The sequence below is a fragment of the Furipterus horrens genome, unplaced genomic scaffold (assembly GCF_987537825.1).
Source record: "Furipterus horrens unplaced genomic scaffold, mFurHor1.1.pri manual_scaffold_20, whole genome shotgun sequence".
In the NCBI taxonomy this organism is placed as follows: Eukaryota; Metazoa; Chordata; class Mammalia; order Chiroptera; family Furipteridae; genus Furipterus; species Furipterus horrens.
This window is the reverse complement of record NW_028327190.1, coordinates 2,744,759-2,846,906: the sequence shown is the minus strand read 5'-3', so window position 1 is coordinate 2,846,906 and position 102,148 is coordinate 2,744,759. Positions and strand designations below refer to the sequence as shown.

At 42.4% G+C, this 102,148-nt stretch overlaps 1 protein-coding gene across 1 annotated transcript; it reads left to right on the top strand.

Moving 5' to 3' along the window:
• Window positions 1-14,955: 14,955 nt before the first annotated feature.
• Window positions 14,956-101,799, top strand: LOC149990256 (A-kinase anchor protein 4-like). Its single transcript, XM_090265510.1, has 6 exons — window positions 14,956-15,015; window positions 93,514-93,609; window positions 94,902-94,952; window positions 95,479-95,580; window positions 98,757-100,892; window positions 101,528-101,799. The coding sequence occupies exons 1-6, from the start codon at window positions 14,956-14,958 to the stop codon at window positions 101,681-101,683; spliced, it is 2,601 nt and encodes an 866-aa protein (XP_090121636.1). The 3' UTR covers window positions 101,684-101,799.
• The last annotated feature ends 349 nt before the right edge of the window (window positions 101,800-102,148 follow it).

Genomic DNA, 102,148 nt, shown 5'->3' with positions numbered 1-102,148 from the left:
TCCATTATGATCCAGAGGTTTGCCACCTGTGGACCCCCTGTTTCTGCCACATTACACATATAACTTGATAATCTCCCCTCTAATCCCGAGGGTACGGTTTTCTCGGTCTTTGTCAGGAATTTGCAGATGGACTACTGTGCTGCAGGAGCTCAGCTCCAGGCAGGTTAACTTTGGATTAAGTGAGACCAAAAAGTGACAGTGGAGTGTTTGAGAGGGAATTCATTCCAAGTTTATTTATTTATTTTTAAGTATATTTTATTAATTATATTGTTACAATAGCTCCAATTTTCCCCCTTTGCTCCCCTCTACCCAGCAGCACCCCTCCCCCAGCAACCCCCCCAACCCAGTCCATGCCAATGGGTCGTACATACAAGTTCTGGCTTCATCCTTTCCTATATTGTTCTTTTTTAAAATTAATTAATTAATCAATTAACTAATTATTCTAACAATAAAAAATAACAATCCCCCCTCTCAGACTTAAGACCCTTTATAATCTTATAAAGGACAATGGGTGACGGTCTGGAGCTCCTCTAGCTGCTTCTGGACATGGCCGTCGGCCTACCTACCCTTGGGTCCAGACATCGCTAATAAGAATGGGGGTGTGGAGGGGAGGGTGGTCTTTTCACATGGGGAAGGGTCTTGCAGACTCCAGGTCCGTTGGTTGTCCCCGGACAATGGCGTGCTTGGTTTAACGGGCTGGCATCCTTGTTGTATTCTCGGGACAACAGTTTTGGCAACAGGGTTAAAAGACATCATTCAATCCATAACCACTAGATGACAAAAGGCAGGTATTAATTTTTCAATGTCCCACATTAGAGGAACAAAAGGGTTTCTTTGGAGGAAGGTGCCAAGTTGATTTTTTTAATTAAGTATATTTTATTGATTATGCTGTTACAGTTGTCCCAATTTCTTTTCTCTTTGCTCCCCTCCACCCAGTATCCTTCTTCCTTCCAGCAGTCCCACCCCCCTTAGTTCATGTCCATTGGTTGTGCATACCAGTTCTTCAGCTTCACCCTTTCCTATATTATTCTTAATGTCTCCTTGCCTATTTTGTACCTACTAATTATGCTCCTTAATCCCTGCACTACTTCTCCTCCTTCCCCTTCCCAGCCGATAACCCTCCAAATGATCCCTATGCCTATGATTCTGTTCCTATTCTGGTTGCCTGTTTACTTTTATTGGTTTGTTTTTATTTTTTAGGTTCTGTTGTTGATAGTTGTGACTTTGTTGTCATTTTAATGTTCATATCCCCTGGCTGGTTTGGCTCAGTGGATTGAGCGTCGGCCTGCGAGCTAAGTGTCGCTGGTTCGATCTTCCAGTCAGGGCACATCAGAGAAGGAAAACTCTGACTCCAAAAAACCTCCGCTGCCTTGCGGCATACCTCTTCAGGGGAAAGGCTAAGGGAGTAAACCCCGACAGAAAATCCGGAGCCGGAGTCCCTAAGGCGGTTTGACGTTGTAGTCAACACCGGCAACTCCTGCGGCGCACCTGAAGCCAAGCTGTATTGACTCCGTCTTTCCCTTGGACCCTTCAGCTGCGAAGAGAGGGGGGGTCTGCTGCATGGGCAACAGCAGACCCTCCATATCACCCTGCCCAGGCTCTGTAGCTTCAGCTTCACTGGAGAGGACACTCCAGCGTCATCGCAAGATGTCGATTCAACACGGGAGGAGACAGATACCGTGTCACTCCCGAGTCGGACTGCACAGCCATTCTCGGCGGTGCAGATAGACTCTTAAGAAGCTACATCATCGTCTCTCGAGACGGACGGCTGCCGACGAATGTTCATAGTTTTGACCCTCTTTCTCTTAAATAAGTGCCTTTAACGTTTCATATAATAAGGGCTTGGTGATGATGAACTCCTTTAACTTCACATTGTCTGGGGAGCACTTTATCTGCCCTTCCATTCTAAATGATAGCTTTCCTGGATAGAGTAATCTTGGTTGTAAATCCTTGTTTTTCATCACTTTGAATACTTCTTACCAGTCCCTTCTTGCCTGCAAAGTTTCTTTTGAGAAATCAGCTGATAGTCTTGCAGGCACCCCTTTGTAGGTAACTCTGCTTTTCTCTTGCTGCTTTGAAGATTCTCTATCTTTGACCTTGGGCATTTTAATCGTGATGTGTCTTGGTGTGGTCCTCTTTGGGTCTAGTTTGTTTGGGACTCTGTGCTTCCTGGACGTGTATGTCTCTTCCCTTTGCCAAAGTTGGCATTATTTATTTATTTATTTATTTATTTATTTTTACATAAGGTTCAATTTCTTGCTCTTCCTCTTCTCTTTCTGGCACTCCTATGATTCAGATGACGGCACGTTTCAAGTTGTCCCAGAGGTTCCTAAGCCTGTCCTCATTCTTTTTTTTCAATTCTTGTTTCCTCCTTCTACAATGGTTGACTGTTTATTTCTTCCTTATGTCCCAAGTCATTGATTTGAACCCAGACTTCCTTCCCTTTACTATTGGTTTTGTGTGGATTGTCCTTGGTTTCACTTAACTTAGCCTTCACTTGTTCCCTTCTGCATTTGCCACACTCCAGCATATCTGTCACATCTGTGAGCATCTTTATCACCAGTGGTTTGAACTCTCAGTCTGTTAGGTTGCCTATCTCCTCATCGCTTAGTTCTTCCACTGGAACCTTGATCCGTTCTCTCTTTTGGGCCATACTTCTCTGTCTCATTAACTTGAGAGGCTTCTGTGTTTGCCTCTGTGTTAGTAGAGCTGTCACAACTGCTACATTGGGAGGGGCAGAGCCTTAGGTCTTCGTTAGTATGGGGCGACCCATTTGGCCACGTTGTGGTGCCATATGAGGGAGAGGAGTCTGAGAGGGAACAAAGCTGCTTGCTCAACCCTCGCCCCTTTTCCAGGCACTTCTCCCACTTCCTGTGTGGAACTGGCTGTCTCTAGCTATTTCTCTGGCTGTGGTTCCCAGAATGGGTGGGTTTGTGGCATTCTAGGACTATGAGGGCCTCTAAACAAAGGGACTCTGCTGAGAGACCAGCAGCTTCTACCCATGCCCCAACCCCCACTGGCTTTCAGTCACGAGCAATGGGTTTTATTTTCCCTGGTGCTGGAACTGTGAGCTGCACTGTCTGGTCTGGTGCTGAGAGCTCTCCCCAGGTGTTCCTCCCTACTTTTTTTAAAGGTGTGACTGCGTTTTCCACTGGTCTGCCACTGCCGATGCCACAGCTGCCACTGCCACCTCACTGCTTCCTCTCTGCCCCGGCTCCATCCCTCCTGCCTCTCTGGATGAGTTTTTCTTCTTTAAATCTGTGTTTGTTGAACTTCCATGCAGCTCGACTTTCTGGAACTTCTGGGTGTCTCCAGTTTTGAGGTAGTTGTATTCCTTTTCAGTTGTGGAAGGAGATGCAGCGTGTCTACCTATGTCTCCATTTTGGCCAGAAGTCCCAAGTTTATTCTTGTGGCAGCAGGTGAGACAGGAACAAAGGATCCACGCTCTCCATGGTAAGCCGGTGGCAATTCTGCTTGGCGTCTCTGTGCTGACACTGCATGCCAAGGCATTTGCCACCTCAGCAAAGGGTGTATGCCCAGTCCATGTACACATTGCTACAGACTGACCCTAAGGGTGATTTTAAAAATAGGTTTTAGTGGTACTAACAAAGGTAGGTCTTGCTCGTCCGGTAGGCTGCATGCTAAAGAGATATCTTGAGATAACACAATAGCAGGTATCAGGTCCCTCCCTGGTTTTGTATACCACACCTTTACTCCCCTCCCCAGGGTAGTTTCTGTTGGGTCTGAATAACTACTACAGTGCAGTTTGTAGGACCAAATCCCTTATTCTCGCTGTGAACCCTTCTTCATCCAGGCCATGAGTTTTCAAATTACAGTATAAATAGCATCCTTCAGTCCCAGTTCTCCTAATAGCTGCTGTAACCCAGTATACAACTGCCACCTGCTGGACGTAGATGGAAGATCTCCTGGGTTCGGCCACGTAATGCGATCAGCTGCCTTGATCCAATCTAACAGGGAATGATTGCCTGGAGTCTCGTGTGCATTCTGCAGCTGCTGCCTCAGCACTGGGTGCGTGGGGTTGGATACAAGCTTACCCATTCCCTGGCCAGGAAGTAAAATGCCACCCGCCCCTACATCCCATAATCTTAGCAACCAAGCCGCCAAAGATTCTGACGCCTTTTGCCAGAAGCAGCTCCCCAAATCCACCAGCTCTGCTTGCAAGTACGGATGCACTGTGGAGTGCTCTGTGACTGGCAGAGGGGGCTGGCTTGACCCTCAGTCATTCAAGGACACTTAGTCTTAATCTTCTGCATTACCACCACCGCCACCCCAGGCATGGCTGAAATGGGTGAGGTCTAGCCCTCCCCAACATCCTCCTCCTCATCCTCATCCTCCGAGGAGTCTATGACCTGTACCTCTGATCCTGTCACAAAACCAGTCCTGATCCAGGCCCTCAGGGTGGCCACTTCCACCTCTAATAGCTCCCATGTTTTCTCCCAGGCAGCCCTCAATTCCTGCTCCTGAGACAGGTCCTCTTTCAACTCTCGGACCTGGGCTTCCAATTCAAGCAACTCCCTGAATGCTTTATGCAGAACAGAGAAATAGCCAGCCTACAGCACCAGCCCCTACCCAGGCACTTTTCTTCCCTAGAGAGCCCCCTATCTTCAGCAGAGCCTCTTCTCTCACCTCAGGAGTCACTTCTACCCTCTCCCAATCTTGCAGGGGCACCGAAGCCTCCAACACGGTCACCACCATGAACCACATATCCATGCAGGCCAACCCGATAGCCCACCCTGAGTGGCCGTGCCCCGTGGCTGACCCCTGCTCCATAGCTTTCGTTTGTGGCAAGTCCTGCTGACTGTACCAAGTGCTGCAGGAGCTCAGCTCCAGGCAGGTTAACTTTGGATTCAGTGAGACTGCAAAATGACAGTGGGGCATTGCAGAAGGAATTCACACCAACTTTATTCTCGTGGCGGCAGGCAAGACAGTAACAAATTATCCATACTGCCTGGACAACAGGGACTCATATATATAAGAAATTAAACAGAAGTAGCACAGGGACTTCTACCAACAAGAACTGTGAGATAGTGTGGCACCTGCATACTAAGGCACTCTTTTATGTAAGGATAAGCTGGAGAAATACATGGATGTTGAGGCAGGGTTCTTGACTACAGTCATCATGACAGGACAGCTAGCTTAGACAAAAAAAAATTGATAGGTATATTACTCAAGGACATTGTGACCACTTGCCACATGCACGCGCACGCTCGCGCACGCCCACACACACACACACACACACACACACACTCCATATCAACTGCATGTGGCTATTTAGTACTTACTATTTAGCCATGGCTATTTAGTATTTACTGACTGAACTACAATGTGTTCTGATCCTCCCCCCTGTGTGAATAAAGTTTCCTTATAAGTCATTTCCTTCAATTGATGAGATTTCCTTGTCTTCTACCAGTCTGAAAGGAAATTTTTCTGAGAATAAACTACAGAATGGTAAATTCCTCATAGCCATGCCATGCGAATTCCATTGAGACTAGCACTAAGTTCCTAGATTTGTTGTATGCTTCTCAGAAGTCAATTATAATGCTAGAATTCATTGCAGATCAGATGAGATCAAGATAGTGGTTTCGACCCTGTGGTCCTCTACTAGCTAGTTTGCTGTGGCATACCTTAGCACCTTTAGGGGCGAGTGGCTTTGTAGAACAAGCACAAGATGTGGCATCCTTCTGAATTCAAAAGTCAAAGCTTTTGCCTCTTACTAGCTACGTGGCCTTACAGAGTCACCTAGACTGTAAGCCTGTTTCTTCACGTGTAAAATGTAGCCAGAAATTACCCTCACTGTTTAAGCTGGAGGAATGGATGTGATGCTTTGCACAAGGTGAATCTTATAAATGTGGCTATGTGAAGGAAGCTGCATGTCTCAAAGCCCATCCTAACACATTTGCAAGTGTTCTTGATATATTTTAAAATAAAAACAAAATTCTCTGACAATGTAACCTAGAGAGACACTTTACGGGGTGAGGGGTGGGGGATAAGAGGCATGGAGGCAAACTTTACCTTCACAGTGCCTGGACCTGTCAGAAGGAAAGGCAGGCCCCTTTAAAGCAGAACCTTTAAAGCTCCGCAACTCAAATGAAAGCTAGTCAAATCTTTTGCAGTCCCATCCCACCCCATGAAGAGCTTTGGAGTTGAGCCACTACAGATCCTTGTCTCTGTCCTTAGGAAAATCCTTAATAAACAAGTTACAGGGCCAGGGCTGCATTTCTGATGACTCAGATCTCCCTGAGCATAACTGGGGCCCATAGTAGTTTACTTCCTTGATTAACTTGGCTCTTGACTTGCTCCTGATTTTTATTATGAGGCAGCCTTAGGGATTCCTGGGACTGTGGAGATACAGCACAGGAAGTTATATGTGCTGTTAAGTGGAAGGCATTGGGGTAAGATTCTCCTTGAGGGCTTTTTTACTTCTGATATTTCAGGATTATAAGAGTTTCTTTTCCATATTTTCTCAGGGAAACCTGTGTAGATGAGGTAAGATCAGGGTGAGGAAACTTGATTTTTGCCAGAACTAATTGACAAACTCCAAGAGAGAAAAGAATGCTTTGGGCCTCAAAGGGCCCTGGCAAGTGTCTGGAACAGCTCTGCAGTCTTGAGGTTTATCCCTGGAGGGTGGGACCCTGGCCTTTCACCTCTATAAATTGAGAAGTGCTCCCCGGCACCATATTAGCAATGCGGCCTTCCTCAGTGCCAACAGTTGGAAATGGGCAAAGATTTCTGCTGAGCCGCGAACCCAACGTGTAAAAAGGGAAGACAGGAGAAGAAGGAGGGGAAAATCACGATTATCTCCTGATAGGTGGTGTAATTAATTGGTTTGCTATCTCTGACAGTTTTAGTCTATCTGAGCATCAGGCATCCATTGTAAAAGGAAGTTGTGAGCATAACTCATCTAGAAGGTTACTGCAGGTCTAGGGCTGTGTTGAGGTGAAGTGTTAGAAGCACTTGCTTCAGGGTCACATTTTAAGGGGGTACCAGAAAACTCAGTAATCAAGATAAATAATATTTCAATGTACTATTTTTATTTTAATATGCTTTTAGTTTTTTTAATTTTTAATTTTATTGTTGTTCAACTACAGTTGTCCTAATCCTTTTCCCATTGCTCTCCCCTGCCCCGCCCACCCCCACTCCCACATTCATAGTCAGTTCTTACCTTTTGCTCATGACCATGGGTCCTTTATACTTGTTCCTTGACTCGACCCTTCCCTTTCTTTCCCCCATTACTCCCCTTCCCCTTCCCCTTCCCCTTTGGTCGCTGTCAGTCTGCTCTTTGTTTATATATCACTGGCTCTATTTTGCTCATTTGTCTGTTTTATTCATTAGGTTCCTGTATTAGGTGAGATCGTATAGTATTTGCCTTTCACCGCTAGCTGATTTCATTAAGCATAATATTCTCCAGGTCCACTCATGCTCTTGTGAAGGGCGAGAGTTCCTTCTTTCGTTCTGCTGTGTAGTATTGCACTGTGTAAATGCATCACAGTTTTTGATCCACTCACTTATTGATGGGCACTTAGGCTGTTTCCAGCCCTTAGCTAATGTAAATAACACTGCTATGAACATTGAGGTACATAGGTTCTTTTGAATTGGTGTTTCAGGGTTCTTAGGGTATAATCCCAGCGGTGGAATCAATGTGTAAAAAGGCAGTTCCATTTTTAGTTTTTTGAGGAAATTCCATACTGTGTAATGTTTTTTTAAGTCAAAATTAATAGCAGTCAGAGAAAGACAAGTACCATATGATTTCACTCATATGTGGAATCTAATGAACAAAATAAACAAACAAAACAGGTAGAGAACAGACTGACAACTGTCACAAGGGAGGGAGGTTGAGAGGCTGTGTGGAAAAGGTGAAGAAATTAAGCCAAAAAAGAAAAAGGAAAAAAAAACCCACCTCATAGACATAGACAACAGTATGGTGATTACCAAAGGGAAAAGGAATTGGGGGAGGCAGAGGATAAAGGGGAGAAAAATGGTGATGGAAGGGTGAGAAACGCTCACAATAAATCACTGGTACACAGGACTTGAGCAGCAAAGCGAGGCATTTATTCGTGAGTCTGCGGAGCTGGGCGCACCACCAGCCAGGAGCATGTGCGCGCAAAGTAGACAAAGTAAACTGGTTTTATACTAAGGCGATGAGCTCTCCTCCCCTCTCCTTCTCCCCGGTTTCTCCACTACTGGTTAATCCGGGTTCACAATCTATTCTAATGTGATTAACTACTTAACTCAGGGTGTGATTAACTAAGGGTAATCTAGTTATAGGTCTATGTCCAACTTACTGTACTTGCCAAGTTATCTAGCTACATCTTCCCATTTCTCTGTGTTTGGTGACAACAGTCTTTCTCCTTTTGAGCCCAGAGATATGTGTGAGGAGCTGCAGAATGTCGTTCCCTCGCCCCTTTTCCATGATTCATCTGTTAATTTTCTCCTGCTGGTTTGAGAGTCACTGGCTTGCTTCTTTATCCCTAACAGAAGGAGATATGACTAGGGGTGGTGAACACACAATACAATATACAGAAGGCTTATTATAGAACTGTACGCCTGAAACCTATAGATTGTAATTTTATTAACCAATGTCACCCCAACAAATTCAATAAAAAATTAATGCAAAAAATTCCTTGATTGTGATACAGAAGATACAGTAACAGTGCCATGCCAAACCATAATGGAACTTGAGGAAAAGCAAAAATGGGTAGGCATTATATTGCCAAGGCAGTACTTAGAGAACGTCTTGTCCTAAAAACGTGTATCAGTACAAAAGAAGCCAATGCATTGGCTCCTGCTTAAAGAACGTAGGGAACAAATCAAACAAGTTTAGGAAAGGGGAAATAAAACTTGGAGCAAGGAAAAAGCAGAGAAATCAAAGTTTCACTGAAACCTTACAAATATCAGGGAGAAGGAGAAGGATGTCTGTAGTGTTTCCTCTCTTGCTGAACATAGGAGTACATCTTCCCAACAAAGCTCATATTGCATTAATTCTGCTTGAAAACAGGGACAACACAAAATCGACCTTTCAAAATTCTGCTTTAAAATAGTTCTAATACGGAAAAAAGACAAATAAAAATGCTACTTTTGCAAATGATATATATTTGTACATCCATGAAAATCACGTCCCCTAATACCAGAAGTAATAAGTGAACTTTGCAGAAGTATAAGATAGAAAATACTAGTGAGGTGTAAGAATTTGCCATCAACTAAAACAGTTCCAGATTCTTTCTCCCCAGCGACTCAGAAACATGTAAAAGGTTGAGCACTACCCCTGCACTAAAGTCTTTGTGCTGTCAGAACATGAAAAACATCTAAAAATTGATTGTGTTTCTATATCCTAGAGCCACCCAGTCAGAGAAAGACAATGACAATATTAAACACTGGCATATTAAGGAAGGCAAGAAATGGCATTTACAGAGCACTTACTGAGTGCCAGACATTACTAAGTGCTATAATTCTTCCTAAAACCTTGTGACGTGGTTTGTTATTAGCCATTTTTACCGATGAGAAACTAGAGGCTTAGGTTTAAAAGACTTTTGCAAGGTCATGTGATCAGTAAGTGGGAGAGTTGGTATTCAAATCCAAGTTTGCTTCTCTATGTTTCTTTCCATTCTTCTCACACTGTTTTCCTATTCATTCAGAACCCGTGTTTATTAAAAAACAAAGCCATAAAACATGAACGAGGAAAATAGAGGAAAGCTGATAAATACAGAAACAGACTATGCTTCTACTATAACTAAATAAAACAAAACAATATTCTCTAATTCAACACATAGGTCTCATACAATGCCAGTGTAAATCTTTATGGGATATCACTCCTCCCACAAAATATTTTTTAATTACAAAGGGAAAAGGAGTAACTACAATAGATAAACCCCATCAGTCACATTTTAATTAGGTGATCAAGGTTAACATTGCCAGTAAAGACATTGACACCACCTACCTCCAGACATGATGTCAAGAGAAGGGCACATTACCTCTACGGCATTTTTGCAAAAAAAAAAAAAAAAAAAAAAAAAGCATGACTCCGGCGTAATCATGAAAATGATTCGGTAAACTCAAATCGAGGGACATTATACAAAATACCTCACAATAATTGACTGCAAAGATTCACAAGGGAATGTTTTAGGGTTATGGAAATGTCATCTATGCACCTTGATAATAACAGAGGGGGGTGGTTAGTGCAGGTTTATGTGTACATTTCTCAAGGCTCAGCAAACTATACACTTGAAATTAGTAAACATTATTCTATCTGAACATTATTCTATCTAAATTATATCTCAGTAAAGTTAATTGAAAAATATAGACTTAATAAATACTTGTAAGGAAAATGCCTTGCACTATTCACGAGTTTCTTTGCTTTTGTGCTTCTCCAGAAAGTCTCTAATTCTGACTTTAGGCCCTGAGCCACCCTTAACTTGCAGCCCTCCCTCCTGCTTCTTCCACTTGTCTGTGGAGGCCCAGAGCAGGAAGTTCCTTTCTGTGAGAACTTCCCTCCCAGATCCCAGTCACATATCAAATGTGAAAAGGGTTCCAAGCCCTGGCTGCTGTGGCTCAGTGGATTGAGCATCGGCCTGAGAATCAAGTGTCGCTGGTTCGATTCCCAGTCAGGGAACATTACCAGGTTGCACATCAGGTCCCCAGTTGCGGGCGCGAGTGAGAGGCAACCACACAGAAAAAAAAAAAAAAAAAAAGGAAAAGAAAAGAAAAGAAAAGGGTTCCAGCTTGTCTTCTTGTCATGAAAGTCTCCTCCTCAGAAAAGCCTTCCTTCCTTCACCGAACTCTCACAGTTATTCTTTAAACATCACCCTGTTTTATTTTCATCATACCAATTGATATGTCATTTATATTCTTATTTGTTTGGTTATTGACTGTTTATTCCCACTAGAATGTCAGTCTTGCTCACTACTGTATCCTCGGTGCTTAGCGCAATATCTGGTACATAGTAGCCATTTAATAAATTTTTATTGAATAAATAATGATCCACCTATTTCAGTGTTCCCAGGTGGGGAAAATGACAGAAAATAGGGAGTCAAAAATGTGTCATTCACCACTGCCACTTAATGTCACTTAATCCCTTAATATAGCTGAGCATCAGTTTCTTCCCCTTGGAAATTGGCATGCTAATCAATGTCTTTCGTACCTACATTTGTGGAGGTGTTGAGCCACTCGAAAAGGCAAGCAAGGTAAAACTATTTGAAAATATGCTCAATGTGCCCATTAAAGCTTCGATATAAAATAATAAGAATAGTAACAATAGCAATAATAACATTTACTGAGCTTTTCCTATGTACCAGGCATTCTTCTAAGTGCTTTTCACTACTATGTCTTTTAATTTTCCCCAAAGCCCTATGAAGTACATATTAGTATTATCTGATTTTGCAGGTGAGGCAACTGAGGCCCAGAGAAGCTGAATAACCTGCTCAAGTTCAGAGAGTTAAGAAATGGTAGAGCTGGGATTCAAGGACAGATAGCTCTGGTTCCAAATCTCTCACTTTGTATTCTTTCATAGATACCAGGACATGTTCCTAATGCCACATGTCATGATAAGTCCTAGCGTACGTAGAGCTGGTAATACCGACAGAATGGATTGGGTGCCTTTAGGAGGCAACAGAAACCTCTCACGTGGGGTAGATAGATGGCTAGAAGGAAGCCAGGCTGGTGGATAGGCACAGGTTTCCAAAGAGTATTGCAGGCATAGGCCATGGCCCAAAAGAAGGCCAAAAGCTATCCTAAGACAACAGGCGTCTCAACAAGCAAACAGAGACAGCTCCTAGGACTCATAGAGCAGGCGGTATCCCCAAGTGCAAGCCAAGGTGATATCCAAATGAATGCTGGCTTGAACAAACTGGTAATTCCCATTTGCTCACAGTGCCTAGAGTTGCTACCATTGGGGTGGGGTATGAGAGCAAAAGAACAGTGTCGGACAAGCTGCCACACATGTGCCATAGGGGGAACGAGGGTGGACGCTGATGGTGTCCAGTCAGTGCTCCCGAGAGCCAGAACACTTCAGGTGCTCAGGGCATTTGCTAAGCAATATGAAAGTATTTTGATATTTTAACAGGCAGTAGGACTATGCCAGTGCCTAAAGTTCTAATGCCAGCATTAAATTGGAAATTATTTACTTTTCTCAAGCCTCAGGGCCTGGCTAAAAGTTGAATTTGAAGTAACACCTTTGATGAATGTAGCTGAGGGAAGGGTGCGAGGGAGGAAACCCACGAGTTGTTCCCTCTGGCTCACACAGCTCTATCCTCACTTTGATCACAACGTATGATAATGTCCTGTTTACATGTCTGCCTTTCCTCTAGGTGAGAAGTAGCATGGGATAAATGGACGTGACAGGCAGTCAGCCAATCATTGTTTGTTGAGGAACAGCTAACATGTATTGTGTGCTGACTTTGTGGCAGGCCTCTTATCTGATCCTTAAAGCACCTCTGTTGGTAGCCTCGTTTTGTCACTGAAGAAATGAAGGCAGAGAGGATCAGAGTCTTGCTCACGTCTGAGATTAAGGCCTGGTAGCCTGACTCTGGAGTCTGTACTCTTAACTACTGTGCTTGATTTCAGTGGCCATACAGATACAAAAGTGGTAACTGGAGTGTAGAGTGTGTGAAGAGAAGTGATGGGTGACAAAGCCAAACGTCAGCTAGTATCAGAAAGGCCTTGTGTGTCATTTACAATTTTGGACTCTTTTCTGAGGTCAATGGAAAACCACTTAAAAGGTCTGAGCCTGGCATTTTCAGGGTGAGATTTGTGTTCTGGAGCAGTTGCTCCGTCTGCTATGGGAAGAATGGATCAAATGGACCGTTGTCCTGACCAACTGTTCTTTACTTCCTTTGTTAACTTCTGTTTGTATCCTTCTTTCATTTTACATTTTTAAAAATGCCTCACTGAGCTCCACTGAAAGTGAAGAGGATTTATCCATACCTGGGTCCACACACGTCTTAGCGGGGCAAGTAAGAGCGAGAAAGGGTGCCCCTTATGACTGGGGCTGTAAAACCCCAGCTGTGATGGAGTCAATTGGTGAAGGAGTGGTAGGTTTTTACTTCCCTTCGTCAAGTCTCACAGCTTGTATTTAACACTCTCACTACCACCCAATTCTAGGAGCCGTAGATTCCAGGCTCCATGATCCCCAACCGCTTCACTCTCAAATGTCAAACAGGAGTATTTTCTGTGACTCTGAGGTGGTTTTGTACACTGCCTCCCAAGAACTATAAATCCCGTCCCAGAATTCAGCAGGAGGAAGAAGCAAAGGAAACCCCCCTTAACTGCTAAACTTTCTCTCTGGGGCTTGATAGCATCTCTCTCCCAGAGACCTTGCTTTTTTTGGAAAAGAAATTTCTCCCGTCTGAGATATCAGGTGGCTCTGTCAGCCAGTCCCACGGCACATACTGGCAACTGGAAGGAAGAGAGGGCTGGCCAAGAAAATCTACTCTGGCATCAAATGACCCATTTCTGAACTGATGTAACAACTTAGTTTTCCTCATCCTGATGCAACTTCTAGAGCAGGCGCACCTAGAATGCCTTGTCATCTATCTCTATCCTCTTTTGAAGTATATACGTGCACTCCTGGCATTTCTACCATCTTACTTCCCTGGCCCTTCCTTGTTGATGTCTCATGGAATTCTCCTTGTCTGCCCATCTTAAAATACTGGAGTGCTCCCGAACATATCCTCAGTTCACTGCTCTTCTCACCACCCCCAATCCCTAGCTGCACCTGCTTTCAACATTGTCAAAAATAACTAGTGTCAAGGTTTAAGTTCTGAAGGAAATCCAGGACCAGAGGAGGCAGAGGTGGGTCTGAGATGCAGTTTCACAGGCGTGTTTCTTACTTGGGGCGCTAGGACTTTTAAAATGCAGATTCCCAAGTCCCACCCAGGAAAAGTCTTGATTCCTTGGTTTTGGACTACAGCAGAAGCACGTGTATTATGAAAAACATTCTTCAAGTGATGTTCTATTAGCCCTTTATATTTTGGGAAAAAATAAAACCCAAAGGAAAATCAGTACAATGAGTACTCATAGACCCTTTATCCAGTTTTACCCATTATTAATGTTTTGCCATCTTGCTTTATCTAAAATCTATCTAGCACCCAACTGACTAAACTTATGAATATGTAGTTATTATATAAAATAATCCTTATTTTGCTGAACCATTCGGAAGTTGGTTGCAGACACCATGATATTCAATCTTAAATACTTCAGTATGCATCTCCTAGGAACAAGGACATTCTTCCACATGCAATTCATATTCAATTTTCCTTAACTATCCCATAATGGCCTCTACTGCCACTCGTTTCTACCCTATCCACAATCCATATATTTCGTTTTGCCATCTTTTAGTCTCCTGCAATCTAGAACAGTTCCCCAGATTTTTTTATTGCTCTTTCATGATACTGACATTTTTTAGTAGTTTTGCTCTGTTTAAGAAATGAATGTGGGGTAAAATGAAATATCTATGGATAGAATGGGGGTGGAGGTGGGGGTGTATGGGGAGTGGTTAGGAGTGTAGTATCTTCTGGGAAAGGTCAGGTATGGAGTGAGGCTGATAAATCAGTTGGGTGCTGTTGAAATATCTGCCTTAGGGAAGAGGCCACATCAGGGGAGAAGGACCATGAGAAAAATAGGGGTAAGTAGGAGGGAGAAAATGCCAAGGGCCTCCTGGGTAAGCCAGAACAGACAGGTCTAGAGTAGATATGTTTGAGGTAGAGCAGTTACTGGAGTACTACGAGTATGTGGACTATAGTGCCATGAGTGTGTGTGTATATATTCTGTCTCTGGGTGGAAGGTGTTCAGAGTGGTAAGGTAGATTCACTGGCCCAGGGACTCAGATGCCACCTATCTTGTAGCTTCATGCTCCCTGATTTGTTGCCTTGGCCCACATGGACCAAGATGGTGCACCACTGTACCGTCACAGCCAGTGGGAAGAGAAGTATGGGAAGCCGTGGCATGCCCTGTTCCTCTGAGGTAGCGTTTGCCCACCTGGGCACAATTTACATTGGAAGCTGGGTAATTCTGTGTTTGGGGGGCTGTCCTGTGCATTGTAGGATATTTAGCAGCATCCCTGGGCTCTACCCACTACAGGTTACTAGCATCCTCCAGTTGTGACCATTAAAGATGTCCCAGGCATGGCCAAATGTCCCCTAGGGGCAAAGTCACCCCCCCCCCCCGTTGAGAACCACTTCTTTAAGGGTATTACCCAGAAGTCTCCAACAACACTTCTGCTTAAATCCCACTTGTGGCCAGAGCTTTGTCACTTGACCATCCTAAGGGTACTGGAGTCTTGGAAATGTCTGCTAGCCAGGTGCCCAGCTAAATGTTAAGCTAAAAAGAAGGCAAGAAGCTAGCAGATTCTCCCGCAAATTCTGTAGCTGATCGAGTAGGTGGCCCTGTTCTTTTTATGTTCCAGGCTAAGTTTTAGTCATTAATCATTTTAATTCACTTGCATGAAAATACTGGTGGTAGGGAACACTAGGCACAAAAAAGTGACAAGCCCTTTAGAAAAAGGATGGGCTTTTGTTACCCTAGAAAGCTGACCAGGGTGAGTGAGAAACTGCATTCTGAAATGGAGGCTGGAGAAGATTGAATTTTCGTCTGTGTTTCAGTGCCATCTTGTGGACATTTATAAATCCTACCATTCGTCACTCTCATCTGGCATTTTCTTTGATTTATTTTAGACACTAATTTCAAATTAAAAATAACCCTTATATGGGTTTTAGGAAGACTTTAAAAAGGTCCTTGCAGCCCTGGCTGGGTGGCCCAGTTGATGGAGTGTCTCCCCTGCACCAATAGGTTGCAGATTTGATTCCTGGTCGGGGTGCATACAGGAGGCAACCAATCAATCTCTCTCCTTCTCTCCCTCTCCCTCTCCTTCTCCGTCTCCCTCTCTCATCACTAAAAACATATCCTGGAGTGAGGATTTTAAAAAAGAAAAGGTCCTTGCAGATAAGGAACTCTTTAAAGCAGGGTTTCTCACCCTCAGCACTATTGACATTTGGGGACAGATCATTCTTCGTTGTGGAAGCTGCCCTGTGCATTGTAGGATGTTCAGCAAAATGGCCGAATCTCCCCTTGGCATGGAGGCAAAATTACTCCCAGTTGAGAACCATTTCTTTTAACAAAGCACCTAAAAATTCCACGCTCTATTAAGACCATATGCTAACAATGATCTCATATCAGCGTGTCCTGGGGGTGGACAGGTGTGTTCGGGAGAGCTAGGAGAAAACGAGGCTCCAGCTGCAGCATGACATGCCCTCTTTTTTATACTCTGGAGAAGTCCCAGCAGCTGGAGATCAGATTGAGATATGCCAGAAGACCCGGCGAGAGGTTGTACAGCTTCTTGAAACCCCACGGCAAGGCAAGGAAATCTTCAGACACCGTTCCCTAAAGCAGGAAGTAGCACAGAATAATCCCAGACTGTGATACTGAGTGCCCAAAAGCCCCGTGGAGATGTACAGGTGTGGCTGATCCTGCCAGGTGGGCCTTTTAGAGCCCTCCGGGAGCCCTCTGCCACCTGAGTGTTGTAGAGAAGCGCTGGTTGGGAGCCCGTTCCCTGGCCTCGGTGATGTCGGTAGTGCTAACACTCCTGAGATTTTACTTTGAAACTGGGTAAAGGAAAGGTAAGTTTCCTAGGAGCATGCCCTCTCAGGCAGGGCTTTGGGTCGCTCGTTTCCCTTCCGTTTCACCTTCCTGGCAAACTCCTGTCCCGCCACCCAGACGCTCTTTCAGTGGACGACCTCACCTCCTACTGAAAAATTGAAGATGACCAGTTGCAGAATTTATCACTTCAAAATGTGTTGCCATCTGAACTCCGTAATGACCGTGCGTCTTGTTTTAGAAGAAGAGGGCTCTTGGCTTCTGCCTGGGCCAATCCATTCTTGTGTTCTTGGCATCCAAACCCACGCCCTCACACGCACCTTGCCCAATTACACACCTCTGTCTTACATCAGCACATGTCTTCTCCCCAGCCCCTTTTGCGTCTGCATCAATCTCGTCCAGGCTCTGATCTTGGCAATCGGTTTGGTCGACTTTTCATCTCCTGCACCTTACTCTTCTATTCTTCAACTTCTCTTTGTGGTCCTACTGCTGTAGAAAACGACCTACTTTGATTCCCTCGCCTTCTACAGCCACCTCCCCGAGGCTCTCTGCTGGCTTCTTCCTAGCTATTATCTGGCATTATTTGGCCTCTCTGCAATGTTTGATACTATTGGCCATGCCCTCTTTCTTTGCAATTACCCCACTTTCCCTCCCCAAGTTGCAAAAGTAACATGTGCTCTCTGCACAGAACAGATCACAAGAAGAAATACACAAATCTCAGAAACCAGGCACTTAAGCACAAAAGGAAACAAGACACAGTCCCATTACTGTAAAATACCGGCTCTTCATCTTTAGAGTATGTCCTTCCAGGTTTGTGTTATACTAATACATTTCAACACATACATGCCACTCTCTTGCTTATATACACACATATAAAACCAAAATGGGTTCTTGTTATAGATCCTTTTGTAACCGTTCCTCCAAACGCTGACTCAACAACGGAATTTAGTGTGCAGGATGTTTATTAAGGAATGACCTCGGGGCCAACACCTATGAAAGGGAAATGAAAGAAGCAGGACTGGGTAGACAGGATTTCTCAACTGCTGGCATATTGACCTAGATGGGTAATGCTTTACGGTGGGGCTGCTAATTGTGGACGTTTAGCAGCATCCCTGTCCTCTACCCTCTGGATGTCAGTAGCACCCACACACCACTCTCCTTCCCCAAGTTGTGACAACCAGAACTGTTTCCACATTGCCAAGTATGCGGCTGGGGGAGGGGGGCTGCAAAATCACCCCCAGTTGAGAAGCACTGGGCTAGAGAGAAGAGTTGAACTTGGATGTGGCCTAACAACAGCCTCTGTGGAACCCGCAGGCATCTCAGGAGCTAAAATGGCCTTTCTCAGTTGTCCAAGTTAGACTGAGATGTCAGGGCCTTTGTTCTCTCATAGGCAGCAGTCACTGGACAGGAGCCCCGGGAAGGGGGCATGGTGTTGGGTGAGGTGGCTTTCTGAGGCTGAAGCAAGTCCTTCAATGAAGGGGCATCTGAGCTATGCCCAGTGTTCATGACGTGTGTTACTCCACAATTGTCCATTTCCTTCTCAGCATCTTCTGTTCCATGGTAAAACTCCTGAGAACTGGGGCTATGCCTTATTTGGTTCTGTGTCTTTGAAACATAGCATACCACCTGGGAATGAACACTTGCTTAATGGCCCAATGAAATTAAATGGGATGATACTTGTGGTTCTTTGGATATTTGCAAACTTAAATACTCTAATGAGAGGCTTCATGATGCATTTTCTTGAACCACGGGAGACTCCAAAAAGATTAATCTGTATTTATGTTATTATATTAATTCATGAGTACTTTTTTTGGAAGTAACAAGTCAGTATCAGCAGATAAACAGTACTGACCTAATCGTTAACAGTATTTTGAATCTTCAGTAGATGAGATTCTTTACCGGTAACTTATAAAGATGAGTGAGGAATGGCGTGGGATGGAGCCAACTAATTTATGAAATATTACTCAGACTTCAAGTAATGAAAATTTCTGCCTAAATAGATGGAATTATAACACACCACATCTCTGCACAGCTCCACAAAGTGGTACCCATTTCCATCCAGCAGAGGGCACAGCTATACAGAGTTATTGCTGGAGAAACACTTTCAAAAGCAAATAGGAAGTGAATTCATCTCACAGCCATAGGCTGCAGTGACATATCATCACATGGAAATGAGTGTAACTACACATCTGAAGTTCCATAATGTGTTGTTTGGAGACTGCATTTCCAACTCGATTCTTTCACGTTGTTTTTTATGTTAATCTCTAAGTATTACCATACGATTTCACTCTTATGTGGAATGTAATGAACAAACTGAACTAACAAGCAAAATAGAGACAGACTCATAGATGGAGAGCAGGATGACAGCTGTCTGGGGGTGGTTGGGTGGCTGGGTAGAGGGACTGAGCAAATAGGAGAGAGGAAAAAACCTCATGGACACCAACAACAGTGTGATTTCCAAGGGGGAGAAGGTCTAGGGAGGTGGAGGAGGGCAAAGAGGGTACCTGGTGATGGAAGGAGACTTGACTTGGGGTGGTGAACACACAATACAGTGTACAGATGATGTGCTGTAGAACCGTGCGCCTGAGACCTGTATAATTTTGTTAACCAGTGTCACCCCAATATATTCAATGAAAAGGAAAAGAATAACACTGTTAATTTCAACTGACTAAAATTATTTGAGCCCAATAATGTGTAAGGGTGTTTTGGAGCATCATTTCACATATGGTATGTTTTCTGTTTTCACAAGATATTTTAAAAGTTATGATACAGAAGCAGACCTATATATATGGTACAGTGTGTCCCTCACAGTTAAAAAATCAGGTGAATAGTGCCCCCCCACCAATATTTTCAGATTTTGCTTGGCATGATGAGATCATGTGATGAAATGGACAACGGTTTGTTTTAGGGGATGAAACATTTGCCTTTGTCCCTTACTGGTTGTGACGCCTTGGTCAGGGAACCACTTCTCAGAGCTTCTCTGTGTTCTTCTGTTAGTAGAGGAATGCTAATGCCCACCGGGCCCCCTTCACAGGTGGGCAAGGAGTGTTCCCAGTATAAGAGCCGTGCATGTTGCCCATGAGGTGCATGGGGTCGTCGGGGCCACGGTACAGGACTAACTGAAGCAGTGTCACGAAGTGTCCGCCAGATGGTGTAAGTACCTAGTTTTCTCTCAGTGAAGAATTTGAATGAATCCCCAGGATCTTGGGCAATGCAGAGCAGTGGGAGAACAGATCTCCAGGGATTAGATTACTGCTAATCTTAGGAGGAGGGCTTTGATTAGTGTTTTGACCTTATTTTTACCACAGTCTTGTAAAGCTGGTCACTCTTCAGGTACGTTTCTTACTCTACCTTAGGTACATTTGTAATTCAGAACTACAAAAGCACATAATAGCTATATATGTATAGATGTTTATTTATTACACTAGTTCTTATGGATAATTAGTGAAGTTGGAAGCAATTTAGGAACATGGCAGCCATCAAAACGAAAATTGTGACTATTATGGAGGTACATGGAAAGATAAGTCTGGTGGATAGTAAATAAAATAAAAGCAGAATGAATTAAATATTGTGTTAGTAACTATGTCAAAATGGAAAGCACATGTGGCTGGAAAAGAAACGCAAGGAAGATGGAACTGTAATAACCCTGACAGAACTTGGAATCTCTGTCTCTCTGTATCTCTTTCTCTCTCTGTCTCTCCTTCCATTGCTGTAATGGTGACACTTCGTAGAACACGACACTTCTAAAGAGATTTTCATGCTTTGCTCGAAATACAGTAATGCCTAATGTATCCAGCATGTTACGGAGGATGTGGCATATTTAAATGACTTATTTAAATCATTTAAATAAGAATGGGTTTTTTGTTAAAAACTGTTAACTGGTTAAGAATTAAGATATCATTTCCCCCCATGATCTTCACTCACTTAAACACAAAAACAACTGCAAAACGATGTTGGCTATAGATCTAAAGCATATTGCATACTTTTCTGCCCCCTCCAACAGTTTCCTGGGTGTATCTTACTCTTGGCTTTCTCAGTTTTGTCACCATGACTCAATCTCTCCCCATTAGAATACAATGTTGCCCTTACATGCAGTCCAACTATAGGGTTATTTGCCTCTACAAGGCATGATCAGATATCTGAGTTTTGATTCCTTGATTCTTGTTTTGTCAGGCTTTCTATCTTGTTGCTGTTGTTTGGTCTTTTTCTCTCTTGCTGTCTCTCAGGTGCCATTTCGTGGTTGCCAGTGTCTCAGGCTTTGGCAGCCTTATTTTTGTAAACCTCCTAACAAATGTGCTGCTTCTAACATGCCTTGTTAGAAACTCACACAGTTCAGTTTACGAGAATTACGTGCAGGGAGCTCTAAAGGGCTTACCACTTTATGTAAGGTTTTGGACAGTGGGGAAATGGCCATATCTATTTTGGATGCTCAGAAGTGTTCAGACTTATTTCCTAGCTCTTGACTGTTTCCTGGATACTTGAGGTCTCAGGGAAATGACCTATGCACGAGGGGCATGCTGCTGCACGGAAAATAAAATGCTCACTCTCAGAAACAAAGCATAATGGTAGTCAATCCAGTCGACCCCAACCAATCGATGGAAACTGAAAGCCAGAGTCAAGTAATCAACAGTCATCAAAAAACCCACGCTCACATCTGCACCATTCTTTTTCCTTGTCACTTCATCCTTTCCATTCATAGGCTTTATCCTGGTCTAAATTTCTCTCTAGTTTAGAAGGAGCAATGGAACAAGGAAAAGCAGAAATTAGAGAATAATCATTTGTGATGCAAGAATCATTTACCTCTGACAACCAAGAAATAGCACGTATTTTGAACACAAAAGCATATTTTAAACATAAACCAGGTTACTAGATGCAATGGAGACTCAAAAGAAGTAAGCATTTGTGCTCTCTGCCCTCATCTGTTTTAAATGAAAGAGTTAACTGCAGGATATAGTGGACCGTTTGTATAAGTAAAACAGAATTAAATGTAATTAAATTACACATAACTCTTTGGGAATCTAGGTGTTAGATAAATTCAGATATTGCTGCTACCCAGAGTCAGTGCTATTTTGAGTTCTGGTGTCTAAAGTAAGGCTCCAATGTAATGGTAGCCATTACGGAAGTATAGACTCTTTTGAAGAGCATTTCTACCATAGCTTATTGAGCTCCATCCAACTCTTGAAAGGTATTTATAAACTTACAGGGCTGGGGAAAGGTTTTTATACTTCCCAGCCTTCTTCTTACTCCAAAAAAGCCCCAACAAAATGGGCAAAAACCACAAAACAGAATAAGCAAACCCACCCCTTAATCTTCAGAGTAGTGATTGAAAGATAACTTGTAACGGGACATAATTTTTGGTTTCTTTTGTTTAATTCTGAAGAACCTTGCAGATTCCATGGATCAGTATGTGAGAAATGACCTACATTTAGATGCGTGTTTGAGAAATGACCGTCTTCTAAGAATCAATGCAAATTGCTAGACAAGTTTTTGTCCAGTGTGATTAGAAATGGTCATCGGTATTGGAGAAATGATCAGAACGCACACACTGTTTTATTGCTTATGTGCAGGTGTAGATTGCCCAGGGAAGGAAAAGAAGTATACTTGGAGTGAACAGCAGGGTTATGTTCATATTAGACAAGATTCCCTGGTCTTTGTGACAGAAAGCTCGCTGAGAAAAATGGTTATCATTTCCATAGTTTGAAGACTATCTTAACGAAAACCTATAAGGCCCTATTGTCATCTGAATAAATCACATATTAGAAACTGATGCATCTACTGAGTTCTAGATTATTCATGATAGTAGAGACAAGGTTAACTTTTAGAAAAAACCACTCAGTCAAACATATTGGAATAATAAAAAGAATGTTTAGAGCCTCAAAACCATTCTAAACCAGATTTTATCCAATAACTAAAATTTGTTTTTACGATGTTGTAAAAATTATGAAATAACAAATATCCTTTCCAAGTTTTTTTGCTCATTTTCTATTGCAAATAATGATGGGAGGCTAGATGGCCCAAAGGTTAGGAACTAGAGAATACTTCCCTTCTGGCTATAGAATGCTATGGATGTCTACAAATTTGATGATCAGTAGCTCAATGGATGTTGAGAATAGTGTACATAGTCAGTTTATTAAGTAACCATTTGGTTTTCTATTAAGCTAAAGAAATATAATCAATTTAATATGCATAATTGATAAGGTTAGTTTAATTGTTTATAGCAGTGGTTCTTAGCTTTGGATTCATGCGGGCAACACATGGAGAGCTTTAAAAATCCCTAAACACTGGCCACATCCTAGACCAATTAAATGAGAATCTCCTGGGGCTGGGACTCATATCAGTATTTTTAAAGCTCCCTGGGACGTTATAATACACAGCTGAGTCTGGGAAACACTGCTTCATAGAATGTTCCTGCGTACTCTTAGTTAAGTTTAAGTACATTAGAGACTCTTTTTCTTAAAACAATCTTTGACAGTCTGTTTCTTTAACAGTCTTTAGGGACTACTTCTGTTCTCTTTCTTTTGCTTTAAACAAAAGCAAATCATTTGAAAAGAATCATCTTATTTATTTTCTTTTATTCCTCCTTTCTTTCTTTTTTTGGGGGGTGGTGGTGGAGGAGGCTCTTGTTTTTTCTGCCATATTGATTAATATGCCATAATATATGGCATCAAGTCATGCTAGGTTTGAATACAGGTTGGACTCTTTACTAGTTATCATTGATCGGCAACTTATTTAATCTCTAAACTAGCCCACTCCCATCTATAGCAGGGATTCTCAATGGGAGGTAATTTTACTCCCTAGAAGGCATTGGGCAATGTTGGAGACATTTTTGATTGTCACCACTTGGGGTTTGCTTTTGACATTTAGTGGGTAGAGGCCAGTGGTGTTGCTAAACATCCTACAGTGTACAGGAGGTCCTCCACAGCACAGGTATCTGGCTCCAAATGTCACTCGTGCTGGGGTTAAGGAACCTTGATGAACAGAGTGAGGCTCTGGAGTATGACAGTACGTGTTCATATTCTTGTTCCTCTACTTTCTAGCTGTGTAATCTTGAGCAACTTTTACTATTCCAGCGTGAACCCACCTGAAAATGTGACTATTGTCAGCACTCACCTTGGAGTTGATAATGATGTTTAAGTGGGTTAAGGCATGTGGAGCCTTAACAAAGTGCCAGGTAGCTATTTATCACCAGAATATGTCTCCTGTTCTGGAGCATTTATAGCCTGTTGTCAGGGTCCTTGAGATCACATGTTTGACCACACTCTCAACAATCCCAGTGTTCATGACTTGGTGGTAGGAAGGTGATAAGGGTTGAAGGGTAGAGCTATCTTTGAATATACACCTGCTTTGGATAACAAGCAGAAATTCAGAGGCAGTCCTACACACACTGTTAATTTCCTTCCCCAACCTTTCATGTTCCTCTCCCAGTTTACAACTAGAGCTGGACACCTGTGTTGAAGTGGACTGTTCAAATAAATAAACTTGGACTGGCTCAAATAAAAAGTCAAGAACATTCTTGTAAGTGCTGCTTCTAAGGGAAGAGGGCTTATTAGCAATCAACATGGTTTATTCATAAACTTTATATTTATTATTAACAAGGGACATATGGCTACAGGAATGTGAAACTCAGGAAAGAGTTCCATGCTGCAAATACATTTGGGAATCATTACAGAAGAAGTCAAAGTTCTGGGAGAGAATAGAAGTGAGAGGAAGGGTGTAGGGAGGAGAGAGAATGGGGCTCAGGATACAGCCCAAGAAATCCTGCTTGGCTAATATTTATTGCAGACCTACTGTGTGCTTGCCAGGCACCTTTCCAATCTGCTCACCTCCTACTCCCTTAGTCCTCATGCCCATGTGCTGTAAGTAAATGAAATAAATCTTTACCGAAGACAATTTTTCCATGTGCCACTTTAGGAAAAAGAAAAAGGCTTTTTTCACAGAGGGTGTGCAAGACACATCACACCTGTCCGAAGCCCTTTTGTCCACTGTACTAATTTTGGGCTGAGGGGAGTATTTTAGTCCCCCCCCACACACACACACCTCTGGGCCCTTTATGTCCAAGCCATTAGGATAGAAAAGAGAATCCAGTTTTAAAGTGAAGCCCGAAGACCACCCCATATTTCACCAACCCTTATAAGTTCTTTATATATTTTGGAGATCAAACCCTTGTCTGAGGTAACATTGGCAAGTATGTTTTCCCATATGGTTGGTTCACTTTTCATCTTGCTGATGTTTTCTTTTGCCGAGCAGAAACTCTTTAGTTTGATGTGCTCCCATTTGTTTCCTCTTTGCTCTAGGAAATATGTTGGTGAAAATGTTGCTACATTGAGTATCTGAGATTTCCCTGCCTATGTTTTCCTCTAGGACTTTTATGGTGTCACGGCTTACATTTAAGTCTTTGATCCATCCTGAGTTTATTCTCGTGTGTGGTGTAAGTTGGTGGTCTAGTTTCATATTTTTGTATGTCCCTGTCCAGTTCTCCCAGCACCATTTGTTGGAGAGGCTCTTTTCACTCCATTTTATGTTTCTTCCCCATATGTCAAATATTAGTTGACCATAGAGACGTGGGTTTATTTCTGGGCTCTCTATGTGCCACTGATTTATATTTCTGTTCTTATGCCAGTACCAGACTGTCGTGATCACCGTGGCTTTGTAGTACAGCTTGATATCAGGCATTGTGAGTCCTCCTACTGTGTTCTTCTTCCTCAAGATTGCTGCAACTATTCGTGGTCTTTTTTGGTTCCCTATAAATTTTAGAAGTAGTTATTCTAGGTGTGTGAAATATGTCGTTGATATTTTAATAGGGATTGTGTTAAATCTATAAATTGCTTTGGGTAGTATGGACATTTTAATGATGTTGATTCTTCCCATCCGTGAACATGGTATATGCTTCCATTTATCAGTATCTTCCTTAATTTCTTTCTTCAGTGTTCTGTAGTTTCCCGAGTACAGGTCTTTTACCTTCTTGGTTAAGTTTATTCCTAAGTACTTTATTTTCCTTGTTGCTATAGCAAATGGGTTTTTTTCTAGTTTCTATTTCTAACATTTTATTGTTGGTGTACAGAAATGCCTTTGATTTCTGAATATTGACTTTGTACCCTGCTATTTTGCCAAATTCACTTATTAGGCAGAGTAGTTTTTTGGTGGAATCTATAAGGCTTTCTATGTACACTATCATGTCATCTGCAAATAATGATAGCTTTACTTCCTCTTTTCCAGTTTGGATGCCTTTTATTTATTTTTCTTCTCTGATTGCTGTAACTTGGACTTCCAAAACTATGTTGAATAAGAGAGGAGAAAGTGGACATCCTTGTCTTGTTCCTGATCTTAGGGGGAATGTTTCAGTTTTTGCCCATTGAATACGATGTTGGCTTCAGGTTTCTCGTATACGGCCTTTATTTATGTCGAGGTATGCTCCCTCAATTCCCATTTTTCTGAGTGTCTTCATCAAAATGGGTGTTTTACTTTATCAAATGCTTTGTCAGCATCTATGGATATGATCATGTGATTTTTTTTTTTTTTGTCTTTCGTTTTGTTTATGTGGTGCATTATGTTTATTGATTTGTGAATATTAAACTATCCTTGCATGCCTGGGATGAATCCCACTTGCTCGTGGTGGACGACCTTTTTAATGTGCTGCTGGATCCGGTTTGTCAATATTTTGTTGAGGATTTTAGCATCGATGTACATCAGCGATATTGGCCTGTAGTTTTCTTCCTTTGTTGTGTCTTGACCTGGTTTTGGAATTGGGGTAGTACTGGCTTCATAGAAAGATTTTGGGAGTCTTCCCTCTTCTTGGATTTTTGGGAGTAGTTTGAGAAGGATAGGAGTTAGTTCTCCCCTGAATGTGTTGTAAAACTTACCTGTAAAGCCATCCAGTCCAAGGCTTTTGTGTGCCGGGAGTTTTTGGATTACTGCTTCAATTTCACACTTGGTTATTGGTCTACTTAGGCTTCCTGTTTCTTCTTGATTCAGTTTTGGAAGATGATATGTTTCCGGACATTTGTCCATTTCATCCAGGTTTCATATCATTCCTATCTCTTTTCACATAGTTGTTTGTACTAATTTCTTATAATCTTTTGTATTTCTGTGGTATCAGTTGTGATTTTTCCTCTTTCAGTTTTGATTTTGTTCATTTGGGTTCTCTCTCTTTTTTTCTTGATGAGCCTGGTTAAAGGTTTGTCAATTTTGTTTGTCTTTTCAAAGAACCAGCTCCTGGTTTTATTGATGTTTTGAATTGTTTGTTGAGTCTTTATGTCATTTAATTCTGCTCTGGTCTTGATGTTTTCCTTCCTTCTTCTCACTCTGGGCTTTGTTTGTTGTTGTTCCTCTAGTTCTTGTAGGGGTAGGGTTAGATTTTTTATTGGGGATTCCTCTGTCCTTTTTCGGTAAGCCTGTATTGCTATGAACTTCCCTCTCAGGACTGATTTTGCTGTGTCCCATAGGTTTGGGGCTGTTGTGTATTCATCATCATTTGTTTCCAGAAACTTCTTGATTTCTTCCTTGATGTCATTGTTAACCCATTCATTACTTAATATCATGTTATTCATTCGCCACGTGTTTAAGTGTTTTTGAGTTTTTCCCTTGAGGTTGATTTCCAATTTTAAGCCATTGTGATCTGAGAAGATGCTTGATATAATTTCAATTTTCTTGAATTTGTTGAGGCTTGTTTTGTGTCCTACCATGTGGTCTCTCTTTGAAAATGTTCCATGTGCACTTGACAAGAATGTATATTTTGCTTCTCTGGTGTGAAAGGCTCTATATATATCAACTAAGTTCATTTGACCTAGAGTGTTGTTCAATGCCTCAATATCCTTGGTGCTTCTTTGCTTGAAGATCTGTCCACTGGTGATAACAAGGTGTTAAAATTCTCTACTATGACTGTGTTGCTGTTGATACTCTCCTCATAGTCTTGCAAGATTTTCTTTATATATTTGGGTGGTCCTATGTTGGTGCATATATGTTTACCAGGGTTATATCTCCTTGATGTGTTGTTCCTTTAAGTATTATGAAATGTCCTTCTCTGTCTCTCTTTATGGCCTTTGTTGTGAAATCTATTTTGTCTGATATAAGTATTGCTATCCCCGCTTTTTTTTTTTATGTCTGTTTTCTTGAAATACTTTTTTCCATCCCTTCATTTTTAGTCTGTGTAGATCTTTTGTTCTGAGGTGGGTCTCTTGTAGACAGTATATATGTGGGTCATGTTTTCTTATCCACTCAGCTACCCTATGCCTTTTTATTGGAACATTTAATCTATTTACTTTTAAGGTTATTATAGATAGTTACTTATTCATTGTGCTCCCCCCCCTTTGTACCTTTCTTCTTCTCTCTTTCTCTTTTTCTTCACCTTCTTAAAGCAGTCTCTTTAGCATCTCTTGCAATGCCAGTTTGGTGGAAGTTTATTCTTTTAGTTTTCTTTTGCCTGGGAAACTCCTTATTTGACCTTCCATCTTGACTGAGAGCCTCGCTGGGTAGAGCAGTCTTGGTTGTAGGCCTTTTTTTTCATTGCTTGAAATATGTTTTGCCATCCCTTTCTGGCTTGTAGTGTTTCTGTTGAGAATTCCACTGATAGTCTTATTGGAGCTCCTTTGTGTGTTATTGACTGTTTCTCTCTTGCTGCCTTTAGGATTCTCTCTTTGCCTTTGAATGTTGCCATTTTAATTACGATGAGTCTTGGCGTGAGCCTCTTTGGGTTAATCTTCATTCGGACCATCTGTGCTTCTTGGACTTGCATGATGTCTTCCTCTCCTCAAGTCAGGGAAGTTTTCTGTCATTCCCTTTTTAAACACGCTTTCTATCCCTTGCTCCCCTTCTTCTCCCTCTGGTATCCCTATGATATGGATAGTGTTATGTTTCATGTTGTCCTGAAGCTCTCTTATACCTTCTTCATTCTTTTTCAGTGTTTTGTTGTTGTTGTTGTTGTTGTTGCCGTTGCACTGTCTGGGAATTTTTTTCTACCTTGTCCTCCAGCTCGCTGATCCAATCCTCTACTTCCTCTAGCCTGCTTTTGATTCCTTCTACTGTGTTCTTCAGTTCATAACTTGTATTCTTCATTTCCTCCTGGCTCTTATAACTAGTTTCTATGTCCTTTTTAATGCTGGCGTAGTTCTCAGTAAGTTCCTTATAGCTTCCCTGGAGTTCTTTATAGTTTCCCTGGAGTTTTTCTGCAATTCCCTTGGAGTTCGTTGTAGTTTTCTCTGAGTTTGTCAAGTTTATTGAGCTTCCTTATAACCATTCTTTTGAATTCCATGTCTGATAGTTTGCTCGCCTCTGTTTCATCTAGCTCTTTTTCTGGCTATTCCTCCTTTATTTGTTCCCATTGGGGGTTTGTTTCTTTGTCTCCCCATTTTAGGTGCCTCTTCTTGTTTGTTTTTATTTCTTAGATTTGTCTGCTTTGACTTCCTGCCTTCATGGTATGACCTTCTGTAATAGGAGACCTGGGGGATTCAGTGTTGCAGTCTCTTCGATCTCCTGAGCTTGATGCTCTTGGAATTCCCTTTATGCTGTGTGTTTAGGCTGTCTGGTGGTATTTCAGTGTTTGTGGTTGTTCTATTGCTCTTTTGGGGAACCTTTCCTCTCACTAGTTGAGAGTCACTCTTCCCACCACATGTTCAATTCTTTTGTGGAGATGATGTTAAAACACAAACAAACAACCCTGGCAAGAAACCCATGCCCTCAAAAGATCCCCCACCCATAATCACTGTAGCAGCAGCAAATGAGGTAGCATTAACATAGATGTAAAGAGATTAAGACTATTATACTAAAGGAAAAGCAGATAAGAGTTGGCTAACTGAAAGGAAGATGACTTTTGAGAGGGAAAGTGGAGGAGTAATAATAGTAGTGAGTAGGGACACGGCAATGTGAGACAGTAAGTAATATTTACATTGTATGTTGAAAAAGGGACAGAGAGGGTAGAATGAAGTGAGAGAGTGGAAGTGTATAGTATTACGTTTATACAGAAGTTATATGTTATATATTTAGTGCAAGAGGGAGCATGAACAAGGCAAACAAAAACCATAAGGAAGAATAAGAATAAGAGGGAGAGAAGGTAGGAAACAGACCAAAGAAAGAGCTTTCCCCCAGTACAACCTTTGGGCTATGGTTGATATAAGTGGGATGGGACTAAGAGGGTAAAAAGAAAGAAAGAAAAGTTTAAGAGATGCCCAAAGGTGAGGGAAGTGAATCTGAGATGATATACTAAGAATGAGGAGTGAAAACCATGCTAAGAGAGGAAAATATTTTTTTTCATATTTAAGCTTACAGAATGAGAGAAATAGGAGAGAAGATAGAATTTAAGACCAAAGTAAGAAGAGGAGATCGGAGGTTAAGGTGGGGTAATACAAGGGGGGAGCAACATATGATATTTGGAATAAACTATAATATAACAACTGATATAGTGACTTAAAATGCATAAACTGAGAGGACAAACAATAACTCACGAAAAATACCATGGTGGAATTTTCCCCAGTAATATCTGGTTTTTACTGCTTTCATCTCTTTCTGGATCTGGCCCTGGTCAGAGTTCCATGGGTTTCATATCTTCCTTTCCGGCTCTCTGTCTGTGAGGAGATATAGCTAAATTCTAGGGCTGCTATTCTCTCGCTCGTGAGTCTGCCACAGCTCTCTGCTATGACCTGCACTGAGTTGGGGTCTCCCCCTCCACTGGTTCTGTGGTACCCTGTAGTGCTCTTCATTTTTGTTTAGCAACTCTACTCTGCCGATGAGCTGGTGTGCATGCCCATAGTCCTTGCCCAGTCTTGGGCCTTTTTTCCTCTCCTTTTCCAAAAAAGTCTCTGTGTGGCTTCCAAAGTGCAGCACTGGTCTGTCTGTGTTTTTGTCTGGCAGAACCTTTGTGTGTGCATGCTCGTGGGTACAGGGCTGCCAGACCATGGTCCCTACCAAATCCCAGGTTGTCCCTCAGGTTTCCCCCATGTGCATCCCTCTCTGTAGCTCAGTTCTGCATTTGTGTCTGGCAGAGCCTCTGTGCGCATGCGCCCATGGGCGCAGGGCTGCCCGCCCCGGGGGTCCCTACCAAGTCTTAATCCACACAGTTCCTTGCAGTCAGGGCTGGCCTCTGTGTTCCTGTGCCTCCGACTGTTTCACCAAACCTTCTGGCTGACTCCATTCCCGGATGTCGCTGGTCAGGACGCCTACGGTGGTAGTGCAGTTTCCAAGCAGCTCCCGGCTAATGAGCCGGTCAGCAGCTGCCCCTTTTGGTACATCAGAGGTGCTGGGCTACGAAGCCCAGTGACTCTGCTTGGAGAGTGCAGGCCATGGTTACTGGCCTCTCCCACGCTGTTCCCACACTCCCATCCCTGTTCGCCCTCTCTGAAAGCTGCTCTCACTCACTCTCTGCTCCATGTGTATACTCCAAGTCCTTCCGCGATGGGAGCAGGCAGACCACACTGCTATTTACTCTGCCACCATCTTTCTCTTGTCTCTCCCACATCTTTTTTAAGAGATAAACTGGCACGACCTGCAAACCTGTTAAAATTTTGTTCATGGACATGAAGCTCCTCAGGGTCCTGCACTCCTAGGGTGGAGGGGTGTGGGATGAGCTGTGAGGTGGGGAGTTGGGGCTCTAGCTTCAGGCCCCTCTATTGACACCCCTCCTCGGTGAGACAGATGCTCAAGGTGGGTCTCTATTGTATATTTTTAGTTCAGCTCCCCTCCAGGATTTATTTTTGATTCTATCTTACATTTTCTGTTTCTTTTGAAAATTTCTCATTTTGTGTATCTTGTTTTCCTGAGTTTTAGTTATCTACCTGTGTTCTTTTGCTGCTCACTGAGCTCCTTTATAAGTATTGTTTTATTATTGAAGCAGTTCATGGGTCTCCATTTTATTTTAGTATTGATTACAGGAGCTTTATTAATATTCTTGGGCCATTATGGTTGCCTGATGTTTGAGATCCAGGGAGCCTTATGCTGATGTAACTTTGAAAGAACTGAAACATCATCCAGTCTGCGCAGAATGATTGTAGCTGGCGAACACCTCTCTTGCTCAAAACTGAAGTGATTGCCTCCATAATTGCTGTCCCAGAGGACTGAAGCCTGTTCACAGGATTGCTTCATGTACAACCCTGTCTGAGGTCTACATCCCTGTTATGGGAACACCTATAGTTGTGATTTCTACTGGGTCTCTTGGGTGGTCCACTGTGCATGCAGTATTGACTTGTGATTCTGAGAGAGTGCTATTACACTCAAGTTATGAACTGCTTTAATGAACATAGTTGGGTCCACGATTCTCAAGCCTATTACCGATGGTACAGATGGTCACGGCTCCTCCTGGTTGGCAAAGGGATCGCATAAGGGAAAAACTACACCTGAGTTAAGAGAAGGGTAGGACTTCTTTCTGTCCATAGCAGAGTCCATGGTTCGGCCTACCATTGCTGTGTGTTTTTCCCTTCAGAAAGCAGTCATCCTTAGTCTTGGGTTCCGCAGGGATTTCACAACCTTCTGCATAGATTTTAAAGCTACCACAAAGTCATTTTGGTCTATGGATGGCTGAGAAATATTTGTTTCTTTGGGGGATGCGGGCTGGTGATCTGCTATTCTGCCATCTTGGTGACATCACTCCTCAATTTTTAAAATTTTGCCTATGATGTAACTTATCAGAGATTTATTAAGTTTATCTTGTTTGGATTTCCCTAAACTTCTTTAGTCCGTAGACTTCAGTCTTTTAACAAATTTGGAGAATTTTCAAAAAATATTTTTTGAATGCTTTCCCAGATACTCTCCATTACTCTCCCTTTGAAGAAATAAGCCAAGTGCAAAAACATTAGATCTTTTATTACAGTCTTCCAGGTCCCTAAAAATCTGTTCGATTTCTAGAATATTTTTGGTGTAGTATTCAGATGGCTAATTTCTCTTGAGCCAATCTCAAACGAAAATATTTTAAAAATTCAACTAACACACAGGTAAGCAGAGGAGATTTAACAGAACAAAAAAGGAGCCAACTAAAAGAAAGGTAATAGTAAAGTGGCATAATTAAATCTTAAGTTATAAATAGTTGTATTTAATATAAATGGCCCATCTAACAGAGACTGTCAAATTAATACCAACCAAAATCATCCCATCTATATTCTATGAGAAATTTACTTCATAAATAATGATGTAGATATGTAAAAAATAAAATAGTAGAAAAAAGAATTCCATGCAAACTAAGAAGAATAAGCCTGATTTTGGACAAGACGGCAGAGTAGGTATACTATGAGCTCACCTCTTCCAATAAGCACATTGAAATTGCAACTAAATTATGGAAAAACAGACATTGAGAGCTACTTGAAGAGGAGCTGAACAGAACTCCTGTAACTAAGAATATTAAGAAGAAGCCATGTTGAAACTGGTAGTAGAGGCAAATATGTGGACCCTGCAGGTCCACACCCACAGGGTGGTGATTATAAAACAGGAGAGGAAGCTCAATAGTGAATCCCCCACCAACACTGAGAAGTGGGGGATCCCAGGCCCACACCCAGCTCGCCAGTCCAGGTAACCAGTGACATGAAGAGGAATCCCCATATCTGTCTGTGAAAACCAGCAGAGATTGCATTTGAGAGACAAAAGCTGTGGGAGATAGATACGCTGCTCTTAAAGGATCCAAGCACAAACTCACTCCTTCTAAGTTCCAGTGCAGCTCAGAAAGTGCCAGGAACATAGGAGGTAGACCTTAATTGAATGTCAAGGGGAGGACTTAAAAGGCAGGGGTTGGGGCAAATCTCCGAGGAAGGAAGTTCTGGCATGTGTCATTGTTACTTGGTTGAATTCTCTTGCCACTCAGCTGGCCCTGCACAGGTGGGTACCAAACGTGTTCTCTCCACTAACCTGGTTAACACTTCTCCCTGCCCTGGCGACTCCCTGTGATTCTGCACCACCCTCCTTGCTCCCCTGGCCAAACATTTCATGGCAACTTCTCCAAACAAGCAACCTGCCTAGCCCATGAGGCGGACTTTCTCCCAAATTTACAAACCTCACACAAGTGGTGGCTGCCTACAGTTTGCACTGCAGACTTTCTCAGAAGTTTGCAAACCTCGCACAGATGATAGCTACCCTGGGCTCATGCTACAGTCTCTCAAAGATCCACAAATGCCACACAAGCAGTAGCCATTGCAGGTATTTTAGCTCCTGCCAAGTGTCCCAAAGCCCAGAACAGCCAACTACCAGTTTTAACCTGTATTGTAAATCCCATCAAGTAGCTCACAGCTTGTTGTAAGAGGCAGCCAGTCGTGGCCTGGAGTATAGTTCTAACCAAGCATATCTGAGCACATCACGACTGGCAGCTGGAGTCTTCTCGCATGGTAGTGTCCACTGAAGACTCTCAAGCCTGGCACAAATGCCAGCCCGTCTCGGTTCACGCTGCAGCTTCTCCCAAGAACTTCCAAACCTAGCCTAAGTGGCAACCAACTGAAGATTACTTTGTAGCATCTCCCAAGTGGCTCTGAAGTTTGGCATAACTGGTGGCTGCCATCAGCTAGTGCCTCAGACTCTCTTGAAGGTCGGCAAACCTCACACAAGTGGCAGCTGCATTTGGCTCACATTTCAGACTCTCTGAGAAGTCCAAAAGCCACAGACAAAGAGTGGCTGCCCTCAACTCATGCTAAAGAATCTCTCAAAGTTCCACAAACCCCCCACACAAATAGCAAAGTTCCACAAAACTTCCACACAAATAGTAGTCAGCCTCGATGTACATTGTAGCTCCAGCCAAGTGACCTCAAGCCCAGCACAAGCAGCGACCAAGCTTGATTTGCATTGTGAATCCCACCAAGTGGCCCCAAGCTTGGCATAAGTGGCAACCGGTCTTGTCCTTTAACAGCTTGTACTAAGCAACCACAAGACTAGGGAAAGTGGCAGCTGGCCTCAGCTTTTAGTGTATAGCCTCTTCCAAGTACCTCCAAGTCCAACACGAGTAGCAAGCAAACACAGATCACCTTTTAACTTGTACAAAGTGGTCGAAGCCTGCCAAAGTGCCAGCTAAGTTTGACCCGCACTGGAGATGCTCCAAAGAGTCTCCAGGCCCAACACACAGATGACCACTTTCAGACTGCAGCAGAGCTTTAATCAACCAGTTCTGAAACCAACACGCCTGAAGGGTGGCATCAATGGCACCAGAGGATCACTAAAAATAGTCTTGCACTATAGATCAGCCCGTGCACAACAGCTCTTCTTTTGTACCACCTGGTTTTAGGACTTATTATATAGTTACATTAACACTTACAGTTAATAGTTATAGATATGAGACTCACTGTCAAGATCGTGTATATTGGCATAGGAACAAAAACCTAGCTCAATCAACCATAGTGGAAAGTTTAGAATATGTCTCAAACAAGTATAGCCAACAACTTTTGACAAAGGTGGAAAAGTAGTTTAATGAAGAAAGGATACTCATTTCTACGAATGATGTTCAGAAATTGGAACTCCATACATAAATTAATGAATCTTGACCTTAATATCTTATACTTTAAACAAAAATTAACTCAATATATAACTTTTAGAATAAAATAAAATCTTCAAAACTTGGGTTTAACAGTTTTCTTAAACATGATACCAAAATCATGATTCACAATTAAAAAAAAAAATTACATCTCGTTAATGAGGCTGTTACAGTTGTCCCCATTTCTTTTCCCTTTGCTCCCCTCTGCCCAGTACCCCCCTTCCCTCCAGCAGTCCCAACGCTCTTAGTTCATGTCCATGGGTCATGCTTGTATGTTCTTTGTCTATTGCCTTTCCTATACGACTCTTAACATCCCCTGGCCTATTTTGTACCAACCATTTATGCTTCTTAATCCCGGCACCATTTCCCCATTTCTCCCCCTCCCCCTTCCCAGCTGATAACCCTCCAACTGATTCCCATATCTTCGATTATGTTCCTATTCTGGTTGTTTGCTTAGCTTGTTTTTGTTCTTATTTCTCAGATCCTGTTGTTGATAGTTGTGAGTTTGTTGCCATTTTAATGTTCATAGTTTTGATCTTCTTCTTTTTCTTAAATAAGTCTCTTTGACATTTACTATAATAATGGCTTGATGATGATGAACTCCTTTAGCTTTACCTTGTCTGGAAAGTACTGTATCTGCCCTTCCATTCTAAATGACAGCTTTGCTGGATAATCTTGGTTGTAGGTCCTTGCTTTTCATCACTTTGGATACTTCTTGCCAGTCCATTATTGCTCACAAAGTTTCTTTGGAGAAAACACCTGATAGTGTATAGGGACCCCTTTGTAGGTAACTATGTCCTTTTCTCTTGCTGCTTTTAAGATTCTCTCTTTATCTTTAACCTTTGACATTTTAATTATGATGCGTCTTGGTGTGGTCCTCTTTGGGCCTAGCTTGCTTGGGACTCTGTATGCTTCCTGGACTTGTATGTCCATTTCCTTCACCAAATGAGGAAAGTTTTCCTTCATTATTTTTTTCACATAAGTTTCCAATTTCTTGCTCTTCCTCTTCTGCTGCTGGCCCTCCTATGATTTGGATGTTGGCACGTTTGAAGTTGTCCCAGAGGTTCCTAAGCCCCTCCTCATTTTCAAAAATTGTTTCTTCATTCTGTACTGGTTGACTATTTATTTCTTCCTTATGTTCCAGATTGTTGCTTTGAACCCTGGTTTCCTTCCCTTCACCATTGATTTCATGCATATTTTAATTCATTTCACTTAGCCTAGTCCTCACTTCTTTCCTTCTGCATTTGCAATAGTCAAGCGTATTTGTCAAGTCTGTGAGCACCTTTTCTTTTTTAGAACTTTATTTATTTTTTATAATATTAATTAATGAATTAATTTTTCACAAGGGTGACTTTATTTTATTTATCTGTTTGAGAGAGAGGGGAAAGGAGAAAGAGAGGGAGAGAAACATCAATGTGCGGTTGCCTCTCACGCATCCCCAGCTGGGGATCTGGCATGCAACCTAGTCATGTGCCCTGAATGGGACTCAAACCAGCGACACTTGGTCCGCAGGCCAATGCTCAATGTGAGCACCTTTATCACCAGTGTTTTCATCTCTGCGTCTGTTAGGTTGGCGATCTCCTCATCACTTAGTTCTCCCGCTAGAACCTTGATCTGCTCCCTCTTTTGGGCGATACCTCTGTGTTCTCAATTCACATCTTCCTGTGTTTGCTTCTGTGTTTTAGGTGGAGCTGTTGCACCTGTCACATTGTAAGAAGTGGAGCTTTAGGTATTTGTCAGTGACAGGCGACTTGTTTCACTGCATTGTGGTGTATGTGGGGGAGGTGTCTGCGTGGTAACAATGCCACTTGCTCAGCACTTGCCCCTTTTCCAGGCACTTGCCCTACTTCCTGTATGGGACTGGCACCCTTCTAGCTGTTGCTCTGGTTGTGGTTCCCAGAGTGGGTAGGTTTGTGGATATTCTAGGACCATGGAGGCCTTCTAAAGAAATGGAGTCTGCTGAGAGACCAGCAGTTTCTTCTGCCACCCCACCCCCCACTGCTTTGCACAGTCAGAAGCAATGAGGCTTTGTTTTCCCTGGAACCAGAACTGTGAGCTGTGCAGCCTTGTCTGGGGCTTGGACCGTTCCCCAGATGTCCCTCCCTACTTTTTTCTTAATGTGTGACTGTGCTTTCTGTCGGCCAGTCACAGCTGCTGTCACTGCTGCCAACACACCACATTCTCTCCACCCCAGCTCTGCCCCTCCTGCCTGTCTGAATGAGTATTTCTTCTTTATATCTTTGTTTGTTGGACTTCCATGCAGCTCGGATTTCTGGAACTTCTGGTTGTCTACAGTTTTGAGGTAGTTGTATTGCTTCTCAGTTGTGGAGGGAGACGCAGCGTGTCTGTCTACCTACACCTCCATCTTGGCTGGAAGTCCTGAAACATTTATTTATAACTACTCTTTTTTTCTTTTAAAATTATTTTTAAGTATATTTTATTGATTATGTTGTTCCAGTGGTCCCAATTTTTTCCCTTTGCTCCCCTCTGCCCAGTACCCCTTTCCCTCCAGCAATCCCACCCCCTTAGTTCATGTCCATGTGTCATACATATAAGTTCATTGTCTTCACCCTTTTCCATATTGTTCTTAACTTCCCCCTGTCTATTTTGTACCAAACAAGTATTCTTCTTAATCCTTCCACCATTTCCCCATTTATCCCCCTCCCCACTCCCAGCTAATAACCCTCCAAATAATCCCCATATCTTTGATTCTGTTCCTATTCTGGTTTGCTTAGTTGGATTTTGTTTTTACTTTTTAGATTCAGCTGTTAACAGTTGTGAGTTTGTGTCATTTTAACGTTCATAATTTTGACCCTTTTCTTAAGTAAGTCCCTTTGATATTTCATCTAATAAGAGCATGGTGGTGATGAGCTCCTTTAGTTTTAACTTGTCTGGGAAGCACTTTATCTGCCCTTTCATTCTAAATGATAGCTTTGCTGGATAGAGTAATCTTGGTTGTAAGTCCTTGCTTTTCATCACCTTGAATACATTTTGCCAGTCCCTTCTTGCCTGCAAAGTTCCTTTTGAGAAATCAGCCTATAGTCCTATAGGCACCCCCTTGTAGGAAACTCTTTGCTTTTCTCTTGCTGCTTTCAAGATTCTCTCTTTATCTTTAACCTTTGGCATTTAAATTATGATGTGTCTTGGTGTGGTCCTCTTTGGGACTAGTTTGTTTGGGACTCTGTATGCTTCCTGGACTTGTATGTCTGTTTCCTTTGCCAAATTTGGAGAGTTTTCCTTCATTATTTTCTCACATAAGTTTTAAAGTTTTTGCTCTTCCTCTTCTCCCTCCAGTACCCCTACGGTTTGGATGTTCACATGTTTAAAGTTGTCCCAGAGGTTCCTAAGCCTCTCCTCATTTTTTTTCTTAATTGTTTCCTCATTCTGTACTGGTTGACCGTTTTTCCCTTATGTTCCAAGTCATTGATTTGAACTTTGGTTTCCTTCCCTTCACCATTAGTTTTGTGTGGATTTTCCTTCACTTCATTTAGCATAGCCTTCACTTCTTCCCTTTTGCACTTGCTTGCCATACTTAAGTATATCTGTCAAACCAGTGAGTATCTTTATCACCACTGTTCTAAATTCTGATTCCATTAGGTTGGCTACCTCCCTCCTCGTTTGTTAGCTTGGCTATCTCCTCGTCACTTAGTTCTCCCACTAGAACCTTGATCCATTCCCTCTTCTGGGCCATACTTCTCTGTCTCCTCATCTTGGCAGGCTCCTGAGTTTGTTTGCCTCTGTGTCTTAGGTAGTGCTGTCACTTCTGTTATGTTATAAGGGGCGGAGCCTTAGGTATTTGTCAGTACAGGGCTACCCGTTTCACCACGTTGTGGTGCTGTTTGTGGGGGAGGGGTCTGAGAGGGAACAATGCCACTTGCTCAGCACTCGCCCCTTTTCCAGGCACTTCTCCCACTTTGTATGGGACCGGCGCCTCTCTAGCTGTTGCCCTGGCCATTGTTCCCAGAGTAGGTGGGTCTGTGGACGTTCTAGGATTGTGGGGACCCTTTCAACAAGTGTACTCTGCTGAGACACTGGCAGTTTCTTCCTCTGCCTCAATCCTCACTGGTTTGCAGAGTCAGAAGCAGTGAGGCTTTATTTTCCCCAGTGCTGGGACTGTGAGCTGTGTGGTCTGGTCTGGTGCTTGGAACGCTCCCCAGGTGCCCCTCCTGACTTTAAAAAATGTGTGACTGTGCTTTCTGCTGGCCTGCTGCTGCCGCCACCGCCGCCGCCGCCGCTGCCACGACACCGCATCCTCTCCACCCTGGCTCTGCCCCTCCTGTCTGGATGAGTATTTCTTCTTTATATCTTTGTTGGACTTCTATGCAGCTTGATTTTCTGAAACTTCTCATTGTGTTTAGTTTTGAGGTAGCTGTATTCCTTCTTAGTGGTGGAGGGAGATGCAGCGTGTTGGTCTAGGTCTCCACCTTGGCCAGAAGTCCCTATTTATAACTACTTTTAACCATCACTTGAGCTATTACTTAAAGATTGTTTTTAGCTAATCAATCACACATATTTAGTATCGCCCCTGGCTCAGTTAGATTTATAGGGCTACAGTATCGATTGTCCCTGTACTAATGATTGTTATGGAAGAGAAGGCATGCCTTTTTTATACTATATCCATTTCCATATAGCAAGGACTTTGTGTAATTCAGTAGAGAAAACAATGCTCATAGCTCAACTTTTAAATCTAAACCAAGCATTCTGAGCCCACAATGAAATATACTAGTTATACTACCGATTACAAGCCAAAATTTATCTCATACATTAAGTATTAAAATAAATAAATTCAATAGAACATTTCATAATTCAAAATTGTCCATCATATTAGAAAGTGTTACTAATTTGCATTTTTATAAACCACTGTGAAGTGAAGAGCCCCACATTAAGAGTTATTTTATTTTCTTTGTTATTGGTGAACTCAATATATTGATAAAAGCTGGTTCATAGGAGGCCACTATCATAAGTCCAATCGTTACATAGGAAGAAATCTTATGAAGAAACGAACTATTATATCATCACGTCCCAAACCACAATCCTGACTAAATGACTCAAAATTACAAGTTCATGGTGTAAAAAAAAATAATAATAATAATAATGAGGAGAATAAAAGCTAATAACTTAACATACATTCAACATTATATGCCTAAACATTTCATTATCATTATTACATATCACCTTCAGAATAATACTATTAAAACTACAATCATTGTTCTCTGTTTTTACAAATAAACTACAATAAATCTGTTAAGTAAACAGACTTAAACCGAGGGTTATAAATTTAGAAACCTTAATATCTTTCTTTTCAGTGCTAAGAGGTTTCTGATTCACGTGAATTCAAATGTGGGAGCATTTCTGAATCCATTGAGATATTGCTTCCTGGCCATCAATTTGGCTCAAATAAACTCTCCAAAAATTCTCTGTATTTTCAAATGTTTCTTACATCGATAACAACTTGACAGAGTCAGCAGGATTCCGAAGAATCTTACCCCGGACCACGTTGCAGACCCAGACTCATGCTATGTATCAGCAGAGGCCCATTGTGCCTCACTGGCTCTTCGTTTTCCAAAGGGTGAACTCGGGTGAGTTTCAACTGGAATTCCAGACCTCCCTGTTTTAAGGTATGAGACCCTGACTTTATCTGAGTTGTCTTTTTAAATCTTCAAAGTGGAACTAAGATTAAAGGTTGACAGAACCCAGGTTAAGGCAGGGCTGGAGGGGAAAAAATGAGTGGGTGGTTTTTTAATTTTGCTTTTCAATTCGTATTGCTTTCTGTGAATGTGAAGTACAGACTGTACAGATCTCAAAATCAAACTAAAATTAACATGGTAAACTGTGCCTCCAAAGCCAGAGAAACTCCCACCCCCCAGCCCTCATTAATACTCCTGGTAGAAAGCCTTGACTTGTACGTGCATTAAAGAAAGGGGAGGGTTTAACCAGAAGTGTTACCAACTTAAAATGGCCAAACTACAGTTTTCTTTTGGAGCCTAATTTTTTTTTGCATGCAAAATTAGAAAATACTGGCTCTAAAACTAAACTGAATGAATGAGAAGCTTATTGATTTAGAAATTAAAAGCCTCTAGGAGGAGCACAGATAACCTTTTCAAAGGTTAACAAGAAAATTTAGAGACTATCTCTGAGCTAAAGAAGACTTCTGAAGCTAATAAATGCCATCCCCTCACCTCGCGCCCACAACTCCAAAACCAAAGTTTGCCTTTGAAATGCAAATGCCTGGTGTCCAATAACTCTTATCTGGACTATCTTAATGTGCAAATTTCTGGAAGGTAAATCTTATGAAAAGTGTTGAAAAAAAAAAAACTCTGAGCCACACCTGATCACCTTGATTTAATTTACTTCACCTATTCCTCTCTAAATTAGTGAATTTTGGTGAAAGTTATTGGATATCTAGATATTTTGAAATGCTAAAACGTTGATTGCTAGACAAGTCTTGGGTTTGCCTGCTTTGGCTTTTGTTGCAGAGGCTGTAGAATGGATTTGGAGCTGTTAATGAGTGCCTTGCTGATAAATGTCTTTGTTAGAGGTGTGATTCTTGAAAGCGAGTGTATTTGCCAATAGAAGAAACTATGTTTCTACAGGTTGTGAAATGTGTTCATAAGAGTCAAACTAGACTTCCCTCTGGTGCCAGCAGCCCTGGGCGCGTGCCCAGGTGAGGTGAGGTGACTTCAGCGGGGAAACAGAGGCAGAGGTGGACCTCCACCGGCCCCGGACACTGAAGGGGTGAGGGATGACGGGCCCGAAGGCCAAAAAGCACGTGGTGCTGCCCACTCGCCCAGCGGCCCCCACGGTGGAGCAGACCCTGGAGGATGTACACGGGGCGCCCGCTGAGGACCTGGTCTTTCACTGTCCTGGCCCTGGAAGACTCGTCAGACCCCCTAGGAGGGCTGAGAACCCTGAGGCCCAGTAGGAGCAGCTCTACCAGCACGGGCTGATCAAGTGTTTACTGCATGCTGAGATCTCATTTACTCACAGGTGGGCTATATGCAGATGATCCCTTCACTTGGTCTGGATTTCAGATTGCCTTTCCAAGAACCATCTGATGGTAGTGATAATATATAGAAAAAGATCTCTGTCATTGGTCTCACATCTCAGGGATGTTCCTGCCCCCTTCCCCCAAAGGAATACACATAGCAGGGGAAACTCAGGAATTATATTGGGAAGGAATTCAATCGTTTATATGAATGTATCACGAAAATAACGAGCAGCTCATGTGACGTTTCTGTAAAATACGTCTCAGAGTTTGAAAGCAATTGTTGCTTAGTACCTGTTACCAGGGCTCTTTCAGGTAGTGACAGAGTGTGTGTCTTATAAGAAAATACAAACTATATACGGTCAAAAGCAACTTTATTAAATGACCTGGAGAGTCACACATCTGAGCAAGCAGAGGCAAGTACAGGTGTCAGTGATATTTTAACAAATTAATTTGTGAACAAAAAATGATGAGGACCGTGCCACCCACAACTGCCAGAGAAAGATCTAAAACAAACTTAGCACATTCTCGAATTTCCAGAATGTCTTTATGTGTGGTAAAGGATGGAGGGATCACACGTTTCGTGCAGTCGGGGTTTCTTACTAATGCTACGAGTGAGAGGTCTCTTGGCTAAGGTGTGGGTGCAGGGGGAGAGTTATTTCGCCTTGCTCACGATTGCTGATCTCTTTTTTATTTCCCTTAAGATATTTTTATCAAATAGTTCTTTTTCCCGGTAATGCACAGGTGGCCCTTGCAGGTACTTTACTTTTGCCTCCTTGTAATCTAGCCCATCAAGGGCAGCAATTGAACAAATTATGGCTTCTGGCAGAAGGACTTCCAGAACAAAACTTACTTTGTCATCCCTTGTCAGAGACAGCGCCTTCTTGTCTATTTGCTTGTAGAGCTCTTGTAAATGCCCTACCACGTCATCCAACTGGTCTTCATCCTCCAGGTATGTCTCAACGCAGATCACATATCTGGCTGATTTCATAAATGACACCAGCCACCTGGACTGTTTCCTGCCTTTGAGGATGTCCAGAAGATGGGAGTCGGCTCCCTTTCTCCTCACGATGAAGTCCACGAGCTTCTGGTTTTCTCGGTCCCAAGCAGCCCTCATCTGGTCAGGGAGCGTTTTCTTGCAGGGCCCCTTCCCGCCTGGGGAGCTCTCCTCCTCGGAATCTTCCAGGTCGGCGTAATTCACCTTCGGGAAATCAACCTCAAGATGCGCCTCTTGGATGGCTTTCCTAATTGGGTAGCTGATGTCGGCGGCATAGTAGTCCAGGAAAGAACCCACAAAAGACCCGTGACTGAGCTGTTCTCCGTAGTGGGAAATCAGGGAGAAGCACCAGTTCACACCATGCTCGTACACTTTCTTGGCTCTCTCCATTAGTTTCTCCTTCTCCTTACAATGCAGATGCTTTAACCTGCGAAGAGGCACTCGAATGCCGCTCCATGCTGCGCACATGTTTGCATCAATCAGAAGCACCCTTGCAGTCTTCTCTGGGTGGCTGACAGTCTTCACCACTGCTGGCCAAAACGGGTGGTTTTGAAATTTAAACCAGACCACCATTCCTCTTTCAATGGGGCCGAGCTCCTGTGGGACAGCCTTGCTTATCAGTTGTGGCACATCCTTGGCGCCATGCTTCCTCATAGCGGTGGTGGGGTTCAGAGCCTTTGAGTCAACAAAAGGTTGAGGTTCCTGCCGTGTTCTCTGAAACTCTGGTGCCCACCGCTTCCTTGGTTTGCATGCCAAATGGCGTGAACACCGCAGCTCTGGGTTAGGGGCACTGGAGGGTGCTGCCGCACCTTCAGAGCCTGGCTTCCAGGCACCCTGTGCAGGGTCCTTGATGTTCACGGAACAGTCAGAGGAGACAGTTGGGGTCTTGGGGCAGGTGCTACGTGATGCCTTTCTTTTCGGAGCCTTGGGCACAGTGACTATGGAACTGTGTGGCAGAGATGGAAGGATGGCTCCCCTTTCAGCCCCTGCACTGTTCTTCCTGACGATCGGTTGTCCCACATCCTCAGCAGCAACCTTCTTCATAGCGGTGGTGGGGTTCACAGCCTTTGAGTCAACAAATGGTTGAGGTTCCTGCCGTGTTCTCTGAAACTCTGGTGCCCACCGCTTCCTTTGTTTGCATGCCAAACGGCGTGAATACCGCAGCCCTGGGTTAGAGGCACTGGAGGGTGCTGCCACACCTTTGGAGCCTGGCTTCCAGGCACCCTCTCCAGGGTCCTCGATGTTCCCGGAGCAGTCAGAGGAGACAGCCGAGGTGTTTGGGCAGCTTCTGCATGGTGCCTTTCTTTTCAGAGCCTTGGGCACAGTGACGATGAAACTGGGTGGCCGACATGGAAGTACGCCTCCCCTTTTAGCACCTGCACCGTTCTTCCTGACTATCGGTTGTCCCACATCCTCGGCAACATCCTTCTTCATGGCGGTGGTGGGGTTCATAGCCTTTGAGTCAACAAGAGGTTGAGGTTCCTGCTGTGTTCTTTGAAACTCTGGTGCCCACCGCTTCCTTTGTTTGCATGCCAAACGGCGTGAATACCGCAGCCCTGGTTTAGAGGCACTGGAGGGTGCTGCCACACCTTTGGAGCCTGGCTTCCAGGCACCCTCTCCAGGGTCCTCGATGTTCCCGGAGCAGTCAGAGGAGACAGCCGAGGTGTTTGGGCAGCTTCTGCATGGTGCCTTTCTTTTCAGAGCCTTGGGCACAGTGACGATGAAACTGGGTGGCCGACATGGAAGCACGCCTCCCCTTTTAGCACCTGCACCGTTCTTCCTGACTGTGCAATTCCGGGACCTAGCTTTTGAGGTGTTTGTCTTTTCCTTGCCCTCTTTCTCATGGTTGTCTTCTGAAAGCAATGGGGAGTTTGAGCACATGCTGAAACTCTCTGAGGACTTTGTTTGCTTTTTTCTTGGAACAGGAGCGACACATGTGTGTACCTGTGATTTGTCACCATCAGGGGTGTCTTCATCCCCTGAATGTACCAACAGTGATCTGGGGGTTTTCCTTTGGCTAAGACATCTCAGTGAATGCCCTTTGGGCTTCCGAGATTTTTTATGAGACTGTAGCCATGGCCCCTTTGGAGACATTGTAATGGTCTCTGGATCATCTGATGCTCTGGATGGACCCAACTTTGCTCTCTTTTTCAGAATCTTCTGTGCCAATGTCAAAGCTCTCCTGTAGGCTGCTCGCTCTCCTGGTGGGACGCTGGCCTTTGGCTGGGCCACTATCGAAGAGAAGATGGATTCAACTTGAGACTCATTTAGGATCTTTACTTCCCTGCGTTTCACTTGAATATTTTTACCTACTGAGAGTATTTCAACTTGTAGATAACATGGCTTTTTCTTCTTATTTTTTGGTGAGCGTCCGGATCTGGACAAAACCCTTGCTGGCCAGAACTGGCCTTTCCAACTGCACAAGACATATTTGGAGTCCATTATGACTGGTCTTGGGTATTGAAAGGTAATTAACAGAAGTCTAGGGGTGCAGCTGTCCCACAGCTACAGCAGGATTGTCCTCAGGCAATGTGTTTCACCACATGTTTTTGCCTAGGACTTGAGAGGGATTATTGCTTGTGTGACCTGTTCTTCTCCACCTGAATCTCCCAGAAATGCTGGAACTTGTGTTTTGATAGACTGAACTGAAGAATACTGGAATATGGAAAAGGAAAAGAAGAAGAGTGTCAGAAAGAACTTTTTTGGTGTGTAACAGGCAGAGTTGGGGGAGGCCGAGTACAAGGCAACTATTTGGGAAAAAATATGAAAGATACCAGAAGAATTCCACAGCCCTCTGAACCCACTTTGTGTCCTGTTGTCACTACTGCATAATAAAGATCACTTGTGTGTGGAGGTTGGCGTCATGTCCAGGATCTCATTTGTGCCATTGGACATCCAGTGCCTTTTGTGCTCCTCGGGGCTCATCCTAGGGGAATGCTTCAGGGTCTCTTTTCTGGTGTGCGAGCATGGCCCTGTGCACCCAAGGAAGTCAGAGATGACCTCCGATCTACAGACATGGGTATCAGCATGATAGCATGTCCAAGAGTGGGAACATAGAAGCCAGGGGTTCATGAAGTTCTTGTGGGTGTTAGAGGTATTCCCGCTCATAAGGATCGCTGCAGGCACAGGCCACTGGCTGGGACACACACCTCTTTGCTTCTCCATGGTGGTTTAAATGGATCCCCACCCCCACCCTCAAGCACCAAATCAGTGTGAAGTAGTGACTGTGCAGTGAGGAGCAAAAATAAAACACATGCCAAATGTCAACATGAAACAAATGATTGCAGATGAGATGTGTAGTACAATGGGAAAGTCTTACCGAATGCCAGGTGGACTGTGGTAGGCGAGGTTCTGTGAGCAGGATCTGTTGAACTCCAACTGCTTGTGGGACAGGCCCTTTACCCTTCTCTGGGCTTCTGAAGTGCACTGCTCTTCCAGGGATAAAATGGTACCAAATGCACCTCTATATTAATCTAGGAAATCCAAGCGAGTTAGTTAAATGGGGAATGAGAGAAGAGGGTGTACTTCCAGCCAAGATGGCAGCACAGGTACACATGCTTCCCCTTCCTCCACAACCATAAGAAGGAATACAGCTACCTCAGAACTAAAAACACCCAGAACTACCAGAACATTGCACGGCCTGGAAGTCCAACGAACAGATACACAGAAGTAATACTCATCCACACAGGTAGGAGGGGCAGAACTGGGGTGGAGAGCAGGTGGTGTGGTGGCGGTGGCAGAGGCAGCGATGGCAGTGGCAGCAAGGCAGTGGCTGTGGACGGCCAGCAGAAAGTGCAGTCACACATTATGAAAGTCTAGAGGACAACTGGGGAATATATCCCAGCTCCAGACCAGACCACACAGCTTACGGTTCCAGGGCTCGGGAAAATAAAGCATCGTTGCTTCTGACCGTGAGAACTAGTGGGGATTGGGGTGGAGGAAGAAGCCGCCAGTCTCTCAGCAGTCCTAGAACATCCACAAATCCACCCACCCTGGGAACGACGGCCAGGGAAACAGTTAGAGGTGTGCCAGTCCCATACAGGAAGTGGGAGAAGCTCCTGGAAAAGGGATGAGTGCTGAGCAAGCAGCATTGTTCCCTCTCAGACGCCTCCCCCATATACAGTGCCACAATGTGGTGAAACAGGTTGCCCTGTACTGAGAAACACCTAAGGCTCTGCCCCTTACCATGTAACAGGTACAACAGCTCTACCTAAGACACAGAGGCAAACACAGGAGCAGGTCAAGTTGGGGAGACAGAAATATGGCCCAAAAGAGGGAAGGGATCAAGGTTCCAGTGGGAAAACTAAGAGATGAGGAGATAGCCAACCTAAGAGATGCAGAGTTAGATACTGGTAATAACGATGCTCACAGACTGGAAAGACATGCTTGAGTATGACAAACTCTTAAGGGAAGAAGTGAAGACTATACAAAGTGAAATGCAGGAAAATCCACACAAAACCAATGGTGGAGGGAAGGAAACCAGGGTTCCAATCAATGGTTTGGAACATAAGGCTGAAATTAACAGTCAACCAGTGCAAAATGAAGAAAAAGAATAGAAGAAAACGAGGAGAGGCTTAGGAACCTCTGGGACAACTTTGAACGTGTCAACATCTGAATCATAGGGGTGCCAGAAGAAGTAGAAGAAGAAGAAGAAGAAGAAGAAGAAGAAGAAGAAGAAGAAGAAGAAGAACAGCCAGAAATTGAAAATGTAGTGAAAAAATGGTGAAGAAAAACTTTCTTAATATGACAAAGGAAACAGACATACAAGTCCAGGAAGCACAGAGAGTCCCAAACAAGCTGGATCCAAAGAGTTCCACACCAAGACACGTAGTAGTTTAAATGCCAAAGGTGAAAGACAGAGAGACTCTTAAAAGCAGCAAGAGAAGAGATGAGTCTTCCACAAATGAGTTCCTATAACTCTGTCAGCCGATTTTCCAAAAGAAACTTTTCAGGCAGGAAGGAACTGGCAAGAAGTATTCAAAGTGATGCAGAGCAAGGACCTACAAACAAGATTACTCTATCCAGCAAAGCTATCATTTAGAACGGAAGGGGAGATACAGTGCTTCCCAGACAAGGTAAAGCTAAAGGAGTTCATCATCATCAAGCCATTATTATATGAAATGTTAAAGGGACTTATTTAAGAACAAGGAGATCCAGACTATGAATATTCAAATGACAACAAACTCATACCTATCAACACAGAATCTAAAAGCTAAGAACAAAAGCAAGCTAAGCAAATAACCAGAATAGGAGCATAATCGTCGGTCTGGGGATTAGTTGGAGGGTTATGAGCTGGGAGGGGGAAGAAGGAGAATGGTGGAAAAGGTGCAGGGATTAAGAAGCATAACTGATTGGTACAAAATAGACAGGGGGAAGTTAAGTATAATATAGGAAAGGGTGAAGCCAAAGAACTTACATGCACGACCCATGGACATGAAGTAAGGGGGGTGGGATAGCTGGAGGGAAAGGGGGTACTGGGTGGAGGGGAGCAAGGGGAAAAATAATTGGCACAACTATGACAGTATAATTAAAAATATATATTTAAAAGAATAAATGGGGATAGAGTCATCATTTTCCCTTCCCCAACCTTGGAACGCATGCCATTCTTAAACAGAAATGTTAGTTAAATCTTATTTATAATGTAGATGCCATGCTTCTTTTCTTCCTTTTTTGCATTTCAATCTATTTCCAACTGAAGCTACTCCATTGATGCCAGTCCCTCCTACTCCACAGGAGTGGGCACTACTGCTTTCATGACAGTCCTCCTTTTCCTTGGACTCATAGTCTTTCAGAGCAGCAGCATGTGTGTGCGTGGTGTGTGTGTGACACAAACATTGGGTCTGTAATGCTAGTGTGTGTTGTTTTGTCCATCTAAAGACACATCACATGGGCTTGTGGAGAATGTAAAACGTGCAGAGCAATGTATGCAGGAGATGACACATTGTAGATGCTCGCTCTCAGTATGATGGCGAATGGGCTTCCCACACATCTCCCGTGCACTCGTATGCACATACCTGCACCTATGACCTACCATTGCATTTCCTCACTCAAGAGCATCTTGATCACCGTTTCATGTGAGTGCCTACTTTCACACCATTCTTGTGAATCTCTTGACAATGTGGACCTTCCGAAATTTAAGAACTTGAAGTAAATTTCAGACATTTAGTTGTATGGGATGCACATGCAATCCTTTTCTTAATCCTCCTCTTCCCACCCAGAAGTACCATGTTCATAGGTTCTACTTTTCTGTATTCACCGTACAGATAGGCATTATAATTCACTTATAGATTTTAGCTCATCCGTTATCAGTCTCCAATGATGCTCTTTAGAAGATGGAATATGATTTCGGTAGTAAATGCCTGCATGTGCAGCTTTGTTCACACACACTCATAGATATATGAACTATACCGTGACTTAATGTGTATAATTTGGACATAACATGGTCATGCAGGTTTCAGGTTCTCTGCCTTAGAGAACTTAGTGTACCTGCTCTGAGCACAGAAAGAAAGGAGGAAGGAAAAACAGGTAACTCAGTCCTTGCAGCCTCTCTGCAACAAGACTTGCCAGCCTGTCACACAAAGCAGGAGTGCCTGGGTGACCTCAACTCCAACCAGAGAGCAGCCAGCATCCCAAGGCACATGTACATACACACACACACACACACACACACACACACACACACACACACAAGCAAGCGCGCGCGCGCAATCACCCAGAATCACATTAGAGACACAGATGCCTGATATTGATACACGTAATCCTTGCTCTCTGCCTCCACACACGCATGCACATGTTTCTGCTTCTAGTATAGATGTTATTTGCAGTTTCTTTTAGTTCCTTATTTCAAAAACGCACATGGAAAACCCAAAATGATGTTTCAAATTAGAGAGTGGGACAAATACTAAGCGTCAATAATCTAATCTAACACCTAGGAATGCTTACTGCAAATGTGTAATGCATGGACTCGAGACATTTTATTCTGTTTATACATATATTATATAACATAGAAAACCACTTTTGAAATTGTAGAAACATTTTGAATATTCTCTCATATTCACATGTGTGTACATCTTTTCAAGTGTCAAACCCTTTAGTGGACCACTTTCAGGAGACAACCAAAATATCAGCCACAGTTAACTTTCCAACTAGTAAAACAACACCTCCTTAAGTGAGACAATCACCAAATGGAAGGGTGTTGAATGAAAACAGTAAATTGTCCTGCCATCGTATGCTTTGATCCATGGTTCAAACATCTTCCATTAAGGGTTGGTACATAATGTTGCAGATAATTTTCCTCTCCTATTTTGTACTAAGATTGCAACTCAATTCTCTCTCTAAAGGTGTGTGTGGGAAGTGGATACATGATTGGTAGATAGATAGACAGATAGAATAGTATGTAAATCTCGATCCTCTTTTGCACACCAGTCACAATGTGTTAAAACCAGAACTCTGAACAACACAAACTAACATTTAAAGTAACCCCAGGGCAAAAGTGGAGGTGTAGGTGGACACATCATACCTCCTTGCACAACCGTAAGGATTACATCTACCTCAAGACAAAGAACCACCTAGAACTGCAAGAGAATTGAACCGCATAGAAGCCCAACAAACAAATCTATAAAGAATTAATACTCATCCAGATGGTGGGAGGGGCGGAGACTAGGAGCTGGGGCGAGAGGATGAGGTGTAGCTGCAGCGGGGGCGGCAAAGCAGTGGCTGCAGCTGGCGAACCAGTGGTCATACATTATAGAAACTGAGAGGGACACCTGGGGAGCGACCCCACTCCCAGTTCAGACCGCAAAGCTCATGTCTCCAGCACCGGGAAAATAAAGCCTTTCTGTTTCTACTGTGAAAACCAGAGGGATTGGTGTGGCAGAAGAAACTGCTTGTCTCTCAGGAGAGTTCAGAGGGCCCCCACAGTGCTGGAATGTGTGCAAACCCACCCACTCTGGGAACCATCACCAGAGCCACGGCTACAAGGGTGCCGGTCACATATGGGAAGCAGGTGAAATGACTGGAAAAGTGGCAGGTGCTGGGCAAGCACCATTGTTCCCCCTCTGACTCCTTCCCCACATACAGCATCACAAGGCGTTGAAACAGGTCGCGCAGCACTGACGAAAACCTAAGGCTCCGCCCCTTAAAAGTAACAAGGTCAACAATTCTACCTAAAGCGCAGAGGCAAACAAAGGAGGCTGGCAAGTTGAGCAAACAGGAGTATGGCCCCAAAGAAAGAGTAGATCAAGGCTCCAGAGGGATAACTAAGCGAGGAAGACAGAGCCAACCTAATTGACACAGAGTTCAAAACACTACTAATAAGGATGCTCAGAGAAACAACTGAGTATGGCAAGTGCATAAGGGAAGAAGCGAAGGCTACACTATGTGGAATGAAGAAAAAGCCACATGAAACCAATAGTGAAGGGAAGGAAGCCAGGGTTAAAATCAATGTATTGAAACATAGGAAGAAATAACCAATCAACCAGTACAGAATGAAGAAACAAGAATATTAAAAAAAAAAATGAGGAGAGGCTTAGGAACCTCTGGGTCAACTTTAAGCATATCAACATCTGAATCACAGAGGTGCCAGAAGGAGAAGAGGAAGAGCAAGAAATCGAAAGCTTATTTGAAAAAATGATGAAGGAAAACTTCCCTAATTTGGTGAAGGAACTAGATATACAAGTCCAGGAAGCACACAGAGTCACAAACAAGTTGGTCCCAAAGAGGACCACACCAAGATGCAAGATGTAGCAAGGCAGGGGAGACATCCCGAAAGTCCCCACAGCCCATGGTTGGAGGTTGGGGAAGTACTTTTAAGGTACTTTGCATGCCAATGGCAGGCTGGGAGCTAGATAATAGCTGTGCTGCTGCCTGGGTGAAAGGGCAGATGATAAGGCTTAAGATACTTTTCATAGCAATGATTTATGGTGGATAGGGTCAGCATTGAAAATTAGGGGAGCCGTCAGGAAGGGGGGCATGCTGTTTGAAAAGATGTAGGAGGGCCCCTCCATTGACCATGAGGTCTGGTGTGAAAGAAGGGGCCATGCGGTTTTGGGCTAAGAGCTGGAGTAAGAAGGAGCATGGAAGAGAAGTGTAAAGGAGTGCCTCATGACGTGGTGGAGCAGGTTGTAGGAGCCATGTGACAAGAAACAGCTGTGCAGTGTGCAGTCAGGAATCAGTCATGTGACCTGAACTAGTAAGGATGCAGGCATGCTGCTGCTTTGAAGGTGCCCGCTCCAGCTCACTCCGAAGCCACCAAGGACGCTGCCTTACAGACCCAGACTCTATATGGACTCCTGAAACTTGGGCATCCCAAGAGCGTCAGGCTCAGGAGATCGAAGAGACTATACCACTGAATCCCCAAGGACTCCTATAAAAAATCTTATACCACAAAGGCGGGAAATCGAAGCCATCAATTTTAATGAACAAAAACAAACAAGAAGACTCCAACATGGGGAGACACAGAAACATCCTCCCAATGAAAGGAAAGGAGGGATCCCCAGAAAAGAGAGAGAGATGGAATAGACATAAGCCAACTATCAGACACGGAATTCAAAAGAATGGTTATAAAGAAGCTCCATGTACTTGACAATCTCAAAGAAAACTACAAAAACCTCCAGGGAAATTACAAGGAACTCCAAGGAAACCACAAAGAATCTCAGGGAAGCTACAAGGAACTTACAGAGAACTACAACAGCATAAAAAAGGACATAGAAACTATTAATAAGAACCAGAAATAAATGAAGAATACAATTTCTGAACTGAAGAACACAGTAGAATCCATCAAAAGCATGCTAAATGAAGCAGAGGATCAGATCGGTGAGTTAGAGTACAATGTAGAAAAAAATTCCCAGACAATACAACAAAATGAAAAAAGATTCAAAAAGAATAAAGAGGGTTGAAGCGAACTGCAAGACAACATGGGACTAAAGAGCATTAGAATCATAGGGATACAAAAAGGAGAAGAGGAGGAGCAAGGGATAGACAACCTGAGAAAAAATAATGACAGACAATTTTCCTAACCTGATGAGAGAAAAAGTCATGCAAGTTCAGGAAGCACAGAGGGTCCCAATGAAGATGAACCCAAAAAGGCCCACTCCAAGGCACATCATAATTAAAATGGCAACATTCAAAGACAAAGCGAGAATCCTAAGAGCAACAAGAGAAAAACACCAAATAATATACAAGGGAGCTCCGATAAGGCTAGCAACCGATTTCTCAACAGAAACACTACAAGCCAGAAGGGAATGGCAAAAAATATTCCAAGCAATGAAAAACAAAGGCCTGCAACCGAGACTACTCTACCCAGCAAGGCTCTCCTTCGAAATGGAAGGTGGAAATAAGGAGTTTCCCAGACAAAGGAAGACTAAAAGAATATGTCTCCACCAAACCAGCATTGCAAGACATGCTAAAGGGAATGCTTTAAGAGAAAGAAGAAGGAGAGGGAGAGGAACACAGGTACAAAGGGAAATGAATACATACATGTCAATAATAACCTTAAATGTAAATGGATTAAATGCTCCAACCAAAAGGCATAGGGTCTGAAAAGGATACGAAAACATGACCCACATATATGATGCCTACAAGAGACACACGTCAAAACGAAAGATTTACACAGACTGAAAGTGAAGGGATGGAAAAAGTATTCCAAGCAAACGGACAGGAAAGAAAAAGCTGGGGTAGCAACACTTACATCAGACAAAACGGATTTCACAGCAAGGGCCATAAAAAGAGACAAAGAAAAACATTTCATAATACTTAAAAGAACAATCCATCAAGAAGATGTAACCCTGGTAAACATATATGCACCCAACGTAGGAGCACCCAAATATATAAGGAAAATTCTAGAAGACTACAAGAAGGATATCAACAGCGACACACTCAATAGACAGATCTCCGAAGCAAAGAAACACCAAGGATATTGAGGCATTGAACAACACACAAAACCAAATGGACTTAACTGTTATATAGAACTTTTCACCCCAAACAAGCAAAATATACATTCTTTTCAACGGCACATGGGACATTTTCAAAGATAGACCACATAATAAATAGGACACAAAACAATCCTCAACAAATTCAAGAAAATTGAAATCATATCAAGCATCTTTTCGACCACAATGCTTTGAAACTAGAAAGCAACCTCAAGGGAAAAAAATCAAAGACTTCCAAACTCATGGAGAATGAATAACAGGATATTAAGAAATGAATAGGTTAACAATGACAGCAAGGAAGAAATCAAGAAGTTTCTGGAAACTAACGATAATGAATACACCACAGCCCAAAACTTATGGGAAACAGCAAAAGCAGTCCTGAGAGCGATGTTCATAGAAATACAGGCTCACATGAAAAGTATAGAAGAATCGCAAATAAAAAATCTAACCCTACATCTACAAGAACTAGAACAACAACAACAAACAAAGCCCGGGAGAGTAGACAGAAGGAAATCATCAAGATCAGAGCAGAATTAAATGACAGAGAGACTAAACAAACACTTCCAAAGATCAACAAAAGCAGGAGCTGGTTCTTTGAAAAAACAAACAAACAAAACCAAAATCGACAAGCCTTTGGCCAGGCTCATCAAGCAAAAAAGAGAGAGGACCCAAATAAACAAAATCAGAAATGGAAGAGGAGAAATCATGACTGATACCACAGAAATACAAAGGATTGTAAGAAATTACTACAAACAACTGTATGGCAAGAAACTTGACAACCTAGATGAAATGGACAAATTTCTAGAAACATACAATCTTCTAAAACTGAATCAAGAATAAGTAGAAAGCCTGAACAGACCAATAACACAGAGTGAAATTGAAATAGTAATCAAAAGTCTCCAGGCACACAAAAGCCCTGGACCGGATGGCTTCACAGGTAAATTTAACAAAACATTTAGGGAAGAACTAACTCCTACCCTAATCAAACTATTCTAAAAAATCCAAGAAGAGGGAAAAATCCCATACTCTTTCTATGAAGCCAGTATCACCCTAATTCCAAAACCAGGTCAAGACACAACGAAGAAAAAAATCTACAGACCAATATCACTGATGAATATAGATGCTAAAACCCGAAACAAAATATTGGAAAACTGGATTCAGCAACACATTAAAAAGATCATACACCACGATCTAGTGGCATTCATCCCAGGGATGCAAGAATGGTTTAATATTTGCAAATCAATAAATATAATACACCACCTAAACAAAATGAAAGACAAAAATCACATGATCAATAAATGCAGAAAAAGCATTTGATAAAGTACAACACCCATGGATGATGAAAACATTCAGCAAAATGGGAATAGAGGGAGCATACCTCAACATATTTAAGGCTATAATTGAGAAACCTGAAGCCAACATCATATTCAAGGGACAAAAATAGAAAACATTCCCCCTGAGATCAGGAACAAGACAAGGATGTCCACTCTCTCCACTCCTATTTAACATAGTGTTGGAAGTTCTAGCCACAGCAATCAGAGAAGAAAAAGAAATAAAAGGCATCCAAATTGGGAAAGAGGAAGAAAAACTGTCATTATTTGCAGATGACATGATAGTGTACTTAAAAAACCCTACAGACTCCACGAAAAAATTACTCGACACAATAAGTGAATTTGGCAAAGTAGCAGGGTACCAAAATAAATATACAGAAATCGAAGGCATCTCTGTACACCAACAATGAAATATCAGACATAGAAACAAACAAACAAAAATCCCATCGACTATAGCAACAAGAAAAACAAAGTACCTAGGAATAAACTTAACCAAAGAGATAAAAGACCTGTACTCAGAAAACTATGTAACACTGAAGAAAGAAATTAGGAAGGTACAAATAAATGGAAGCAAATACCATGTTGGTGGGTAGGAAGAATCAACATCATTAAAATGTTCATACTTCCCAAAGCAATATACAGATTCAACGCAATCCCTGTTAAAATACTAATGACATATTTCACAGACCTAGACGAAATACTTCAAAAATTTAGATGGAACCAAAAAAGACCCCGAATAGCCAAAGCAATCTTGAGACGGAAGAACACAGCAGGAGGAATCAGAATACCAGGTATCAAACTATACTCCAAAGCCTCTGTGATCAAAACAGTCTGATACTGGCATAAGAACAGACATACAGATCAATGGAACAGAATAGAGAGTCCAGAAATAAACCCGGGTCTATATGGTCAACTAGTATTTGACAAAGGGGGAAGGAGCAGAAAACGGGGTGAGAAGAGCCCCTTCAACAAATGGTGTTGCGAGAACTGGACAGGGACATGCAAAAAAATGAAACTAGACCACCAACTTACACCACACATGAGAATAAACTCAAGATGGATCAAAGACTTAAATGTAAGTAGTGGCACCATAAAAGTCCTAGAGAAAAACAGGCAGGAAAATTTCAGATATCCCATGTAGCAATATTGTCACTGATACACCTCCTAAGACAAGGGAAATAAAAATAAATAAATAAACAAATGGGACTACATCAAACTAAAGAGTTTCTGCTCAGCAAAAGAAAACATCAGCACGATGAAAAGGAAACCAACCATATGGGAAAACATATTTGCCAATGATACCTCAGACAAGGGGTTGATCTCCAAAATATATAAAGAACTTACTCATTAAAAACCAAGAAGACAGACAGCCCAATTAAAAAATGGCCAAAAGACCTGAACAAACACTTCTGCAGGGAGGATACACAGCGGGTTCATAGACACATGAAATAATGCTCAACGTCACTAACCATCAGAGAAATGCAAATAAAAAAAATCACAATGAGATACCACTTTACACTTGCCGGAATGGCCATCATGAACAAATCAACAAACAAGTGCTGGCGAGGATGTGGAGAAACGGGAACCTTACTGCACTGTTGGTGGGAATGCAGACTGGTGAAGCCACTATGGAAAACAGTATGGAATTACCTCAAAAAAAACTAAAAATGGAACTGCCATTTGAACCAGCGATTCCACTGCTAGAATTATACCCCCCAAATCCTGAAACCTCAATTCAAAAGAACTTATGCACCCCTATGTTCATAGCAGCCCTGTTTACAATGGCTAAGTGCTAGAAACAACCTAAGTGCCCATCTGTAGGTGAGTGGATCAAAAACTGTGATACATTTACACAATGGAGTACTATGCAGCAGAGAGTAAGAAGGAACTCCTGCCGTTTGTGACAACATGGATGGCACTAGAGAGAATCATGCTTAGTGAAATAAGCGAGGCAATGAAAGAAAAATATCATATGATATCCGCTAATACAGGAGACTAAAGAGCAACAGAAACAAACGAACTGAATAGGACAAAGACTAGAATAGCAGTCAGTAGTGGGGAGGGGGGAGGGAGAGAAGGGGGATAAGTAACGGAAGGGTTTAATCAAAGAACGTGTATAAATGACTCATGGACATGGACAATGGGGTGGAATATGACTGTGGGAGAAGGGGTGGGCTGGGTGGGGCGGGGAGCAAGGGGGGGGGAGAATGGGACAACTGTAATTGAAAACCAATAAAAAATAAAATAAAATTATATATATGTATATATATATATATATATATATATATTCAAAAAAATAAAGTAACCCCAAATTCTCGGAGACTTGGACATGAAGATGCTTCTAATGTTTTAGTTCACAATCACATCTGACATGCCCGAAGAGAGAGGATACACAGAAGAAGACAAAACAACAGGGGGCACAATCAATAGCAACTCCGTAACCTCTAGCTTCATAGTTCATTTCAGGCCATTGGGAAATCAAGTTCTCAAATGCACTAGCTTTGATATTTCAGGTCCTGGTATAACTTCTGTTCTATCCCATCTGCTCTTTGCTTGAGCAAACAAAGAAGTGGAAGACAGAGCTTTCGTGTCCCCAATCAACAGCCACGAGTTTTGGAAGAACTATTTGGAAGCTCTATTCTCCTTTCCCCTGTGAGGGCTGTAATCATTTCTGAAGGAAAAAGGGAGGAGCCAGTGCTCTGAAGGTGGTGTCTCCAAGAGAGAGCCCCCAACACCGCCCTCAGCACCACCCCCAGAGCCAGACGTTCTTTCATGTTCACCCCAACTCCCCCTCCCTACAGTGACTAGAAGTTTCGTGGAGCTTCTTTGAAATGGCAGGTTTTGTGATTTGAACTGTCCCCCAAACTTGTATTTCCATAAAAACGTGACTTGGCAGTTCCCTTTGTTATAACAGAGCAACACTCTCAATGTTCTGTTATGAAGAAAATACATTCTTGCCTATTTTTGCACCCCTCATTCCCAGATGAATTCAGCATAAACCTTCTCACTGCTTTTTTTGAAGCTTCTCATACAGTCATAGGGCAGATATTGTCATAAGAAATTTAAATATGAACAAGCAGAAGAAATGGTTAGGAGTCTGGAGCCAAATTAAATAACCATGGACTGTCTAAGCTGCATCGTCTGAATACTTTAAGCATTGTTTTATATATCCTTTTAACTGAAATGTTATTTTGAGATCAATATCTACAGTTGGCTGTAAGAAATAATAATAAAAAGAACAATAAAGATTTCATTGGGCTTAAATTCTATTTGTAGAATGATTGAGTGAGATGTGATATCTTGGAACATTTTTTCTTATGTCATTCACTAGTTTCACAAATGCATAGATGGCACGCCTACCTGGAGATGTGGGTTGTTCTTATACATACTATTTAAACGAGAACTACTACAAACTGGAAAAGCATGAACTGTCCTCAGTTTTCTCAAAGGAATAAAAAAGTTAGATTTCTGTCTCACCTGCAAATAATCAGATCTGACTCTAAAGATACATGCATCAGCCAATTACCAAGCTCTGTCTCCCAATTTCTCCTTAACAAACAAGCAGGAACTCACTTTTTGGGCCATCTACTCAGAGAAGGAGAAGCATGAGCACTTGAGCAAAGAAACACACAAAGATAATTATAGCAGTCCAAGCAGAGAGAGGGGTGTTGCAGAATGTGTGAAAGAGCAATAGCCAGCAATTTTCCAAGATAAAGAATCATTTCATGTGGTATAGTTCGTGTGTCCAAACCACTATCTTCATTCATTCACACACACACTCACACACACACACACACACACACCCCTACACAAGCACAGTTATGCAAGCACATGTACAAACACATATAGGCTCTTCATAGTAAAACTTCTAGGAACCAAAGCAAAATGCAAGACCTTAGAAGCGAAAAGAAGAAAAGCCAACCTGCTTATTGGCAGGGCCGTCTTATTGTTTAATAGAATGATTTGGAGTCCAGGAAAAGCAAAGAGGGAGCAATGGGACACTCAGAAGGGTGCCACGGTTGGTACAAAATAGACAGGGGGAAGTTAAGAATAATATAGGAAAGGGGGAAGCCAAAGAACGTATATGCACGACCAGTGGACATGAATAATGGGGGTGGGATTGCTGGAAAGAAGGGGGGTACTGGGCCGAGGGGGAGCAGAGGGGGTAAAATTGGGACTACTGTAACAACATGATCAATCAAATATACTTAAAAAATAAAGAAGGATGCCATGGTAGGCAGAGTGGTCACCTGTAGGTCTGGAAAAACCAGGGGAAGCAATGGTGGTTCTGAGAACTCATGACCCTAGAGGAGGAGGCCTCAGAGCTTGGGCTCAGATTTGTAAGGAAAAGGGGCTGCCCAACTCTGTGTGGTTTCTCCAGGAGGTCAAGGGAAGGATGCTCAAACCCAAGACCCCTCCCACTGTTGATGGGGAAAAGTGAAGCATTCCAGCCGCAGCTCTGGGATCTGAGAGGGGCCACCCCCGCCCTTGACCTGGGACTCCGATGTGTCAGGAGACTGTTCACCAGTCTGTCGGTGCTGGCCCCTACTGCAATCACATGCCCTGCCCCTGTCATATGAAGGGCCGTTATTGGGGTGGCCCCAAGAGGAGCAGGAATGGAGAGGAAGGTACAGCTGCTTGTGTCACTGTGTCATGTCCAGACTGCCCGTGGCCCCCTGGTTGAGCCTCACAGGCAGCTAGAAGGCAGAGGGAAAATGGAATGGGCAGAGTGCAGTGTCAGGATCATACAGCAGTGTACAGGACTGAGCTGAAAGGCATGGGTAACCTTTACCTGGAACCTGCTTCTTCTGGAGGCGCATCCCTGATAAAGAACGCAATGGTACATACTACAAAAGCTGTTTTTCTTTAGAAACACAAATAAACATATACAAACTGTAACATCAGCAGCATTCACTTTCCAACACATAACCAAAAAACACAGAGCCTTCAAGAAGGAACTTGTATTTATGCTTGTACAATAAAGAAGGAGCCATTAACTGATCTGAATTGTTTACTTAACTGTAATTAATGGTATGATACGAGGACATTTGACTGGTAGAGAACACACTTCTTTGTGTGTGTGTGTGTGTGTGAGCGACTCAGGGTGAGCACAATATCATCCCGCAGGTTACACAAAGTTACCTTACATCTTCCAACCCTGCCTATTTGTCTTGTTTGCAGGCTTCAAATCCTCTCTCTCACATCACACACATAATAGCTCTTTACTATGAGCAGGTGTAAATGAATAAGCTTATGGCTTTAAGGGTTCATGTGACAATCACTGTAAGTAAGCAGAGGTGTAAAAGAGAAATACTTGGGGATCTCTGCTTTCAAGAACTCAGGTGACAATACCCTCATGCAACAGATGTCACTGAGGACACTGACATGGGGATGGGGTATGACAGGTTACTCAACCACCCTAGCCCACAACAAGAGGAGCTGCCATCCTCTCTTATAAAACAGGAAGGATCAGAGCTCTTAATGTCCAACTAAAGGCCAAACACTGGCAACACACACACACACACACACACACACACACACACACACACACACAGGACTCACATTGATTGGAGACACCGACTAGTCTTGATGTTTCTACCGTTACTGCAGCTCTCCAGTCTGTAAATGTTTCTGCCACCAGAAAAAAATGGCTTACCCTAGTTGCCATGGAAACTGGAATGGAATGTCAACAAACCGTTCTCTATGGAAACTGGTTTCCATAGATGCACAGCATTGATCTAGCTCTCAGTCAGTTACACCCCAACCAATCCAAGGAATGAATGGATGAATAAATTAATAAATGAATATAGAGAGAATACCTGATGTTCTCATGGAATAAGCATTGAGGGGCAGGAGAGTTTTTAACAAAGGGTGCCATGGAAAACCAAAAGGATAACAGCTCTGTCCTCCCTTGATTGAGACACATACACACACACACATCAGACACACAATCACACACATGCAAGTTTGTGCACTCAGACACACAATTCGGTTCCACGTCCTGTTAAGGACCTCTTCTCAACCTGCCAGGACATATGAGGCATGATATGTTTGTGCAGGTGATATCCAAGGAAACTCTGTCAATTGAAAATGACCTAAAGAGCCCTGGCCAGGGTGGCTCCGTTGTTTGGAATGTTGTCCTGTACACCAATAGGTTGCAGGCTTGATTCCTAGTCAGGGCACATACCTGAGTTGGGGGTCTGATCCCTGTGTGGGCCATGTTTGGGAGGAGACCGATCCATATTTCTCACATCGATGTTCCTCTCTCTCCCTTCCTCTCTCTAAAATCAATAAACGACATATCCTCAGGTGAGGATTTTGAAAGTAAATAAAAATGAAATGAAATAAAATAAAGTAAAACAGAGGGGACAAACTGAATGGATGAAACACCTGGAAGCCAGAGGAAGGCAAATCAGGGACCCAGGGTCCCGTGGCACGACCAAGGACCTTGGGTCTACCCTCAGACAAATGTGTATTGACAGGGTCATCAGCACAACATGCTTCCTGGGAAGGGATGAGCCCACAAAGAGCCCTTGACCTAGGATGATCGGAGGTCAGGATGAACCTCTCCCATGTGGAATCTGAGCTCAGTGTGTATTGCTCTAAGCACACTCACTGACAACGGACATTATGTTCAGAGACAGGCTCCTGTCGTCGGGGCAGAGGGCACACACTTCCTCTCTCATAGTCATTTACAGTGGGGGGCAGAGCTGCCCTGTGATGTAGCTCTCCCTTCCGTTAATGAGCTCCAGGTGACCTTCTGTGGTCAGTCCTGGGCAGTGACGTGCTGGGGACAGGCCCTTGGGAGGGGAGAGTGCAGGTCTGATTTCTAGGGTCTTCTTATTTTCACGATGTTAATTCTCCCATCATGGCCGATTTCAAGCCACCAACATGGGGTCCACTGGATGCAGAATTGGCAACTGATGCCCCAGATAAGCCTTCATGGGCTGATGGCTCCAGACAGACCCAGCACAGCCCAGGATCCCAGCCTCTAGGGCCAGACAAAGCCATCCCACTCCACATGCAATCCACAAGAGAAGGCCAAGCTGGACTTTTCTATAACTGTAGGCTTTCAACAGGTTGTTAGTGTGGAGGAGAGGGAGAAAGATATCAAGACCTACCCTCTAGCCTATCCAGTTTTGGGGGACGGTAAATAGTGTGGTACATTCACAGTCAATGTTTGTAAATCAGAGAGGCTTTCCAAAAGACGGATACGGGTTTGAGTCTGAGCTCTGCTTCTCTTCAGCTGCGTGACTCTCATATTGTGACCTGAAATCTCTGTTCCCTAGTCTATAATTTTGACAAATCAATTAATAGCGCTTCTTCTCTCAAGAGGCTGCTTAAACACCATTGTTGATTTATTGGTGATAGCCATTCTGATAGGTGAGAGGTGATATCTCATTGTGGTTTGAATTTGCATGTCTCTGATGATGAGTGACATTGAGCATTTTTTCATAGGTTTCTTGGCCGTCTGTCTGTCCTCTTTGGAGAAGTGTCCACTAAGAGCCTTTGCCCACATTTAAGTCAAAACCACACTTTCAGTACTTATTTTATTTTCAAAAAGTAGAGTGATTTTCACCTGGCTGGTGTGGCTCAGTTGGTTGGGTGTCATCCCACAACCCGGTCAGGGCATTTCCTTGCCTCCCTCCCTCCTTCCCTTCCCTTCTCTCTAGAATCAATAAAAGGAATGAAATATTAGAAAGGAATAGAGTGATATTTTTCATCAAGCACGTTTACATGGAAGCAACAATGGGCTTCCTATTATTTTAAATTGATGCATTAAAATCAATAGCTTAGTTTTCCCCAAATACTGGACTATTTTATGACAGTGGACTGAAAAGTGTTATTTTTATAGTTAAAATTGCTTGAAATCAAAACTGACACATTGTAAAATTAATCATTGTAAAGTATTCCATTCGGTGGCATTGCGTAAGTTCACCGTATTGTGAAACTATCAAGCCTGTCTTCTTACAAAACACTTTGCCAAGTCCTGAAAGAAATCTTTTACCCAGTAACAACTCTTCATTCATTCCTCCTGCCCAGAATCCCTGGCAACCACTGAACTACTTTCTGCCTTTACGGACTGGCTTATTCTGGACACTTCATGTACATTGAATCATACATTATGTGACCTCTGGTGTGTGGTTTCTTTCACTTAGAATAATGGCTTCAGAGCTCATCCACATTTTAACACTCTTTCTTATGGCTGTATACTGTGCCATTGCATGGATAGTCTGCAGGATGTTTATCCATCCGTCAGCCCATGGGCACTTGGGTTGCTTCCATCATTGGCTGTTTTGAATGTTGATACTTCTGTGTTTTTAAATGTTTTTATTAGGGGGGTGGGGGTGTATCCCTGGGAGTGGAATTACTGAATCATGTACTTATTATATGTTGAAGCTTTTGATGGAACACCAAACCATTTTCAACAGCCACTGTAGCATTTAAAAGTACCACGAGCAATGTGTAAAGCCTTTGTTTACTCCACTCTCCCCATGACACTTGTTATTTCCCCTTTTTTCTGAGGGGTCATCTGGAGGTCATGTGATAGCAGCCTGAGAACGACATCTCAAGGGCGTGAGGACAAGATGGTCCCCATGCAGGAAGGCTGCCCTAGAAATTTCCTTCCTGTTTTGATTCAAGAGAAATTGTTAACTGCTTTTGTGGGGCCAAATGGAAGGTTCACCTGTTCTGCTCATCGGCCAACATAGACAAGGAAAATCTTCATTCTTTCACATAAAACAGAGCATCTGCACTTATTAAATATTATTGCTATTCTGACACAATTTTTTGTTAGTATGTCCTATTAGACTGAAGGCAAACATTTATAAAATATGGGAAATTAATTTTTAACAGAACTCCAAAATTACTTGTACTCAGACAAAGAGAACAATGATTTTTAACCATTAACAGTTTCACCTGCTGTGTTAAGAACATGAACTCTTCCAGAAGCACACCAACGACCATTGACACTGTGGTCTTCACATGGGCAATTACTGACGATGCCTATTCGTTAGCTTTCTGCCTGGGAACTCGGCCATATCTTACACAGCTGTATAACATGCTGGGGGCTGGGGGGGGGGCAGGTGAGGGACCAATGAACAAAGTCTTTAAGCAAAGAGGACATCGACTGTTGAAATTACAAGACATACTTAGACTTGGGCATAGCACTCAAGCCTCTGACTTGACCTTAGAAACCTGGGTTGAGCTTACTGCTTTATGGTACTAATTATTCTATGTGAGAACCAAAAAACGATGTTTTTCTTGATGCAAAAAATGTCCGACTTCGGACTAAAAATGTACTCTCTGTTTGGGCAGATGGAGAGACACGTTGCAAAGGGCTTGCTTATCTTTTGTCATTGAGTGCGTGTATGTTGCAATGCAGTTCAACATCGTTCACGCGAAGATAAAGCTTGCAAGGAGGCGGGACCAGCAAAAGAAGAGAAATAACTTTATCTTTGACTTACTGAGTGGCTTTCTGAAACCTGAGTCACCAGTTTAGGGTTGTCCTGTGCGAAAGGGCCAGGAAGCGATAAACAAAATAAATGACAGAATCCTAATGGAAAAGCACTGTTCTGTGAGCTACCAGTCGGGAAAGAGGAAGACTGGATACAAATGTTTATGCTAGCAACACGTCCAGTACTTGGGCAAATCAGTTTCAAGACTGAAGATAGAGCTGTGTGATGTTTATGACACCATAAACTTAAAGTGATTAATAAACTTGTTCTGGGAACTATAACCCTGGCCACGAGCCAGACTTGCCCCTACCCCCGGGGTTGTCTTTAAGTCTCAACAGGACACTGGAAGGCCATCAGGGAGACATGACTGAAGGCCATTCAGAGGGTTTCCATGGGAACTGGGTTGAAAGAATGCTTATTATGCTTTGGAGCATGCTCTGCTTTTCTTATCTCTTAGTTAACTATAAGCAATCTCTAGCAAGGAATGTATGAAACCTTGCGCCTAATGCCACAGTGCTGTCAAGATGTTTAATAGACCCTGACACGGACTGGTCACTGTGCCCTCTGTACTGGTCCACGTATCCTGTAATTGTCAACTGTAATCCAAACACCTAAAAGCTATTGATGATTTATGAGTTTTGACTTGTATCTCCCATGCGTACCCTTCTCAATAAAAAGCATGAGGGGTGGAGGTCTTGCCCTTTCTCCATTAGAGGGAACAGCCACCTCCCTTACCCCCACCCCCCGACAAAATAACAGTGTCCTGGATGGATTTGTTCCGCTGTGGTCGTGGACCTCTGCTGGACAGAAGTTTCCAACCAAGCCTAGGGTATTGGAGGCAACTGCACCTCACCTGGTGCCCAAACATGGGGCAGGTCAGCCTCATCTGGCTCCTGAATGTGGGGCCTCATCTGGTGCCTGGGCAAGGGGCACTCAAGAGAAGTGACGCCTGGAATGGCTGTGGGACCAAGAGCCTAACCATGGACAACCGCACTGCATGGACAGGAATTTTGGTGCCTCTGCCCCTGGTAAGGGCTTGCAGCCCCCAGGTTCCCTCTGGAAAAGGCTGCCTGTGTGGTTAGGAAAAGGGAGGGGGGTCTTTCTTCTTTCTGCCACTCTCTCTGGCGGGAGTTTTGGTTTCGTCTTTGTCTCCTCTCACTCACTAAGGGACCATTTTGGCTTCTCTCATTCAATAAGTCAGCACAATCTTACGGGCACAGGACAAGCACTTATAAGCCAATAGGCTACTTGCCATTTGTAAGACTCCTGTGACAGGATAAGCTGGCACATGGACCGGGTTAGAGCACTAGGCACCTGCCAGCCACAAGCCAATGTCCGTGCAACCCAGGAACACAGTCACAAGCACTCACTGCCCGACCCCTGTGGTGTTTCCCCCTGAATAGGATTTTGTGAGAGCCAGAGAAGCTTTAGGACAGAAATGGGATTTGTATGAGGGCTCCGGCGATGACCGAGCTCTGAAGTAAGAGGCACTTCCTCCCTCTGGCCCGAATTCTCGGGTGTCCCTACGTGAGTTGGGACCTAGCAGAGGTGTCGGGGGGTCAAACCATGAGACATGCAAGGGCCTCGTAGGACATTCTACTCACAGTCATATCATTCGTGGCTCGTCTGGGGACGTGCGAAATAAGAACTGGTCATTCAGCACGCCGAGACCTTCCAGTTGTTCTAGACGACTGGGAGGGAAACCGAGACACGTAAGAGAGGTTGGGATGACCATGGTGTGACACCCTTGGGAGCCCTTTTCACAAGCAGCACACTTCGACCCACTACACCAATTAATCCCTAGTTTAGAGTCAGAAAAAGTATGGTCCACTTCAAAAGAGAGGCAGGATAAGAGGGCAAAACCAAAACTGACAAAAGGGGGCCCACTACCCATGAAAGAATGGGGTCAGGGTTATCCGAAGAACAATAGCTTTACTTTAGATTACTCCAGCAACTAATACAAGGAACTGGATGCCAGATGAAGGAAAGGCATCTGATTAATTTACTGCATACTGCCGTGGCTCAAAGCACTGTGGTCCCAGAAAAACAAAGGGAAACTAAAGGAAATAACTCAGGTTTAAGAGGTGCCACAGCTGTGACAGAAGTAGGAAAGGGGGAGGAAAAGGGGAATATGTGGAGCACTGCCAAACGATCGACACTGCAGACCCCTTCCCTCTGGGATCCTGGAAAGTCATCATGTCTCTTGCTCCCTCCACTGACTGACCCATGTCCGCCTACTCCTGCTTGACCGAGACCTTAACAGAAAAACTGTAAAAATGTTTTTCCTCTAATTGCCTAAAAACTAAGGTTCTGTTTAGTAAAATAATTATATAGTGTGGCATATTACTCAAATATTCAGCTACTATTCAAAAATTCATGTCTCTCAACTGAATTTTTGTCAGTCTATATTAATATTATAAACCTTTTATTATCACTTTAAGTAAATAGTCAAATATCATTTCATAATATATATACCGTAGTTGACAAGATTTCAAAGATTTAAAATGTGAAAGACTTCCTTAGAGCCTCAGGGGTTTCAAAGGGCCCTTGAAATATCTCAAAGATTTATTATTTTCTTCTTACCAGAAAGAAGAAAACTCCAGGCCAATCAGGCTTAATACATTTTGAAATACTTGGATAGCTTTGTCAAAGAAGAAAATGTTACAAAAAAGCTCAGAAACAATTGGCTAATACCTTTGCTCATTTCCAGCAATCTACAGCCCAGGCAGGCTTACAAGCAGCTCCTAAGGAAGTACAACAGTTGAAGCCTTGGCAGCCTCAAATGCTCCAAATGAATTCTCCAAAGTCTTTAACTCGCAATAATCTCCAACAATTGTTAGGTGTTATCAATTGGCCAAGGCCTAGCCTCGGTATGACTACTCGCCAGCTTATTTATCTTTTCAACACCCTTACCTCAAATTTATTTACAAGCTTTTTGTCAACCCTTGAAATTTCAATGCACAATAACTGATTCTATCAAAAAGCTCAAGATCAATCTTCCTTCAGATAAACTTTTATAAAATATTCCTCAATTAAATTTACATATTAGAAGTAAAATTAGTCCTACCGCAATATCTGGAGCAAAAACTATTTATGTAAATGAATCAGGAAAAACTGGAAAAGCAGCCATCACATACAGGGAAGGACAGAGTTGAAAAAATTGTGTACCTCACAACTGCTCATCCACCCAGAGAGCTGAACTCTCTGCAGCCATTACGGCCCTCCAACAATGGCCAAATGAACCCCGGAATCTCGTCTGTGATTCTGGGTATCTGGTGTATACTATACTCCACATAGATCAAGCTTTACTTAAGGGGTCTATAGACCCCCACTTACTTCGTTTATTCCTAACTTTACAAAGTTCGGTTGATAGGAGTGCGCATCCCATATTTGTCACCCATATTCGCTCTCATTCAGGCCTCCCAGGCCCTGTGGCAAAAGGCAACGAACATGCTGATGCCTTAGTCAGTGTATTAACTACCTTCCAAAAGGCAGTTGCCTCTCATCAGTTTTACCACCAAACTTCTCAAGCACTTCTCAGAGAATTTGGCATTTCCCGTTCTCAAGCTAAGCAAATTACCCGGGAATGCGCAGACTGCCAGGGGCTGGGTGCAGCAACACCCAGCAGTGGGACCAACCCTCGAGGATTGGCCCCGCAAGTAATTTAACAAACAAATGTCACTCATTACCCCCTACTTTAAAAATGTAAATACCTCCATATATCAATAAGTACTTACTCTAAGGTGTTGCATGCCTCCGCTCTTGCAGGAAAATCAGCCAAACATATTCGAGCATATTGGCTCCAGGCGTTTAATTTCTTAGGTCGACCACAGCAAATAAAAACTGATAATAAACCAGGCTACAAAGCCCAACATACCTTTAAAAATTTTCCTAAAAAGCTAAAAAGGGGGAGTATGGAGTCCTCCCCAAAGAATCGAAATAATTTAGCAACCTAATTAGATGTAAGTTTTAAAAAATTCATTATGTTTCTTGTAGAATGCTGGGTCAAAAAAATTACATATGTTGCAGAAAGTCCGAGTTAGTCGTAGACGGTGTGCGCAAGTTAAAAGAGAATTGTGTAGGGGGAAGAGAGGAAAAAATAAAGTGAGGGAAAAGGAAGAAAAAAGAAGGAATTAAGAAGGTAAAGAAAGGGTAAAAAGGCATAAAGGAAAGAGATTGTGCGTGGCATGGGAAGAAAGGACATTTGAGTGGGTAACTCGAGAATAGAAATAGAAGCGGAAAAGAAATAAGAAGTACAAGTAAGCATGTATGTCTTTGAAACATTGTAAATTTTAGACCTAGAAGCTGCAGTGCCAGGAACGAGCAGTGCTAAGCTTGCTATCTCCCCTGCCTTCTCTAGCCTCTGTGAAGATTATCAAGGTCCTTAAAAAATGAGAATAGCCCACTTTTAAGCACATTAAAGGAATGCAGTAATCACCAAAAATAAAATTGTTTCTCTTTGTCTAGTTTCAGAGCAGGAACAGGGAGGCACGCTACACTCCCAACTCCCTTCCAGGGAATAGCTGCCACTGTTTAACCCGTTAATTACAGAAATAGGCTGGTCTCCGCTTTATACTGAGGACGTCCTGGTTTGTAACATCATCAAAAATACTATCATTCCAGCAAAGGCCCTGTGACTGGCTAGCTCCACAGTCTTATAGACCTAAAGTCTGGTTTATAAGTTATTATGTAAATTAACCATTTTGTACAAGTTTGCTCATTGCAGGTTTATCTATCCACCTGACAAGCCCCCACACCCACTCCGCCCAGGGGCCCAAGTCTTACTGAAGACCTGGAAGGCTCAAGGCCCTGAACAGCCCCTGGCTAAACAACAGACTGGTCCCTAAGATCTTCTGTTGCAGAGCCATGTTAATCAGGAAATCCTGGCCCAATTCTCAGCCACGGAATCAGCCATACTCTGGCTGGAGCAATGACAGGATGCCCTGGTCACCCGACAACAGCTTGCCTGCAACCCTGGATTCTTAAGACTATGTGTCACTCCAGTAAAATGTAACTCTAGTCAGCATTCTAGGGCTGACAATACATCATCTATGGGATGCCTTTCCCACCAATCTAAAAGGCCCAATTGATTGGCTACAATTTAAACTTATGGACATTAAGCAGCTTGCTGAACAAAAAGTGTTTCAAACCCTAAGTAATAATCTTCAATGGCTTAACCCTAAAAATTGGTTGTAAGGACTAAATTTACATAGATGGATAATAGGAGCAGCTGGACATTTATTGGTCATTGTCGTACTGTGTCCTCCCATGTGTCTACAAGTAATTTACCCGTGATCGTATCTGAGAAAAGCAAGTAACAAGCTTTATAGGCCTTTCTACTATGGGTATTACAAAAAACAAAAAAGGGGGAGATGTGGGGAAATGATCATTGTGGCTTCGGGAATTGTAACCCTGGCCGTGAGCCAGACTTGCCTCTGGCCCCTCTGGGTTGTCTTTAAGTCTCAACAGAACACTGGAAGGCAATGAGGAAGACAGGGCCAAAGGCCATTCAGAGGGTTTCCATGGGAATTGGATTTAAAGAACGCTTATTATGCTTTGGAGCGTGCTCTGTTTTGCTTATCTCTTAGTTAACTATAAGCAATCTCTGGCAAGGAACGTATGAAACCTTGCACCTAATGCTAACGTTGTGTCAAGAGGTTTAATAGACGCTGACACAGACTGGTCACTGTGCCCTCTATATTGGTACTTGTAATCTGTAATTGCCAACTGTAATCCAGGTGCCTAAGAGCTATTGATGATTTATGAATTTTGACTTGTATCTCTCATATGTACCCTTCTCAATAAAAAGCCTGAGGAATGGAGGTCTTGCACTTTCTCCACTAGAGGGAACAGGTGCCTCTCTACTCCCCAGATAAAATACAGTGTCCTGGATAGACTTGTTCCACCATGGTCATGAAACCTCTGCTGGACAGAGTAGTTGCCAACCGAGCTGGGGCGTTGGAGGCATCTCTGCATCATCTGACACCCAGGTGTGTGGCCTCATCTGGTGCCCAAATGTGGGCAGACCAGCCTCAATAAACCTAGTGAATTTACACTATGTCACTCAACTTACAGTCTTGTACTGAGAGCAGAAAGCATTTTAGTACTGTAAAGCATCAGGAAAGGAACGGTGGAGACAGAAACTGAACTAGATAAATCTAATGGCCCTGGTACCACTAACGTTATTCCTTCCTTTCCATTAGTATGAGGAAAGTTAACCTCCAGTTCCAATGTATTCAGTTCACTTCGTTGGCAAGATGTTACCCTAATCTGGGAAGACAAGCACAGAAAAAAAAAAAAAAAAAAGAAGAAGCTGCTAATAAGCAACAGAGGGATTAATCACCTTATTGAACATGAAGAACTCTTTATGATTATCACAGGTGTGTGCAATTTCTTTAAATATTCCTCAGATACTCAAACTAAAGATAAAAGTGTCTATCCCAGTCTATTGCTGTCTTTGTTTAATGGGTCATTGGGAAATACACTCTTCAGCGTCAGAACCACATGCTTCTTTAATATATAAAGTCCATTAAAAATGTTAACCATTAATAAAACAACTGCCATTTATTGAGCGCCTATGAAAGACTGAGTAAGTATTAATGTTCCCTAAATCCAGCAAATATTAAATGTGTGACTATCCTGAGTAAGGTACTTTGATTTTCTTTTTAAAAACCTACAGCTGAGTTCTCCAAAATAACTACGTATGGAAGCGGTGCGCATTATGTTCTGTTGCTTAAACTATGTGAAAATCCTGCGCACACAGAGCCTTCAATGTCAGGTTAGAATCAAATAGTATTTGTTTATTTTAAATTTAATATTGTTTTGGTTCAAAATAAATGTTTTTCACATGGACTCACCTTTTTTTTTTTAAGGCAGGTTTTTTAAAAAACTTTATTTATTTGTTTTTAGAGAGAGGGGAAAGGAGGGATAAAGAGAGGGAGAGAAACATCAATGAGTGGTTGCCTCTCACACACACCGAAATGGGGGCCTGGCCCACAACCCAGGCATGTGTTCTGACCGGGAATTGAACCAGTGACCCTTTGGTTCTCAGGCCAGCGCTCAATCCACTGAGCCACACCAGCCAGGGCAGTGTTGCTTTTGGGGGGCAGAGGACAAGAATAGGAAATATTTCCTGGGAGGGGGCCAGTGAATGGACTTGGGAAATATCATTGCCAAGCATCATTATGGGCCTAACTTAGGTTAGTGTTATAGTGATTATGAGTCCATTGGGAGACTAGCATGCAATGCTGTGGCAGAGCAGCTGGCGGGTTGGATTTTTCACGGTGGGATTTGTACATGCACATGGACAGAATGAGAAGGGGACAAGGAATATACAGCAGGGATGTAGGTATTATGATTGACCATGGAATTTAGCTGGGAAGGAGGAAAGTAAAGACATGTGACGCAACAGGGGGCAGTGAAAAGTGATTGATTCAATCGGTCTTAGGTATTGATAAGTACTGAGCTGTAGTATGAAAGGGAGTGAGCAACAAACATAGGGAGGTAGAGGACAAATGTTGGGAGACATAGAGAGAAAGCATATTGTATGGAGTGGTCAAGACCCTGGGCTGTGGAGCCATAATGTTAGAGATCCATTTCTGATTGACTAATTGCTAACTGTGGAGCCACGGGCAGATTATGTATCTCTGCGTCTCAGTGTCCCTCATCTATGAAGGAGTGTAATAAGAGTACCTACATCATAGGTTTGTTCTGAGGATAAATGAGGTCCTATATATAATAAGGTCGTTGAAAATTTTTCTACAGAAGATCTGACACACAGTTTCTATATAAGGCTGCTCTCCTTCGTATCATATAGATGTCACAGTTGTTGGGGACGACAGAATCTAGGGTACAAACATGTCAGTAAACAGTTAAACTAGGGAAGGAGACAAAATTGTTTCAAAGATTAGGTCAAAGAACTCAAAGGCCTGCATTATTGGAAAAGTCACCTGTGTGGATGCTGAATGACCAATAATTATTACGTGCTTTGAATATTGTTAGGAAATAATTTTTCTCACCTAATTACTAAGTAAGATTGTTGCATGGTTTTCACTTACTTTTTGCTAAAGCATTGATTGTAAGGGCCATATGTGGATTTTGAAACTACCTGGAATTATTGTATTTAATAACTATGTATGGTGTAGGATTGGAAATTTTCTTCTCAAGGACTGATGTATACTATTATTATATTTTTTGTATTTTACTGGGGAGCACAAATGCTTGAACTTTGTTATAAAAGTTAACACAGAAACTGTTAAAAATGCTGACTTAAAAAATGATCCTTTTGCCGGGAATACAGAATTATGTTTTGCTAGCTGTTAAACTAACCACATTTTATCTCAGCTTTTTTTCTTCTATACATGTAGATTTTGTTCAACAAGCAACAAAAGCTTTTTCAACACGCTAGAACTGTTCAGAGCCAAAGACTGGAAGAAATTGAAAAATTTCGATGAGCAGTTCTTTAAGGTCTGTTGTATTTGGTAACAGTACATTCTTATAAAACATAATGGCTATTCTGAAGCAGAAGTTAAACCGTTTCATAACTTATGAGAACAATATTTTAATTACACATTTTAGATTCTTACCTATTTTCCATTTGGACTTGCTGTTCTCAGTTTAATGTTAAGTGCTATATTTATTTTTATTAGCAGGGTTTATTTCAAGGGCTGTGATATTATTAAACAAGAGATGGTAAAATGGGAATATTACCTAGAAATAGACACATTGTGATTTAAAGTGATGCTTTGATCGTCATTTTGTATTCAGCAATCAGTTCTCAGGAGATTAGCAATGACCAGATTGTGGATCCTAAAAAGTCTATGATCAGGTTCCAATGGCTTCCACGTGTGCTGTTGCACTGGTTTATGTAAAACAGGAAGCAGTAATTGTAATTACTGAATACCTTTCTTATTTTCAAATATATTATGTGAGTGTCGTATGGCGCACTTGTTGCTGGAATAACTATAGGGACTGAAAATTGCTTTACATGCAAACTTACAATCACAGGAGAAGGCCTGGATGCATGACAGTATGAAAAAACTTCAGGAGAGCAAAAAGCTTAGGAATTGAGAGTCACGTACTGTCTCATTCTCACACGAGCAGATTGTCCTCGTGACATTATCCTCTGCTTCGTATGGATACACACCTATTTCGGAGGTGGTCGAATCCTGGATATACCCCTTCTTTTTTGGATAGGATGCCCCTTTTATTAATCTTGCTCAAGTATCTGTCATATGTCACTCTTCTAAACTAATTGAGGTGGCTTAGGTAAAGCAGTAAAAGAGTTTTAAAATCCATATTCTTTGAACACTTTAGAATTACATATATGAAATAGCTGTCTTACGAGTGTTTCCAAGGACACAGTGGATTGCTCTAATGTTCCCTGGGAACCAATTATTGATTGGTGTGAAGATTTGATGAAGTACTAAGGAAGATTTCTTCTAAAGTTTGCTCCTACGTGTCAGCCCTTGGAGTAGGAACTTTAGTATCATGTTTGACTCATCCAGAGCCCCTTATCCTTCCCATCCAGTTATTATTGCTAGGCCCTGCCTTTTTTACCTCTTCAGCTGTACTCTTTTTATTTTACTGATTTAATACATTTTTATTTTTCAAAATGTATAGCTGATGGGACCTGTTGTCCACTCATCTTCACCAACAGCTGGGACAGCTGGTGTAAATTACTTGAGCTCTGTGCTTTGAAACTAGTTGGATGAGGCCTTTACTGAGGATCCCCTGAAGGGTGGCGGCCCTGGCCAAGGAACTGCACATCTTCAGTCTCTCATAGACAGCAGCTGGGGTTATAAGCTTGTACTTAGGAAGTTCCTAACAGTTTTTCACATGTTGCTTTGTCAAACAAGACTTGGTTATGGAGCTTGGCCTGAAATTTGTCTTTGGGCCACTTCTTCTTTTTGGCCTTGTCCCCAGGTTGTTCACTGGATCTTTTGTCTTTTTAGCTTTCTCACATCTTTCTTCTTGTTGTCATCCTTGGGCGGCAGAGCGAAACTAAAGGAGCAGCTGCTCTCACTGCTGCTTGAGAAGATGTCACTGCAATTGGACTTTAATTTCTTTCTTTAAATTCCTACTGCTGCTCCCCTGTTCAGGACCTCATCATTCCTAGATCATACTATTCAATTCTTACCTGATTTCTCTCTTCTCCAATCCATTCTTGGTAGTTCTGCAGCATCATCTTCCAAAGTGTATACCTTCCATCCTGAAAACCTGTCATGAGCTATATTGTGCCCTCTGTGACCTGGACTCCAGTGACCTGCCCTAGGAACCTGCTGTGTGTGACATGCTCTCTGAAACCTTCATTCTTTGACTAGCCTCCTGGATCTCCCCTCCTTGACCTGCATTCTATGACCTCCCTCAGTAACATGCTATGACCGCAGTCTGTGACCTGCCCCCTGGGAGCATCCATCTGTGACCTGGACTCAGTGACTGTCCACTGTGACCAGGCCTGTGTGTCCTGCTCTAAGCTCTGGCTTCCTTCATGTGGTATTTGTGGCCTGCTCCCCATTACCTCCCTCAGTGACATGACTTCTATGACTTGCCCTGGTGACCTACCCTTGGAGACTTGGCCCTAGGTCCTCACTCACTACCCTGCCCTCTTTGACCTCCATCATGACCTGCCCATTGTGACCTGCCTTGGTGACCTTCCCTCTGTGACCTGTCCTATGCGACCTCCCCCACTCAGTTCTTGGCCCTCTGTGACTTCACTTCTGTGACCTCTCTCGGTGAGCTGCCCCAGTGACCTTCCGTCAGTCCTGCCATCAGTACCCGGCCCTGTGTGACCAGCCATCAGTAACCAGCCCTCACTCACCTGCCTTCAGTGACCTGCCCTCTGATGCCTGCCCTCTGTGACTGCCTCAGTAACATGCTCTCTTTGGCCTCCCTCAGTGTCTTGCCCTGTATGCTCTCCCTCACATCTGTGACCTCCTTCATGACCTGCCCTCTGTCATCTGTCTTTTGTGAGCCACCGCCCTGTCACTCGCACTCTATGACCTCGCTCAGTGACTTGCTCTAGTGACCTTCACTCAGTACTTCCATCAGGACCAGCCCTCTGTGACCTACCCTCAGTGATGTGATCTGTGTGTCCTGTCCTCAGTTCGGCCATCCGTGACCCGACCACGGTGATCTGCCCTGAGGCCTTGCTTCCTTCGCCTGGGATTTGGGATCTGCCCCATATTACGTCCTTCGGTGACATGCCTTCTATGACCTGCCTCTGTGACCGGCCTTCAGTGACCTGCCTTCGGTGACCCACCCTATGGGACCTCACTTAGTGCCTGAGCCTCTGTGACTTCTGTAACCTCCTTCAGAGACCTGCCCTGGTGAACTTCCCTCATCCTGCCATCAGTGCCCAGCCCTGTGTGCCCAGCCCTGTGTGACCAGCCTTCAGTAACTTGCCTTAAGTATCCTGCCCTCTGTGACGTGACCTCTGTGATCTGCCCTCTGCGACCTAGCCTCTATGACTTGCCCTAAGACCTGGCTTCCTTCACCTGGGCTTTGGGACCTGCCCCCTCTTACCGCCTTCAGTGACATGACTTCGAGGGCCTGGCCTATCTTACCTACCCTGGGTGAAATGCCTTTGTGACCTGCCCTCTCTGACCTTCTCTGTGTTACCTGCCTTCTGTCACCTACTGTCTGTGACTTGCCCTCTGTGACCCTGCTCAGTGAGCGGCCCGAGTGAACTTCCTTCATTCCTGCCATCAGTGAGCAGCTCTGTGTGACCTGCCTCAGTCACCTGCCTTCCGTGTGTGTGGCCCTCTCTTACCTGCCATCTGTGACATGCCCGGTCTATTGTACCCTCTGTGACCTGGGCTCCAGTGACCTGCCCTAGGGACCTGCTGTCTGTGACGTGCTCTCTGAAAGCTTCATGCTTTGACTAGCCTCCTGGGACCTGCCCTCCTTGACCTGCATTCTATGACCTCCCTCAGTAACATGCTATGACCGCTGTCTGCGACCTGCCCCCTGGGAGCATCCATCTGTGACCTGTACTCAGTGACTGTCCACTGTGACCAGGCCTGTGTGTCCTGCTCTAAGCTCTGGCTTCCTTCATGTGGTATTTGTGGCCTGCTCCCCATTACCTCCCTCAGTGACATGACTTCTGTGACTGGCCCTGGTGACCTACCTTCCATTACTTGGCCCTATATCCTCACTCACAGACGTGCCTCTTTGAACTCCCCCATGACCTGCCCTCTGTGACCTGCCCTGGTGACCTTCCCTCTGTGACCTGTCCTATGCAACCTCACTCAGTGCTTGGCCCTCTGTGAAAGAGGAGAGAAACATTGGCGTGAGAGAGAAACATCGATCGGGTGCCTCTGTCACAGGTGCCCCAATGGGGACCTGGCCTGCAATCCAGGCATGTGCCCTGAGCAGGAATTGAACCAGTGACTTCTCACTTTAATGGATGATGCCCAACCAGCTGAGCCACACTGGTTAGGGCTCTCCTTGGCCTCTTGACCTCTTGTATATCTTACTCTGAATGCCAGGACTAAAACATTTTTATTTTAATCAGAGTTTCCCTCAACTCCAAAATTATTATGTATATGTTTTCAGGGATTCCTTGAATCTCCATGTTTATTCCCAAGTAACTTATTGAACTCCCTTACTTGCTATTAAGTTGAAACCTGAGCCTGCCAGTAGTACCTGCATGTAGGTATCCCTTCCAGATTTTTCATGAAATTTACCCTGAGGGCCCTCATGGTTGGGCTCCCTTCCTCTTTTGAATGCTGATTCTTACATTGGTTTGGCCATATCTCTGCAGGGCTTTTCTTAAGGGACAAAGAAAGCGTTTAAGGCCTGTCTCTGAAGTATTGTTATTTCCAAACACAATTCTTTTATTTTTTACTCTTTTCAAAGCAGCAGAAATGCATATGTTTTTGCCAAGAGATGAGAGGTTGTTTAGCTATTGAACTATACTTTGGCTATTACAATAACTAATGATTAGACGAGGGGATTACCCTGGAAAGGGCTACCATTTGAAAACTTCACCTTTTTCATAAAGTAATTAAAAATGATTGCAGACAAGTTTCCTCTTCTTCTCTTCCCCCAGCTCCCTACTATTCTTTTTGCTCACTCCTCTCTCCCTCCCTAACCTGAACTTGATTGACTAATTCATGAGGTATCTTGACCCCCTTCTTCCTTGCTGCCTCTTACCAAAGGATATGGGAAGCCAGAGTTTCTGGTGGCCAGGGCTGGCCACGTGACCCAATTATGGCCAAGGAAACATAAATGGAAATGTGTTAGGGGGCTTCCGGGACAGACCTGGCTTCTCCATGAAAAGGACAGAGAAGGGAGATCATCGGTAGAGCCTATTTCCCCATCTTCCTGTCTTGAAGGCAGACAGAATCTCTGGGTTTGCAACAGCAATCTTGTCCCCGCGACACAACCAGCATTCAGATGAAAAACGCAAAGATGGCAGAGTAGAAATAGTGCAAGAGCCTGGTCTTTGACGACCTTTTTTTCCCAGCTGAGCCAGTGTTGGCACACCACCCCCATCGAACTTAATGTCAGTGATAAAAGCAAAGCCCTGGTTCAATACTCTGTGAATTACTATGACCTGCAGAGGAAGCCATTCAAAACTGATACATACCCTTCACCCTTTTTTCCTTCTTTTCATCTGCCTCCCCTTTTGTGTTTTCTTCTTTCCCTGTATGGGCTGAATGCTCCCCCCATTCATATGTTGAAGTTCTAACCTCTAGTACCTCAGAATGTGACTGTATTTGGAGATACTTAAAGAGGTAATCAAATTAAAATAAAATCAAAGTGGGCGTGGATTTAAAAAGAGGAAATTTAGACACAGAGATGGACAGAGAACAGACATGTACAGACACAGGGAGATGGTCATCTATACGCTTAAGAAAGACACCTCTGAAGAAATCAACCGTGATGATACTTTTATCTTAAGCAAGCCTCCAGAAATGTGAGAAACTACATTTCTTTTGTTTAAAAAAGTAATAAGTAAAAAGCAGCTGAAATTCATTCTCTCATAGTTATAGAGGCCAGAGAAGTCTAAGATCAAGGTGTTGGCAGGTTGGTTTCTTGTGAGAGCGTCCTGTTTTGCTGGAAATCTGTGGTACACCTGACCCCCAACTTTGTCTTCGCATGGTTTCTCCCTGTGTCCAGGGCAGCAATCATAATGAATCGAGGCCACCCTAATAACGTCATTTTAACTTGATCACTTCTGTAGAGACCGTCTCCAAATTAAGGTCATGTTCTGAAGTTCTGCACATTAGGACTTAGGCATGTGAATTTGAAAGGGACACAATTCAACCTACAACACTACCCAAGCTAGAAACCCTAGAGTGAGCTTTGAGTGTTCCCTCTCTCTGCTCCCTGACTCCAATCTTGAACCAAGCTCTGTTGCTTCTCTTCTTGTCCGCTCCCAAGTCTGCACTTTCATCTTCAGGTGACCTCTGTCCCCGACACATCTTCTCCAGTAAGCTTTTCCTGAAAACTGCTGTAGTCCTAATGTCACACAGTACTAGGTTTGTTACATTGCTCTAGCTGTTCGAGGACACACAGTGACTCTCTAGCACTTCTGAAATCAAATTGAAAGGCCCCTTCCTTGTTCCAGAGCTCTCCATACCTCCCTCAAAAATCACCACTCCCTGGGGAGGCTGCCTCGTTCTCAGGAGACACCACGTCCTATGTGTTTCTTCTTCCAAGCCTTTATGCAATTTCCATTGCTTAGAATACGCTTCTCTGACTGTTCTAAACTTATAAAGACCAGCCTAAGTCATACTTATTAGTGGCAACCTTTCCCGATGGTTCCCTTCTTAGAATCTTACTAGGTTGTACTATACTCAATATCTTACCATTCTGTTCTTCCTTCCTTCCTTCCTTCCTTCTTTCCTTCTTTTCTTTCTTTCTTTCTTTCTTTCTTTCTTTCTTTCTTTCTTTCTTTCTTTCTTCCTTTCTCTCTCTCTCTCTCACTCTCTCTTTTTATTTGTTTCTCTCTCTCTCTCTCTCTCTCTCTCTCTCTCTCTCTTTCTCTCTTTCTTTTACCATTTTAATATGTGAGTCTGTTCAAGCAAGCTGGGTTATCAAACTAAAGAGGTTCACCACTTGAGGTGCTCTAATCAAGAAGGAGGCATGGTAGTTTTATTTTGAGGTAGATGGAATAGACATAGTCCAAATGTCAGACATGGAATTCAAAACAATGATGGTGAAGAAGCTCAATATACTCGACAACCTCAAAAACAACTACGACAACCTCCAAGGAAGTTACCAACAGCTGCAAGAAAATTACAGGGAACTTGCAGAGAACTACACCAGCATAAAAAAGACATAGAAACTATCAACAAGAACCAGGAAGAAATGAAGAATGCAATCTCTGAACTGAACAACACAGTAGAATCAGTCAAAAGCAGACTAAACGAAGCAGAGGATCGTATTAGTGAGATAGAGGATAATGTAGGAAAAAATTCTCAGACGATACTGCAAAATGAAAAAAAGATTTAAAAAGTATGAAGAAGAGATAAGGGAGTTGCAGGATAGCATAAGGAAGAGCAATATAAGAGTAATTGGAATCAAAGAGGAATCAGAAGAACAAGGAATAGATAAACTGATAGGAAAAATAGTGACAGAAAAATTTCCCAACCTGATGAGAGAAAGAGTTATGCAAGTCCAGAAAGCACAGAGAGTTCCAATAAAGAGGAACCCCCCAAAACCCACTCCAAGGCACATCATAGTTAAAATGGCAACATTCCAAGACAGAGAATCCTAAAATCAGCAAGAGAAAAACAGCAAATAACTTACAAGGGAGCTCCAATAAGGCTGTCGACCGATTTCTCAACAGAAACACTACAAGCCACAAGGGAATGGTCAAAAATATTTCAAGCAATGAAAAACAAAGGCCTACAACCAAGAATATTCGACCCGGCAAGGCTCTCACTCAAAATAGAAGGGGAAATAAGGAGTTTCTCAGACAAAGGAAGACTAAAAGAATACATCCCCACCAAACCAGCATTGCAAGAGATGCTAAAGGGAATAGTCTAAGAAAAAGAAAGAGAAAAAAAAATATATATATATATATAATGTATATAAAGAGTAGAGGAACAGAGCTACAAAGGGAAATGAATAAATACATGTTGAGAATAACCTTAAATGTAAATGGATTAAATGCTCCAATTAAAAGACATAGGGTAACAGAATGGATAAGAAAACAGGACCCACATATTTGCTTTCTACAAGAAACACACCTCAAAACAAAAGATTTACATAGACTGAAAGTAAAGTGATATAAAAAAGTATTCCAAGCAAACAGACCTGAAAAAAGAGCTGGGGTAGCAGTACTCATATCAGACAAAACGGATTTCAAAGCAAGGGCAATACAAAGAGACAAAGAAGGACATTTCATAATACTTAAAGGAACAGTCCATCAAGAAGATATAACACTGATAAACATATATGCACCCGACATAGGAGCACCCGAATACATAAAGCAAATACTAGAAGACCACAAGAAGGATATTAACAACAACACACTCATAGTAGGGGACTTCAACACTCCATTATCAACAACAAACAGATCATCCAAGCAAAGAAACACCAAGGATATACAGGCATTGAACAACACACTAAACCACACGGACTTAACTGATATATATATATATATATATATATAGAACTTTTCACCCCAAAGAAGCAAAATGTACATTCTTTTCAAAGGCACATGGGACGTTTTCAAAGATAGACCATATGATAGGACACAAAACAAGCCTCAACAAATTCAAGAAAATTGAAATGATATCAAGCATCATTTCAGACCACAATGCCTTGAAACGAAACATCAACCTCAGAGAAAAGAATCAAAGACACCCAAACTCATGGAGAATGAATAACACGCTACTAAATAACGAATGGGTTAACAATGACATCAAAGAGGAAATCAAGAAATTTCTAGAAACTAATGACAATGAACACACAACAGCCCAAAACCTATGGGACACGGCAAAAGCAGTCCTAAGAGGGAAGTTCATAGCAATACAGGCATATCTGAAAAGAACAGAAGAAGCTCAAATAAAAATAAAAATAAAAAACTAATCCTAAAGCTACAAGAACTAGAACAACAGCAACAAACAAAGCCTAGGGCAAGAAGAAGAAAGGAAATCCTCAAGATCAGAGCAGAACTAAGTGACATAGAGACTAAACAAACACTCCAAAAAATCAACAAAACCAAGAGCTGGTTCTTTGAAAAAATAAACAAAATCGACAAGCCTCTAGCCAGGTTCATCAAGAAAAAAAGAGAGAAGACACAAATAAACAAAATCAGAAAGGAAAGAGGAGAAATCACGACTGATACCTCAGAAATACAAACAATTGTAAGAAATTACTACAGACAACTGTATGGCAAGAAATTCGACAACCTAGAAGAAATGAACAAATTTCTAGAAACGTATAACCTTCCAAAACTGAACCAAGAAGAAGTAGAAAGTCTCGACAGACCAATAACAAAGGAGGAAATCGAAACAGCGATCCAAAAGCTCCCTGCACACAAAAGCCCTGGACCGGATGGCTTCACAGGCAAATTTTACAAAACATTGAGGGAAGAACTAACTCCTACCCTAACCAAACTATTCCAAAAAATCCAAGAAGAGGGAAAAAATCCCAAACTCTTTCTACCCTAATTCTAAACCAGGTCAAGACACAACGAAGAAAAAGAACTACAGGCCAATATCACTGATGAACATAGATGCTAAAATCCTCAATACGATTTTGGCAAACAGGATCCAGCAATACATCAAAAAGATCATACACCATGATCAAGTGGGATTCATCCCGGGGATGCAAGGATGGTTTAATATTCTCAAAGCAATAAATATAACACATCACCTAAACAAAATGAAAGACAAAAATCACATGATCCTATCTATAGATGCAGAGAAAGCATTTGATAAAGTACAACACCCATTGATGATGAAAACACTCAGCAAAATGGGAATAGAGGGAGCATACGTTAACATAATTAAGGCTATATAGGAGAAGCCCGAAGCCAACATCATACTCAATGGACAAAAACTGAAAGCGTTCCCCTGAAATCAGGAACTCGACAAGGCTGTCCACTCTCTCCACTCCTATTCAACATAGTGTTGGAAGTCCTAGCCACGGCAATCAGACAAGACAAAGAAATAGAAAGCATCCAAATTGGGAAAGAAGACGTAAAACTATCACTATTTGCAGACGACATGATAGCATACCTAGAAAACCCTATAAACCCCACTAAAAGACTACACGATATAATAAGTGAATTTGGCAAAATAGCAGGGTACAAAATAAATATACAGAAATCTAAGGCATTTCTGTACACCAACAATAAACTATCGGAGACAGAGGCAAAAGAGAAAATACCATTTACTATAGCAGCAAGAAAAACAAAATACCTAGGAATAAACTTAACCAAAGAGATAAAAAGACCCGTACACTGAAAATCACGCCACAATGAAGGAAGATACAAAAAAAAAAAATGGAAGCAAATACCATGTTCTTGGATGGGAAGAATCAACATCATCAAAGTGGCCCTACTACCCAAAGCAATTTACAGTTTCAATGCAATCCCTATTAAAATGCCATTGACATATTTCACTGACCTAGAACAAATACTCCAAAAATTCATATGGAACCAAAAAGACCCCGAATAGCAAAAGCAATCTTGAGACAGAAGAACACAGCAGGAGGAATCACGATACCAGACATCAAACAATACTACAAAGCCACTGTGATCAAAACAGTCTGGTACTGGCATAAGAACAGACACATAGATCAGTGGAACACAATAGAGAGTCCAGAAAACAACCCAGGCCTCTATGGTCAACTAATCTTTGATAAAGGAGGAAGGGACATAAAATGGAGTGAGAAGAGCCTCTCTAACTAATGGTGCTGGGAAAACTGGACAGGGACGTGCAAAAAAATGAAACTAGACCACCAACTTACACCACACACGAGAATAAACTCAAGATGGATTAAAGACTTAAATGTAAGACGTGACACCACAAAAGTCCTAGAGGAAAACGTAGGCAGGAAAATTTCAGATATCCCACGTAACAATATCTTCACGGATACATCTCCTAAGGCAAGAGAAATAAAGGAAAAAATAAACAAATGCGACTACATCAAACTAAAGAGTTTCTGCTCAGCAAAAGAAAACATCAGCACGATGAAAAGGAAACCAACCATATGGGAAAACATATCTGCCAATGATATCGCAGACAGGGGACTGATCTCCAAAATATATAAGGAGCTTATATGACTCAACATCAAGAAAATAAACAACCCAATTAAATAACGGGCGAAGGACCTGAACAAACACTTCTCCGAAGAGGACATACAGAAGGTCCATAGGCACATGAAAAAATGCTCAACATCATTGGCCATCAGGGAGATGCAAATAAAAACCACAATGAGACACCACTTTACACCTGTCAGAATGGTCATCATCAACAAATCAACAAACAACAAATACTGGCCAGGATGTGGAGAAACGGAAACCTACTGCACTGTTGGCGGGAATGCAGACTGGTGCAGCCACTATGCAAAACAGTATGGAATTACCTCAGAAAACTAAAAATGGAACTGCCTTTTGAAACAGCGATTCCACTGCTAGGATTATACCCGAAAAATCCTAAAACCCTAATTCAAAAAAACCTATGCACCCCTATGTTCATAGCAGCCTTGTTTACAATAGCTAAGTGCTGGAAACAGCCTAAGTGCCCATCTGTAGATGAGTGGATCAAAACACTGTGGTACATTTACACAATGGAATACTATGTAGCAGAAAGAAAGAAGGAACTCCTGCCATTTGCGACAACATGGATAGAACTAGAGAGAATTATGCTTAGTGAAATAAGCCAGGCAAAGATAGCAAAATACCGTATGATATCCCCTAATACAGGAAACTAAAGAGCAACACAAACAAACGAACTGAATAGGACAAAGACTAGAATAGCAGTCAGTAGTGGGGAGGGGGGAGGGAGAGAAGGGGGATAAGTAAGGGAAGGGACTAGTCAAGGAACATGTATAAACGACTCATGGACATGGACAATGGGGAGGGATATGATTGTGGGAGAAGGGATGGGCTGGGTGGGGGGAGCAATGGGGGACAATGGGACAACTGTAATTGAAAAACCAAAATAAATAAATAAATAAATAAATAAATAAAAGGAAAAATAAATAAATAAAACAAACCAGCAAACATAAAACAAGCGAAATTATCATTGAGTGTTACCTCTGACCACAAAGGAATCGATAACAAAAGTAACAGGAATATCCCCAAATACTTTGAAACTAAACAATGCACCTCATTGATCAAAGGGGAAATATTAAGGCAAATAAAAACGCATTGAACTGAATGAGTATGAAAATACAATACATCAAAGTTTGTAGGACACAGAGCAGTGCTGCAAGAGAAGTTTATAGCCCACTGTCTATATTAGAAAAGAGGAAACGTCTAAAAGTCAATCTAAGCTCCACATCAAAACTAGAAAAAGAAGAGCAAAATAAATCCAAAGCAAAGATAAAGTAGGGAATATTCAAGATAAAAGCAAAAATTGATGAAATAGAAAATAGAAAAATCAACAGAGAAAATTAATGAAACAGAACGCTGGTTCTTTGCAAAGATCAATAAAATTGACAAACCTCTAGCAAGACTGACAATTAAATACAAATTAACAATAGCAGAAATGAAACAAAGGATATCATTACAGACCCTATGATAGATATAAACTTGACAACTTAATTGAAATGGAAAAATCCCTTGGAAATCAGAAACGACCAGGATATACTCAGTATTTAATACATAATTTGAATAGTTCCATTGTTTTAAAGGGATTACATTTGTAATTAAAAAATGTCTTTCGGCCCAAAATATTTCACTGGAGAATGAAACTAAATGTTTAAAGAATAACTAACATCAATTCTATACCATCTCTCTAAGACACAGAAGAGGAGGAAATACCTTACAACAACTTATATGAGAACACTTTTACCATGATACCAAACCATACAAAGACAGTATGAGAAAAGAAAACTACAGACCGATATCCCTCATGAAAATAGACTCAAAATCTTTAGCAAGCTGTTGCAAACAGAACGTATCCAAATATAAGAAGTATATTATATGCCATGACCTAGTGAGGTTTATTCTAGGGATGCGAGGCTGGTTCAAAAAAATCAATCCACGTTAATAGGCCAAGGAATCCATGAGCACAAAAAGAAAGCTATGAGAGCTAATAAACCAGCTCAAGGGTACAGGACATAAGATCATACAAAACTCAGTTGTATTTCTATTGAATTGTATTTCTATTTCAATTGTATTCATTTGCAAGAAACAATGTGAAAATAAAATTAAGACAATTCTACTTACGATGACATCAAAAATAATAAAAGATTTAGAAAATAAATGTAATCAAAGAACTACAAGACTTGTACACCGAGACCCACAAAATATCGAGAGAAATTAAAGACCTAAACAAATGTAAAGACATCCCATGTTCATCAAGTAGGATACTTAATATTGTTAAGATGGCAGCCCTCAAATTGATCTACAGAATCAATACAATCTGTATCAAAATCTGTGCAGAGAAGAGTTAACATAGTGGGCCTGACAATGCTATCGTTTTTGAAAATCCTGCTTGCAAGGTTGGCCCTTGGCTGGGATCTAGGAACTTGGATTTGGTCGGAGGGAAGGGCTCCCACTATCCCAACTGATGAGAGTAGCTTATTGTACCTTAACTGTTTGTGCAAACAATATGATTTATGGTGAACAACAGCTTTCCCCCTGGGACTCTGGGATTTTGGTATGTGCTAGGCAGAGGGTGCCTGGAGGACCAGCCCCTAATGAAAGCCCTTGGCACTGTCTCTAATGAGCTGTCCTCATAAACAGCATTTCCACACAAGTTGTCACAACTCTTCATTGCAAAAAGCTATACTAAGTGAAAGCCGTCACAACAGACTACCTATTATATGGTTCCATTTATATTAAATGTCCAGAATAAGTCAATCTATACATCCACAAAGCAGATTACTGGCCGCCAACAGCTGGAGAGGTATAGAGTTGGGGGAGTTACGATAGCTAAAGGGCATGAGGTCTCTTTTTTTGGTGATGAAGATGTTCTAGAATCTATTTTGGTGATGACTGCACAACTCTGTGAGTACACTGAAAGTCACTGAATTGTACACTTTATATGGATGGTATTTGAATTAGGTGTCAATGAAGCTGTTATACAATTACAGTGGGTAATAAAATATATTGGTTCTTTAAAAAGTCTGTTGAAGAGTGACAGGAAAGACTCCATGGAACCAGTGAGGAAGTTGGTTCAATAAGCCAGGCAATTTGTACCAAAATAGTCCAATGTTCTTTGTCACGGCCAAGCAGTTCTACATGGTTCTGGGCACAGCAATTCTTGAACAACCGTTATCAGTAATTTTCTTTCTTTAAAAAAAAAATTGCGATATAACAGACATATAACAAACATATCAGTTTTCGATGCACACACTGATTTTGAATTATATAAGTAGCCTTAAGCACTTACTAATATATATGAACCTAATAGTACCCCTGGCAGGAGAAATGACAATGAGTAAAACACACTCATTCTGTATTTGGAAAGGTAACGCTCATAATGAAATAACTACCAACACACGAAAGAACATGATACGTGCCAAAGCAAGGCTAAAATACAACTGCTAAGGATTTCAGAGGACATGTTGTTCAGCACACCATTATTGCCAGTACAGTCACTGTTGTCATATTCATCTCAACATCACCAAGAATGATTACTGAGTGTCTAAGTACATGAGCAACTCTTAAGAGTCTATACAGAGAGTTAGGCGAAGTTCTTCCTTGAACCTAACACATCTTTTTGATGGGACTACTAAGGAAATAGTACATTAATGTTATAAGTGTGTCATCTCTATTATAAATAATTATGAAATATTAGGTTATAAATGTAACATACATAAAACGGCAGGTTTTCGGATGCAAGTTATTCTAGAGGGGGGATTCGCCGAGTTCCCTTTTAATTTGAGGAATGCCTTGGCAAAATGGGTTTTTGTATGGAGTGATCTTGTACCGTGTGGAAACACGTTTCCCAAGCAGCTGCGAACTCCTAGTGGCCACACGAACTCATTACCATCTAGCTTTGAGAGCAACAGGCACAGAAAGGTTAAGTCTGACATCCCTGCGGGGCAACTACCTGACAAAGCTGAAGACTAGGGCAGTCTTCATCCTATTTAAATGTCCCTAAAACCAGGGGCGATCCTGAAGGGTGTGTGGGCGGATCGATGCCTATAAGCACTATGAGGGAACCTGAAGAGGTTTATGCTTCCAGATCCCCTTTCTTTCCTCCGAGGCCTTTGTTTGAAACATTTATTGACAAATAAAGACACTCTCTGGAGGGAAGGAGAAAAACTGTCAGCAACTAATATTACATTTAAATACTTTTCTGTCAGAAAAGTTTGTTGGTCTGATAAAAAACGAAAAAGAATCCCGACTAACAGCCTAGTTTCCTCAGCCACTTCTCCAGCTCTGACATAAACATTTTTTAAAGCACCATTAACAAGCCATACATGGATTGAAAGCTAAAGCTACACACGGGAGAGCCGCTCCCCACCAGTCAGTAACGGAAAAAAGACGAAACAAAACAGAACATAACAAAACAAACAGATGAGGGGCAGAGGGATAAGGGACTAACCGCCTCGGAATTACCACGTCAGACCAGCGGCCTCACGACCGACGGTTTCAGACCAACCGCCTCACACTAACGGCCAACAGGTGGTGCGCGGACCCTAGCATGCTCACCGGCAGGGCGAGATAACCGATCAACACTTTTCAATCAGGCTTGAAACCACCAGAGAGGGCCAAAAATTCAGACTAGGTACCTTTTACCCTTGCTTTTTTTGCTATGGGGATTCCTCTTCTGCATCTTCGGACCCTAGAAGAGAGTAAACGCGTGCTAATCTCTGAGCACACACACGTAAACCCCCGTCCCCAAGATAATGGAAGCGGCTCGTACTGGAAGTGGCTCATACCGGAAGTGGCTGAACCACCAATCAAATGGCCTCTCTGGGCTCCATTTTGCCGTTAATAAAACCTGGATTAAAATAGTACCCATATCATACAGCTGCGTGAGAAATAAATGAGAAAATGCATGCAAAACACAGCACCGGGCAAATGTTCAGACCTGCAGAGTTAGAAACGCTGGGAGGGGGCCCAACTATCTGTTTCAATACGCTCTCCAGGTGATTCTGAGGCATGCCTGAAGTGTGAGTTTTTGCTTTATGAAGAACGCTGCCCACTCAAATAGCTAACCAAAATCTTTGTTATTATTTCAGATTCCATGACTCCATGCTTTCTGAATTATGTTTCCTGCCTGAACTTTCAAAACCGTTATTTGTTTCTTGAGCCCAACTCTGTAGCCCGTATCACCACGGATACGAAGAGAAAGAGAGAACCTGTCTTCAAGGTTTCAGTGTAGGTGATCCAAGAATAGGAAAAGTTGATTAAACCTAATGGTCACAGTATCATTGCATAAACTAAATTAGGGAGGCTAAATCTGAGGCTGAAAGATACTTGGTGGCACTGACAGGCAGACCAGTTTCATGAAGGCTGATAGTTCGGTTCAGTTCAACTTCATGTTGCCATTATTCATAATAATTACATTACAAACACAGGTTCCATTTTTATTAATAGCTCTTTCAAATCAAATACAAACTGAAAGCATAGTTAAAGTGTGATTTGTATGGCTATTCACAAGTTTGTATGGAGGAGAAGATATTTGGATAGAATAAACAAGGCTAGAAAATGAATGATGGTCTTAGGGGGAAAAAAAGGTGACCAAAGCTTCTGGGTTTAACATATTTATGTTTGTCTCTTAGAGGATAACCTAAGTGCATACTACTTTACACATATCCACACACTAATGTAGCATGTTCCTTTTTTTTTTTTTTTTTTGACTCTGAACATCCTTTATTCCCCATCTGTCAGTACGGGACACTCTGAGAGCCTCAGCAGCTTAAGAGAAAGAAGAGGCAGTACCATATGACTGAGCCTCCTTGCATTTTCATTACTGGTTTATCATCCAAAAACTGCTCTTGTTAGCCTCCAGGATGACAAGGTTGGGGTACCATGGGACAGGGCTCTAATCATCAATAAGAGTTCTCTCTTTGTCGTTTGGAGGATTTGATAAGACATTTTTCCAGGCCCAGATCACAGATTTTCCCTTCTGGGCTTGGAGACACAGAGGGTTTTTTGTTTGTTTGTTTGTCCGTTTGTTTGTTTGTTTTGTTTTTTTAACCTTAGGGATATACATTCTTGTGCTTGGAGAATAAATAAACATTTCCTTTCTTTGCTTCTTATTCCATAGACATGAGCCAGACACAGGAGCTCCAACTTAAATATCAGAAGTTCCCCGTGACAAAAGAGTGGTAAAGGAAAAACAAGTTCTATACTGTGGATTTTAGCCCATCGCTATTGACGAAAGCTCCCTTCTTGACCAAAATTAAATTTTAATAAAAGCTGTGTGTATTTAAGGTATATAACATAATGGTTTGATATAGTCAGGCTTATCTGAACCTTCTTCTCAATTAGGCCTCACCTTTGGCTTATAAAAACTCCAACTTTCGGTTTTTATGAGCTCAAGGCATGTCCTTAGAATGATGATCCCAGCCTCCTTAATATACCGGCCTGAGAAAGCTCAACATTGCCAAAAGAATTCCCTGTCTGTTTCAGCCAAAACCTGACCATGGGCCCCTGCCTCCCCTCCCTTTTCATAGAGCATTTACAGAACTTGTAATTGTAGATCCTTTCTCTGTCCCTTTGAGACATATCTTCTACAACCCAGAAATATCTGTTTCCAGGACCTGGGAGCCATCCCTTCGAAATGTAATCATCAAGAAAGACAGAGCCTCTGTTTCCCAATCTCTATGGAAGGATAGGAGTTCAACTTTGATAAGTGCCAGTTAGCAAACGCAGAGGCCCTGATCATGGTGATCAAACTCCGTTGGCCCCCAAAATGTCCCTCAATACTTTTCCTTTAGCACACCCCAGCATTTAAAGGGCTCCTGCCTTTTGTTGCACTGGAGTTGAGCTCTAGTTATCTAAAGTCTCTCCTCTACTGCAGTAGCCTGAATAAAATCTACCTTGCCACCTTTAACAGATGTCCAGCTCTGTTTCTCTTCGATGCCATGAACTAAAAAGATCAGAACTGGACAACAAGTTTAAGACATGAAATCCTAGAGGTAACAGGGAAAGTAACAAATGAAGTCAGACCAAGACTATGAAACCCTAGCGTTTAGGAGAGTCATCTCAACCGATCTTTTAAAACTTCAGATGCAGTTCTTCTCATGTAGGAGGTTAAAGTGGAGACATGTGGAAAAAATAAAAGGAGAGAACAAAATAATACTTGAGCGCCCTGCAAGTCATTTGGTTGTGGGCGAGTGGTTCCACACTGGGGATAAGCTAAAGGCACCCCAAAGTGTAATGGATGACCTTCTAAAGAATACCGTACCAAGAAACCCAGCACTGGCGATAGTGGAGAATAATAAAGAGGGGCTTGAGGAGCCTCTGAAAGGCTGACCCTGTCCCAAGACTATTGGCTTTTATTCTGGGCTAATAATGTTTCATGATGAATGTTAGAGCTTGTTGGACCAGTTAGGCACCCAGGATCCTAAGGACACTCAACTTTGTGCTGTTATTGTCAGCTATAGAAAGAAACAGCAATGTCATGAAGTAGAAGTCCTAGTACTAGCTGGTGGTCAAGGCTTTAGGAGAGTATGGGGAGTTGAGGAAAGAACGAACATCTTATGTCAGACTGGAAGGATTATCATAGCATCCAAATGCACGAGAAAAGAATTATTTCAAGTTCTTATGAAATAACCTACTCCAATATTGCACAAGTCTTCTGAACTTCTTTTTGACTAAAAGTGTCTTAATGGCGAGATAAAACCACAGAAGCTGCTAAGGAAGTCTCCAACTTTCTATTTTCATACCTTCATTCAGGATACCCAGAAAGGACTTTGATTAACTCTGTCTCTAACTCTGAACCTTCAGGGGGGAAACCAAAGAAAATTAAGCTAAGATGTGAAAATCAACACTGCTCTGTGAAAAATAGACTCTACTGGTAACGAGTATGATTAGATTGTTCTGGAAGTCCAGCAAGAAGAAGAAAGAGAAAGGAGGTTTCAAGGTGTTGTGAACTGGACAAAACATGAAAGGATTATGTGTACCCTTCTAGAGAGAACAGAAGGTTGTCATACAGAAGGCAGCTTGAGGTGGTTTTCATATGAAGAGATGTTGAGTTTGCCAGCCTGCTACACTTTTGCTGCAGTTGCTATGGTTTCAGGCATTGTGACCCAACAAACTCTGGTGTCATGTCCCAGGGTCATAAGCAGCAGGAAAGGCTTTGGCCCTTCAGTCTTGTCCAACTGCTGACAAGGGCAGCAGCCAGCTGCGGGTACCCGAGAACTTGACACTGCCCAGATCCATCTAAAGGGACACATCTCCTTTCTTGGTGGCACATTTTCAGCCAAAAGAACTTCATTATCAAGGTAATGAGTTTATATATTTTGTTGTTGTTGTTGTTGTTGTTGTTGTTGTTTTTTACAGTTCTTTAGAATCTGGACACGAGAGACCTCTTTGCCTCCCTCTCTTTGTTTCTAGGCTAGTGATCTCTAGTTCTGGGAAAAAAGAAACCCCCTCTTTTGAGGGTATGGGAAGCCTTTTCCTAAATGTTTGGGAGACCCTCAAAGATCTTGGAGGGTTGGGGGGGTCATAAAGGGTAGGCATGTAATACTATCCGGTGAAAGGATAGCTGAGTATAGGAGGGAGAGAGGGAGAGAAAAATGGAAGAAGGTAAAGGGAGGAAGGGAGGGGGAAAAAGAGGGGAAGAGGAGAAGGGAGCTAGAGGTTAAAGGGGTCTAAATTTTGAAGGAAGTTGGAGGAGAGGAATTCAATAGCCCTCTACCATTTGGCAAAAAGTTTCTCTTGTTAGTTAAAAAACAAAGTCAAATCCAAGTACGAGGTACCAAAACAATTCTACTGAACCCATAACTGTGTCTTCCTGTACATGGGTCTAAGGTCTTACATAACAAACATTATTTAGGGCTTTTTCCACTTTCTTTTTACTTTTAATTCCAGGCTGGGGTGGGAGGTGGTGGGGAGTGGTAAGAGAAGTTGGCAGAGATGATTATTCTTTCAAAAATAAAATTAAATATGGTTCTATGGGATCGGGGCCTGGTTTTTATAGCTATTAGACCGAGTTTTCTCAGTGTTCAGAATCTTGTTCTATTGTGGGATCTCATATGTTGTTTTAATTAAAAAGGTTATTTTTTCACTCTACTAGTGTTGGCCTTAGTCTTCTCCAATGGCTCTATGTGGTAAGTGTTACAGCTGTTTATCCCATTTCACTCCTTATATCATGAGAAAGGCTCTGGTTGAACTGGGGTTAACTAAAATTCAATTAAGGGGGATGAGGTATGCTTGATTCCTTGAAGGTGCTTAAGAATGGCAAAGGAAGTAGAGGCAGGTGAGATTTAGTGGAGTTTAGTAGAAATAAGTCTCTAAAGTTAATCTCCACGTTCTCTATACTTCCTTTTAAATTTGCTTCCCAACGAAGTATGCTAAAATGATCCTGATAATTTCAGAGAATCCCTTTCCCACTACTCACCCCACCAGTTTCTAGCCTAACCCAATATGAACTACATAGCTGAGTTCCAGGGCTTCTTATCCAAACTGAGCCAGTTTCTAAAAACCATATATAAGCCTTTCGGATTCCTTTTCTTTTGTCTTTCCAGAGGCCTGATAATATTGAGTGGTTACACAGCGCCAGGGGTGTGTGCAAGGTCAAGCTCCATAGCCCAAAAGGACAGCAAGAACAGGAACGGAAAGTGGTAAGATACTAAATTACTCCTACTAAGGGGTGGAAAGGATTGCTTTATGGATACAGATATCCTGGAACCCAGAATAGACTAATGGAGGGTGATAGTGTCGTTTCTCTAAGATATCAAGTTCAGTAAAGTTTGTGGGCTGGGGGGTGGGGGTGGGGGCGGGGGCGGGGCGCAGTATGCTTATACATCACAGAGGGACACGTGAAGGGAGGGGGAGAATGAAGAGTAGCTGGGGAGGGGGGTGGGGGGAGCCTCAGGGGAGGGAGGAGTGGTGGTTGCCTAGTTTTACCAGCCTAATGGAATCATAATATCAGCTAGCTACAAGTAAGTTGCACTCAAGTGGGACTCCCACAGGAGGGCAAAATGTGTAATACTTCACATTTTTTATCACGTTCAAATGCCATTCATACTGTTATGTATTTAATGCTTTTTTAATTGACTGACATTTAAAAATTACCATCAACCTAAGCAATATTATCCATAATGTCACAGGTTTTATGTTTTAGTATGTATTTTTCCTACTAAACAACAAAAAAGTACATATATTAAACACAGAAATGTTTATCCATGTATCACTTAAAGTTTTCTATAACATCAGTAGCAAAAACACCACTTTTGGGGAACGCTACGGTAGTTGAAAGTGCTCTAACTGAAAGCCAGGGAATTGGTTTCTTTTTTTTTTTTTTAATGTTTATTTATTTATTTATTTATAATTTTATTTTTTGGTTATTCAATTACAGTTGTCCCATTTCCCCCCATTGCTCCTCCCTCCCAGCCCATCCCTTCTCCCACAGTTATATCCCTCCTCGTTGTCAATGTCCATGAGTCATTCATATACATTCCTTGACTAGACCCTTCCCTTACTTATCCCCCTTCTCCCGCTCCCCCCTCCCCCCTACTGACTACTATTCTAGTCTTTGCCTATTTAGTTCGTTTGTTTGTGTTGCTCTTTAGTTTCCTGAATTGAGTTCTAATGTAAGTTTCAGCTTTGAGTTTGCGTCAGTTGGGCAAGGCACCTTTCTTCTTACTTTTTTCAGTAAATGTAGGTATTGTAATTTGGGCATCTCTGACAGGTAGGTATTCTTATCTAGGAAATACAATAATGATAAGATTCTCTCTGCCTAATAGCATTTATTGAGTACTTACTATGTACAGGTACTCTGCTGAAAGCTTTGTATTCACTCTCAATCAATCCTCACAAGAACCCCTATGCGGTAGGTGCTTTATCGTCTCAAAGAGAAACCGCAGTCTTTTCTCTAGAATTTTCCTCAATACGCTGTCCTAATTTGGTGCAGATATGCTTTGTCGATGTGTCCACCCTGAAAGTGGAAGATAAAGGTTCCAAGGTGAGTATTCTCTGCTCCCCTCAGAGTTGGAATGAGTGAGAAACTGCTGAAAGAGTTATCAGTGGCAGCATAATAAAAGGGAAAGTCTGTGCCAGAGGGTGGAAGGATGGAGGAGATTCAGGTGGGCAGCCATCATTTTTGAAAACCCCAAACCCCCGGTTGAGAATATACTGTCACTCTTGATGCCAAATCTCATTCTAGAAGGAACTTAATTTGCTGGTAGGCCTGAAAGAATTACAGCATGGAAGGTAGCATGTCAGAGCAGTGAGAAAACTGTCCAAAAGTTTGACGATTCATGAAATATGATTCCTAAGATTTATGGATTTGTGAATGCCTCTGGAGGGGTAGTAATTTGTGAGGAGAACAATATCTCATTCTTCAAACATTAGCTAGCATCACAAGCCTACTTATCCTTCTCCATTGAAAGGAAAAGATAAGAGATATGACATTCAGGTTTTGGAGAGGGCAGCTTGGAGAAGTCTCAAAAAGCAGTTATTCATAAGAATCTCACCACTTCATCCCATAGGATGCTGGTGGTTCCTGTTCCGGAGGTGACCTAACGCAACACCATCTGAAAGAGAAAGAAATTATTATAATCAAGGCTACTGAGAGGCAAAACCAGTCTAAGGTATGCTTAGCTTCCGAGTCCACCCTTTCTAATTCCCAGAGTCCAGTGCTGACACCGAAGACTCTGGTTCACAAAAGGTAAGAGAAATATTTCCAAACAAGGCCCTACATTTGGCTACTATGATATTCCAGAGTTCACAGGCCTAAGTTCAAAGTCAGGTAAGTTTAATGTCCAGGTATCTAACAATGGCACTAATCACAGAGGTTCAGAATGCCCTTCCCTGATTGCAGGTCCCTACTCCAAACAGAATCTTGCTACCCTTATCCTAACAAAGATGTGGAATGAAAGCATGATCTTTTTCAGTGCTTTCTGTTGTCTTCTAATGGGCTTGTGTGCTCCACATTGCCCAGTGTCCAAAAAAAAAAAATAATAAAAATAAAAAAAGAACAAACATATATGGAACAGAGAGAATCCACAATGACCAAGAACTGTAGTGGCTTGTTCCCCAAACCTGTTGCCTAAGAGATTACAGACTGTTAGGTAGCGTAAAGTTAGAAGCAATTCGATTTGGATACCACTGTCACATGCAAGTCCTTTTGTTTTTCTGTAACTACCTAAATTATATCTGTTGGGCTCCTGGCCCATGACAAGTCACCTTCACAGTCCTACAAACCTGGAGTAGTTGATATTGAAATAGGATATTTGGTTTTATCTCAAAGGAGTCAATTTTTTTTTTTTTGTTCTGCATCTCTATGCCTTTCTTATAACCAGGAACAACATTTCTGGCCTCAGACACATTTGGAGTGATGAGAGTGGCTCCTAAGGAAGAAAAAAAGTTTAAAAATATTCTTCAAAGAGTTTTGGGTTTAGTTGGAAGGAGGACTCCATTTTGAAGTCTTAAGAAAGGGATAAATTATACCTAATGTTTATTCTTAAAAGTGCAGCACATATTTCCTACACATAATGCAGGTGTCCTTGATTGTAACCTAAACCCATTTTCAAAATGTTGAACTTATCATGACCTCAAACTTCTAGGGATTCAGTAGAAAGTAAGGAGATGAAGCAATGGAAGGGGTAAAGAGGACGATGGTACTTAGCAAGGAGTGGAAGACATGTATAATACATATACACATATCTAGACATGAGTATATGCACATAATTTACACTGACACACAGCAATATATACAAAATAATTTATACGAGCAGTGACACACACATCCCTGGCTACGTGTCTACATATGACACTGGTGAACACACACAAGCATTGAAACAACACATGTGTGTGTATATTCATAAACAATGACTCACCTACACAAAGGTATAGAGTCAGCTGCATTGACATACCCACATGTGACACATCAACATCTATATATGCATCCATGCACACTATGCATAAACATGCACACTACACATAAACATACACACATGAGCCTCGATCAAAACACAGTGACTGTACAAATTCAGGTGACAGGCATGCACTCTTACACAGGGTGGGGCAAAAGTAGGTTTACAGTTATGAGTATGTGAAACGGTTTATTCTTGAATTATTACTTATTATTTTCCATACATACAACTGCAAACCTACTTTTCGCCCCACTCTGTAAATATACCTCATGTTGATACGCACACATACAAACTTAAGCAAAGTGACACTAACAACATTTGAATGCACTGATACATACCTTGACACAAATACAATGACATCCCCACTCACGTATTCACACAAGTACTCAAATACCCAGGGTGTGTGCAACACTGACACACATTCTCAATCATTCACGTAGCATATAAATATAACATAAACTGATACCCAATTTATTGACATACACAGTCATTATATTAGCACCGATCCACATTGAACATAAACATTTATTGATGTATTATCTATTATCTATTAATTACTATATATGTTAACATGTGAATTTATTCTTTTTTTATTCTTTTTTTTTAAATAAATAAAAGATTAATTAGTTATTTTAACAATAGGAAATAACAATCCCTCCATCTCAGACATTAAGACCCTTTATAATCTTATAAAGGACAATGGGCGAAGGTCTCAAGCTCCTCTAGCTGCTTCAAGCTGGACATGGTTGTCGTTCGTCCTACCTACCCTTGGTCCAGACATCCCTAATAAGAGTGGGGGTGTGGAGGGGAGGGTTGCCTTCCCACATGGGGAAGGATCGTGCAGACTCCAGGTCAGTTGGCTGTCCCCAGACAACGGCGTGCTTGGTTTAACAGGCTGGCATCCTTGTTGTATTCTGGGGGCAACAGATTTGGCAAAAGGGTTTAAAGACATCTTCAATCCATAACCACTAGATGACAAAAGGCAGGGATTAATTTTTCAATGTTCCACATTAGGGAAAAGAAACGGGCTTCTTTGGAGGAAGGTGTGCCAGGCGCATCTCACCTGTCCAAAACCCTTTTGCCCATTCTACTTAGTTTGGGCTGAGGGAAATAGTTTAGCTTTCCCCATTCTTAGACCTCTGGGCCCTTTCGGTCCAAGCCATTAGGATAGAACAGAGAAACCAGTTTTAAAGTGAAGCCTACAAACCACCCCATTCTTCACCAACCCAGCCACTTAGTTCAGCCAAACCGTTGAGTCTCAGGAGGCCGCGCTGCAGACAGGATTAATACACATATAGGTATAGCTCCATGATACATTCTATTAGATTTGTATTATAAACAAACATGCAGATCACTCAAATAGACACTTGTCATTTACATATTCAGACACACTGACATACACATTCATTTTTACATTCACACAGTGTACAAAATGTACACGCTATCATGCACACGTTGGCCCGTACAGGAAACATATAAAATCGGTATTGATGTCAACACATTGTTACACAGGCTTACACACAGGCAGGCATACATGTGCACTGACATGTGCACACGGACACACACGCTAACAACACAGACTGAACATTCTCACATCTACTGAGATGTCCCCACTTATGAATTGCTATACTGTTATTCACACACACACACACATGACAGACACATTGATACATTTTTGACACATGTTGAGATAAGCACACGTGCTCATGTGAAATTGACACGCTACCACTTGTGCTCAAAGGGATATAATTATGTATTATGTTTCCATGCAAATCCTAAAGGGTAAACCCCTAATGTATGCAGTTTAGAAAGATATGTCTTCTAAATAAAATAAGGGGGGAAAGTAGCCTCCCCAAACTCTTAGGTGTTCTTTTTTTTTTTTTTTTTTTTAGATGGACGGATCTATATGCCTTTTCACACAAGCTCCCTCTGATCCTATAACTGTTGTAAATTGGCTTCTAAATGATATCCAGAAGTATGCCTTGGGTTTCGAACATGCACTAAGTCCCTCAGCCTCTAGCTGCAAACATAAAATAGGAGATGAAGATGAACATCACAAATTACCCTCTGCAAACTGCTACAGCATCTATGATGATAAACTGAATATTGATTACATGGCCAATAGACCTCAAAGCCCACATGTAGACATGACTGCAGCCAAGAATACCAACAAAAATCAGAGTCCTTCCACCTCTCCAGCAAAATCTTCTAGCACTAACAGGGCAGTAATCTCTCCTGAGGGAGAATGTCCCATGGATGACCTTTCCTTCACCATCATCCGGCTATCTAATCTGGTAATGGAGATGCCTTGTAATGAAATCAAGAAGTTGGAAAATGGAAGCAAATGCTTTCGTCATTCAATCTATCCACCCTCTGGGAACAAAGGGAAAAACACTCCCCGCAGCGCTGTGAGCAAGATCGTTTCTGACATGGCCCATGATGCTGAGGAAATATCCTATGTGGAAAGGCGGGGCACTGGAGAAGAGGGCAGGGAAGGTGGCAGGAAAAAGTTTATGTATAGTGAATTATCCAACAAGAACAAGGGGGTAGACAAAGAGATGTGCCAACAAGAGAGCAAAGATTTTTCACACTCTATCAGTAAAGGACTCACGGTTTATGCAAATCAGGTGGCATCTGACCTGATGGTCTCCATTTTGAAGACCTTGAAAGTGCATGCTCCTGGGAAGCCAATTCCCGCTTGTGTGGTCCTGAAGAGGGTGTTGTTAAAACACACCCAGGAAGTTGTCTCTGATTTGATTGATTCCTGCTTGAAGAACCTGCATAATATCACTGCGGCCCTGATGACTGACTGCGACTTTATCTCAGCTGTCAAGAAGAGTCTGTTCAACCACGGAAAACAAAATGCTACACATATAATGGAGGCCATGCTGAAGCGCCTGGCTACTGTTCTGCTTGGAGAGAAGGAGTCTAAATCACAGCCTCTGTTGTACGCATCCTTGAAGGCCGGCTCCCACAGTCCCAAATACGATAACCAAAGTCAAAACCAAAATCTTGAATTCTCCACCATGAAAACTGAATTGAAGGGGAAGGACAAATGCAAAATAAAACCAGAGGAGTGCAAGTCATTGATTAGCGCTGAAAAAGTTGGTGAACACATCCTCAAGGAGAGCCTGTCCATGTGGAACCAAAAACAACGAAACCAAGGCGAGATGGCTGGCAAAGCATGCGTGAGTAAGGAAGAAAAAAGAGAGAAGATCAGCCCTTCCACAGAGTCACTGGCGAAGGACTTGACTGTCTCTGCCCCTATGCTGATTCAGTACCACCTGACCCAGCAGGCCGAGGCCAAAGATGCACTTGAAGATGACTATCCTGGTTCCACCATAGGCCATAGGACTCAGAGTGCCCAATTTGAAAAGAACGCAAGTGACCAAAGTGCCAAGGCACTTTCAGTGAAACATCTAGAATCTTGTGGAGCTCCTGGGCCATCTACCTCTGTAAAGGAGACTCAACAACAGGCGGAGTGCCAAAAGTCCGATATGTCAAACATCATTCTATCACTGATTCAGAAACTGCTCAGTGAGACCTCCTTCAACAGTGAAGAGCAATCTGAAGGGGAGAGCAAGCCTTCTGAGCCCAGGCCAAACAAAGCAACTTCAATGTCCAAGAGAGGGGAAAAACAATTCCAGGAGAATTTAGACCTTGATTTTGCCAGCGGGATGATGCAAATGAACTGGCAATTCATCAATCAACTGGTAGAACCTGTGAGGAAGCTGTGCCTTATCATGGCTAGGTATCACAACAACAGGGAAGCCCTGGCCGAATTGGAAGAACAAGCAGCCTTGGTACACAACCCAAGTTTCCAAGTTGGTGGCCCCAGATGCAGTCACAGTAGTGCAATGTCACAGAACTATCGAGAGTTTTCTGGGCCGGAAGTCATCATCAATAATTGGTGCTCAACAAGTAGCTTGCAGAAACAGCTCCAGGCTGTCCTGCAGTGGATTGCAGCCTCCCAATTTAAGGTGCCTGTGCTCTGTTTCGTGAGAGATGATGATGGACAACTGGAGAAGGTAAGCAATGGCAAAGCACAAGAAGAAAGATGGTTAGACTGGGCAGGGGAAGGGAGGCAAAACTGTACTTAGGGCTCACGAGCAGTCCAAATTTTTCTCAAGTATGCTCTTTACTATGTGCTTTATGAATTACTTTATCCTCATAAAAAGACACAAAAGCAATGAACCATTAATTGAGGCTGTAGCACCTTGGGGTCTGCACATTTCAGCCAAGAGGAGGCGAGAAAGATTAGCTTTTTTTTTTTTTTTTTAAATTCAGTGACCCTTTAAACAAACTACTTGGTAAAATATGTTTTAGGAAGGTGGGGGAGATGGCCACCCCTAACCTTGACCTAGCAATCAGCACAGACTAACCAAAAGACCCAGGCCTTGGAGAGAAGTATTTAGTAAAGACAACTGATTCCAGGTTTTGTTTTTTGATGCTCAAAATGAAGTTATGTTTTTCATTTTGATCTATGACATTAGAGGAGGGTCAAGGAAAAAGGAGAGGGAAGGCAGTCCTGGATCAGCGAAAGCTTTTACTCTAATCTTAGTCATGGGCGGAAAGGTGGGTGAGGGGGGTAGTTCACTTTATCCACCTGAGACCTTTCTTCAAAAGTATCACATGACTCAAGCTATCTCTGCTCCCTCCACAGCTTCCAGAAGTTTCAGCTAAGGCAGCAGAGAAGGGGTACAGTGTTGGAGATCTCCTTCGAGAAGTAATGAGGTTTGCCAAGGAACGACAACTGGATGAAGCCATGGACAACATGGCTAGAAAACAACTTCTGGACTGGCTGCTCACTAACTTGTAAACTAACAGTCCCTTCAACAACTCTGTAGCTAGTCACCCCATCCCCACAGCAGCATTCCATGCCATCTGGGCGCCCCTTCATTAGGCAAGTTGAACAACACACTACACGACTGTCTTTCCCAATACGTCTGAGCAGTTGGACTATGCAAGTACAAGGTGTTAAATAAGCTAGGCAACAACATGAATTAAAAAATTTAAAAAAAAAAGTCGTTGTGTTCTTTTTTTAAAATATACGTTCTATTGTTAACTTTTTTATTATTATTTAGATTTTATTTATTTATTTATTTCCAGAGTGAGGGGAGCGGAGGGAGAAAGAGAGGGAAACATCAATGTGTGGTTGCCTCTCACGAGCTCCCAACTGGGACCTTGACCTGCAACCCAGGCATGTGCCCTGACTGGGAATTGAACCAGCGACACATGGCTCGCAGGCCGATGCTCAATCCACTGAGCCACAGCAGCCAGGGCT

Coding starts and splice junctions, on each gene's coding strand:
- LOC149990256 (XM_090265510.1), top strand. CDS start 14,956: ATGCCCTGTTCCTCTGAGGTAGCGTTTGCCCACCTGGGCACAATTTAC. Junction 93,610..94,901: donor AAGAACAGGAACGGAAAGTG/GTAAGATACTAA, acceptor AATTTGGTGCAG/ATATGCTTTGTCGATGTGTC. Junction 95,581..98,756: donor AGAGGCAAAACCAGTCTAAG/GTATGCTTAGCT, acceptor TTTTTTTTTTAG/ATGGACGGATCTATATGCCT.